Source organism: Ambystoma mexicanum, chromosome 8 (genome assembly GCF_040938575.1).
Source record: "Ambystoma mexicanum isolate Mex_15411 chromosome 8, UKY_AmexF1_1, whole genome shotgun sequence".
In the NCBI taxonomy this organism is placed as follows: Eukaryota; Metazoa; Chordata; class Amphibia; order Caudata; family Ambystomatidae; genus Ambystoma; species Ambystoma mexicanum.
The window spans coordinates 260014936-260159114 of record NC_090929.1 but is presented as its reverse complement, the minus strand read 5'-3'; positions in this window follow the sequence as shown (position 1 = coordinate 260159114).

The following is a 144179-nucleotide window of genomic DNA, read 5'->3' as shown; positions in this document are numbered from 1 at the left end:
CACGGCGCAGGAGTGCAAAAAGCGTTGGAATGACATCAAGCGCAGCACTAAGGCCAAGCGTGCCTCAAATTACAACTTGACTCTGGTGACTGGCGGTGGGCCTGCACCAGAGGAGGAAGAACTCACTCCGCATGAGACTCTCGTTGCGGAGTTCATACCACCTGAATTGGTCGAAGGAGTGGGAGAGAAGCTGGACTTTCATGCCCAGTCCAGTGAGTGTTGATGCGTGTTTGTTGAGGACGTGTGTGTTTCACTTGTGGGATGTGTTGTGCATGATTGCTGCTACATGTGACGTATACATGATTATGATGTGTAAATAATGCAATGCTACCATCATGCATGTCTCCTCTGCCTGCATGCGGGACTCCATGTAGGCATGCTCCCTTGCCCCTCCCCAGCCACTCTGCACCCCAGTTCCACCTTTGCACTGGTCTGCTTCAATCTTGCCAATGTGTACTTTTTTGTTCATGTGTCCTGTGTAGATGCTAACTTCCAGCGTAGAATCTGCCAGACATAAGCCGTGTGGTACAGCCTTAGTACTCGATGCAGGGTATCTCACTTGTACTGTGCATGTGTCAGATGTCCCGCAGGGACATGAGTGCCCATTCATGCTCCATGTGCATTGCACGCATGCCCCTATGTGTCCTTGACTGGATGATCACTGTAATATAAGTCCTTGGTTACATACATTGCCTGCCATCTCATCAGCCTTCCCATGTCAACTGTGGCTCAGTCCTGCGTTGCACACATGTTTAGGCTCTGACAATCTGTGTGGCTCACAAGCCTCAGCCTGTTCAATGGCCAATGACTCTGTCCAACTCTTGTTGTGTCTTCTTCACACGTGGGCGGCCTCCGGAGTTTCCATCATGTGTCCTGCCCACTGTCCCAGCATCATTTGCAGTGTTGTAATTTGAATCACATTAAGCTGTTGATGCCAGTCAACACTGCCTGTCAATACACAGGTGTATGGTCAGACTTTTGATACCATGCTAGGCATCCCTGCTTTGGTACTGGGGTGGAGGGGTGCTTGGCTTCTAGACATGGTACACATTGAATGCACAATGCACGTGATGTCTGAATTTGACATTGCACTGCCTTCACATTCCCTGGCACACACCATGTAGTGCTTATACATGTAGGTAGTGAGTGGCGTACACATTTTCTGCACTGCATAGACCCACTTCCATGGAAACTGCCACCTTTCAACAGGTCTGATCACAGAAGCTATTCAAAGTATACCCAGCATGCATGCCAGGTCATATGTTGTGTGTCACATGTCTGCTGGATGCCTTTGCTGTCGGTGTGTGTGTGTGTCGTGTGCTTCTGACATGTGTATTGACCTTTTTCTCTCTATTTTTCAGGTGATGACGCAATGGAGGCAGAGGATGGTGTTGTCATGCCAGACACAGGGTTGGTAACACCACATCAACCCGGCACTAGTGGGGGTCGTGGGGTGGTAGGCCACGAAAACCCCCAAGTGCTGCAGTCCATCTTGTCTCTGGCTGCCTATGAGTCCAGCCTTGATGACGACTCTGACGTCCATGTTGAGTTGGATGAGCATCAAGTCCATGTGTCAGGGGTGAGTGATTCTGATGTGGACACTCCTCTGTCTGCGACACCTGCACTGAGGGATCAGACAGTCTTGGTTCCTCCACCCGTGGTGGATCGGGACGCAGGGTCACCCTCCACACCAGTCACTGATGTGCCTGGGACATCACGTCGACGGGGGCATGTAGTCGTGCAGCCGCAGGCGGTGCCAACACAGCGAGGACCCCTGGTCCTTGGGTCCCGCAGGGGTCAAGCCCGGCAACGCGGTCGCCGCGCGCAACCGCTGTATACTGAGTGGGAGCAAGACATGACTGCCGATTCCGAACGGCAGGGGGCAGCAATGGAGAACATCGCTGAGAGCATGGAGCGTGTGGCCCGATCTGTGCTCCCCACTGCTGGGCAGGTGCTTCTCCAGCAGCAGGTGGCACGGTCCACGGCCCGCTCGCTCAGGCTGGGCATGGTGGCCTCAGACAGGGCACGCCAGGCTGAAATGTCGTCTCTGCGTCAAGCAATTGCTGCTCACGCAGAGGCACACATGGATGCCCTGAGGGAGGAGTATGCTTCCCTCAGATCCACTCTGAGTGTCCTTATGATGTCCCAGAGGCAGCAGGCAGAGGAGAGGTTTGCACAGCTTGAGCTTACCATCTCGCCTGAGCTACAGGCTTGCCGGGAGGTGCAGCGGTTGTCCAGCCAGGCCTTGCAGGAGGAACTCCGTGTTACATGTGCTACCTTGCAAGAGGAAGCACGTGTATCACGGGAGGTTCTGCATGCAGACCTACGTCACATCGCCACACAGAACCAGGCTCACCCGTCTGGCAGACTTGCTGCCGACGAGGGGCAAGCTGCGGCTAGGCGTGGCCAGGCTACTGTGCCACGTCCTCCTTTCCAGTATGAGCCAGACTCGGACGACTATCTATCTCCCACATAGGTCGTGCTGTGCAGGCGTTGAGCCCATGGAGGATTTTTTTTTTTTGGCTCAGCATCATCGCATGTGGATGTTGAGCAGCACCCTGTACCTCCCCCCTCCTGGGTGCCTCCCCTCCCCCCCGGGTCGTATGTGGCCATTTTTGATTTTTCTTTTAGTTTAGTTAGTTAGGTTTCTGTTTGATAGTTAGTTTAAATAGGTAATGTAGGTTTTCCATAGTTAGTGTAATTAGTTAATAGTTGATTTAGTTTAAAAGTGCTAGTCTATTGTGCTTTCATGTGACGGTGCGGTGCTTTGTGGCTTTTGAAGGCATCCACTGTCTGTTCCAGCTGGGCCCTTCATGGTTGTCTTGTGTATGTGTTTGCTGCTTGGGTTCCTTGACTCACATATGCCACTCCTGCCTCCCTTATCCATGGGCTCGCATGGATGGTTTGGTGTTACAGCATTTTACACAAGGGCTTTGGACTGTCATATCTGTGGCATGTCTGGTGCTGTGTGACTTGTGTTGACACCCCTAGTGGGGATGATTTAGGTGTCATTGTCCACTGTTCAGCTTTTGCTAGATGGGGTGTTTCATGATTAATGTGGACATTGATTGCTATGCATTGTGTAGTATGTTTCATATCTTTCCTGTACATGTGCTTGTTGCAATTCATGCTGTAGATAGTGTTCCACACTTTGGAGGTGAAAGACGGACTGATGGTGTGATTTGTGATGTGACTCTCTGACATGGTCAAGTAATGAGATGCCTGATGAGACACACACAGATGACTTTGAAGCATTAATCATGTGTTTCATGCCCTTTCTGCAGGGGGATGAGCCTCCAGAGCACCTTTGCCAGCAGACATGGCCCATTGGACAACGGAATTCTGGACCCGTTTGTTGGTGCCCACATGCACATGTGTGCACAAGCAGAGGCACAGTGATTGCAGACCCACATCCTGGAACTGCTGACATGTTCCAAGGAACTCTAGGCAAGGTGAGCATCACAGGGGGGCCACGACACAGCAAAGCTTGCACCAGGCGAGTTGCACATGCAGGCTTAGTCACAGCACTGAGGGTGAGCTTAGACGAATATTGGTGTTGAAGCACACAATGCAGCTAAGATGTGTTTGTGGACTGATGGCTGTTGATAGTAGGGTTGTCTGGGACACATGCAGGGGCAGTGGCACATACCCTCTGGTACACCAAGGTCCATTGAGCCACTTGTATCAACCATGTAGCCTTCCGAGACATGGAAAAGGGCAGCTCACAGGAACATACAGCAAGGGACATACTCGGGTGCAGTGCATGTCTTTTCCACGTACTTCATGATAAATGCACTGCCAACTTTGTTTCGGTCATGGTGGTACGCAACTTGCTCTGTAGTCATGGCTTGCTATATGGGTCTGTCTGCTTACCCAGGGAACATTGCATGTTGTGTGAATTGTGACACATTGGTGTTCCATTTGCCACGCACCCACCAGCGGCTGCCTTACTGCATTGACTGTGTATGACCCGTCACAGTGGTGATGTTATATATGGGTACGAAGCATCAACCACAGATTGTCTGTTTGTAGAGTAGTTTGTTGCTATGAGGCATGTTTGGTGTTGTGTTTTTGTGTAATTGGCACGTACAGGTTGTTGACTGTGGCTCTCTTTGCAGCATTGCAGTGCTCCTGTAACCGGACCTGAGAGTGCGCAGGCAGGAGGCCAGCACTCAAAACCAGAGCTAAGTGTCTTGTTGTTTTTTCTTACGAACTGCTCTGCATAGGCTTGCTGGGGAGTGTACTGATGCATGAATGTATGTGTGGTTCAATTTTGTATGTTTTTTTCTCTCTAATCACCCGTGATCCTATGCAATTTTGAAACCTGTACCCTCTACCCGGTGTTCCTGCTTCCTGTGCCTATCCAAGCAACGTTCCCTGACCCTCTTTCCCCACTGGGGTTGTGGATGCCTGTGTAAGCCCCGAACTTGCAGGCGCCAAAACCCTAGAGGGGGTGGTTGGTTCGTACCACTCCTGAGCCTGGACTACAGAAGGCCATGACAATGATGTCCAAGTTTGTTTGGATTGTGTATGTGTTCATGCAGGTTGTACGTTTTCGTGCATTCCCTAGTTTCATGTGTCATTCCTCCTCCCCTCTCCTGCCACTCATTCCAGTCATCCAGTGTCTCAACACCTGTCCCGACTGCATATCCCTGAACCTCATTCCCCACCATGGTCTCAGGGGCCTGTGTGAGTTTGACCTTGCAGGCACCCGGGACATGGTGGGGGTGGTTGTTTTGTGACACTCCCGCGCCTGTACAGGGGACCTGTGACAGTACACATCCATTCATGGTGCATCATCCTATGTCATGTACCACACATGTCTCACATCCTGTCGTGACATTGGCCCTCATTACGACCCTGGCGGAATTCGGAAAACGATGGCGGAAATGCAATACCGCCATCGAATAGCGCTCGGTGCGACTATGACCCGTCACCGCAAAGTACGAAGCCATTAGCGACACCGTAGTGAACGCCATCGCTAACTGCACCAAGCACGCGCGCGCGCGCCATGCCAAACCGTAAACACCACCATGGCGCAAGGGTACGCCTATTCCGACCCTAGCGGACATGTACCTAACGCCATCAAGCATGGCGGAATGCACCATTCCGCCATGGTGAGAAGTACGGCATCGCGAATCAACCGTAAACGGCCCCACTGAGTGCCTGTACACCGCTCCCTGCCCACAAAGTACAACTCCCCGTAGGTGCAATGAAGTCACAATGCAACCAGTGAAATGTACAAGTCACCCATGCATGCCAACGAACAAAAGAAACACAACAGGGGCCAATGGGAGCTGCAGGGCACAGATGGCACGAATACAGAAGCCATCCCAATGGACATGACCACAGTCCCCCACCAAGAAACGCACGCAAACACAGGCACCTGTGACCAGCAATATTCCGAAAATCACATCATTCCACCAGTCCACCTGGCTGACCGGCATCTGTTACACAAAACCCAATCCCCCGCCCCTGAGCATGACAACATTCAAACTGTCATATTGGCAGCCCCCATCCCTGACCTCACGGGCTTCGTAGGCAAACGCGCCCAGTACAGTACCACGCAACTAAACTCCGAAGCTGGAACCCAGTGCAGATCTCCTCACAATACATCGCCCCCCAAATAGGCATATGCCACATCACTTGCAAAGAAGAACGCTACACGGGCCAAATCAGAATAGAAATTGAATGCACATCAAAATCACCAAGCCCATACAGCCATCAGGCCATGAACTCCAAAACACATTTCACCATTGTGGGCTGCATCCGCAAGAAATGACCAGCCACTACTTGTGTGACGCCCTGTTCCCTCATGGTACACAGAGCCACATTCACGTACGAAAAGGCAACATGGAAGCGCACAGAACCGCAGGGCCGTCCCAATGGGGAGGCACTAGTCCAGCTGAAAGGCCGAAATGTTGCTCCGAGCCACCAGTACTGCGTAAGGGCATGTGGCCCATTGGCGATCGTCCCATAAGATCGTAATGCTGCTCCACTGATTAACACGAAGCAGCAGGTGTCGGGAGTAAAACCCATCTGCAGGAGTGGCATACAGATGGCAGTGGCAAAAGGGGAGGAGATACCTGTCAACCAAAAGAAAAGAAAAAGAACAGAATGGCCATCAGTACTACATTCCAACAACTCACTGCAATGATGACACTAAATCCACAGCCATAAGCATGCTAGCCCACTCCAAAGGTCCATCACCACCCAAAAACCACTTGCGACTCATAACTATCTATATCGAGGTGTAAACACCATCACAAACGAGTGTACCTGTGCATGCGTCTGTCAAAACAGAATCCATCAGATGGGATTGGTAACGTGCATGGACACAAGTGTCTGAAGGCGCGTCGAGACAGGGAGGGCTCAACAAGGCCAGATAGACGATGGCCCCACTATGGCAGCCCTGCATCACATAGCGTAGGGGAGGCGGATAGATCCCAAGAAGCCCTGTACATGGCAAACTCTGTATCAAATCACCTGCCCATGCATCCATTCATCATTCCCTCATCCCGGGATTAAAACGCCTGAATACTTACTCACATAACATTAGAAATATCCATTGAGTCTGTGCGTTATGCAGCCTGCAAAATCCACAGTGCCCCAGCCCGTAATTCCAGTGTAGTGAAGTAACATGTATTTGGGAACGTCCGGCCTCATCGCCCACGTCGCTATTGCGCATCCCAAACCATTCATATCAATCATTGCATTCTCGCCATGGCCCCTGTCTCAAGGACATTGAACAATAGTACGTTATATTTGCAGTCAGACCTGTGGGCATTTCCTCGCCGCTAGCTGAAAACCGAAAGCGCCGCCCTTCGAATTCCTCATTTGCAACATCACCTCGAAGAGGCATCTGTGGCCGTTTGAAAACACTAATTAATCCATCGAGTGCGGCTGTGTGTGAAAATGGCAACTGCCTTCACCCACGAATGGGACGCCCCGCCCGTCGTTGCAACTCGGTACAGTGATGCATGAGGGCCCACCGTTACTCGAGTACTACGTTCCACTGACCCTTCACAACTCTGTTCGCGACTGCACAGATAGTATGTGAAACAATGGGACCACAGCAGAATGAACATATCAACCAATGTTACACGGCCATCGGGTACAAATACATGATTGCAATAGCAAGATGCCATTCCACGAATTGCAGCGTTGTGCGCGGGACGTGCTCGGCCAAAGGGGAGAGCAGTTTGCACAGGTGGAATGAATCACCACAGGTGGAGGCCATTCAGCCTGAAAACACATAAATTGCACAGCCAGTCTCCTCCCACAACCACACCGAAATGCTACCGGCAGGACTCGCGATGTTGGCCCTGGGGGACATGATAGCACTGCAAGTACTCCAACTCCAAGAAGAAGACGAACACCAACTACAACCGGCCGCACGGAGGAGACGCAGGAGGAGGAGGAGGCCAAGGCAGGGCCAGCAAGGGCCGCCAGCACAGCCACTACCACCACGCAGGCAGCCCGCAATCCCACGCCTCCGAGCACATCCGTTCAACCTCACTGATGAGCAGATCCACACCCTCTACCGTCTGGACCGGGACACCATAGCCGCCATTGTGGACATGACACAGGCTGACCTTGTCAGCATGATAGATAGCCCAACCGCCATCCCACCCCTACTGAAGGTGGTGTCTGTACTCCACTTCCTGGCCACAGGCACCTACCAGCACACAGTCGGACAGTTGCATGGCATTTCTCAGCCACTGTTCTCACGGACACTATTGCAAGTGCTCGATGCCCTCCTGCAGCACGCAGACGACTACATCTCCCTACCACGCTCGGAGCAGGAAATTACCAACACAAAAGTGGGATTCCATGCACTTGCCGGCATACCGGGTTGCATTGGTGCCATCGACTGCACCCATGTGGAATTGGTCGTCCCACATGCCATGGAGGCCCAGTACCGCAACCGAAAACAATTTCATTCTCTGAATGTACAAATGGTGTGTGACTCCAACAGGATCATTACACATTGTTGTGCCAGATTCCCTGGATCAACCCATGATTCTATGGTCTTGAGGAACTCTACAATACCACGCTACATGGAGCGACACGCAGGGAACAGATCCTGGCTACTCGGTGAGTCTCATTACATGCATGATAATGTGGGGTATGTGATTCGGCAATGACCTGGCAGGAAGGGGGGGGGCGTACGTAGCAATGGCATTCCACATCATACGTTTCTCGTCCACATACAGGTGATGCTGGATATCCACTGAAGAGATGGCTCCTCACACCAGTCCGGAACCCACGGGACCAGCATGAGGAGGACTACAACCATGCCCACTCACGTACCCGTGTGGTCATTGAACAGGAATTCGGCCTACTGAAGGGTCGTTTCCGCTGCCTCAGCAGGTCTGGCGGGGCACTCCTGTACCGCCATGAGAAGGTTGCAAAGATGGTGATGGCATGTGTCATGCTCCACAACATGTGCGTACGTAGAAATGTGCCCATGCCCCCTGACGCAGAACTGCAAGCACCTGATGATGGTCATGATGAGGGTGGGGATGTGGCAGCACCTCAAGGAGTCTGCGAGGCACCGGAGGGCCGTGACATTCGTCAGCATCTCATTGATGTATGCTTCTAGCACTCACGCCTGGTGGCTGATACATGGACACGGGACTCGTGGCACTGTGTGTGTCTGGGACATGCACAATATGGACTGTACGCCTATGATGGCCTAGTACACAAAGATCAATGTCCACACATCTCATTGGTTGATCGTGCACTGTTTATGGCATATGTGATATCATGTTGTACACCCTATCGACCCGCCACCCAAGTGAGCCCAACACACCCCCTCCACCCTCCTACCTCCCCCCCGAACACCAGTGTCCAAAGATGCTCATTGTCAGTGGGCAGTCGCTATTGCAAGCCCCCTCTGCGGGTATCAGGGGCACCCCTGCCTGTGGAGCGCAGGTTCCTCCCAGATCTACGTTGGGGGCTGCCCTGGACGGAACTTGCAACGGATGATGTCTCTGCCTGCTCACGTCCATGCATGTCCCTAAGGGTTTGCGAGAGCTCAGTGAGCACACGGCGCACTGCGGCAAGTTCGGCACATACGTCCTTGGACGTCGCATGCAGTTCCCCCCTCAGGCTCTCGGTGCATCTCTCCATTTGGACTCCCAGGCTCTCGGTGCTACTCTCCATTTGTGCCCTTAGTGTCTCTGTACCTCTCTCCATTTCTGCCCTGAGTGTCTCAGTTGATGTTTCTATGTCTGCCTTAGTGCCCCCACATTCATCGGCATGGTCCTTGAGGAGCGTGGCCAGTTGCTGCTGTTGCACGATTAACTGGTCGAGGGACTGTTGCCTCTGCTGGGCCATGGCCATTTGCGGGGGTGTCACAGAGGGGCTGTTGTCCTCATGTTGCCTTGCCACAGGGCTTGTGGGGGATGGCCAGTCGTCGTCTTGTGGGTGCCCCTGCGTGGTATCCTCATGTTGTACGGGATGGGACAGACAGGGGGATTGGGACAGGTCATGGATGGATCTGACTTCGACATCCCCGTCTTCTGTGTCGGAGCATGCTGCCATCAATGGGGTGTCACCTATGGTGCTGCTGCCACCAGAGGCAGTGCCTTCTGTGGCATCCGTTGGGGGGACCTGTGGTGGTGGTGTTGTGGGCATGCTGGGGTGCCTGTTGATGTTCCCTCCTCTGTGCTGCCACCTGATTTGTGCTGCTGCCGTGTCTTGATGCGTGCAGCTGAGGTGGAGGGTCTTTGGCCGTTGGTCTTGGCCCTCTTTGCAGGTGTGCTGGTAGGGGTGTCCTGAAGCTCGTCGTTTGGATCGGACCCTGTGGTGGAGTAAAGGAGGGCGAGGGTTATTGATGGGTCTGTGGGAATTGGAATGGCATTGTATCACATGCATTGGGGTGGTACCTGAGGGTGATTTGGGTCGGGGCCTTGGAGGTGCTTTCATTTGTGTGTGGAGTGAGGGTGCAGTTGTTTGGCAGCCTGCAGTTAGGGTGTGCCTGCTGCACGTGTAGTGCGTGTTTTAGGGGTTTTTAATTATTTATGTATTTATTGTGGGTTTTAACGTGCGCTATCAGGCCGATGTGTGTGGACGTTCTCCTGGACATGTGTTTCTGTTGCACTATGTGGACGCATGGTACTTCACATGGATGGACTTTGTGGATTTGGCATTGTTTGATTTGGCCCACCTACCTGAATCTTCGGATGTCTGCACTCCTTTCTCCATCCCTCCGACTCCCTCTATGCTCTCCATTCCGATGGTGGAGGCACAGATTTCTTCCCAGGGGGTCAACTTGATGGGTGATTCAGGACCTCCCCCGGTGGCTGTGGCAATGTTGCGGTTGGCAGAGAGTATGCTGCGGACGCGTATCCGCAGGTCGTCCCATCGCTTACGGCATTGCTGTGGGGTGCGGGGTGCGGTCCCCACCGCACTTACCCGCTGTGCCACCAGAGCCCATATGGCCTTCTTGTTTGCAAGTGCCGTCCTGGTCATTTGCGTGCAGAAGACGACGGCAGCATTCTCCTGGAGGGTCTCTGTTAGCACGGTGAGTTCCTCACGGGAGAAGTGGACCTGCCGCTTGCGGTCGCACGCTTTCTTCGCTACTTTTCCCATTTTTCTTGGTTTCGCTAGGGTGGATGACAGGTTGGGGTGTGTCTCAGGGTAGTGTTTTTAGTGGTTGTGTGGTTTTAGTGGTTTTATAGGTGTACGGCGGGATGTTTCCCGTTCCGGGCCCATGTTTTAACTTCCGTTTCCGTATATTTCCGGTCACTGTACTTTCCGGTAGGCGCACACTGCGGTGTCCGCTGTGATGGGTGGCGGTATTGCACCTAGGGCGCCGTACGGCGGCGGTGTGGGCCGTTTTGGGGTCATTTCCGCCATCGCGGACTTTGCACTTCCGCCATGCCGTGGTGCTCGTGCCCGATGGGTCGGAATGGGCCGCACTTTGCTCCTTCGTGCAATGGCGGAAACGCTATTTACGCTGTGGCGGTCCGGTCAGTCACTTTCCGCCAGGGTCGTAATGAGGGCCATTGTTTTGCTGTGCTACCTTGGTTGTTGCATCATTGTGGTAGTACTTGGCCTTTGTGAGGTACTGCTACGTCAAGTCATCTACTGGAGGGTGTTCGGGTTCGTTTTTATGCCTTGGATTTTGTGATTTTGGAAATGAGTGTGGATTCTGAGGGTTCAGGCATCTTTTTACACACAAGGTGGGAGATGATGACAAAGGATAAAGGTGATCCTGTGGCCAGGTGGGATTGAGGTGTGGAGGCTCCATGACCCAGGTGCAGTTGTTCAGTGGGTCATGGTCATTTGTGAGGGAGGGGGGGGTTGTTGTTGATAGTTGCCTTGCCCTGCAGTGTGATGGGAACTCTGACATAGTAATGGTGGTATCCTATGTACATGTTGTGTTCTGCTGATCAATGCCTGTTCATGTGTTGTGTTTTCCTTTCAGGTGCGAGGGGATAGTTGTGGTTTGACATGCTGGGGTGTACACATGGTGGATGTTCACATGTGATGTGTAGGGAACACTGATGGTCACTTGAGTGCACATGCATATGTGGAGTGCATGTCCTTGCAGAACCACACACTTGCACTCTGATGCACTACATGTACTCCCACCCTTGCATATCCACGTGTACGCTGTTTGTCTTCTGGTGCCCACCGTGTCCCGGCAGCACATGTTCTGTGACCGATCATGGATCCAGTACATGCCTAATTTGATGTTTGACGTGGTCTGTCACTTAGATGTGATGCTCAGGGTGTGCATCACACACAATGGCTGTTCACTGTGCTGTGCGCTGAGCAGTGTGATGCAGGAGTAGGACACTGCACACATGAGCTGCAGTGTTGATTTTGCAAAGCATAATGTGCATGTAGACAGGCAATCATTGTGATGTTACGTCTACGACTGTTGTAATGCATTTGGAAATGACTTATTTTGGGTGGGAGATTTTGTTGGTCTGTCATTTCATCTGATTCCGGGTCAGGCAGCAGTGTCCGATGCCACTGTGCATTTATGACATGGCAATGTGTACCTTATCGTTACTGCATTGGTGTATGGGTATTGCGTGCCATGTCATGTTGATGTTTGGGAGGGTTTGAGTGACATGACAGTGATGGCCATGGCCTGTTTTGCAGGTGTGTGTGATGCACACCTTGCATGTCCGGGTCATCCGCTTCTCAGAGCAACTAGCTGGTGGTAGATTTCTCTCCGCAGCAGGGCCCTCCCCCTGGAACAGACTTCCGGCCTGACTTGAACTTGAGGGGAATCATCTCCAGTTCTGGAAGCACCTCAAGACCTTCCTCTTTGCTTCTGCTTACTGTCTGCCTCTCCCTTGCGGAATTCTCCACTGGAACTGCACAGGAGCTGCAACTGGGCCACTCTCACCGACCTCGGTCCCTGGCCCAGCCACTCTCCACTTGCACTGCCTCCCTGGCAACCCCTGCACTGCAGTACTGTCTCTCTATCCCTACAGCCCTCCCTTCCCAGCACTTGTCTGCATCTACCTTTGTAGTTGCCACCAGGCGACCTATGTATTATTTTTCTGGGCTACTTCCCCGGTACTGGACTCCCCCCCACCCTTCCCCTTGCACTTTTCCCATTCCCCCTACCCCTGCACTTGCACAATCTCAATGACACCTGGCCTAGTAGTACCGTTCTCTGTGTTCCCTTGTTCCCCCCTCCCTGCCTCATTGCACCTTGGAATACTTGTGTATGGCCCATATCATGTCATATGTCATATGTGTGCCTTTTGGTCACACAGGATAGCTTGTGTTTAAGTAGCTAGGGATGCAGACGATGTGGCACTTCCATGGCAACTTTCTCAGGGTGGTAGGGTTGTGACAGTTAACTGTCTCTTTGTCATCATCGATTGTCACCTGGTATGTGCCAGGCCTGTGTGCACTCCGCAGGGGTGGGAGTTTAGGTGAAAAATGTGGCCACAAGCTGGGTCCGGGCTTCCTCGCCACGTGCCCTGTCCCCTCCCATGGGCAGCACCTGTGCCTGTGGTTGGGGATGTGGGGGCACCACCATGTCCACCGGGACGCCCTGCCGTGTTGCAACATTGTGCAGGACACATGCTGCCACAATGATCCTGCACACTACTGGTGGTGCATAGAGTAGTTGCCCACCAGAGCGGTCAAGGGAGCGGAAACGTGACTTGAGCACTCCGAATGTGCGCTCCACTATTCCCCTGGTTGCAATATGGGCGGCGTTGTATCTTACCTGGGGTGGTGTGGTGGGGTTCCGGATTGGCGTCATCATGTGGTTGCTCAGAGGGTAGGCACTGTCACTTGGGGAGGTGATAATAGTTGAGATTATTAGGGTTTGGATATTTGTCTGTGTGTGACTTGCATGCATGTGCAAGGGCATTTGTACTGACCTAGGAGCCATGTGTCGCCATGCTGCCCAGCTTCCAGGGCCCGGCTCAGGGCGGACATTCTGTATATGAAACTGTCATGGGTGGAGCCAGGGTAGTTTGCATAGACAGAGGTGATGATTCCTTTTGCATCACATACCACCTGTACATTGATGGAATGCCAGTGCTTGCGGTTTCGGTAGATGTGCTCAATGGCCCTAGGTGGACGTAGGGCCACATGGGTGCAATCTATGGCACTGAGCACTTTGGGGAAGTGTGCCACCCTGAAAAAATCCAGGACAACGGCCTGCCTTTCTGCGGGTGTTCTGGGCATGTATATGTGCCTGCAGACTGAGGGGCGCGCTGTCATGATTGACAGTACCTGGTGTAGGCGGCGTGACTGCGTGGCCTGTGAGACCCCCCCCACTATGGCAGTGGTCCGCTGAAATGACCCAGTGGCCAAAAAATGCAGGACATTGAGCAGCTTCTCCAAGGGGCTCAATGCTTGGGAGCAAAGGGTGGGGGATGTGAGGTCATCTTCCCACTCCCTGACCACGTCTAGGATGATATGGGGTGGAAACCTATACCTGCCATAGACCTGGTCGTCAGGCATCCCAAAAAGGCTTGTCCGTGGTGCGAAAATGCGTTCCCTGGCTATTCTCCTCCTCCTGCGGAGTCCCACGATCAGTGCAGCGACAAATGGGGCATTCATCGTAGCTGTATATACGTGTTTGTTGTTTGCGCGCACTTTTATGCTGTGCGCGGGGACGCTTCCGCCTGCCTTCGTGTGGCAGATGCGTTGACGCCTGTGCACGTCTTTTGCCGTGCGCGGGTTTCCCGTATTCGGATACGGTCCGAGTGTCATCGCAACTGGCCTGGGTACATGTGTTTCGGGGTGCGCGGGAAGTTCCACACGCGATTAGCCTGGGTACATGTGTTCCGGGATGCCGGGAACTTTCACATGCGATTGGTGGAAATCCACATGTGTTCTGTCATCACGTGCAATGAGGGAAACACCTGCGCGCGTCACGTCACAGACGCGCTCACGCGCTAAGGGCCTTTGGTCCAATGAAATCGCATATGCGTGCTGCCGTGCATACGCGCTAAGGGTTTTCCTCGTATTACATGCGGATGTGCAGTTTTCCACGAGCGCTTACGCGCATGGGCCCTTTCCTCGTATTACACGCGGACGTGCAGTTTTTCACGCGCGCTGAAATGCCCATGCACGTCTGTACGCGTCACGTCACAGGGGCCCTTGCGCTTGAGGGGCCTTCTGTCCAATGAAAATGCGTATGCGTGCAGACGCGCTTACGCACTAAGGGCCTTTCCTCGAATTACACGCTGACGTGCAGATTTTTCACGTGCCAAATCACTCCGTATCAAGCTGGCCACGCGTAAGCACACGGAAGACCACGCTCCTGCCCAGAAGGACGAACTACTGCCCCCCAGAGCCCCGAGCACGCTCCCACCTGCCATCTGCTGCTGCCTGACTGCCTGCTGCCCACGTGCCCTGCCATTTGCTGCCTGCACATCAGCCAGGGGTGCTGTTTCTGTGACCATCCCTGCTGGAACCGAAGACTCCCGACTGGGATTCCATTGCTCCACAGCACAGCCCCAGGACCCAGTTGCCCACCCACTCCTGCCTCTGGGGTTGTCATGTCGGCGCAAACACCATCTGGGACCACTGACAACCCCCGGCCAGAGAGGCAGAGGGGCACCAGCTTCAGTGCCACCGAAGTTGGTGTCCTGGTGGAGCAAGTCGTGGGGCAGTATGATGCCCTCTTCGGAAGTTCCTGCGCCGACAAGAAAGGACGGACTCGGATCTGGACTGACATCGTGACTGTCATCAACGCGGAGGGGGTGGCAGTCCGCGACTTAAGACATGTCAAGAATCGCTGGGAGGACTTCAGGTCCAGGACCCTGAACAAGGCCCGGTGCCTCTTGAAAGCAGCGGATGCCAAGGGGCGCCGGGGCCACTTGTCGGAAAACAGATGAGGGTCCTGGAACGCATATCCCCAGCGCTCCACGTCCAGGTCCTTGAGAAGCAGACCCGTCTGGAGTCGAGCGGTGAGTGTACATGCATCCTGATTGTGAGCAGTGCTTGTGGTGATTATTCAGTAGTGTGCAGGTTGCACATCTGTTTGTATGGGGTCGAGTATGGGTGGGGGTGTACAGGGCAGTGGGCCTGACACATGCGAGGGCTGTAATGTGTGAGACATGGATGGTGCTTGTGTGTGTAGGCTTGCATGCCAAATGCAGTTGTGTGGGCACACATGTTTGGATGTATGTGTATGTAAGTAGACATGTCCGTGATGTCACGCATTATGTTGTTTTCGGCTGCATGTATCAGCACTGTGTACATGTGCATGTGTGTGTATTTGACAAGCGTGCAACAGTGATGCAACATGGATGCATGTGACAGCGGTATGTGGAAGCCTGATTGGCAGATGTGACATGGATGCCCGTCTGAACAGTGCGACACTTGGCAGAGGTGTACACATGCATGCAAGTGTGGTGGTGTGTGTACATGTGAGGTGCACTTCCTGTGTTGCATGTGATGTCTGGCTCACCTTTGGCTGCTCATGCTGTTGTATGTGTATGGATGGTGGTGGCAGTTGCGATATGGCTGTGGTATCGCTCATGTGTGCGAGTTGTAATGACATGTGTGTTGGGGATTGAGATGACATGTCTGAGGTTTGCCAATGCCACTCATGCACAACTGTCATGTGTGTATGTGCCCATTGTACAGTGCCCTGATGCCTGTGTTTTGGTTCTCTCTGTCTGCAGCGTCAACTGATGAAGAGGGCGGAGAAGGTGCTGTGGAGCACAGCGGCGGGGATCCCACCGCCAGCCGGAGACGCAAGGCCCGGCTCCCCTCCCATGTTGTCATCTCGTCGGGGAGTGAGGAGTCCGGTGCCGAGTCCCAGGCCGCAGCTGCCGGGGGGAGGTCCAAGAGGCGGAGGTTGGAGTTGGACTCCTCGGCAGCAGAAGGGGCAGCTGGGACCCCACAGGGCCCAACAGGGGAAGATGGCATGGAGTCATCCAGGTTGGTGGGGAGTTTGGTGGAGGAGGAGGCCGTGCAAGCACCAGAGACGGGGTCTGGAGGTGGGGATCCCACTGGTGCTAGTGGTGCAGTGCAGGACCAGGGACAGGAGGCAGCACAGGCTGCCGCGGAGGTGCCTGTGTGCAATCCTGTCCCTGATCCTGTCCCTGCATCATCTTGCACCAACAGGGATGCCTATGTCCAGACCCGTTTTCAGGCAGGGGATGAGCTCACGTCAACTGGCCTTCATCTGCCTGCGGACGTGGCTATCCAGGTCCGGGTTGAGCCTGTCCTGGCTGGTGTGGCGTTGCGTCAACGGGCCATGCGAGGTGACCTGCAGTCTTTTCATGAAGAGACTGCACGTCATCTCGAATGGCTCGTTGACCACGTCAGCCTGCTGGGACAGGTCACCCAGGCCGGATTCCTCCGTCTGATGGGGCTTGCTCCGACCCCCTCCTCAACTGGACGCCCTACATGCCAGTCGTCCTCTGTGCCATCTTCCCACCCATCAGTCACCTGGGTGCCCTGTGGAGCTGCCTCTGACGGTGCGGCCAGGCTGGTGGAGGAGGCATCCATGCCACAGTCGGGAGTCAGACGTCCAGCAGGGGTGGCCACATCTACGACTGCACCCCAGCCGGCGGAGGATGTGCAGGCAGCAGGAGGCAGTGCACGGGCAGAGGCACAGCAGCAACGTGGTGTGAGCCATGAAGGCTCAGGGCCTTCAACATCGGAGGGGCAGGCATCGGCCGGAGTGCAGGAGGACCCAGGACAGAGAGTGTCTTCCGTGTGGCAGCGGTTGGGCCACGCCATAGATGCGGAGCGGCAGCGGGCGGAAGAGGCACGTCTCACAATGGTCAGGGCAGAGAACTCCATGCGGAGGGCCCTGAGGCGGGCCTCGGGTTTGGAGGTGGAGACGTCGATGGCCCTGCGGACCCTCGGGGCCATGGAGGAGGACCGCCTCCGGGACATTGAGGAGGAGTTCGATGATGCCCTGGCCCGGGACATCCACAAGTGAGCCGTGAAACTAGCCCGCTGCCCTTGTACATAGTTATGTAGGTAGTGTTAGGTTTCATTTTTGTTTTTATTTTATTTGGACCTTTCGGATATTGGCCACATTTTTGTATATAGTTTATTTTATTAGTTAGTGTAGTTAGATAGGTTTCCTTTATTTTGTTGGGATAATGGACCCTGGCTTGTTCCCAGGTACATAGTTCGCAGTTGGATTGTATTTTTTTTTCACTTTTTAACCATGGAGCAATGGCTTTCTTTTTTATTTCCCATTGGATTTTGTTTGGTGGACATTGACTTTGGACAAAATTTTATTTTTGGTTTTGCTTTTTTTAACGGACATGCTTCTTTTCATTTTTGTACATTCACATTTCTGTTTCTACATTTTTTATTCTATTTATGTTTCCTTTAATACATCATTTTTTTTGGTGAACTTCAATGTGTGGTATCTCATTGGTTTCATGCATTTCATGATATGTGTTTTGAGATTCACTGGCACCCAGTGGGTGTATGTGAGGGAAATGTGTTTGTTTCGGAACTTGCAATTGGTGTTCTGTGATGTAATTGCAAATTATGAGTGGGTGGATGCAATACTCGGGTGGGTGTTTTGCATTTGGAGGCTGACCATAGGGACCAGGGATCTAGATTGTGATGACATGTTGGCTGGGGAACATGAGTTGCACATGGGTGGGGGCCTGCTGGCACGTGCCCCACAGTCATGGGGGGTGGGGGTGGTGGGGAACATGAGTTGGACATGGGTGGGGGCCTGCTGGCAGGTGCCCCACGGTGCTGGGGGGTGGGGGTGGTGGGGAACATGAGTTGGACATGGGTGGGGGCCTGCTGGCAGGTGCCCCACAGTGCTGGGGGGTGGGGGTGCTGGGAGACATGGGTGGGGGCATGGTTGAGGCTGCCCCTGCACTGCTGGGGGGTGGGGGTGGTGGGAGACATGTGTGGGGGCCTGGTGGAGGCTGCCCCTCGAGCTGGGGGGTGGGGGTGGTGGGAGACATGGGTGGGGGCCTGGTGGAGGCTGCCCCTGGTGGCTGGGCGGTGGGGGTGCTGGGAGACATGGGTGGGGGCCTGGTGGAGGCTGCCCCTGGTGGCTGGGGGGTGGGGGTGCTGGGAGACATGGGTGGAGGCCTAGTGGAGGCTGCCCCTGGTGGCTGGGGGGTGGGGGTGCTGGGAGACATGGGTGGGGGCCTGGTGGAGGCTGCCCCTGCAATGCTGGGAGGTGGGGGTGGTGGGAGACATGGGTGGGGGCCTGGTGGAGGCTGCCCCTGGTGGCTAGGGGGTGGGGGTGCTGGGAGACATGGGTGGGGGCCTGGTGGATGCTGCCCCTGCACTGCTAGGGGTGGGGGTGGTGGGAGACATGGGTGGGGGCCTGGTGGAGGCTGCCCCTGGTGGCTGGGGGGTGGGGGTGGTGGGAGACATGGGTGGGGGCCTGGTGGAGGCTGCCCCTGGTGGCTGGGGGCTGGGGGTGCTGGGAGACATGGGTGGGGGCCTGGTGGAGGCTGCTCCTGGTGGCGGGGGGGTGGGGGTGCTGGGAGACATGGGTGGGGGCCTGGTGGAGGCTGCCCCTGCACTGCTGAGGGGTGGTGGTGGTGGGAGACATGGGTGGGGGCCTGGTGGAGGCTGCCCCGGGTGACTGGGGGATGGGGGTGGTGGGAGACATGGGTGGGGGCTGGTGGAGGCTGCCCCTGGTGGCTGGGGGGTGGGGGTGGTGGGAGACATGGGTGGGGGCCTGGTGGAGGCTGCCCCTGGTGGCTGGGGGGTGGGGGTGGTGGGAGACATGGGTGGGGGCCTGGTGGAGGCTGCCCCTGCACTGCTGGGGGGTGGGGGTGCTGGGAGACATGGGTGGGGGCCTGGTGGAGGCTGCCCCTGGTGGCTGGGGGGTCGGGGTGCTGGGAGACATGGGTGGGGGCCTGGTGGAGGCTGCCCCTGCACTGCTGAGCGGTGGGGGTGGTGGGAGACATGGGTGGGGGCCTGGTGGAGACTGCCCCTGGTGGCTGGGGGGTGGGGGTGGTGGGAGACATGGGTGGGGGCCTGGTGGAGGCTGCCCCTGGTGGCTGGGGGGTGGGGATGGTGGTGAACATGAGTTGGACATGGGTGGGGGCCTGCTGGCAGGTGCCCCACAGTGCTGGGGGTGGGGGTGCTGGGAGACATGGGTGGGGGCCTGGTGGAGGCTGCCCCTAGTGGCTGGGGGTGGGGGTGGTGGGAGACATGGGTGGGGGCCTGGTGGAGGCTGCCCCTGGTGGCTGGGGGGTGGGGGTGGTGGGGAACAAAAGTTGGACATGGGTGGGAGCCTGCTGGCAGGTGCCCCACAGTGCTGGGGGGTGGGGGTGCTGGGAGACATGGGGGGGGGCCTGGTGGAGGATGCCCCTGGTGGCTGGGGGGCGGGGGTGGTGGGGAACATGAGTTGGACATGGGTGGGGGGGCCTGCTGGCAGGTGCCCCACAGTGCTGGGGGGTGGGGGTGGTGGGAGACATGGGTGGGGGCCTGGTGGAGGCTGCCCCTGGTGACTGGGGGGGTGGGGGTGCTGGGAGACATGGGTGGGGGCCTGGTGGAGGCTGCCCCTGCACTGCTGGGGGGTGGGGGGGGTGGGAGACATGGGTGGGGGCCTGGTGGAGGCTGCCCCTGGTGACTGGGGGGTGGGGGTGGTGGGAGATATGGGTGGGGGCCTGCTGGCAGGTGCCCCACAGTGCTGGGGGGTGGGGGTGGTGGGAGACATGGGTGGGGGCCTGGTGGAGGCTGCCCCTGGTGACTGGGGGGTGGGGGGGTGGGAGACATGGGTGGGGGCCTGGTGGAGGCTGCCCCTGGTGGCTGGGGGTGGGGGTGGTGGGAGACATGGGTGGGGGCCTGCTGGCAGGTGCCCCACAGTGCTGGGGGGTGGGGGTGGTGGGGAACATGAGTTGGACATGGGTGGGGGCCTGCTGGCAGGTGCCCCACAGTGCTGGGGGGTGGGGGTGGTGGGGAACATGAGTTGGACATGGGTGGGGGCCTGCTGGCAGGTGCCCCACAGTGCTGGGAGGTGGGGGTGGTGGGGAAAATGAGTTGGACATGGGTGGGGCCTGCTGGCAGGTGCCCCACAGTGCTGGGGGGTGGGGGTGGTGGGGAACATGAGTTGGACATGGGTGGGGGCCTGCTGGCAGGTGCCCCACAGTGCTGTGGGGTGGGGGTGGTGTGAGACATGGGTGGGGGCCTGGTGGAGGCTGCCCCTGGTGGCTGGGGGGAGGGGGCGGTGGGAAACATGGGTGGGGGCCTGGTGGAGGCTGCCCCTGCACTGCTGGGGGGTGGGGGGGTGGGGAACATGAGTTGGACATGGGTGGGGGCCTGCTGGCAGGTGCCCCACAGTGCTGGGGGGTGGGGGTGCTGGGAGACATAGGTAGGGGCCTGGCGGAGGCTGCCCCTGGTGGCTGGGGGGTGGGGGTGGTGGGGAACATGAGTTGGACATGGGTGGGGGCCTGCTGGCAGGTGCCCCACAGTGCTGGGGGGTGGGGCTGGTGGGAGACATGGGTGGGGGCCTGGTGGAGGCTGCCCCTGGTGACTGGGGGGTGGGGGTGGTGGGAGACATGGATGGGGGCCTGGTGGAGGCTGCCCCTGGTGACTGGGGGGTGGGGGTGGTGGGAGACATGGGTGGGGGCCTGCTGGCAGGTGCCCCACAGTGCTGGGGGGTGGGGGTGGTGGGAGACATGGGTGGGGGCCTGGTGAAGGCTGCCCATGCACTGCTGGGGGTGGGGGTGGTGGGAGACATGGGTGGGGGCCTGGTGGAGGCTGCCCCTGCACTGCGGGGGGGTGGAGGTGGTGGGAGACATGGGCGGGGGCCTGGTGGAGGCTGCCCCTGGTGGCTGGGGGGTGGGGGAGGTGGGGAACATGAGTTGGACATGGGTGGGGGCCTGCTGGCAGGTGCCCCACAGTGCTGGGGGGTGGGGTGGTGGGAGACATGGGTGGGGGCCTGGTGGAGGCTGCCCCTGGTGACTGGGGGGTGGGGGTGGTGGGAGACATGGGTGGGGGCCTGGTGGAGGCTGCCCCTGGTGGCTGGGGGGTGGGGGTGGTGGGAGACATGGGTGGGGGCCTGCTGGCAGGTGCCCCACAGTGCTGGGGGGTGGGGGTGGTGGGGAACATGAGTTGGACATGGGTGGGGCCTGCTGGCAGGTGCCCCACAGTGCTGGGGGGTGGGGGTGGTGGGGAACATGAGTTGGACATGGGTGGGGGCCTACTGGCAGGTGCCCCACAGTGCTGTGGGGTGGGGGTGGTGTGAGACATGGGTGGGGGCCTGCTGGAGGCTGCCCCTGGTGGCTGCGGGGTGGGCGTGGTGGGAGACATGGGTGGCGGCCTGGTGGAGGCTGCCCCTGGTGGCTGGGGGGTGGGGGTGGTGGGGAACATGAGTTGGACATGGGTGGGGGCCTGCTGGCAGGTGCCCCACAGTGCTGGGGGGTGGGGTGGTGGGAGACATGGGTGGGGGCCTGGTGGAGGCTGCCCCTGGTGACTGGGGGGTGGGGGTGGTGGGAGACATGGGTGGGGGCCTGGTGGAGGCTGCCCCTGGTGACTGGGGGGGTGGGGGTGGTGGGAGACATGGGTGGGGGCCTGGTGGAGGCTGCCCCTGGTGGCTTGGGCGTGGGGGTGGTGGGAGACATCGGTGGGGGCCTGCTGGCAGGTGCCCCACAGTGCTGGGGGGTGGGGGTGGTGGGGAACATGAGTTGGACATGGGTGGGGGCCTGCTGGCAGGTGCCCCACAGTGCTGGAGGGTGGGGTAGTGGGGAACATGAGTTGGACATGGGTGGGCCTGCTGGCAGGTGCCTGGGGGGTGGGGGTGGTGGGAGACATGGGTGGGGGCCTGGTGGAGGCTGCCCCTGGTGGCAGGGGGGTGGGGGTGGTGGGAGATATGGGTGGGGGCCTGCTGGCAGGTGCCCCACAGTGCTGGGGGGTGGGGGGGTGGGGAACATGAGTTGGACATGGGTGGGGGCCTGCTGGCAGGTGCCCCACAGTGCTGGGGGGTGGGGGTGGTGGGGAACATGAGTTGGACATGGGTGGGGCCTGCTGGCAGGTGCCCCACAGTGCTGGGGGGTGGGGGTGGTGGGGAACATGAGTTGGACATGGGTGGGGGCCTGCTGGCAGGTGCCCCACAGTGCTGGGGGGTGGGGGTGGTGTGAGACATGGGTGGGGGCCTGGTGGAGGCTGCCCCTGGTGGCTGGGGGGTGGGGGTGGTGGGAGACATGGGTGGGGGCCTGGTGGAGGCTGCCCCTGTACTGCTGGGGGGTGGGGGTGGTGGGGAACATGAGTTGGACATGGGTGGGGGCCTGCTGGCAGGTGCCCCACAGTGCTGGGGGTGGGGGTGCTGGGAGACATAGGTGGGGGCCTGGTGGAGGCTGCCCCTGGTGGCTGGGGGGTGGGGGTGGTGGGGAACATGAGTTGGACATGGATGGGGGCCTGCTGGCAGGTGCCCCACAGTGCTGGGGGGTGGGGGTGGTGGGAGACATGGGTGGGGGCCTGGTGGAGGCTGCCCCTGGTGACTGGGGGGGTGGGGGTGGTGGGAGACATGGGTGGGGGCCTGGTGGAGGCTGCCCCTGGTGACTGGGGGTGGTGGGGAACATGAGTTGGACATGGGTGCGGGCCTGCTGGCAGGTGCCCCACAGTGCTGGTGGGTGGGGATGCTGGGGGACATGGGTGGGGGCCTGGTGGAGGCTGCCCCTGCACTGCTGGGGGGTGGTGGTGGTGGGAGACATGGGTGGGGGCCTGGTGGTGGGTGCCCCTGCACTGCTGGGGGGTGGGGGTGGTGTGAGACATGGGTGGGGGCCTGGTGGAGGCTGCCCCTGGTGGCTGGGGGGTGGGGGTGGTGGGGAACATGAGTTGGACATGGGTGGGGGCCTGCTGGCAGGTGCCCCACAGTGCTGGGAGTGGGGGTGCTGGGAGACATGGGTGGGGGCCTGGTGGAGGCTGCCCCTGGTGGCTAGGGGTGGGGGTGGTGGGAGACATGGGTGGGGGCCTGGTAGAGGCTGCCCCTGGTGCCTGGGGGGTGGGGGTGGTGGGGAACAAAAGTTGGACATGGGTGGGGGCCTGCTGGCAGGTGCCCCACAGTGCTGGGGGGTGGGGGTGCTGGGAGACATGGGTGGGGGCCTGGTGGAGGCTGCCCCTGGTGGCTGGGGGGTGGGGGTGGTGGGGAACATGAGTTGGACATGGGTGGGGGCCTGCTGGCAGGTGCCCCACAGTGCTGGGGGGTGGGGGTGGTGGGAGACATGGGTGGGGGCCTGGTGGTGGCTGCCCCTGGTGACTGGGGTGGTGGGGGTGCTGGGAGACATGGGTGGGGGCCTGGTGGAGGCTGCCCCTGTCTGCTGGCGGGTGGGGGTGGTGGGAGACATGGGTGGGGGCCTGGTGGAGGCTGCCCCTGGTGACTGGGGGGTGGGGGTGGTGGGGAACATGAGTTGGACATGGGTGGGGCCTGCTGGCAGGTGCCCCACAGTGCTGGGGGGTGGGGGTGGTGGGGAACATGAGTTGGACATGGGTGGGGGCCTGCTGGCAGGTGCCCCACAGTGCTGTGGGGTGGGGGTGGTGTGAGACATGGGTGGGGGCCTGGTGGAGGCTGCCCCTGGTGGCTGGGGGGTGGGCGTGGTGGGAGACATGGGTGGGGGCCTGGTGGAGGCTGCCCCTGCACTGCTGGGGGGTGGGGGTGGTGGGGAACATGAGTTGGACATGGGTGGGGGCCTGCTGGCAGGTGCCCCACAGTGCTGGGGGGTGGGGGTGGTGGGGAACATGAGTTGGACATGGGTGGGGCCTGCTGGCAGTTGCCCCACAGTGCTGGGGGGTGGGGGTGGTGGGGAACATGAGTTGGACATGGGTGGGGGCCTGCTGGCAGGTGCCCCACAGTGCTGTGGGGTGGGGGTGGTGTGAGACATGGGTGGGGGCCTGGTGGAGGCTGCCCCTGGTGGCTGGGGGTGGGCATGGTGGGAGACATGGGTGGTGGCCTGGTGGAGGCTGCCCCTGCACTGCTGGGGGGTGGGGGTGGTGGGGAACATGAGTTGGACATGGGTGGGGGCCTGCTGGCAGGTGCCCCACAGTGCTGGGGGGTGGGGGTGGTGGGAGACATGGGTGGGGGCCTGGTGGAGGCTGCCCCTGGTGACTGGGGGGTGGGGGTGGTGGGGAACACGAGTTGGACATGGGTGGGGGCCTGCTGGCAGGTGCCCCACAGTGCTGGTGGGTGGGGGTGCTGGGGGACATGAGTGGGGGCCTGGTGGAGGCTGCCCCTGCACTGCTGGGGGGTGGGGGTGGTGGGAGACATGGGTGGGGGCCTGGTGGTGGGTGCCCCTGCACTGCTGGGGGGTGGGGGTGGTGTGAGACATGGGTGGGGGCCTGGTGGAGGCTGCCCCTGCACTGCTGGGGGGTGGGGGTGGTGGGAGACATGGGTGGGGGCCTGGTGGAGGCTGCCCCTGGTGGCTGGGGGGGTGGGGGTTGTGGGAGACATGGGTGGGGGCCTGGTGGAGGCTTCCCCTGCACTGCTGGGGGGTGGGGGTGGTGGGAGACATGGGTGGGGGCCTGGTGGAGGCTGCCCCTGGTGGCTGGGGGGTGGGGGTGGGGGTGGTGGGGAACATGAGTTGGACATGGATGGGGGCCTGCTGGCAGGTGCACCACAGTGCTGGGGGGTGGTGGTGGTGGGAGACATGAGTTGGAAATGGGTGGGGGCCTGGTGGAGGCTGCCCCTGCACTGCTGGGGGGTGGGGGTGGTGGTAGACATGGGTGGGGGCCTGGTGGTGGGTGCCCCTGGTGGCTGGAGGGTGGGGGTGGTGGGAGACATGGGTGGGGGCCTGGTGGTGGGTGCCCCTGCACTGCTGGGGGGTGGGGGTGCTGGGAGACATGGGTGGGGCCTGGTGGAGGGTGCCCCTGGTGACTGGGGGTGCAGAGGGACATGCGTTGGTGGGCAGTAGTGCAAGTTGACATGTGGGTTGGCTGGGGTTCATGGCCATGGTGGATGGTGTGCCTGCAGGACATGTGCAGGGTAGGCCCCTGTGGTGTGAGCCACCTGCAGGGGCCGTGGAGGGTGTAGAGGGAACACCTGGGAGGACCCACACGTGCAATTCACGTGTGGTGCTCCCCACGCACCCCTGTAATACACGTACCCTGATGGAATCGTGTGTGGAACTTCCTGCGCACCCCTGGAATACACGTACCCTGCTGAAATCGCGTGTGGCACTTCCTGCGCACCCCTGAGATACGCATACCCTGCTCGCACGGGCCCAATCTCGTGTGGAAATTCCCGCGCACCCCTGAGATATGCGTATCCTGCGGAAATCGCGTGTGGCACTTCCCGCGCACCCCTGAGATATGCGTACCCCCAATCGCGTGTGGAAATTCCCGCGCACCCCTGATATACACGTACCCTGCTGAAATCACGTGTGGCACTTCCTGCGCACCCCTGAGATACGCGTACCCCCAATCGCGTGTGGAAATTCCCACGCACCCCTGAAATACACGTACCCTGCTGAAATCGCGTGTGGCACTTCCTGCGCACCCCTGAGATACGCATACCCTGCTCGCACGGGCCCAATCGCGTGTGGAAATTCCCACGCACCCCTGAGATACGCGTACCCTACGGAAATCACGTGTGGTACTTCCCGCGCACCCCTGAAATACACGTACCCTGCTCGCACGGGGCCAATCGCGTGAGGTACTTCCCATGCACCCAAGTGATACACGTAGCCCGCTTGCCGTGCTGGTACAGGGTTAGGGCAGCCCTTTGCACTGGATTGGGTATATTGATGGCTTTTCCCTGCGCGAGAGGCGTTCTTGGGGGCGTAACTGGCGCTGCTGCAGGGTCGCTGCGCCACTGTGCGCCACGGCTGGTTTTGGTGGCTGGAAACCATGAATACGCTGTGCGCGGAAATGGATTTTAGCGCATGCGGCTGGCACAGGGATTCGCACGCGCACACTGTGCGCCAGCCGCGTGCGCCACTTGTGCGCTGAATTCTATGAATTACCCCCTTAATGTTCTTTTCTTGCATTTAAAGGGTTTTGTTACAAGGTATTGATCACCTTCATTTCCCTGCAACTAAAGTTGTTTCTTTGAATTTCAAGGGTTTTGTTATTCCATTCACAAAGTTGCATATTTTTAAATATTATTATTTGTAGCCGCAGCTACAGCATTAGCCAAAGAATTGCATGATTTGATGTGCAAAGCTAACACGATCAAAAACTGGAGTGCTTTTATTCACAGCTAAACTACTGCCCTTGTTAACAGTGTAACCACAGAAACAAACACACAATTGGGAGATTTGAATTATTGAAACTGCATAAAATAAATTGCAATAGATATTGAAATATATTTTTGCAGCCTGTATTGAATTTTATCTATTTTTGTAACTTAACAGGTGACCCTTAAAAGGGCCATTTCAGGGAATGGAAAGAGGGTGATGGAATAGGGGAGGAACACACATACATACATAAGAATGAAACATCTAACAAATGGAATTCAAATAAAAAGCAACAAATTTTATATTTTTTTTATTTTTATTTTAGAAAAAGCGGGGAATTGCCACTTAAAACAAGGAATAAGAATTACAGGTAATCAGGTATTCAGTGATTACCTTCTATCATTCCTCAAATGTAGTACCTCCCTTGACTACCCATTCAAGACATTCGGCCTCATTACACGGTAGGAGGTAACCATGCCGCTATTAGCGGCATGGCTACTCCCTTACCGCATACCGGGTCCCGGTAGGCGGTATGGGGACTTACCGGGTCATTCCGACCCTGGAGGACCAGGTAAGTCCCCTTGCCAAATACCGCTCCCATTCCCATTCGAACCTCCATATGGCTCAATGGGAATGGGGAAGGAGCTAATAACGGTACTTCAATTTGCGGTACCGTTATTAGCTCTGAAGTCCCTTAGCGGGTCCCGTCCTTAACACCTGGCCAGACCAGGCGTTTTAACACCTGGTCAGACCAGGCGTTAAGGACGGGACCCGCTGAGGGACCTCGTAGTAGGGCGCTAAGGGACTACCGGCACCGGTGACCTTACCGGTACCGGTAATCCCTTAGCACCTACCGTGTAATGAGGCCCACTGTCTACACATGACTTGCATCACGGCAAGATCAGAAGTTGGTAAAACAGGAGTCAGGGCAGCTGACACCACTGGTGAAGTGTATTATGCACAACCAAAGCTCACAGCAACAGTCAACATATAAGACCACATATAAGTAAAAAAAGACTGCATCCCAGTATGTGCCAGACCATCTTGTCCAATTTCCAATACTCATCATCCACATCATTTAAGAACACTCGCACCTGTTAGATATATTTTCGGAGGAAGTTATGCCTAATTCTGTGATAGATTACTATGGTGATAAATATGGTATTTATCGTAGCAAAGCATCTCTTGTGATAATCCCCTTTAATACTGTTGGTGCTCTCTTCAGAATATGCTCTAACAAATGTCTCCTTTCATCCCAGTTGTTTTGTAATATCAGATAATGGACTTAATACACTTGGCGTTGGCGGTAACTTTACTGTTCAGCAACTTATCTATGATGCTGAAAAAATGCCCTGAGTGCAGATCTGCACAGTTGTAAACAAGCAAATTAAAATAGCACACACTCGTCTGCTTTCTAACTACAGAATTCACATCACAGCATTCCAATGAAAGTGTCCACCATCATGCACTTGTCTGTGTGTGCAGATTAAATAGAATAATCAAAGGTCAAAAGGCGCATCAGACACAAAGAAATTTTCATACCGTGTCTTTATCATGACAGATAAACTTACCAATTACACATGGTAACAGCTCTGCAATGAACACATATGTTAGTGCGAATGTGGAAAAAAAACAATTACAAAAGAAACATCTCAAGAATAGAATAAACTATAATCAGTCCTGTTAACCCAACCTTGAAGTATAGGATTTGGCAGGAGTTACACTTTATGAATATTCAACTATAAAAACAAAACCTTGTAAATTCAGAACCACATTCACTTTTGACAATGAAACATTACACATGAAATGACCCTCTCCCCCCCTGATTGACAATCGGACAGGCACATCCAGGATCAACTCACTTACAACCATAATTACCTAGAAATTGATGAGATTCCTTGCACTGCTGACCATGGAAAACCCCTCTCTCTTGGCTCACTACTGATAAGGAAGGTCACGATCCTAGCAACTCCAAGCACTGGCACAGCCCAGCTCCCGGGAGAGGATTCCTGTTTCCCAAGTCACTACTGCACGTCTGCCTGCAAGTCTGAACTCGCACCCTGCTTCTTTCAACACCTCTTGCTGTCATTCAAGAATAACCCTTCACCTTGCTTAGCACAAGTCACCTCCTCCATTCAGCCCAGTATTTTTCCCCCTGAAACACAACAGTATTGCTACCGTATTTTCAGCAGGGCACATTCCATCTGCGCAGCTCAGGCCATGCTGAATGAAACCTCACAGCTGCTTACACATTTAACTCCAATGCAGAAGAGCACTCCTTTTCAGGTTATTTCATCTGAGCCCAGGTGCAGTAATTTGTTAATGACAGGTTATAAGCTATTAGGAAGGGGTTGTTAGTTCATATTAGTATTTATATATATAATGCAAACCAGACAGATGAAATGTTACCCTGAACTCTTAGCATTTTTAAAACATGTGCTCACTGTCAGAATATGTGCACTTCACTTATGATGTGCGCCGGCCATTTATGATGTTTGCATTCCTGCATGAACCCCCTTCCACTACATACTTATCCCTAGACACCAAATTACATATTATGATTAATGTCCCCAAGCTTTGAGACAGCACATTTGAAGTCCCATGGCATAGAGCTTTGTTGCAGAATGTGCAAAGTACCTTCTCTGTATCTTTAATGGAACAGTGTTTATTAACTTTAAAGAAATGCCAACTCTTGGCATTGCTATTCCTGTGAGTTGCCTTCTTCCTGAGTGGCAATGAATTCAGAAACCAAATGATAACACCATCACTGCTGGTACTCTTGTGATGATCGTACATGTTGGAATGTCCAACCGGGAAGGAATATGTAAAACAATAAAAATGACAACATGAAAAAGACTCTTACTGTTTTCTTGCACAATGTTAGACATATTACAATTTCCAACTGGTGCCAAAAATGTAAAATAACAAAAACTACAACTCTAAAAAGACAATGGGCCTCATTACAAGTTTGGTGGTAGCCTTGCCGGTAAAACCAGCAGGCTACCGACAAACTTGTGAATTATTCCGGCACCCGCAAATGGGCAATTACCAGGTCATTATGGCCCTGCCGGACGTGGTAATTGCCCATTCGGGAACGCCGGAATGAAATGCTCCCCATTCCCATTCAAGCCCCATAGAGCTCAATCCGAATGGGGAGGTTGGATGCACCGACACCATTTAGAATGGTACCGTTGTTACCGGACTGGCAAACTTATAATGAGGCCCGATGTCACATAAAATAGAGCCTCCTCTTTGAACCTCTCTAGCATTTCTAATGACTCTTCAAATAGAGTGCTCGACTGCTACCAGTGTTTGAAAACTCTGGCTGTTGCTAGCAGCACCTTTAATGGGTGGAGGTTGATTATGCAAAACCACCGCTCACAGCTACAGTAAAGATATCAGACCATACATAACACAAAAAACACTGCATCCCAGTATGGTCCAGGCTATCTCATCCATTTTCCAATACACATCATTCAGTCATTCCAGAAGATTCACACCAAATATTTTATCATAATTGATGTTTCCAATCTTTCTGACTAAAGATTACAAGAGCCATGTCTCAGTGTTTTCTTGCATAATGTTGGACATATTCTAATGTCCAACTGGTGATGAAAATATAAAATAACAAAAATGACAACTCTAAAAAACAATGCCACAAAAAATGAAGCAACCTCTCTGGAATTTCTAATAACTCTTGAAATAGATTGTGCCAATGCTGAAGATGTTTGAAAACTCCAGCTGTTGCTAGCAACACCTTTTATAGGTGGAGGTTGATTATATACAACCACAGCTCACAGCTACAGTACAAATATAAGATCACATGTAAGTAAAAAAAAAAAAAGACTGCAGCCCGGTAAAGGCCACACCATCTTGTACAATTTCAAATAGACATCATCCACATCATCCCAGGACACTTACACCACATAATTCATCATAATTCATGTTTGCAATGTTTGTGACGGAACATTCAAAAAGCCACATCTTCATGTTTTGTAAATCAATGCAATTTTTCTGTGCATAATTTCTCTTCAATTTTCAATATGCTTTTTTAATTGATTGTACTTCTTTTTTGACATTAAATAATAGCAGTATATGTGTTTGGTGACTGATTAGTTTTCCTTAAAATATTGTTAGTCTTATTTTACATATACAGAAGAGTGGCATGTGGTTTTAGGAGATTGTGCTATTTTTAGGGTACATGTATTCTTGGATTAGATATTTCAAACATGCAGGCCATTTTTGAAAGAGAGGATTTTTAAACAGAAACACTGGAACATGTAAAGTAGACACTATTGACATAATCAACGGTTCATTAAGTATCAGTGGCATCGAACTGGGGGAATCAGCTCCTCGACATGGAACCATTTTCCATACACATACAACATGAGCCCCAACCATTACATTTTTTGTAGTGCTCATGCAATTTCCAATATACATCATCCACATAATTTCAGGAAATTGTAATTACTAATGTTCCCACGCTTTAAAACAGAAATTAACATTAGATGGGCCACTCTTCACATACATGAAAGAACTATACAGCTCCTTTAAGAAACATCGTTTTTGCAACACATACTTATGTCTGTTGTTATCAGCAGTGCATGCCAGGGATGGAAATCATCATTCAATTGCCTATGCCATAAGGCTCCACCATGACCCCAGCTGAAACAAACAACCCCTATTATTCACTGCACCTACTCTGCATCCTAGTTCACTGTCCACTATACCATAATAATGTAACCAATGGACACTGCTCATAGCTTTCAATCATGAGAAGTCTCCAAATCCATGGAGTATAGGAATCAGCCATGGCGCATTCCCCAATAAGCAAATCAGAGTTCAAATTTGCATTTGCTGAGGGTCAGGCCCACTACCCAGACACCAAATGTATATCACTGGTTTTTCTAGTAACATTCTTACACTTTGGAAAAATAAAACACAACACATATTTCCAAAAACATGCCTGCAGGTCCTTACTAATGCTCATTGCACAAGGTTGTAGTAATCTATTCCACCAATTTAAGACTGTAACCACAAGCTAACTATGTTTCCCGCTCCAAACTACCACTTCAACCACGATGCATACCACAATAAGCTAATTACAGTACACATTTTTCCTTGCTAACACCTATGCCCATTGTCCAGTCACCAGAGTATATCACTGTATTGTGTACTTACTGTTTATATTTTTTTTTTAAAAGGACATATTTTCAAATCCATGCTTTCCAGTTCTAGCTGACCCTCCTCGTACATATTTGCTGCAATCCCATCTAGCACTTCAACCTGTACCACAAGCACATGTTTTCCCATACAAACCTATCCAAATTATTTAAAAAAACTTACAACATAGCCGGTCCCTGGTGCACATGGCCACTTTAACCCCACCGGTCGTCCCTCGTGGTCATAGCTATTATCCAGATTGTCCCGTTTATGACCTTTTGTCATCTACATTATGACACTAGTCAAAAAATTATCATGCTTTCAGGACTGTGCCAATGCTCCTTACACGACTTTGCTGGAAATTCACACATGCTTTATTGTTTCAAAACTGTCAAAATGTACATACTTACAATAATCTTATGACTTAGCCACCACTTCACAAACTACATGCAGACTTTGCACAAACGTTCAAGATTGGGTCTATAATCTTTCTGAAAATGTTTGTCCACATTCGAGCAGGGGCAAAAAAGATATAAACCATCTATAAATGTTGAGACCCCACTCTAATTTTGCCCGCTCTTCACAAAATCCCACCAAACTTTAAAAGAGCATGTATATCTAGATCTTTCTGCAAATTTTCCGGCAGATTAGTCAAATGGGACCACATTTATAAGACTTTACAATATTTTGGGACCCCCCTCTAATGTTGTTCCCTTTTGACTAAACAGCACCATACTTTGCAAAACCATTCAGAATCAGGTCTAGAATGAAGTCCCTGAATTTCATACAGTTTCATTGAGTGGCACCAAAGTTGTAAGCCATCCAAAAACTGCTTTACACTAACCTTGTAATACACAGATAAGCAGAGATGCTCAATGAACATCAAAGATATTCATGGACATCACAGGACTGCCCGGGACTGTGTCCCTAGTAAACTGCCATTGACAGCGCCAGTATTTCTGTAGCAAGTAACAGTACAGCAACAAGAACATTAAAACAAAAATAGTGTTTCCTATTTAAAACTGTTGCACATGTAAACTTCAAATAAACCATCCCAACATTTTACCACCTCTAATTGCTGCACTAAAATAGCATTTCCTAACACATACTGCGTTTTACATAATAGGAGTTTTTATAGCAATAAGCCTAAAGCCAAGGTGGCATTCCTGCATCTGATAGTGCCCCAAAGTCTTTATTGAAGCCCTAACAGTAGTCAGAACCTTTAACTATGGGCACACTAAGCGGCTGATACATGGAATTATTTGTGCCGAAAAAACGGGGTTTGTGTGCCATTCTGCCCGCAAATCCCAGTTTTTATGGGAATTTGCGGGCAGAATGGCGCACAAATCCCTGTTTTTCGGTGCAAATAATTCCATGAATCAGCCTCTTAATATCACACCACACCAGCAAAAAAAAAACATCTTTTTAAAATAAACACATTTTTATATCACCCCAAAAATCACTTTAACAAACACGATAAGTGAATAAAAAAGCACTGTAGATAAAATCACATTTCTACTGCTCTGTGATACACCTTTAATTTTGAGAACAACAAGCATATGTCATGATTTAATATCATCCACCTCAAAATTCAATGGGCCTCATTCCGAGTAGGGCGGTAAGGGTTAACGGCCACCGGTAACGAGACTGGTGCCGTTAAACCCTTACAGCCCTACTATGAGTTCCCTTTGCGGGTCCCATCCTTAACGCCTGCTTTTAGCCGGCGTTAAGGATGGGACCCGCAAAGGGACTTTAATGCTAATAACGGTACCGTAATTTACGGTGCCGTTATTAGCGCCTTCCCCATTCCCATTGAGCCCTATGGGGGCTCAAATGGGAATGGGGAAGGGCCCTGGTGAATGGGGAATTACCGGTCCCGCGAACCTTGGAATGGACCGGTAATTACTCCATTCACCAGGGCGGAATCGGAACGAGTTTGGAGGGAGCCATGCTGCAAATAGCGGCTTGGTTACCTCCAAATTCGGAATGATGCCCAATATCTTTCCTAATAAACAACTTTCAATACTTATTCCCACCCATATCCTACATATACATCAGCAGAACTTCATTGTTAATAAATACAGTAAAAAAAACAAAGAAAACCACAGAGCTCGATTATGAAAATGTTATCAAATCAAACTTTCAACACAACAATGCCCAACAACTGATTAAGGCCAATCATATTTTGTCACAGGTAACATGAACTGCACAGTGTGCGCTCTCCAGTGAAAATGAGAAAAGTAGACACAAAGTAGAGTTTCATACTTTCCAAAATCAAAACCACAAAAAGAGGACCATATTATAAGAAAACTAAAAAAATGGCTGACATATTCACTGCAACCTATCACAATGAAGTATGCATTAACAGCGGTAACATTACCCAATTAGAAACACCAAAACACATACAAACACTGTTCAGCATCAAACGTAGCCGCAGCAATTAAACAAACAATTCAATCTCACTTGTTGCCACGAGTACACCTCAATTTTTATGCTAGCCCCAAATAATACTAAATTGGCCTTGCAACCTTCAAATCAAATAAGTGAAAAACCAAGTACATGAAATAACATACACAAATACAAATCTGCACTGTATCACCCACATAAAAGTATGATTATTGCACAGAAAATGTGTATTTATTGACACAGCTTTAAGTATTACCATGGCTCTAGCCGCAATAAATGAAATACTGAGTAGTAATGACATGCTTACGTGCATGCTTTTTCATAGACACAGTTATACAAGAGGCCCTCTTAGACTTCAGTGGATAGCCACGCTATCCGCAAAAATGTCAGATTCAAAATTGCATTTCCACTGCACCAAACTCCCGAAACTGTCCCCAACATGCCTACCAGCCCCCCTACACTCCTTATAATCCTCCCCCACTCCCCCAATCTCTTATAATCCCCCAAAACACTCAATGCATATAACATGCCACCCCACCCAAAATTTCAAAAAGCTGTGACTACCACACGCCCACAAACACATGTCTCACGTGCTCTAATATAGCCCCGGCTGCAATGGGGGAGGTGTCTACCGCGACTAGCAATGCTGCGCACTGAGCAACTGTTCGATAGCTGTGAATACTAACAATAGCACCATCCACCAAGTAGAAAGTACAACACACACACATCATGCATACCCTACTCTTAGAAACTGCTAGAAATTCAAAGTAGGCATAATTTTCCTGGAAACAGACAAATACTACAGATATGAAGGATGCTCTCAAAACTGTGAGGCTGATTGGAGACAGTTGGCTGTTGGTTCCATGTTTTTCCAAAATGGTTAAGTCTGACAAATACAGGGTACCCAGACGTCATACTAATTCATTGTGGAGGACATGATTTGGGGAATGTACGATGGGTGTCCCTTACTTTAATGGTGAAACATCACATGGGAAAACTAATGGAACTATTTCCTCAAACCATCTTTATCTTTTCCAATCTCACTCAGAGGCAAAAATGGAGATGGAGCACCAGATTTGAAGGTAACATTGAGAAATCTCAGAGAAATGTTAATAAAGTAGTTTCAGCATGACGGACCACAACCAATTATGGATTGCGAACAACATCATACAGTTATAGGCACTATAGAAATAAACTACCATATCATTTCACAGTTCTACATGGCCAATTTCTATAGGCATGACATAGTACACCTAACCAATTAGGGAAATGCTGAGTCATTTTATAACATCAAAACATCAAAACAGTACTCCTGATGTGCTAAAGTTCTATACTCAGTGTACCTTAAAATCGTCCTTTTAAGGGCTACTCATCATACATAAATACACAAATAAAATAAATAATAACTAAAACATTTGTTTACTATACCCGCAGCTTCAGTTCATTGACTTTTACCTTAGCTGCAGCTACAAAAAGTCAGTTAAAAGTGAGACTGACTTCAGGTTTTATACTGCATACAACTTAAATGATGAATACAGAACAACACTACTGGTATACTAATATAAAGTAACTGAAAAATAAGAATTATGAAAATACATAACAGTAAACTAGATAGGCAAACACAATACCATACATGAGAGTATACAACCTAAAATACATTGTGTGGCACATCTAAAACTAGACTACAATTGCTCCTTTTCATTTTCATTTTGTTAAACTATTTTCTTCTATCTTTCTCCAAAGTCTCACATGCTGAAAAGTCTAAAACACACATCCAAAATAAAGAAGACTCTCTAATGCCTACCAGGTCACAGACCTTGGCCTTTGGCCATGGCCAGTGATTTTTTTCACTGTCACTATACCTAGACAAAGTACTTTCAAAAAAATATAAAACACTGACACCCCAAATGATATAGCTGCGGATACCGAACTACACATATCCTCCGCTATCTGCAGTCCGCTGTAGCCCCAGAAATATAGTTGTGAATATCGGCAAAATGTGCAAAAAAATAAATTTCCTGCCCCCACACCCTGCACCTCACCATGTGCCCCCTCATCTTTGCCAGCTTCCCCCATTTTTCAGATGGCCTCCTAATTTCTCCTGCCCTCTCCTTTTTCAACCCAGTGCACACGCTGCTTCGGTGACGCAGTTTGCTTTCAGATGTCAGCTACTCATGGGTATAGCTGAGGCTACAGAAAGCTTTATATTGCAAACTAGCCATCCCCCCATCTCTACCCTGACGGTATTTGTAATTTTGTTTACCCACAAATAGCTTTTGATTATCTCTCGCATCGAGAAAAAAACCAAGATGGTGGTTGTTTCATTTCTGAAAACCATGATCCTGCATCGCACAATGGGAGATATAACTATAATATTTTGGGAATGGGGCACCTCCTTCTCTGTTAAATTGTAAAATAACCACAGCATGTAATAACCCCAAACCACAACGCTTCATGCCCAAGTTGTTTCAGACCTGGTCCAACTCCGTCCAGCAGTTTGGGCTGTGTGCTTTGGCAAAAGTTTACCTTTTTTGTCTATTGGAAAATGAATGGGAAGTAGGCCACACTTTTGGAAAACACTTAATCCTTTTTTGATTTTTTAACAAATCATTATGAAACGTTGCAGTCTGGAGGGCCCACAGACTCTTAATCAGTTTTGAAATTTCCGAAAGATCCGTCACTCGAATCTAGATTTGTTAACAATAGAATTTTGAGGGGTTCCTATGTGTCTCAGACTCACCTTAACTAACTTAAAACTTAAAAATATGTTTAAGACTGTCCATGCATGTGGACAGCAGTAATGTTAGAGTGCATATGGGTTCAGTTGAAAGGTTCAAAATACATTTCTTGACTTTCTGGAGTATTGGACATCATAGCCTACATGCACATCCATTCTGTTGAACAGGGAGATCTCTTCCCATCAAGAGTTCTGGCATCTGTGAATTCATCTTGATTCAAAGATAGGGGCAAAATAACAGGTGCCTGGGTGGTTCTCACAACAGTCTTTATTAGAGGTTACAAGGCCCTTCTGGAAAAGCACACAGCAACATTTTGCCTTCAACCTGCTTATATAGGCTTATTTGGATGATGCAGTACCCTCATGCAAATGACTACTTGGTCAAAGTATGCTTCCGATAGTTTCTCTTAGAGGAAAACAAACTCACTTTTCTGTGATAGGGTGACTTATCTGGTGCACCCCAAGCCCACATTAGCATACTTGGCATTAACACTTGCTGTCTGACGCATAAACTGGTGGGCTATTTTAAACCCGGCTGAACACAATTACAACATTCTTCACCTTTTGCCAAGAACAATTTTAATCACATCACTGTCAATCTCTTATCTGCTTCTCAAGATCCTGCCAAGTTTAGTTAGCCCTTATACCGTGGGGAAATTTATAGTCTTATTTAATGGTGGCAAGTAATGCAGCTGTTCTCTTCAAATTGGTAATTCCCTTTGCCTTTATCTGACTTCATCATCAATCTTGTCTGCTTTTCCTGCCAAGTTCCAAATGTAACCTCCCACACTTACTTATCTCAAAGTTAGATGCTGCTAAAGACTTTCTACTGTATCAGCATGAGTCATTGGTTTCCACACCTGGCTGGGAAGTGGACACCATTTTGTGCTTTGGGCATTCATTTTAAAATATATCCCAGTCTGCCACTGTGCTACCCTTCAGGGAGCAATTATTTAATTATTCAAGCATTTAAGCATTTCATACTTTGTATCTCTTGTTCATAATATATTTTTTTATATATTCATGATATACGTGTGATATTTAAAGCACCTTTCACTTCCTGGGTCATTTTAACCCAAATATGTGCCACACCATGTGCACTTTTTACCTAAAAATAAAGGCACTATAATCCTGATTTCTGTAATAATGGAACCATTGGTCTACCTATCATTGTATCTGTACTCAGTTGAAGTGGGGAGGGGTCGATATCCCTCTACACAGTTGTTTGAGCTACTGCTCCAGACATCTTGCTTTTTCAGACAAAGGAGTCTCATTTTGAAAGTGGCCCAATCTCCTTTCAGCTGGTAGGTGGGCCAGGATCAGAGGATTGAGATGGCATTCATGGCTTTACTTGCCAAGGAACAAATGAACATCCATGCTGGTGGTTCTTAACATGGCGAAAATTAATAAATGATCTAATCCATATAGTTGAACTTCGGTTGGACCTTTCAAAAAAAGTTAATCTGAAGTTCAACCAAGTGAAATCATCTATATTTTTAGTGATTCAAGTTTTAATGGAAACAATTGTCCACACCTGGTTTGGAGGGACGCAGTGCAGGCGCTTTAAATTCCATTGGAGTTGCTGTTGCTCAAAGGGACAAAGGATTTGGGCCATATGAGGATGGAGAAGCATATTTGAGGACTGAGACATTCATGACAGATAGAGGAACCCTGGCATATGCAGGCCTAAGGGTTCTTCGGGCCAAGGGTCATAAACATCTGGGGGACATTCAAGGCGAAGTGATGGTTCAATAATAAAAATATATCTAATATCAATTTCCTATTTCCGAGTGGTGGATGGTGAATTATGGATGTGTAAGAAGAGCCATCTCTCTGTTTGCACCAGCTGTCACTCAATTTGTGATGCACATCAATCCTTGCATGATTACTGTGAATAACAGTATGTTTAGCTGCTGCCTGCACAGACAGAGGCCTTGCAGACCCTCATTAGCAATTGATGATGGAGTTTGTTTGATAACTCTTCTCATGTCTTTCTGTGAGCAGAGGTGGAGGCAGGAGTGAGGTATTAAATGAGGGTAGGTTCACTAAACTTCTTTTGTTGGTTCGTGCTTCCTGTTTCTGTGTAGACACAAGAAAAGATGGGAGCTGAAGGACATAGCTTGGGACCATTATTCATGGAAAAGTACATGCTCATCAAAAGGTGTTCATATTTGTATGTTTCTTTATGTGTGGCTATGTTTAAGTACACATGTGTACGGATCTAGGGAGTATGAGGAGCCAGGAATGAGACACAGACACAGAGAAGTCATGTGTGTTGCTAAAAACGTATATTAAAATAAATAATCAAGGAGGAATGTCTGTACCTCATCCAAAACTGCACCTGTTGTGTGTCAAAATGTCCTACATCCAAAATCTTATTCTGGGCCTCACACTCTAAATAAACTCTAAGGTGTAAAGGATATTGTCTCTTGCTTTTTAAAAGTGCCCACTTGTTCAAGCTGAACACAAAAATTCAAATACAACGGAAAGGGGTTCCAATGAACAATGTTCAGAGTTCCAGAGAATAACTTCCTCCCCCATATGCCTTGTTCCAATACCACAAGTTCAAAAATAATAATCAGGTTCAAGGAGGATTTTTCTCCCCCTTGGTATCTTTGCTTTCCCAGGCATTCTCTTCACCTTTTAACATGTTGCAAATCCCGAGAGTATGTCTCTTCCTATGGACGTTCATAATCCCAAAGGCATTATTTTCCATGAGATTCTTTATAACTTATCTCTCGATTGATCTTCACCTGGTATATTCTCCTGCCAGTATGTGTTACAAAAAGCTTAATTTTACCATCACCTGGTACACCTTCCCGCCAGGACGTTGTCACACATATACATAACTTCACCTGGTGTACTTTCTTGCCAGGATTTTATTCCACAAATTACTTTATCTTTAAGGCTGGGGTTCAATAACCCACTTGACTTGTTTTACAAATCATTTTTATTTCTTTAGTAATTTTGCTTTTGGCCTCTCATTGTATTTTCAAGAAGTGACTAACTTTATGTGGCCATCCGGTAACCCACTGTAACTTCTATCCTCCCCTCTTTTTGGTTCTTTTCAGTTTGTTATTTGTACGGAGTGGTACACATGTGTTGGCAACCCTGTAACACTCTTATTCTACCCAAGCTTATCCGTTGTTTCCAGGGCTCCTTCACACCTACCTTACTCAGTGTATGGCTTTGTTTGCACCCGGTTGACTGCTGTATCTTTGCCATCCCTCTTTCTGAGTTACGCGGTTCCTGCTGCTCTTTCTCTCTCAGCGGTGGGCCACCCACACCCATGAGTCTGCATCTCTCCTCTCTCCTTCTCATTATCTCTGTCAGGTGTAGCAGGGCTGTATTTAAACGTCCCGGCTTGATTATTCCAACAACTAGACCGCTGCGTTGGTCTTTGGGTTTCGTAATCTTCACTACTCTGTGATTCTTTCTCATGTCAGTGGTTCTGGGAATATTTCCTAAATGACTTTGAGGAAGCGGATACTGAACTTTGTTGGAACTGATCCTCACTACTCCCTGCGTCTTCCTCGTCACAATTTTCCATGTACTGGGACTTTCGCGAGTAACAAAAGTAGACATGCATAGAGTTTGGGGATGAGTATGAGAGTATGCCATTAATGGTTGGGGGACAGAGGGAACAAAGGGGTATGTGGTTTCTTCCAACAACTCCCCACTCTCTACCAGAGATGTATTTCCCTCCAGATGGTCCTCCCTCATAAAGCTACACCCGTGGTCAAGATCAGGTAGCGGCTGCTGTCTCCTGGCCATAAAGGAGAAGGTCATCTCAATGAAAGAAGTGAGCACATCGCCAGATTCATCCCAGGAGGGATGGAGTTTAAAACAAGCACTAGCCTGGAATAATGGAAGAAAGCATTTTATGCTGCCCTGATGGCTACTGTTCCTTCAATGGTGGGATATGTGTCCTAGAAATGAATAGGAAACATTTTGTTCACACATTGTAAGTGCCAGATTACAAGCTCCTGACCATTAACAGAGTTACATTTTTCTCAATCATCGGTGATGCCTTCAGCAGTATCTTCACTCGGGCAATGGCCTCGTCTGTTTCTTCTTTTCCATATCTCTCCTTGAAATTGAAGACTGCCAATTTATTTTGCACAAGAAACAATACATGTCACAATAGTGCCTACATAAACTCATAAACTATACCAATTTCTTTTTTCTTTGTTGTGAATTTTTTGTACGTGTTATTGTTGATATTGATATTTTATTTGTATTGCACTCATACACAAGTGTTTCAGAGAGCAGCGAGGCAAGGGAGGGGAACAAGGGAGAACACAACACTGATCTTACTAGGCCCAGTGACATTGAGAACGCACACATGCATGCGAGAGGGAAAGGGGAAAGTGCATGTGAGGTGGGGAGAAAGTGGAGAGTGCTGAGCAAAGAAATATAAATAAATAAATAATAAATATATAAATAAATAATAAAAAACAACAAACAGTGGTAGTGCAGCCAGCAAGTGGCAAGTGCTAGGTTGAGGCACCAGACAGGTTATGTCTGATACGTGCAGAAAAAGAAGGGCGGGTCTGTAGGGTTACAGAGACTGACCCCAGTGCAAGGGATTGCCAGAAGGCAGTGTGGGTGGGTGGCTGGGTGAGCAGGTATCTGGGACCGAAAGTCAGAGGGTAACCAGGTGCACTATGCCAAGACAGAACAGATCAGCAGGGGAGAAGAGGATCAAACAGGAAGGTCTTGAGGTGCTTCCGGAACTGGAGATGGTTCTCCTCAAGTTTCAGAGTGGCAGGGAGGATGTTTCAGAGGGGGGCCCAGCTGAAGACAGAGATCTACCCCCAGAGGAAAGGCAGAATACCTCTGAGGAGGAGCAGTAAGAAGTTTGACTTTTTAGAGACATCAGAAATATGGGTGAAGAAGGAAAGCGTGGAGTCAAAGATGACCCCAAGGTTTTTAGCCTCGCAGGTGGGGCTAGGAGGAGGGCAAGAGAGTGACAGGAAAGGAGGTTGAAGGTGTGACGATGAGAAAGATCACTGTCTTGCTGGCATTCAGGCAGAGATTGTTGGCGGCACACCAATCCTGAATGGCAGATAGACAGTCAGAGATGAGAGAAGGCGAAGAGGTGGCTGAGGGAAGCCTGAAAATGAGTTGTCATCAGCATAGCACTGACAATTGTAACAGAAAATGGCAAATGCTGTGGGCAAGAGTTGGCAGGTACTGGTTGAAAAGCAGTATGCAATGTATTGTTTCTTGTGCAAGATAAATTAAAAGTCTTACATTTTAAACATGCCCAGCCTTGGTAAATGCTGAAATAAGGTTGTCATCTTTTGGGCACTTAACATTTCGTGATTTATGGATCTCTAACATTTACAATTAAAGAATGTTCAAATGGTCAAGTACTTGTTAGATGTTGGTTTATCAAGGATACTAATCGGATCATACATAACTAAACTATGCCATTGGCTTTTCTTGATGTTAAACCAACAATTTTTATTTAGCAAAGACATGTGCATGGGTTAAAAGGAGTATTACTGTTCTCTTATTGCTCACAGGATACGGGCTAAGCCTATATACCCTTTTCCAAGCAGCAGTTCAGTCATACTACAACTTTTTAGCGCAGTTCTTTGGGTTTGCCCAATATCCCTTTAGTTCATCAAATAGTAATCTGCAACTCCCTTCTTTGTTCAGTACTTGTACACACAAACATAATTCTATCACTGCACTTCATTTCGAACTGACAACACTAGCATCCCCAGTACATCGTCCAGTGATCCATTACCATGATTAAATCTCACTCTTAACCTGCCATGGGAACCTTTTATCCTTGAATGTCCTTCACATCATATTCACAGGTGAACCTCATGTTATGTTATGTTATGTTATGTTATGTTATTTTGCATTTATATAGCGCCTTATATACCATTGGTATGGTCTGAAGGCGCTGGTAGGTTGAACGCCCTTGGGAACCGAAGTTCAGATCAGTAGAGAGTAGAGAGTCAAAAGGTGCGTGTGAGCACCGGCTATGTGTGCAGCTGGTGCGGTATTCGTATAATAGCTGCTTCTTAGCGGTAGGTGTGGTGGTTGAGAGATCAGGAGTATGTGTTCGTTCTGGCAGGATTTATCCAGACCGAGTGTGGCTGTGTTATGCATGAGGAGAACGCCTGGCTGGGGGGTGTGTAACCAGCAGTGTTTTACTTAGAGTGCTGTGGAGTATGCGGCGGATGTTAGTATGAGAACAGTTATACCGAATGGTGTCATAGTATCTCTGTGTTCTAGTTGAGTGGTGGTGTAGAGGGGAGAGTAAGCGTGGTGGTGTGATATGATGTGTTATATGCTCTTTCAAAACGTTCTCTGCATTCCAAACCATACTATATACGTCACGCAGTTCTATGCGCTCCAGTGTGTTCCATGCACTCCTATCCACTCCATGCATCCAAATCTGCTCCTTCACACTCCGGTTCGCTCGACGCACTCATGCGCTCCAGTCCGCCCCGCGCGCTCCAGTCCGCCCCCGCATGCACTTTTGTCTGCCCCACGCGCTCCATTTCACTCGTTCCGTCCACTATACGCATTCAGTATCTCTGCGCAACTCGTCCGCTATAGTAACAGGTCAGTTCCACTCTGGGCACTCGTTCGCTCCAGGCACTTTCTACCCTTGCTGTAGAGTTGCTTGCATCTTCTACTTCTCACAAGTCTAACAGCTTGTGTCCCTACATTGATTCATCTTTTTCTTCAAAGACTTCTGAAACATTGTGTAAAGACTTTTCTACTTAACTTAAAGGTAGTGCTTCAGCCCATCTAGACTATTGCCTATTGACTTTGGCTTAGCTCGTTTTAACTGAATGACTCTTATTGAGGGATCTGAAAGTATTTGCCTGCTTAAGAAATATTTGTGGTAACTTGTTTGCTCTAATAATCTTTTTCCTTTTTACTTGCTCTTAACTAATCCTGAATGCCAACATTAATACATTAATGTCAACAGCACCCTAGCAATTGAAGTCACCTGTGGCTGTAGGTCTCTGCTGTATCCCATCCCAAATGGGGTTTATGGTCTTTCCATCCAACCGGCCTACATCAAAACCCCTTCCAACGAAAACCTTCCATCACATTCTTTTGCATCAAATGCATTTTTTTGCATTATTTTGGGGGGATCCCCCGTAACCCCCTTAGTTTTACCCTTAGAACCCCACCCCAATGAAAAATAACCCTTTACCCCATCCATATATGCATTCGATGCAAAAAGATTTGATGCAAATTCTAGTTGGAAAGGGCTTCGATGGAAACCTTTCGAATGAAAAGACCAGAAACCCCAAATGGGTATTAACCGATTCTGAAATAAGATTGTGTAATTTTGAAGTATATTTGTGTGGTGTTTTACAGTGCCCCATCTGAAGACGGCTTACATTAACTGATGGTAAATACATTAATAATTGTTTTATCAAGAAACCTTGTGTGCCTCTGTGCAACTCACCTACAGCTCACATTGACCCCTCTTGAGATAAGCCTGGCTACTCCTCCACACTACCAACCTGTGTAGTACAGACTTATAGCAAAGATTGGGTTACTACTGCAAGGAGGTCAAGGTTGTTGTACCGCATCTTATGGGTACTGCATACAATCTTGCCTAACAATCTTGTCTGCACTTCATTTCGAACTGACAACACTAGCATCCCCAGTACATCGTCCAGTGATCCATTACCATGATTAAATCTCACTCTTAACCTGCCATGGGAACCTTTTATCCTTGAATGTCCTTCACATCATATTCACAGGTGAACCTCATGTTATGTTATGTTATTTTGCATTTATATAGCGCCTTATATACCATTGGTATGGTCTGAAGGCGCTGGTAGGTTGAACGCCCTTGGGAACCGAAGTTCAGATCAGTAGAGAGTAAAGAGTCAAAAGGTGCGTGTGAGCACCGGCAATGTGTGCAGCTGGTGCGGTATTCGTATAATAGCTGCTTCTTAGCGGTAGGTGTGGTGGTTGAGAGATCAGGAGTATGTGTTCGTTCTGGCAGGATTTATCCAGACCGAGTGTTGCTGTGTTATGCCTGAGGAGAACGCCTGGCTGGGGGGTGTGTAACCAGCAGTGTTTTACTTAGAGTGCTGTGGAGTATGCAGCGGATGTTAGTATGAGAACAGTTATACCGAATGGTGTCATAGTATCTCTGTGTTCTAGTTGAGTGGTGGTGTAGAGGGGAGAGTAAGCGTGGTGGTGTGATATGATGTGTTATATGCTCTTTCAAAATGTTCTCTGCATTCCAAACCATACTATATACTTCACGCAGTTCTATGCGCTCCAGTGTGTTCCATGCACTCCTATCCACTCCATGCATCCCAATCTGCTCCACACACTCCGGTTCGCTCGACGCACTCATGTGCTCCAGTCCGCCCTGCGCGCTCCAGTCCGCCCCGCGCGCTCCAGTCCGCCCCGCGCACTCCAGTCCGCTCCCCGCATGCACTTTTGTCTGCCCCACGCGCTCCATTTCACTCGTTCCATCCACTATACGCATTCAGTATCTCTGCGCAACTCGTCCGCTCTAGTAACAGGTCAGTTCCACTCTGGGCACTCGTTCGCTCCAGGCACTTTCTACCCTTGCTGTAGAGTTGCTTGCATCTTCTACTTCTCACAAGTCTAACAGCTTGTGGCCCTACATTGATTCATCTTTTTCTTCAAAGACTTCTGAAACATTGTGGAAAGACTTTTCTACTTAACTTAAAGGTAGTGCTTCAGCCCATCTAGACTATTGCCTATTGACTTTGGCTTAGCTCGTTTTAACTGAATGACTCTTATTGAGGGATCTGAAAGTATTTGCCTGCTTAAGAAATATTTGTGGTAACTTGTTTGCTCTAATAATCTTTTTCCTTTTTACTTGCTCTTAACTAATCCTGAATGCCAACATTAATGCATTAATGTCAACAGCACCCTAGCAATTGAAGTCACCTGTGGCTGTAGGTCTCTGCTGTATCCCATCCCAAATGGGGTTTATGGTCTTTCCATCCAACCGGCCTACATCAAAACCCCTTCCAACGAAAACCTTCCATCACATTCTTTTGGATCAAATGCATTTTTTTGCATTATTTTGGGGGGGATCCCCCGTAACCCCCTTAGTTTTACCCTTAGAACCCCACCCCAATGAAAAATAACTCTTTACCCCATCCATATATGCATTTGATGCAAAAAGATTTGATGCAAATTCTAGTTGGAAAGGGCTTCGATGGAAACCTTTCGAATGAAAAGACCAGATACCCCAAATGGGTATTAACCGATTCTGAAATAAGATTGTGTAATTTTGAAGTATATTTGTGTGGTGTTTTACAGTGCCCCATCTGAAGACGGCTTACATTAACTGATGGTAAATACATTAATAATTGTTTTATCAAGAAACCTTGTGTGCCTCTGTGCAACTCACCTACAGCTCACATTGACCCCTCTTGAGATAAGCCTGGCTACTCCTCCACACTACCAACCTGTGTAGTACAGACTTATAGCAAAGATTGGGTTACTACTGCCAGGAGGTCAAGGTTGTTGTACCGCACCTTATGGGTACTGCATACAATCTTGCCTAACAGGCGGGTAGAGCCTGGTGAGGCCCGCCAGATATCGCTTAACCACCGGGTGAGGAATAGAAGACGTAGTCGTGTTCTGTTGTGTTTTCCGCACAGGAGTTCATGTGTGACTCCTGGCGGTGCAGCTCTTGGTTTGGTGAACAGACCCATGGCATATCCTTATGGCACCCATGGGTAGGGGTGCAGCCCGGTGCCCCAAGTGTATGTTTTGGCCACCTGTGTGTGACCCACACAGCAGGGTATGGGCTGGTGGCAGCTCCGTGCTGAATTGACTGGTGCTCTAAGCATCCTCCATTTTGGGATGCCCAGGCCCTGTCATTTTAATCGGTAGATTCCTGATGGAGACAAAATGGCCCCCAAGGCCTCTTGCCTTCCATCGCCTGTTACCTTGAACTTCCCGAAGTCCCGGGAAGCCCTGACTCTGTCCCTTCCCCCTGACTGACTGTTGGGTGGAAGTTCCATATATGGTAGTGTGGGGAAGTGCTAACCAGACTGGCTGGTGCCTTCCCAACTACCGTATGTTGTGGTTACGCCTGCGGGTGGGACCTGGGTGAATGGAGTGTGTGACAAATACACATTCTATGTTGTGGGTGTCTAGTATCTGGTGGTTGACACAATGACTGACACAGCCCTGCCCGAAACTGGTATGAATGCAGTATGAAGTGTTGAATGGCTCGGTACTTGTCCCAATACACATAACTTGTTGTGAGTGTCTTCAGAGAAGTGAATGGCCTGAATGCACTGTGTGCCTGATTGGTTGCCTGCCTGCATTATTGCCCTTCGTAGTGATTGGATGCTTGAGTGTGACCCAACGGAATGAATGGGAAATCAACAGTATTTCTAGGGACCTCTCACTGCTAGTAATCGTGTTCAGAGCTGAAGTCCGAACTACAAAGAGTAACTGGAGTGAATTGACGCTTTACCTTCAAGCCCTGCTAGAAGAGAAGAATTGCTGTTGCTCTCCTTTGCAATCTGAAAGCTGCTGTGTCTCCAAGGACTGACCCAGAGTGGACATGGTAAGGCACCCTCTTCCCGAGCTACGAGGGACCATTGTGCACCAGCTGACCTTTGCCAAAGCTCCCTGGTAGACAGACCTTCGACAGGCTGCCAAACCGATACGGGGACTGCTGCGGAACACCAAGGAGAAGCACCCGGACTGTTGTCCACCACTGTCGACGACCGCCATCGCCGACTGGAGCCGCCCTGCTCCTGTTTTGCCCAAGAACTTCATTGATCCAAGGACGCTCTCGTCCGCATCGTCGCCGCTGTATCCTGCTGGAGAAGGCCTGACCGTCGACGCGCCGAGGAGCATCCACCGGTGGGTTTCCCTCCACCCAAACACCACAGAGACGCTGACGACTTGACGCCCGTGCTGGGCCACAGTTCTTCAAACTCTTTGCGGTCCAGAACTATCAACACTGAGGTGCCCCGCACGCCTCTTCCTTGCAGGACGTTTACGATTCCCCGTCAACGAGCACCGCTAGGAAAGACGCGGCCACTTCACCGTCGTACCTCGACCTGTTCTCGTCGGACGTTCGACAGACCGTGACTCCTGTCTGAAAGGGAGGGCACTCAAGAAGGGCCGTCAATTCCCCGACGAGGAACGCCAGGTACTTTGGGGTTGCAGAACTATTGGAAAGTCTAGTGAATACAAAGTGAGTTATCGTGATATTGTATATACCTTTGAATATTAATTATATAAAGACTGTGTTGTAACCTCTATAGTGTGTGGACATTCCTCTGTGGGCGCTTGGGGACTACACTGTACTTAAGAACCAGCCCGCATCACCTCCCGAGAAGCTAGGCCTTGATTGCTCGACCATAGCTACCAAATAGAGAATCTTGGCTGGGGTCCTCTGTGCCTCTCCTCTACCATATAGAGAGCTGAAGTACAGACACCCCCCACCGGCAGTCTTTACACCTGTCCATAGAGCAGGTAAACAAAAGCGATGACAATACCAAAGGGGCAAAGAGAAGGGAGAAGGAACGACATTCTTAAAAGAAAGGAAACCTCCAGATCCCACTCTCCCTACTGTGTAGGCAGGCCAGAAGGCCTGGCCACGCGGTCGACAGCGTCGTTCAGAACACCAGCCGTTGAAGTCTGTTCTGTCTTCAGCGGCGGTTCAATAATCGTGGAAGAGGGGACGAAAGTTGTATAAACGACCAAAGGTCAGGATTTTAACAAATTATTAATTTAGGTAGAGCTCTGCATAAGGCAACCAGCCAAAAAACAATCCGAGGGACCCCAACGCCTGAGGATTTCTGGGTACACTACACATCACGTTAGGGATAGTGTTACAGACACGCCTATGCGGACGTCCCCTTTCGATCCTCGAAAGACAAGATGCAATACTCTGCAGTTACCACTAGATGTTGGACTATATGCACAGCATGTGATTCTAAGCAGATTAACACTCATCAGAACATGTTTTTGTGGTTGTGATGACCGTTTGATTACCTCCAATTAATGTATTTCAAAAAGTCATTAATAACAAAAACACATACATAAATTAACACCTGAATTGCTTAAATTCATTATGCATACAATGAAAAATGTATTTGTTGAGCACTAATAAAATAGATGTGGGTATGCATTGCATGAGTGAGTATCTTCCTCATTTGTGTGGTGACAGTTGATTACATAAATGTGTACACGTTACGTTTGGCTCGTTTGTGCTCTAAATTCACGACCTGGGACATTGCATAGCGTATGCAGCAGCCGATGACAGAAGTAGAGGAAAGTTCTACGATTTGTTGACGCCAGGGCATTGCAGATTACATGATCATAAGACCGCATTGACTTTTTTGGTTGTGTTATGAGGCCCCAGACTGTCTTTCTCCAGTGAGTTCCATCCTTATCCCACTGGGAATGAGACTCCTATTTTGGCCGTTGAGGGCCCCCTTGCACAGAATTAAATTTTTATTTTAGGGCTCTTCTCCCATTGCCACTTGTCACCCACATCCATTTGTAGAAGTGTGCATTGGATGCTTGATCCAAGCTACCTTACTTGGGCTCAGATCACTTCAACTTACTGTGTGCTTACATTGTCCACACCACTGTCGATTCCTCCTAATAAATGCTGTGGATTCACTTCTAGCACCTGGTCCTTGGAAACAGCCCTGGGTTTATGCATAACATTATGTACTTGTGCATCGACGTTTACAGTACCATCCTACATCTCCTGCCAATTGTTACATGTTAGTAATAAATATGCACTACAGAAACATGAATTAGAGTAGACAGCCATGTGTGAATATTCCTTTGCCTGTGCCAAAATATGCTTACCTTGCCAACCATTATTACAAAAGCATCCTTTGTTGCCAATGCAGAAACCTCGTTCAGGCTCTCCACAATAATCTGTGCAAAAGGGAATATCACAGTATTCTCCTTTCCAGTGTTCTGAGCATTCACATTCAACAAAAGTGCTGCTGTTTAACAGTTTGCACTGCCAACGTCCAGAGCAGTTATTTGGGCAAGTGTTATTGTTGTAACTCGCATCTTTCTAATCTATCTCTAACCTTACACACCTCTGCATTACCCGTATAATTCCTTTATTTTTAAAATGCCATTCAACATTGAACTTTAGTTTTAACTTGTTGAACATCCTTATGGTCATCTGTACCATGTTATTGCACTTCTGTCTTAACCTGCTGGAGCTATTTCTAGCTACTAAACCTGACGTTTGCATCTCTTTCTTAATCTGAAGAATTTAAGTCTACTCAAACCCTCCATCAATTTGGCCTCTCATCACTAGTTTACAGGAAACAAGTTTGTGTGTGATTTTTATCACACAAGTTTGTATGCACAGGAGTAAGGAGGGGGTGTTCCTAAAGTGGCACTGCAGACCGTCCTGCATTATTTAGCAAATCCACCACATAATTTATACATTGGCAGTACTTGTATCATTGGGCAATGCCAACACGAGTGTGTTCTTACAGTTGCAGCACTGGTCTTAATGGACAGCACAAACATGTGTGTCTGCTAACAGTAGCACTGTTGGCATTTTGTGGCCAACCCAATACAATTGTGTACGTAAACTAGCAGTTATAGCAAAAAAGCCACCTCAAGTGTGTTCGTACTGTTGAGCACTGCCCCTTATTAGAGAATTCTATCGTGTACAATAGCAGGACTAGCTTTGTTGGACAAAGCCAGCATCAGTGTGAACCTAAATTAGCAGTACTGGTATTATTGCACACCACAAATGTATTCTTACAGTGGCATCAATGAACAAATCCAATATGAGTGTGTACTTACAGTGGCAGATCTGATATCTATTGTCCTAGGTAGCATTAATACATCTTCTTAGAGTTGCAATGTTGCCATTATTTGGCAAAGTCATCAAGTGTAACTACAGTAGCTGTACTGTTATAATTGGGCAAAGTCACCATGAGTGCATGCTTGCACTATCAATGCTGGCATAGATTGGCACAACCAGCATTGTCACGTCTTTTTACACTGACAATGTTGGCATTATTAGGCAAAGGAAATGTAATGATATTCTAACTTCAGCAAGACTTTCAAACATTGGCACAGATAGCATGAGCATGTTTGCTTACAATAGTAATACTGGAATATTAGCACAGACACCTTGAGTATGCTTTTACAGTTGTGTGGCAGTGCTAGCATATATTGTGCACAGTCATCCCGGAAATGCCTTGGAAAATGCTCCAATGTACTGTGGTTTTTCTCATGTGTAACCCTACAGAACTAACAGTGAAATGCATTTTCTTTTTACCTAATTTTTTTAAAAAACAATTGCTATAAAAGTCCCCTTTTAAACCAATCATTTTAAGTAAAACCACCCTTGGGGAAGCTCATTCCTAAGCCCTTTTCTCAAAAACTGTACAGAAAATGCACTATTTTAACGAATATTAAAATTGGTTATTTGTATCACACTTAATGCCAGACTGCAGACTTGAAGCGCAGCACTGGGTAACAAACCTGTTTTGATCGGCTTTGTCTTGTTCCGAAGACAGGTGTGTTGCCCATGACCAATCCTCAGGGGAGCTTCCCTAGAGATACACTTAGCTGGTTTGTGCTTCTGTACTATGCTTTGTCGCTCAGATTCATTACTATGAAACTTTTACACCACGCCATTAAAATAACTACTAGAAACTATATCCCATTGCTAAAACACTATGGGCCTGATCACGAGTTGGGCTGTAATGCCGGCGCTATTAGCGCCGGTGCTAATAGCCCTACCGCCAAACCCCCCGGCACTACTAGCGCCGGATCACGGGTTTGGCAGAACGGTTAGTGCCCATTGGGCTCATTTGGGAATTCCGCATTCCCCAATTGGCCCAAAGGGGGAAATTTGCGCTATTACCGCTGGCGGATTTCCTGCCGGCGGTAAACACGCTGAAAATTGGCAAATTTGTCACAGAGAAATCCGCCAAGGTCATGATCTGGTGGACCCTTAAATGCGGCAGTAATAGCGCTACCGCTGCATTTAAGGGTTACCGCCAAACTCGTGATGAGGCCCTATGTTTAATAACAACAAATAAAAGGGTGTGCAGTAGCGCCTTGGAGCATAGCTCATGTGCAGAATGGAATTACCATAATAAATGACCTTGGACCCAAATAACCGGACAGACTCAAATAATACGGCACAGTACTATTTTATTGTGAGTTCACATATAGTTGGGAAATCTGGAAAGCATAACAAGTCGCAGCTCACACACTCTCAAAGCATTTCTGTTACACGAAAGACTTTATACTTGGATGTACATCAGCTATGATGTCATCCTATGTGGCAAACAATAAAACCTATTTAGGGGAAGGGTTGGTTAAGGGAACATATATACTTATATTATGTGTAAGTGTTAATAACATCATTGGCTGCCCCTTATCTGGTGGGCATGCATCAAACTACCTCTAAATTCTGTATAATACTGATTATAGCAACAATACTGACAGTGGATTGACTTCTGCAACATGGTATAGCATGCTGTTCCATGACCACTCATGATGGGGTGGCATAGTCTCCCAACGTTGGACATTCGGCTAGCTAGCAGCATGTGAACAAAACGGAACCCAGGTGCAGAGAATGATGTCAGAATACTGCCCACTTTTGGTCAATTAGCCTACCATCTCACATCAGTTAGGCCACAAGCCAAGGCTTCTCCTTTACAGTTGACCTTGCTGACTGTTTTATTCTCTGCAACATTTAATGGAGTCATGGTATGCCACTATCTTTGTCTGATGCTTAATTCATCAACAATGTTTTCAAACTCTGAATCACGTGTTAGTAGATCACAAATTTGGCCATTTCAACCTCTTATTTACTGCTATGTGATTTAATTGGGCTGGGTGCTATTACTCTTTTTGGCCTCTGGAGACTTGGTCGTTCCACCTCACGTATGTTTTTCGCATCCTTGATTGTCCAATATTTGGCACTTGCAGATGTTTTCATCTCTGCTTAATCTAAGAGAAATGTGGCCTCCATTTGTAACGTATCCTGGTAAACACCCTTTGTACTTTCAATGTATGCCTTTTTGGATCATCCTTGATCTTAGTAAAACAGATATTCTTTGTTTTTTGCATTAAGCTGTTTTCTGCAGTGTTTCTGATTTGCAGCCCAGGTTTGTCTCTGAGGTAGTTTCAACACGATCAAACGTTTATCTTTCCGTCATGGCCGCTTTACTTATGTTATAGGTTCTACTGCAGTAAGCCTCTATATGCCTCATCTACCTTGTATTTCTGCATATGTACATTTGTTGAAATTCATCTCACTTGTCTTCTTGGCATACATGATTATGTCAATGTGGTACTGTGACAATACCTGTTGTCACACATAAATCCCTTCTAATGATGTTCACCCAGTATGACGTAGACGAGGGGGCCTCTCTACTCCCACCGGATTCAAGCGTGATTGACTCCAGCAGGAGCAGAGAGGTCCTCCAGAGCCTGGAGGACCACTCTACTCCCACCGGATTCAAACATGTTTTACTCCAGCAGGAGTAGAGAGGTCCTCCAGACTCTCTCCAATAGTCAAACATTTGATCAAGTGAACAACTTGAATAACTGAATCAGGTGACATAAAAAGCTGCTATTCTGGGGGAGAGAGCTGATGACATTTGGAAGCGAGCAGGATTGGCAGGTGTGACGGCGCAAAACACAACACATGATGGAGCGCCATTTAATAACTGCAGAGCAGAAGTATGGGGAGTGCCCAGAGTGCACAGTGCACTATCCTGATACATTTTTTTAATGACGTTTTTTTATTCGAAATGGGGGAGTTCCCTCCCAACCCCCCCTTTTTTTTTTTACCATTTTCTTTTTAAATCCCGGACCCCAAAATAAATATATAATTAAAAAAAGAGAAATTTTGACTGACCACCCCGTGGGATAAAACAGTAGCATTACTTTAACATATTTTGTGTCAGGGGCTGCCTGAACCAGTCCAAAGACAATTGAAAAAAAACAGATGGGAATGGAAGCAAAGTCATGGCCATGCATACAATTGACAATCGTGTATCACTGCTGATTAATGCAAAAGAAAAATAAGAAGCAAGCTGAGAATGTAAAGCAGGAGGATGCTAAGTTAGTTCAGAAGAAGGAGGGGTGACACAGGAAACACAGTTAGGGCAGAAAAATAACACAGGATATCCCACAGATCAGAGTGGGTACAACCTTTGGCCAAGAGGAAGAGGGAATGGTCTGGAGGAGTAGGATGTGTTGAATTTCAAAACACTCAGGGAAGAGGAGGATTTAATGGTGGACAGCCACAACAATGTTAGAATTGTGGAAGAATGGGACACATAGCGAGTACATGCAGAACCAGAGGATGCATGCAACAGAATTGGCAAGATCCAAGGGGGGTAGCGGGGTTATGCTTCACAATATAATGCAGCACTGCGGGAATATTATGCCGAAGATCCCACGTGCGCTCAGATATATCTGCCTCAACCCCAACAAATGCAGCCAGCACTGCTGCAAATGCAATCGCTGCAAGGGCAATCACAGCAGGTACCCATACAAACACAACAGGTACAACCGGAGCAAGCAGAGATACAGAAACCTATGGTACCACAATGGAACATGACTGCAGGAGTCCAACAGGCACTCACCCCAAAATGGGGAGTGTGACTGTGATAGGAAGGAATCCTTTCACAGGTACGGGGATGAATTTATATCCACAATAGGAAATCCCACAGAGTGACTTGATGTGTTCAGTACTATCAGTGACACCAGACCCCCAAGAGGAACCAAGGGTCAAGGTGACGATAGGCGGCAAGACATTTTCATTTCTAGTAGACACTGGGGCACTGTGTCCGCAAGGGACAATACCCAATGCTCAAGGGTTCTCTGAGGCGATGTGTTTAGTTCATTTTGCAGACAAAGTACCAATTTCTATAGGAAAACATGATATGTCAATGTCATTGTTATATTCTAGGCAGACGCCAGTTAACATATTGGGACATGACTTAATGACAAAGTTGAATATGAGTATATCTTTCACTGACAACGTAATAGTATGCTCTTCTCCAGGGGTACACTATATGAATTTGGGAGAGTTTATACTACCGTTTACAGGCCAGAAAGCATTATGAGGAGTGCCTTTAGATTCAGAAGTATTTTTGTATGGAGTGACTATTTTATTGTCATGGTTAACCAGGTTGGCAGATAAAATATTGAGACTATCTGATGAATTTTTGTTCAGGCCAGAAATCCCCATGGATCATGCGGGAGAGCAGATAATGCCCTTAGAATTAGATGCAGCAGCGGTCAAAGAAGAAAGAGTGTTGCTTCATGGTACAGATGATGAAGGAAGGGGATTTGGGACAGTGATAGCTCTTAGTGAAGGATACAGGTTGACAGATTTTACAGATGAAGAACTGTTTACAGATGACTATTCTGATGATGAACTAGTGTTTTTTATACGTATCACTTATTGGATTAAAGTAAAGTATATAGAAATACCACAGAGAATGGTGATGTTAAAAAAGAAGACCGTCATTCTTTCAGGAGGAGTTATAGAAAGTGCCAGATATTTTATGGACCACAAGCCCATATGATATGGGTTTATTAAAAGGGCTAGATGCAGTTAAAATTAAATTAAAACCAGGAGCTCATTTTCTGCAGGCAGAGTAATACCCCATGTACAGAGAGGCGGGTGAAGGTATATTTGAGACACTTTCCGCCTTAATGAAGAAAGGCATATTGGTGCCATCAGATTCATCATGTAACACGGCTGTGTTACTGGTGAAAAAATCAAAGGGGGTGTTGTGGATATTTAGTCAAGACCTTCGCCCTGTAAACAAAATAGTCAAATCTGAATTTCCTTTAGTTCCAAATCCTTTTTATTATGTTGTGTAATATGCCATCTGAGGCTGATGATTTTACAGTTATAGATTTAAAAGATTATTTTTTTTTTGATTCCCCCTCGTGAAGATTCACAAGATATTACTTCCATTTCCTATAGAACAATCCATCTGAAACATACTTGTTTGGCCCAGGGGTACAGTGAGTCCCCGTCCATCTTTAACAGAGTCCTCCAGATATACTTGGGTAATGTCCAACTTGAAAGTGTTTAGTGAGATAGAGGAAAGGTGTAGAGAGGACTCAGTTAAACTCATTACCATACTCCCAGAAAAAGGATATAATATAGACAAGGAGAAATTACAATATTGACAGAAGATGTCTTGTATACAGGACAGTAGATCTCTCATTAATGGAGAAAAGTGACACCTGAAAGAGCAGAAGCAATCATGAAAACCATAATACCAAACAAAGTGAGGAAAATGCAACAGTTTCTAAGCTTATGCAATTATTGCAGGACCTGGGTTTTCGATTACAGTACATATATTCAACCACTTTTAAAATGACTTAAAGAAGCACAAGTAGATACGAGCACATCAACATGGACAGATGAGATGACTGAGAGGTTTGACGAATTGAACAAGGTGATTAGTACAGCTCCTGTGTTAGGGATTCCAGATTCCAATGAAGAATTGTAAGTATTCTTCCATTCAAGTGGAGAAGTCATAACAGCAGTTCTTATACAGAAGACAACATTAGGACATGGACACAATTCATTGAGAAAACACTTGGGCATCACAGTGCTTTTGCAACCAATTACACTCAAATGTGGTAAAATGTCAGGTGCATATGGCTAGGCCAGTAGACATGTAAAAGTCCAGGTGCTTAGGAAAATAGTCAGGTTTTAAGAGCCTTCCTGAAAATCCAGTAGGAGGGTTCTTCCCTTGGGTGTGATAAGAGAGAGTTCCATTGGTTGGCTGCCACTGATTGGAAGCTCACCCCCCCACTTTTTACCCTTTTGTATTTGGGTGGGATCAGTCTGTGGGTGTAAGCGCTTCTAATGGGTCTGGTGGACTAGGCTTTGTGAACTTTTTGTGCAAGGTAAGGTGGGGTAGAGTTGGATATGCATTTGTGGGTGATAGGCATAGTTTTAAAGATAATTCTCGCCTTGACTGGCAACCAATGGATGTTCCTTCTGGCCTCTGTTATGTGCTCTTTTTTGGCAATGTTAAGAGCTGCTTAGATGGTGCGGTTTCAGTTGGAGCTTGTGGATATTGTGAGCCAATGTTCCTGTGAAGAGGGCATTACAGTAGTCTAATAGGGCCACATTAATGGCTTTAGTGACAGTAAGGCAGCTGTTAAGGTTAAGGAATGGTCTGGCCGCAGTAAATAGTTTTGTTGTGATGTAGCAATGACATTGATTTGTCGTGTCAGGGAGAGATAAGAGTCAAGGTACACCTCTAGGGTTTTCACTGCTATTGAGACAGGTATCATAGTCCATCGATGCAGAAGTTGATGTATTGGGGTCAAGATTATTGATTACTGATGAGGGCCCCACTAGTGAGATTTCAGTCTTGTTGTCATTGAGACAGAGGCCACTGTCTGCCACCCAAGCTTGAATTGTATGGTAGATTCTCTTTAGGGCTTGAGAGTCCTTGGTTTGTTCGCCGGAGAGAGGTAGGAGAATGTGGGTATCATCATCATAGTTTGTGTAGGTGATGCCGATGGAGTCCAGGAGATTGAAGAGGGGCTTGTTGAAAATGTTGTAGAGTGTCAGGCAAATACATGATCCTTGGGCCCCCCACAATATGTGGGGGATGGTGGGGCACAGATAACTTCTGAGAAGACTCTGATTTATCTGCTGGCCAGGAAGGATGCAATCCACGATGTGGCTTCTGGTGAGAAGTTGGCTGCTGATGTGAGATGATGGCAGAGGGTGTTGTTGTCGACCAAACCAAATATGGCCAATAGGTCTAATAGTAGGAGGAGCGCAGACTTGCCTTCATCTCTGATTTCATCAAGTTGATTTTTTCAGGTCTAATAGCGCTGATTCTGTTCCGTAGCCAGGTCGGAATCCTGAATGGCATAGGCCTAGTATGCGATCGCTTTTTAAATAGTGTTGGATTTGATTGTAGATGGCCCTGTCTAGAATTTTTAGCAGGAAACGAACTGTGGTGATGGAACGTAGGTACTTGGGATTTCTGGGTACTGCGTGGGTTTCATTAACAGGGGGAGCACCCAGGCTTCCTTGAGGGAGGCAGGGACTATGTTTGAGGCAAAGGAAGAGTTGATAAAACAGATGATGAAGGGGATGAGGGCTTCGGCACAGTCCTTAATGATGGGGTTTGGGCAGGTGTCTCCTTTGCATTTGGAGGGTTTGAGGTTCTTGCGAATGGTAGTCACCTCTGTTTCTGATACTTTGTCAAACTGGAATGGGGTGGGGGAGTGGGGTGTGGTGAGTGTGGGAAGCGGTGGCAGGGTGGTGTTGATTGCCTATTGCTTTCCAATGATTTTGCCTGTAAGGTGGGGATTTTGTTGAGAAGGGCCTTTTGGATGTTTGCACACCAGGTTTCATCTTTGGTGATGCCTGGGGGTGGTGGGCAGGTTTTTCCAATTCCTTGAGGATTGAGATAAGTTCTTTACAGTCAGAGTTGGCATTGGCAATTCTGAGGTTATATGAGGTTGCTTTGGCTTGAATGATGGCTGATTGGTAAGTCTTGGCAGTCGATTTGAATAGGGTTTTGTGGGCTTCAGTGGGATTTTTTTTTTTCCAGGAAGATTCTGCCTGGCGTGTTTTGGCTCTCGGTTCTTGCAGATCACTGGCCAACCATGAATTATTGTGGGTCAGAGCTTTGGCTTTGCGGATAGCTAGAGGGGCAGCAGTGTCATGTCTGCCAGAGCAACTGGGTCGTTGGCCAGATGGAGGAAGAGGTTGGGTTGGAGGTTCAACAGCAATTGTGTAATGCTGTTCTTGGTAATTTTGTAAGAACTAGTGCCCTTGTGGGAGGCAGGTGGGGTAGGCAAGTGTGTTGTCTGAGGGCTGTGGGATAGACAAAGTCACAACATGTTGGTCAGACCAGGGGCATGGTGAGATGGCACATTTGTCTTGCAGTTGAGGTCGGCTAGCAAGTTGAGGGTGCAGCATTTTACATGGGTGGGTCATTGATGCTGTGTGGGAAGCCTAATGCACTTAGAAAGTTTGCTAGGGAAGTGGCATTGTGGTTGGTGGGGTCAATTAGGCCCATGTTCAGGTCACCCAGAAGGACAATCTTAGAAGTTGGCTTGATGTTAGCATTTAGTATGCATATTAGGTCTTCTTCAAATGTGTTTGTTGGTCCAGGTGGTCTGTAGAGAATACTAAGTAGTATCATGCAGGTATGGGAGACAGTGAGTTTGGCGGGTAGGATGTCACAGTTGCCCTCTAATTTGAATGTTAATTGTCTAATTATAAGCGGTTGCTTATAAATAAGGACAACACCCCCACCCTTGGCATCTTGTCTATCTGTTCTTAGGATAGTAAATACTGGGGGATGGCAAGGGACAGGGCCGGGCCTGAACGTAGACAGGATTCAGAGATGGCTAAAATGTCAAGATTAATGACGTCATGGATATCATGTGCGTGGGCAGGAAGCAATCTCGCATTGATCAGGGCTCCCTTGGTATGGGAGGGAGTGTTAGGGGTGACTTTGTGAATAGTTGCTGTGGATTTGTGCCTTGTGTTTAGCTCCTGTGGTACTGCGGGCAACTGAGGTGGAATAGTGGGCTGAATAGTTAAGGGTGAGGAGTGGAGTTTCGAGGGTGGATATGGTGGGGACTGCTGTTAAAACAGAGTCTTCTTGGTGATATATGTGTGGTCAGCAAGCCTGGAGTTCCTAATCGCACATGGTTGGGGATAGAGACTGATGAAGTGTTGCACTCTGTAGCTGAGGTGCGGATTTATATGCTCTGTAGTATGGTGGCATACCACACAAAGAACGTTGGGGTACGAGGAGATTATTTCTACCCCCGAAATGAAAATTGTTGTATGTAAGACAGTGAATCCAGCATTGTTTATAGCAGAACCAGTAGGAGAGGAAGATTATGTACATGATTGCACAACGTATATTGAGAAATATAACGAAATCCCCCAAACTAGAGAAAATGCCATTGGAAGGTGGGAAGTTGTTTTTATTGATGGTTCTTCGAAAATTGACCAGACATCTGGGGAAAGGCATATAGGAGCAGCGGTAATAAGACTGAATAGATAAGGTGAATTTGATGTAGTAACAAGCATGAGATTGGGCCTCATTACAAGTGTGAAGTGAACCATGCCCTTGAGAAGAGCATGGCTACCCCCAAACTTGGGTCCGGGTCCCACAAAAGGGGACTCTCTGGGCTATTCTGACCTTGGAGGGCCCGGTAATTCCCTTTTGTGGGACCCGGACCCGGTATGTCCCCATTCCCATTTGAGCCCGTATATATAATGGGAATGGGGAGGTGTTATGATGCCTACCCCCGGGCATCCGGACCCAGCCTAGCAGCCTCGGGAGCAGGCATCCATACATTTATTGAGAGCCCAGCAGCCTAGGCTGGGGGCTATCTGGGTTCAGTCCTGGCGCCTTAGGCACCAGGCTCATAATAGACATCAGTCCTGGCGCCATAGGCGCCAGGCTCATAGACATTACTTACATCCTGACGACCATGCTGCAAATGAATCAAAGCCCACGTGAGGCCTTGATGGGACTATTTTATTACAGGGACTATTTCTTTACTCGGGAGTTGTTCTGGGGAACTTCTTATCTGGGACTGCTTTAGAGGCTATTTAAACCACGCCCGAACAGCAGCCCATGCTTCGCGTTATTCTGCACTTCAACAGCGTGACGCTCACCGTGCCTGCAGCATCCAGTCCTCTGCCATGCCCGCCTCGAACCTGGACACCATCCTAGAAGAAAGATAAATTAGAACAAGAACGTACCTTTTAATCTTCATCTGTTCCTGAATTTGCTGCACTTCAGAATTGGAAAAGACACGTCGGAAATGAAAGCATTGCATCGCTAGCAGGCGCGCCGCGCCATGCTTACCAGTCTGCATCTCCACGGTTCAGCGCTGCAGCCATCATTTCATCACTGCATCAGTGGAACCTGGAAGGGACAAAGAGAACAATGTGAGCCGGGTGCTAACAAAGACAACGCAACCATATTATACTCACCAGATTTACCCCTCCCCTAGGCATCTTTGATCGGCATTCCACCTCTTTAACGCCGCACCTGTGGGAGGAAATAACACTTGTTAAAGACAGTTATTTCACTTTTACCGGACAATGCTGGGTAATACAGACTCTTACCCACGCGCAACCTGCAGCACTTCAGGTGAACTCTTCTCGGATTAAGCTGCAATACAAAAGGGATAAAAACGAGTGAATAATAGACAATTGAACTCTATAGACATTTTACTTACGGCTCCTTGCCATTTACCACAGAGTCCAACACGTCTGGAACTCGCCCAAAATCTTCAAACCAGTGAAGCAACTGGGATTCCACGTGCCCCTGTTCTCGGTGCAGGATGGAGAGCTCATCATTACAAACAATAAGGTGAGAAAACGAAAGGGGAATATTGGGGTGCTTAGAGGGAACAAATTAAACAAGTGTTTCCTTGCATCCACTGGGTGGCTAATTCCCCTTCTCCTGCTTTTAGGAAACTAATGTTATGAATCAAGCAGACAAAGCTAGGAAGGCCGGTCCAGTCAGCCGTCTCTGCACTACGAATAACGCTGGTGGAGACCTTAGCAGTCCAGTTCCGATCGACGCCCCCGTGGAATCAGGTGAGCGTTACAGGAGGATGGTAGCAGCGGTACCGTTCATAACGGTACCATTGCTAACATCCTGGTCTTCTCGCGGGTGCTGCTCTGCATACCTGGTCTGACCAGGCGTGCAGAGCGGCCCCGCAAGCAAACTCACAATGTTGCGGCATGGCAACAACAGCACCAGTAGCACTACCGGCGCCATCGTTGCCTTACCGCAAAATTCGTAATGAGGCCCATCATCTTCAAATTGTTCAGAACAGGCTGCAGAATTCGTGGTGCTCTTCGAAGCACTGCATAGATTTGAGGATGAGGAGTTGACGATGTACTCTGACGCTGCATGTGTGATGTCTACTGTACACGCAGGTTATTCATGCTGGAAAAGGAAGGGCTTCCTCCGTGCAGTTAGCACTCCATTGAAACATGCAGCCCTATTAGACCGCATATAGAAGCATTGAGTTCCCCATTGACCCTGGCAGTCGTAAAATGCTCCGCAAATTTGGCCAAAAAAACAGCCTATAATCCACTGACATCTAGTTTAGAGAAAGAAGATATTAAACAAATGACAGGACGATGCATATTATCAAAGGAGGGCTTTAACATGCTGTCTATTGTTCAGTTAATTAAAATACAAGGTCAAGCTTCACAAGAAGAACAGGATTTATGGAGAAAGTAGGCATGTTCTTTATCCCCCACTGAGGCAATTTGGAAGCAGAACAGCACCAGAAAGCCAGTTATGCTTCTAGCGTTATTGAGAGTAGCGCTGGAGCAGCTTCACTACCCAGCACACACGGCTCAAAAGAGAGTCTAGCTGAAACAATTGCAGGAGAGTTGTTTTCACCCATTCTTCTGGAACATGTGGCACAGTGCATCGTGAATTGCATAGTGTGCCAGAAATTCACTGAAGGGCATACTTTGCAAACAGTAAGACGAGCAATCCCTAGACCCAAGGGCCCATTTATCCTCTGCATATAGATTATGCTACAAATATGCAACAGCTGCAGGTATATGCTGGTTTTGATATGTCCTTTCTGTAGATGGATAGAGTCAGGTCCATACACACACCATGATGCCCTGTGTGCTGCCAAGTTCCTTGTATGTGAGGTTTTGTGGTGGAACAATGGAACACATTTTGTAAATGAGTTGTTTGAGCATCTAGTACTTCTATGAGGTGTAAAACTTGAGTTATCCTCTGCTTATCACCCACAGATGAATGGCGTTTATGAGGAGTTATAATTATAATAATTGGTTATTTATAACACGCTTAATACCCAGAGGTTTCTAAGTGTGGACCTAGGGTTTGAAACTGTGTTGCTCTGTGTTCTCTTGTTATCCTCTCGAGACTATTAAAGGAGCTCATATCGAAATTAAAGATCACTTTGAAAAAGGGATGGCTATATTGCCTGCCCCTTGCTTTATATGTCCTTAGAGATCAGCCTCATTCAGATCACCATCTAGCTCCTCAAGAGCTGCTAACTGGGCGCTTCATGAGAACTCCATTGACTCCTCCAACTAGGGTAAGAACTCATACCCATAGGGGTTCATTACGACTTTGGAGGCAGCCATGGTGCTATTAGCTATTAGCTATTAGCTATTAGCACCATGGCTGCCTCCAAAGTCGTGTTCTGGTCTGGGTAATCGGAATGGGGATTTACCAGGTCATTCCAACCTTGGAGGACCCGGTAAGTCCCCATTCTGAAAACCATTCCCCATTCCCATTCGATCCCCCATAGGGCTCAATGGGAATGGAGAAGGAGCTAATAACGGGCCCGCAAACAGCTGCATCCTTACCGGTGCCATTGACCCCTTAACACCGGCCTCGTAATGAGGCCCATAGTCTAGCAAAGGCATTAGGTGATGAGATGCACAATTATTTAACAACAATGATTGCAAGTGCTTCTTTCATGTCTCAACATAATGGAGGGGTCAAAAAGAAGTGACAAAACAATCAATGGCATTAAACAGAAAATGTGCTGAAACCTCCATGATTGTATCCAGGAGAATAGGTGCTAGTGTGCACATTTATACACACATGGAGTACACCCTACTTTGAAGATCCTCATGATGTACAGGAAGCTAGCCCCACTGCAGTTAAATTGAAGGGACGAAGAGCATGGCTACATCTACACAACGTCAATCCTTATTAAGGCCAAACACCTGCCCCTCCCGAAGACATCCAAAGAGAAGCAAGAGAAGTAGTTCTGAGCATATGGCTAGAAATGAGAACACGGAAAAGGAAGTGCACACAATCATTATAGATTAGGGTTTAATGTTTTTCAAATTAATTGAAGATCGTAGTTTCTCAAATTTGAAAAGGAGGAAATAAACTTGCAGATACCTAGGAACCGTCTTCTTAGAAAGGTTGAATGGAACAATGAGAGAACAGTCCAGACTTTGAAAAAAAAGAAGAGTATCGACCATTGTTTTTGAAACCTATGATCACACTAGTATACTCATTCTTATCTGTTCTTCTTTCCTAGATATTGCAGACTTAGCCAGCCCTAATACAAAGAGGAATACATATCATCACGTTTTTGGAGGACCCTAAGAATAATTCTACTGTCTGGAGAGTGATAGTTGCTGTAATACTCCAGTTTCTTATATAGAAGTGATACAAAATGAGATAAAAAAATGTGCATATTAAAGTAAATACAAAATGGAGAGGCTTCAACATTTCAGAAATTCATCTCCATCTAGAAAGTCAATAGGTTTTCATGTAATTTTGAGGGAGATATTACCTGGTATTATTATTTGTGTTTGACTCCTAATTATTATGGCATTACAAAGTGTTGCAAAAGATCATACTGATACGGTGGGTATTAATGAAACATATATTAAACTCCCCACTCAAATTATAAACAGTCTGTTTTATAATATAACTATGAGTCAATTTCAATTTAAAAGGAATGTTGAGGAGAACCATAAAGGTGAAAATACATATTTTGAAAATGTGATTCATTTAAAAAATAACCTATGCTACCAGCACATGAACGAAGATGGACGAAAGCATGTCAGATGAAAGCTGTTCGTTTTTTCGCTAATACTGTATGCCATGAATGCAGCAAAAATATTTATTGCAAGAGAGATGTCTTCACATGCAAAATGCTTTAATCATCTCCCAGCATGCAAAACCAGAGAACAATGTGAAGGAAAATGGGATATGTTACATTGATGATCAAAAGTGCCATTTCCATATGAATATACCTATGTGGAAATAAGAAGGATGGAAAATGGACTAGGATGGACAAGTAAGAAACTTATGTATCCATCCCATATTGGAGAAATAATAAGGTTGTTCAGGTAAAGAAGCTGAATTGTTCAGAAATAACTGAAAAAACAGGTGAACCAAGATGCGTAGAAAGACCTCAGCTAGTGATATATGGACCTGTGTTCACCAGTACCAGATGAGAAGAAGGACTATTGGCCTGACTTGCTTATCTAGTGAAGAAATAATCAGAAAGACATAGTGCAGATAGTAAGAGACAAATGCCTGGGATCATGGGATAAGTACTCAAAGCTTGTCATATTGTTGTACAATGAAGCAGGACCAGCATCTATAATGCCACTAAGAAATTCAATAGCATGCTTCATGAATGATGGCCTGATCATGGTTGGAAAAAACAAAGGATGTGGACAAATAATTGAAGTTCCATTAATGATTGAAAGAACTGCAGTATTAATGGGTAAATATTGGGCCTGTGCATCCAGAGCCTACATGTAGTTGTCTAAGAATTGGGGAGGAATCTGCTCTATAGTAATTCTACATTTGGCAGCATTGGTTATTCCCCAAAGTGACCTGCATATTGATGAATTTCCAAAAATGCATGAGCACCTGCGGATGAAGAGATCACCTGAACTCAGTTGACTGAAGAAAAGCAATTATTTCTCAGAGCAATCCATGGAATACTATGACAATATTCCAGATGAGCATAAACTATTTAGCAAGATGGCAAACATAATTACAGATATATTCTTGCCAGGAATTCGAGCTGCAAAAAACAACAAGTGGCTGCAGATTACAAGATGGGAGCTACTGCAGAAGATGAATGCAACAATAAAAGGATGCAATGCAATCAGAGAAGAATGAGAGCCATTAGGCTGATGACCCTCCAGAACAGGAATCTTCTAGACTTGATTACAGAAATGGAAAGAGACAAGTGTGCCAAGGTTGGGCCTTCCTGCTGTACATTCATATAATCTAATGATGGACGAAATGGAACCCTGACAGAGGCAATAACTATGCTGACGACCCTGCATATAAAAATGGAGGATGAAGTTGATGAGACAGCAAGCGATGATGTGTTTGCATCTTTATTGTTGTAGATTCCAACTTGGCTGGAAACTCTTTTAAATTACTTGGTGCAATACTAGTGTTTGCATTGCTAGGATTCTGTCTCATAAGGATCATTGTGGAACAATGCAAGATTACAGCCAAGAAGGCTATTGGGATGAAGAAAATGATTGACACTGATGCTGGAACAGGTGAGAAGGTGCAAATTGAAATCAGTAATGTGAGAACGTAAAGAAAAGTACCCTTCAACTGAAAGAATAAGAAAATATCGAGGCTGAGTACCACAAAGGAAATACAACAACCACGGGCTAAAAAGATTCACATATCTTTTATTACTGTACAGTTTACAAAGCAACACAGATAGCTAACTGGCTCCCAACACCCCGCAATTCGTACCAGCCCGACAGAGAGAGGTTAGAGAGAGCTGGACGTCTAAACATTCATGCTTTTATACAATTTTGAGTAATATTGTCCAGCCTCTCTTTACGTTATTAATTTGTGGTCTAGAGTTTGTGCCTAGTTCACATATGGATCATACAATATTATACAAAGGATTACATAGGTTTGCATTTCCATGGAGGCACAATGGCGATGTATGTTCACAAATCCTGCAGTAAGCATCATTCAATATCCCTTTACAGTTTCGTTCGGCCTGCGTATACGCTCTAGGTTTGTTCTACATTGTCCCCAATATGTATTCAAGGATGAGTCTTGTGAGCGCAAACAACACTTAAACAACAGTTCATATGCAGTGGAAGGCCTTATCGCCTAGTCTAAACAGTTGGCTCTTGGACAGTTTAAACATTAACAGAACTGAAAGGTCTGGAAGCTTGTTCGTAAGTTGAAAACGTAGTCCACCATTTTAGAACGAAAAACTCACGAGTGGAAATCAAAATGGCAGATGAAACTTAAAATGGCAGCGAAGTCAACCCAAAATTGGAACTTTGAAACGCGGTTTTCCAAGTAGCGCGACTAGGCTTAGGCCAATATAAATATAAAGGAGGCACTATACAATTACCGTTTAACAAACCCTCCTTTGGGCCTAAGCCAAGAGCTTTACAAAAAATAGTCGCTTTACTCGTAATCCCATGTCTCAATGTCCGTACATCCTGAATCACATTCATCAGATATATCAATTGCCATTAGATCTGTGACAGTAATATCCTTCATCACAAATACATTAGTTATCTTCTCAGGTGTGCCCTTTCGGTCCTAATGTTCTACAGTTTGCGCACAACATCCCCCTAACATCGAACATATGGCAGGAAGACATTGTATGCAACAACAACAGAACAACAGAATACCAAGGATTACCATACAGACTGAGATAAGCTTCTATCCCCAAGACCGTAACAAGTCCCAGAACCAAGTACTAAGATTCCAGTTTCCCTTGGGAACTTGCACTTCTGAGCTGAGGACATGCAGATTTGAATTGCCTTAAATATGGTCGTCGAGGAGTCAGGTGCAAAAACACAACAAGCAGACCCCACCAATTTGCATACTCCACCACGCTCAGCCAGGATGACGTCTAACACCATTCGGTTCTGTAGAGCCACTAATCTGATTGCTTTTTGTTCTAGATTCATGTTGTAGAGTATGCCAGTGGTCCGGTTGATGGTTCTCTCCAGTACTCTTGCCAGTCTCCTAATGTCCTCGGAATTCATGATCTGTCCCCAAAATGGTACAAATGATTTTGCTACATCACCCATGACTTGTGAAGGAGTATCACTGTTCTCGTCCCGCCTTGGACGAGCCCTAGAGATTTCAGTGGTACTGGCTGCATATACCCCTGGTAGCAGGATACCCAAATAACACGTTCCCTGCCAATCCCTAGGTAGCCACGGATAAGTTTTATTACCACAAACAAAATAAACTGGATCACCTACATACAAAGGTCTGTCCCCACTGGTCAAGTTTGCAACATTGGTACAACCCTCAAAATTACCCATTGACTGACAAACATTCCTTTGTATGCAGAAGGAGACAGAGTTGGGGCTCTGATTGATAGTGTAAGAAGGTGGTGCGGCATCCCAGTTGCCTACAGGAGCCATCTTAAATGAGATAAGTGATTGGAAAGGTTGAGATAGTCTATCGGAAGGCCTAATAGAAGCAACATTAAGCTTGCTCCTATTTGCAAAAAGTGAGCATCCCAGAGGCATCAGGACTCGCCTTTCAAACTCATTCAAATTAGTCCCGTCGAAGTTCCCTGCAATGCTGTCATTCCAACGACCAAAGAATAGTGGCCTTAGAGAGGCACAACATGCAGTAGTTAAAGGCAAAGGATGAATATAGCCCAACCATTTTTCCCCATGCTGTGGTAAGTGCGAACAGTTCCAACAATTTGTTCTATTCAGAATCGAATGAGTTGCGTTCATTAATAACAGAAGTGTGTTGTTGTGATAACTTTGTCTGTGTTGGGAATCCCTAGGAGATAGAGTGTGCAGGTGCATGAAAGGTATAGACATAGTGGGAACATTCTCAGTAGGCAAAAATGTTTCAAGTGGACGCACTCCTTCAATGTACCAAAACCCAAAGCAATCAATATTGTAAGACTGGTTAACACAATTCCGAGAAAATAATACGTCCTCAAGGAACATGTATTTGATTGTCCGATGTCTTTGTTGGCCACACAATCGATCGGTTTCTCCGGACGAGTAGAGATAATGACAGGCATTGTTCCTCAAAAGCTCCTTCCCAAAAAGTTCCTGCGAAAAATCTGTAGTCTGCATAATGGTGATCTCCTGATCACGTGGTTTCTTTATTGAAGATAATTCTTCCCAGTCCCCAGCCACTTGCTTATACTTCAGTGCAAAAGTGGCAAAGGACAAGCTCATCAATCATTTCCCGTGGACACAGCCACGCTTGTGCAGTGAGTCTAGTGCCGTAGACGCAGATTGTACCTTGAGACTCCTGATACTGTGTGATCTGCAAACAGTGTGTTGTTGCTTTCTGATGGAAGTGGTGAAATAACAGCAGAATCATGCAAGGGTGTAGAAAGATCCAAAGAAGAGTTCAGAGACAAAGCAGCAGTCTCGCCAGGCCCCACGGGCTCAGGAAGTATCTCCAAAACACCATTGATGCTGTTCAAGACTGATTGATCATTGGGAACAGAGCAAGTATGTTTCTTCTTAGCTTTTCCGTCATGTGGCAAAGGGAAAGGTATCCTCTTGACATGCGTAGCGTGGATCCATTGTCGTTTCCCAGCTACTCGTATGGCAGTCTGTTTGGCCAATATGACCTGGTAAGGCCATCTCCAGCATGGTGCGAGACTGGATGCTCTCTCAAATGACTTCGTGAGCATCCAGTCACCGGGTCGAATTCTGTGACCTGGCCCCTCCTATATAACTGGGAGGGCTTCTCGCACCTGTTGATAAATCAAATGCAAATTTTGAGTTAACCGATCACAGTATTCAGAGAGGAGTAAATTCTCTACATCTTTCAGATACCTAGGCTTGGGGAGGCTCCAAATGTTGGCTGGCCTCCCCATAACTATTTCGAACAGGGAGAGCCCAGTCCTAGTCTGTGGGGTCATTTGCATCGACAGGAGTGCTATTGGTAAGGCGTCTCTCCACTTCAAATTGCTGCCGGCACAGAATTTAGCAATCTTATTCTTTAAAATACCATTGTGACGTTCTACAAGTCCAGCACTTTGAGCATGTCTAGCAGAATTAAACCGTTTATCGATCTGTAATCCCGCACATACTTGCAGAATAATAGCAGCGATAAAATGTGGCCATTATCTGACCAGATGACACTTTGCAAGCCAAACCTAGGAAAATGTTCCTTAAGCATGGTTTTTGCTGTTGTCATTGCTGTGGCATCTTTCACAGAGAAGGCTTCAACCCACTTACTAAAAACACAAATGACTACCAGAACGTACCTGAAATTATTACAGTGTTCCATCTCAATAAAGTGGAAGTGAATTACTTCAAAAGGCACAGAGGGTGGACCAAAACTACCCCTCGGTGTCAATGTACCATTCCCCACATTATGCTGTAGACAGACCATACACCTCTGGATAAAACGCTCAGCAGTTTTTGGGATGTTAACATTTACCCAGACAGATTCTAACATTTTGCAGATCTTCCTAGCATATATATGAGTGGGACCATGGGCCATTGTAATCATTGAAGTGACATATGCATCGGGTAACATCCATTTTCTCTTTGAATTATCCACCCAACACCCTTCTTCATCCAACCTCGCCAAGACCTCAGCCAATGTTTAGTTTCTTCCAGAGTGGCATCTGCTTGAATATTTCTTATGGAATCAATCCCTTCATCTATAGTACAAGTGTTTGTGGCTTCTCTTGTAGCGTACATATCTGAGTAGAGGTCAGTAGCAGTCTGTTTAGCTATCTGGTCAGCAAAAGCATTCCCTTTCCCTACATCTACTATTTTCTGATTTTCCGCGCACTTCATAATTGCTAGTTGAGTGGGAAGCGCAAGCGCTGAGAGTAGCTGAACTATCAAGATGCCATATTGGATTTTCGTTGCATGTGAGGTCAAGAAACGTCATTCTGCCCATAATCTACCGAAGTTGTGAACCAGCCCAAAAGCATACTGGCTGTCTGCAAATATATTCACTCTAAGCCCTTTGGAAAGTTCACAAGCTCGAGTCAGTGCAATAATTTCTGCGGCCTGTGCAGAGTTATTTGAAATTCTCTTGGTTTCCACAATCGTGCTTAATGTTGTGACGGCATAAGCAGCAGAGGATGTACCATCCAGAAGTTTGAAGCAGGAGCCATCGCAAAACAGCTCCCCTTGAGGATCATTCAAAGGTGTATCTTTCAAATCAATCCTGCCTTTAGTTTCTTGTTCTGTGGTATAAAGGCAGTCGTGTGACATTTCGTCACTGCAAGCAATATCTTGCGGAAGAGGTAACAGTTCAGCTGGATTCAGTACACAACACCTTTTAATTTGGATATGCGGTGCAAACAAGATCAATTCATATCTTGTTAATCGTGCAAAAGTAAGGTGTTGTGTTTGCGTTCTATTCAACAGAACGTCTACAGAGTGAGGTACCAACAAGGTTAAAGCATGGTCTAGGACCATACCCTCGCTCTGTTTTACAGACGCAGCAGCAGCACTGACAGATCTCAGACATATCGGCAAAGCGCATGCAACAGTATCAAGGGTGGAGGAAAAGTAACCGCACAGCCTATTCGTCCCCCATGTTCCTGTGTTAACACAGCCAAAGCACATCCATCACGTTCATGCACACACAACTCGAAGGCCTTTTCATAATTTGGTGTGCCCAAAACTGGTGCTGAACAGAGTGCAGTCTTGAGCAGATCAAAAGCTTTCTGGTGTTCCAAATTCCACAGTAGTGGCAAAGAAATGCCCTTCTTTGTCAATGCCAACATTGGTTTGATCACTAGCAAAAAGTTTGGGATCCTCTGTCTTCAGTAAGAAGCCATTCCTATTCCTTCTGTGTATTTGGGCCAGCCATGCTAGAAATGATTCTAATTCGTTCAGGTGTCAATCTTCTTCCCTCCTTTGACAGGAGATAGCCTAAATAGGTGACCTGTTGACAATACTGAAACCGTTTTAGTGAAGCTTTATGTCCATGTTTTGCTAGATGAATAAGCAACAACACAGTGCCTTTCTTGCAAGCACTTTCTGAGTCTGCAGCTAAAAGAAGATCATCGACATATTGCAGCAATGTACAAGTAGTAGGCAACAAAACTGTATGAAGCTGCTCTTTCAAATCGCTACTATAAATGCTTGGGCTCTCCGTGTACCTTTGTGGCGCACGGGTAAATGTAAACGAGCATCCCCCTAGAGTGAACACGAACAAATATCTACTATCCTCGTGTATAGGAATGCTAAAGAAGGCATTCTTAAGATCCACAACACTGAAATGAGTAGCAGAGGTTGGAATCATTGTTAGTATCGTCGTTACATCAGGCACAATTGGAAATTGTGGAGCAACAATCTTATTGATAGAGCGTAAATTGATAATGAAAAGGAAAGGCATTGCATTATCCCCTTTCTTATACACAGGTAAAATCGGACTATTGCACAAACTTCCTGAAATTTCTTCAATTACCCCACGATGTACAAAATCAGAATCTATACACTTCAAAGCTTGCTCACCATCAACTGAAATCTTCTACTGTGGAATTTGTGGTAACTTTGCTCCTGATTTCAAAACGATTTTACCAGGCTCAATTTGCAAAACACCAACATCATTGTCATCAATCGCCCATACACACTCCGTAACTTCACTAAATTCCGGCGGCAAAAGTCTAGTCAGAAATTGTGAGGCAAAACATTACTGTGGTGAAATCGTCAAACGCACTCCATCCGAAGAACAATGAATCACTGCATTTTATTCCTTCAACAGATTCAACCCCAACAAATTCTCTCCATAGTTCGTTGTCAAAATAAATGGACAGTGATCCGTAAATGGTCCCAGTGAAATCGGTATCAGCAAAGAAACCGGGCTAACCACTGTTGTACCAGAAAACACTACAGAAACATTAGTCTGCCCTGACAGTGGATTGTCTGGAACCCGTGAATGTTCAATGGAACACTTCTGTGCTCCTGTGTCTATCAAAAATAGATGCTTCCTATTCCCCACCATCATCTCAACGTAGGGACCTTTCTGATTAAAGGGAATAGGCATTGGTTCCAAACCCTGCTTTGGGCTGTCCTAACGGAACAATATATCGTCAAAGGCAAGATCTTCAGAGAGATAGGCAGTAGAAGGATTATCAAAGATATTTCTGCTATCCACACTAGGTTGCTGATTATCTAGCGGAAAATGCTCAGAATTTTGAGCAAACTGGCTTCTACCGGTACCCCCTACCCCAGGGCTGCCTCTGGATTATCTACCTATGACACCATATGTGTTATTTAACCTCTGCTGGAGGATCGGGCATTGTGCTCGCCAATGGCCCTCCTGTGTGCAATAAGCACATTGGTTCGCGTGTACAGGACCCAACGGCACATTACCTTGTGGAACATACTGTCCTCAACACTGTGTACTACCTCCTCTAGGCACTCTAAATATCTGTTGTAACAATACCTTAGTTTTCAGATCTCCTGTTTTCTTTTCAACCCTTTCCTTCTCATTATTGACTCTATTCTCATAATACTGAGCCATATGGAATACTTCGGACTGTGATTTAGCTTGCCAAGCACTCTCAGAAGTCATAATTTGTGACCGGATATCAGGCAACAATCCACGCACAAATGTGTCCATGAATAATCTTTTTCCAGACTCAGTGCTTAAATCCTGTCCGCTAAAATCTGAGAATACTTGTTCGAACCGATTAAAGAATTTGGTAGCACCTTCAGATTTTCCTTGGGTACAAGCAGCAAGTTTGTCCCAAACAATCCTTCTCTCGGGAATTAAGGTTTTCAATGTTGCCACTATTCTATCTGGCAAGGTCAGTATCACCTGTGATGGTCTTTCACCAGCTTTCCTTTCTCTAGCTTGCCTAACCAAACTATCCCATGTGTCACCCAACCCTGCTGCATCTTCTACAGTCCTAATCTGTTTCCATAAATCAGAAGGTAGGAGCACAGGAAACAACAAATCTATATCACCCAGAGTGAAAACTGACGATTGCAAGACAGATTCTATTTCTTTGTAAAACCCTGTCAGATTTTTCCTAATGTCTGGAACGGACTGTCTAATTGTATTCACTTCCTGTCTTGAGAACGGAAAGTGAACAAACTGTGATACATAATTTGCATCAATATCATAGGTGGCTACACCCGTTGCGGCATTAGCCGGAACCTCAACTTTAGGATCAAATGTCAGAGGAACCTCCCTCATAGGCAACTTAGAAGTAGGCACCTCTAAAGGCTTACTGAGCAACATAGCTAAATCGAGAGCTTAAGTGGTGGAAGCAGTGTCAGATGCAAAAGCTGTCTTATAGATATTCAATAATTCAGCAGGACAACAAACTGTTCTCTTTATACATTAATCCTGCAGGTATTCTACCATTACCTGTATCACTGTCTGCATTTCTGGAGTATACTGGCTACACGTGTCATATACTTCTATGGGAGATATTGACATGTCTGAAATCCATCTAAGTACATATCTTGTACAAATTTGTGTTTCTTCACTCATCGACTTACAAAGAGGAAGGAACCGTTTCTGTACATAAAAAGCATCCAAACTATCACCATCTATTTCATCATTCTGTAACCTTTCTAACTCCGTTCTAAACTCAAAAACCCTCTCGATGTGCTCATATACTTTCTCTGCCATTTCTCTTGAATAAGCTAAAACATTCAAATCCCTCAACCCTTTTGGGCTATCTATGTCCTTAATCTAGTCCACATTAGAGTCAAATGTATTCCCATCCCTTCAATAAAGACATTTTACTCTTGAAGACTTTATAGATTAGAGAGTGTAGCTAAGACATCAGATCATTCACCATTCTCTATGCATTGTCTAGCCCATGCATTCAAGTCTCTCTTTCTCTCTTTGGAAACTGTATTACGAGTTACAATGTTTGATTCAGCACTCACTCCTCTATCAACTACAAGCGGAGCAAAACCGCTTGGAAAAGAACGTGTAGATAAATCCTATACAACAGGCAGTGGTGATACTATTACTGGCGCCAAAAACAAATCTATTGGAACCGCAATAGTCGGTAAAGGTGAAGGTACAAGTGGAGGAACAACAACAGGAAACGGAGCAATAGCTGGCAGTGGAGAAGCAATAGGAGGAACAATAGGAGGAGCAGGAATTGCTACGGGAGGAAGAATGACAGCAGGAAGAGGTAAGACAGCAGGAATAGGTGCATAAGGAGGTGGTGCAGTGGCACCAGGCCTACGTTCATTTAAGAGTTTATCAATTAGTTAATCTGATACATGAAAGTCTTTAGACGGATATATTTTCTGTATACCAAGTTGAAAAGCCCTATCCATGCTTCTAACAGACTGTGACTGTTTTTGTTGATCATATAATAATGCCTTTTTGGCATTTGACACATGTCCACATGCATGTTTCTCTTTAATTTTAAGTTGTTGCATAGTTTCATTTTTCCAATTTTGTATTACATCGAATGCTGCAGGTCTAGCTTTTTTCTTTAACAATATAGATTTTAAATACTCTATACGGGAAATCTCAAAGTTACCATTAATTGGCCACTGGAGTTCGGAAGCATGTCTAGTTTGTCTGTGCCAAATATCATTGAATACTATACTACCAATGCCGTACTTACAATACATAGTACATGCCGGCGACCCCTCCTGTGGTGCCGGATGGCCAAATTCCAAAGATTTTCTGTCTCTGCGGAATAACGCCCTGAAACAAGCAGACAATTTCCCTGGCATATCAGATCAATGGTGTTACCTGGCAACGATTGCGCTCGCATGGACAATACTACAACCAAATATCAAGATACTTAGGAATCTTGGACCGCAAGCTCACCGTCCAGGGATCAGGTCGTACAGTACTGTTGAGGTGTCGCGTCTCATCCAAGAAGGTTACCCCTTTCTCACCGTCCAATCCCGGTCCGATAGCCGTGTCAACACTTCAATGAGATGGCATCAATCTTGAGGGTCCCTTTTCGGGCGCCATCTGAAAGAACAAGACCATTTCGAGGCTGAGTACCACAAAGGAAATACACCAATCACGGGCTAAAAAGATTCACAGATCTTTTATGACTGTACGATCAACAGAAACTGTGGGGGTTATCAAGTCCGCGCTCAAACCCAATAACATATAAAGTCCAAATAACGGCTTCAGAAATGCACTTTTTGTGCAACCAATTTCTGCCAACACACATGCAATATATTTTGGACATTGACCTTCCGTTTTTTGTAATAACTAAATGTAATGCTATTTTTATCATCTGAGTATGTAATTTGTACACCTACATGTATGGTCAAACATTTATTACAGCCTTGAGAACGACCAGTGGTTGAAACACGTGTCGGCTGTTCTACATATTAAAGAGCTTTTGTGACATTAGAACTCTTATCGGAGTGATTTCTCTGCATTTCTGAAGCCTTTATTTCTGACTTTATATGTTATTGGGTTTGAGCGTGGACCTTGATAACCCCCCCAGTTTCTGTTGATCGTTTACCATTTACAGAACTTTGTGGGAAGCTCTCTGGGAGGGGTTTTACCAGCAGCCAACCGTCTCTTTTTCTCTTTCGTACCAATACTATTAGAAATATTAATTATTCAAAAGAATCTGAGTGGTCACTAGCGCACAGTTGATATATGATCCCACACTCTGTATCTACTGCTTTTATTACTGTACAGTTTACAACGCAACACAGATAGCTATCTGGCTCCCAACATCCCGCAATGTGTACCAGCCCGACAGAGAGAGGTGAGAGAGAGCTGGACATCTAAACATTTGTGCTTTAATACAATTTTGAGTATTATTGTCGAGCCTCTCTTTACATTAATAATTTGTGGTCTAGAGTTTGTGCCTAGTTCACATATGGATTATACAATACTATACGAAGGATTCCATAGGTTTGCATTTCGATGGAGGCACAATGGCGATGTATGTTCTCATATCCTGCTGTGTCTATGCTTGAGGTTTGTTCTACATTGTCCCCAATATGTATCATTCAACACTTAAACAACAGTCGATATGCAGTGCAAGGCCTGATTGCCTAGTCTAAACAGTTGGCTCTTGGACAGTCTAAACATTAACAGAACTCAAAGGTCGGGAAGCTTGTTCGCAAGTTGAAAACATAGTCCACCATTTTAGAACGAAAATCTCACGAGTGGAAATCAAAATGGCAGATTAATCTTAAAATGGCGGTGAAGTCAACCCAAAATTGGAACTTGGCAACGCGGTTTTCCATGTAGCGTGACTAGGCTTAGGCCAATATAAATATAAGGGAGGCACTATACAATTACCGTTTAACAGAACCTCCAGGAACAAAGTTCCATTTCCCTAAGGAACGGACAAGATATATAAGATGTTGGATATTCTGTTCACCATCTGGAGAGTGCTGCTGTATGCCCTGGAGTGTGGATGAACACATAAAGAATGCTGGCCACCTGAGGGGGTGACAGAGATTTGGATCCCAATAAAGAAACAGAATGAAGAGAAGATGCTGATAAATGATGAAGAAGAGATAAAGACCATGGAAGAAGAGTATTTGATTGAAAATTCGGCCAGAGGGGGGAATGTCATCATATTGGAACAGCCAGAAAAGAGCCGTAGGTGGGACCCCCTACCTGATTCCTATACAACATTGAGTTCATAAGAAACAGTATTGCACTCAGACAGTCATATAGAAAGTACCCTTGCACTGAAAGTGTGGAAGAATGTCAAATAGGAGAATGCTACATGGAAGGATGTCGCCTGTGCTACATGAAAGGATGTCATCTGTGGACATCATGGACATACATTAAGATGAAATCTGAAAAGGACAAAGGACAAAGTGATGTAATGATCGAGATATATGAACCTATGTTGAAACGATATGAAAATCCTTGGGAGCCTATTCATGGAACCAATGTGTGCCAAAAACCGTGGTGCAAGCCGGCGCAAGCGTGAAAAAGCAAGCAATTCATGGAAGGCCCTGCGTGTGTTTACCCCGGGAAGTGCGCCAAATCCATGCGTGGCGCACATGGGTGCACACATCATTGCAACATCCAGAATGCCGTGCGCGAGGCGCACAGCGAAAGCGCACAATGTCAGCGCACACACCAAAAAGGGGGCTGAACACAGGGCATAACGCACGGAATGGGGAACAACGTGTGAAAATAAGGGCGTAACTGGGGATGTACTGCAGGGAAGTACATGGAACGCCCACACGCACGCGAACCACACGTATTTATGGAATCAAATAGGGGAAACCCATGCACGGCCAAAGACACGCACAGGCCTAAACACGTCCACCGCACGAAGGCAGGCGGTAGCGTCCCTGCGCATTACAAAAGTGTGCGCAAACAAAAAACACGTATATACAGCTACGATGAATGTCCCATTCTGTGGCCCCCTAGGAGAAATGACGTGTCACGCAACGCACAGACATCCCAGAAAAGCTAGAAAAAGAGATAAGAGACCCCTGTTGACCACGTGCATCTAAAAAAACACACACAGTATGCTGTGGCAGCCAGGAGCCCAAAATATACGTACGCGATCAACACGCAGGCTAGTATGCCCGTAAAAAAAGGGGTACATGACAAACATGGACACCCGCAGTTGGAAAAATAGCGTGTGCCACTCACCATCTGCCTTGCGAGTAGAAGAAGAAGGCAGAGCCAACACCCACCCGCTGTGAAGTAATCGCATATGAACCCCAAGGCCTAGAAAACAAACGCACCGCTTCCCACGAAAAGCACGTACATAGCAATGGAAACCCACGTGGGACCTTCAACCAGTGTCAGGGGAATGCCTATGCGTGTCACGTCAGAGATGCGCTCCTGCGCTAAGTGCCTTTCCTCCAATTACACGCTGATGTGCAGTTTTTTCACATGCCAAGTCACTCTGTATCAAGCTGGCCATGCAACAACACACGGAAGACCACGCTTCTGCCCAGAAGGCCATTTTCCTGCCCCCCAGAGCCCTGAGCATGCTCCCATCTGCTGCTGCCTGCCTGCTGGCCACAATCCCTGCTATTTGGTGCCTGCACGTCAGCCATCTGCAGGGGTCCAGTTGCTGTGACCACTCCTGCTGGAACAGAAGACTCCCGACTGGTATTCCATCGCTCCACAGCCCAGCCCCAGGACCCAGCTGCCAACCCACACCTGCCTCGGGGGTTGCCATGTCAGACACAACACCATCTGGCACCAGTGGCAACCCCCCAGCAGAGAGGCAGAGGGCTGCCAACTTCACTGCCAATGAATTTGGCATTCTGGTGGAGCAAGTCCTGGGGCATTATGATGCCCCATTTGGAAGTTCACGTGCCGACAATGAAGGACGAAAGAGGATCTGGAAGGACATTGTGGCTGCCATCAACGTGGAGGTGATGGCAGCCCACGACATGCAACATGTCCGGAAGCGCTGGGAGGACTTCAGGCCCAGGACCCTCAGCAAGGCCCGGTGCCTCTTGAAGGCAAAGCATGCAGTGGGTCCGCCTTACCAACATCCAGATGAGGGTCCTGGAACGCATACACCCAGCTCTCCACCTCCAGATCCTTCAGAGGCAGACCTATCCGGAGTCGAGCGGTAAGTGTCCATGCGTACTGATTGGACGCTGCGCATGTTGAGGTGTGGCAGGAGTGTGCAAGTTGCACATAGGTCTTGGAAGGCCCATGTATGGATGTGTATGTACAGGGACATGAGCCTGCCACATGTGAGTCCAGTCATGTTTGAGGCACATCAATAGTGTATGTGTTCAAATGCATGGTACCCAAATGCATGTGTCGGTGCACACATGTTTACATTTCTGTGTATGTATTGTGGCATGGTTGTGGTGTGACACATGGATGCTTGTTCCACCTTCATGCATGTGCACAATGTACATGTGCGTGTGTGTGTATTTGACATGTGTGCCACTGTGATACACCATGGATGCATGTGACACCGACATGTAGGAGGCTGATTGGCAGATGTGACATGGATGGCGATGATTTCACTGCGACAGGTGGTGGAGATATACAGATGCATGTATGTCTGGTGGCGTGTGTGCATTTCTTTGGCACTCCCCGTGTTGCATGTGATGTCAGGCTAACCTTTGGATGATCAGATCATGCGGTTGTATGTGTATGGATGGTGCTGCCTGCTGCAACATTCCTGTGAATTTGCGTATGTGTGTGGGTTCAAATGATATGTGTGTTGGGGAGTGTGATGCCATGTGTGAAGTTTGACACTGACACTCATGTGCAACTGTCATGTGTGTATCAGACCATTGTATAGTGGCCTGATGCCTGTGTTCTGTCTCTCTCTGTCTACAGCGTCAACTGATGAAGAGGGCGGAGAAGGTGCTGTGGAGCACAGGGGCAGGGATCCCACCGCTAGCCGGAGACGCAAAGGCCCAGCTCCCCTCCCAGGTTGTCATCTCGTCGGGAGTGAGGAGTCTGGTGCCGTGTCCGTGGCCACAGCTGCCAAGATTTGGTCCAAGAGGTGGAGTTCGGAGGTGGACTCCTTGGCAGCAGAAGGGGCAACTGAGACCCCACAGGGGCCTATGGAGGAAGAGGGCACCGAGTCATCCAGGTCGGTGGGGGGGTTTGGTTAGGAAGAGGGCACTGAGTCATCCAGGTCGGTGGGGGGGTTTGGTTGAAGTGGAGGCCGTGGAAGGGCCACACATGGGGTCTGGAGGGGGGATTCCACTGGTGCTAGTGGTGCAGTCCAGGGGCAGGGACAGGAGGCAGCACAGGTGGCCGTGGGGTGGCGTTGCCTCAACGTGGCATTCGGGATGACATGCAGGGTTCTCGTGAGGACTCTGCACGTTGTTTCGGATGCCTCATTGACCATGTGGACCTACTAGGATGGGTCACCAGTGCTGGGTCCTCTGTCTGCTGGACCTTCTACCGACCCCCTCCTCAACTGAACCCCCTATGCACCAGTCGTCCTCCGTGCCATCTTCCTGGCCATGTACCACCGGGCCACCCTGTGGAGCTGTCCCTGACCCAGCGGCCAGGCTGGTGGAGGACACATCCCTGCCACAGTCGGGAGTCAGAGGTCCAGCAGGGGTGGCCACCCCAATGACTGGACCCCAGCAGGAGGAGGACGTGCAGGCATCAACAGGCAGGGCACTTGCACGGCAGCAGTAGGCTCAAGGTAGGAGCGATGATGGCTTGGGGCCATCAACTCCAGAGGGGCAGGCATCGGCCGGAGGGCAGGAGGACCCTGGATTGGGAGTGTATTCCGTGTGGCAGCGGTTGGGCCAGCAAATAGATGCAGAGCGGGGGAGGGTGGAAGAGGCACGGCTCACTATGTCAGGGCTGGCTGAGTGCCTCGAGGCATTTCGCAGGGAGTGGAGGTGGACATGGCTTTATCCCTGCGAGACCTTGGGGACAGGGAACAGGCCCGCCTTCAGGACGTTGAACAGGAGTTTGATGATGCCCTGGCCCGGGAAATCAACAAGTGAGCCATAGGACTTGCCTGCCGCCATTGTATATAGTTCATTAGTGTTAGGTTTCCTTTCTATTTTTCTTTCATTTGGGGTGCATGGACTATGCCCCATCTTTTTGTATATAGTTATTTATTAGCAGTGGTCGAAGTGGGCAGGAGCAGTCGGGAACGGTTCTCCTCTACTTCTTTTAATTAAGTTTTACTGTTCCTATACTTTTATTTTTAAAAGAAACCGTTCTGGAACGGTTTCGTTTTAAAATAAAAGTGTAGGAAGAGGTTAGATCTTGCACTTTCAGTGCACTGCACAGGACGTGTCCTTAAAGAGCAGGCACATGTGTTTTGGGTTTTTTATTGTGCATGGGAGGGGGCACGACGATGGGGTCTGTGGGGAGCGGTGCAGGCCGGTAGGGAACATAGTTCCACTACTTCTTTTCGTACACTTCGACCACTGTTTATTAGGTAGGGTTTTTTGTAGGTTTCCTTTGAATTGTTGGGCTCATGGACCCTTGGATGTTCTTTTGTAAATAGTTTTTGATGTGGATTTCATATTCTTGGACCCATGGTGGAGCACTTTGCTTTTTTTGAACTGTGATTTTTATTATGGACAGACCCATAGGAGCCATTTTACTTTGGATTTTATTGGTTGCAGCATTTTTTTTTTGTGATCATTTTTGGAGTTCCAGACTTTCTTTTCATTATTGTGTGATTTGGTTTTATTCATTTTGTTGATTCTTCAATACACTTTTTTTCTTTACTTTACTTGTGTGGTCTTCTATCATTTGTTTTGTGCATGTCACAATGTTGTTTTTCACAGTCATGTGTCACCATTGTGTGGGTCTGAAGAACATGTATTCATGGGCATGCTGGTTATGTATTTTCTATCATGACTTTGGGAATTCAATGTGGGGTGTTTGGACTGGGGTGGCCTGGGGTCGGATTTGGGTGGCCATAAGGGCCCTGGGTCTGGAGTGTGATGACATGTCGGGTGGGGGGACATGAGTCGGGGCCTGTCGCGTCTGTGCACGGGGAGTTTTACATGCATTTTCATGGTTAGGGGGTTGTATGCTGGTCCACTGGCCTTTTTGCCATGTACTGGATTTGTGCGATATTTTTGGCACACTGGGCGGGGTTGGGGGCGTAACTGGCGCTGCTGCAGGGTCGCTGCACCACTCTGCGCCACGGCTGCTTATGGATGTATTAATCCATGAATATGCTGTGCGCCTGAATGGGTTTTGGCGCACGCGGCTGGCACAGACTGCCGCACGCACAATCTGTGCACCAGCCGCATGCGCCACTTGTGTGCCAAATTCTATGAATTACCCCCTAAGTGATGATGTACCTGAAGCACCAAGAGTACCACGTACCAAAAGCTAAAGTAATCATGGATCTAAAGAAAATAAAGTAACTTACTGACAAATAACTGTAAAGACAACGTACATTGCTATAGAGGGATATATAAATTGGCTAGGATGGTCATATTAGGAAAATGGATGCTGACTCACATTGAACATAATCAAGCTACTTCAGAGACAGGCAGATGCTGTAAGAATCAGGCGATGCGTGAAACAGTTTTGTGTGCAGAGCCAACAATGAGTCAAGGTTAGCCTTGAGTTAATAATGCTATTTTCATAGGATAAGCTCAGAGCACAAAGGGAGTATATGGATAAACTCTGAAAGTGGAAGATTTTTCATAGATGGAAGAAGACAAAAACATCTGTGAGAGGCAAACTGTTGGTCCATTAAAAGTGTACGAAGTTCATATGAGATACAGTAAACAAATCTCTAGGGGCTAAAAGGAGCAACAGCACCTTGCATACATTGAATCAAATAGCAGTAATGAAAGGATGAAATTGGCACATTTGTGGTGTCTTCACATGTGACTGAGAAGTCGAAAAACAAAGGCTATTAATCAATGCTTTGAGCTAAGATAGTGGTGTGCTCACACTCCCTTGAATGTTCCAGGACAGCGAGCAGGCCCAAGGTCACCTACAAATAGAAGACTTTCAGGCCGATTCATGGAATAATTAGCGCGGCGCAAGTGGGCAAAAACGTGCGAATCGCAGTGGAATAGCGAAAACCGCAGTGCAAGTGCGAAAATCGCACGAAAAGCAGCGCACGTCGATTCATGGAAGGCCGTGCGCGAGAAAACCAGCGGATGTGCGATAAAAAAGTGCGCGGCGCACGTTGGCGCACAGGCCATCTAACAGCGTGCGCCAGGTCACAGCGAAAATCGCACAGGCCACAGCGAAATTCGCACATAGCGCGGCGCACGCAACAAAAGTAGGCGGAACACGGGCGGAACACTCGGAATGGGGAACAACTTGCCAAAACGTGGGCGTCACGGGGGAAGTACAGGGCACAAGTGCGCGGAACACCCACATGCTCGCCTACAACACGTATTCATGGAATAGAATAGGGGAAAAAAGCGCACGCTCAAACCAGCGCACAGGCACAAACACGACCGCCACAAGAAAGCAGGCGGTAGTGTCTCTGCGGCTGTAAGAAATGTGCGCCAAAAGGTGCGCCAACAAATAGCACCTATATACTGCCATGATGAATGTCCCATACTGTGGCCCTCCAGGAAAAATGACGTGCAAAGGGGTACCCACAAACACGGACACCCACTGACAAAAAATACGTGTGCGTGTATACCGGGGTGCGCGGGAAGTCTCACACGCGATTTCAGCAGGGTACGTGCATCACAGGGGTTCGCGTGAAGTTATTCACGCGATCGGGCCTGGGGGAGCGGGCTACGTGTATTTCAGGGGTTCGCGTGAAGTTTCTCACGCGATCGGGCCTGGGGGAGCGTGCTACGTGTATTTCAGGGGTTCGCGTGAAGTTTCACACGCAATCGGGCCTGGGGGAGCGGGCTACGTGTATTACAGGGGTTCGCGTGAAGTTCCTCACGCGATCGGGCCTGGGGGAGCGTGCTACGTGTATTTCAGGGGTTTGCGTGAAGTTTCACACGCGATCGGCCTGGGGGAGCGGGCTACGTGTATTACAGGGGTTCGCGTGAAGTTCCTCACGCGATCGGGCCTGGGGGAGCGGGCTACGTGTATTCCAGGGGTGCGCGGGAAGTTCCACACGCAAATAGCCTGGGCGCGTGTATTTGAGGGGTGCGCGGGAAGTTCCACACGCGAATAGCCTGGGCGCGTGTATTTGAGGGGTGCGCGGGAAGTTCCACACGCGAATAGCCTGGGCGCGTGTATTTCAGGGGTGCGCGGGAAGTTCCACACGCAAATAGCCTGGGCGCGTGTATTTGAGGGGTGCGCGGGAAGTTCCACACGCGAATAGCCTGGGCGCGTGTATTTGAGGGGTGCGCGGGAAGTTCCACACGCGAATAGCCTGGGCGCGTGTATTTCAGGGGTGCGCGGGAAGTTCCACACGCGAATAGCCTGGGCGCGTGTATTTCAGGGGTGCGCGGGAAGTTCCACATGCGAATAGCCTGGGCGCGTGTATTTCAGGGGTGCGCGGGAAGTTCCACACGCGAATAGCCTGGGCGCGTGTATTTCAGGGGTGCGCGGGAAGTTTTACACGCGAATAGCCTGGGCGCGTGCATTTCAGGGGTGCGCGGGAAGTTCCACACGCGAATAGCCTGGGCGCGTGTATTTCAGGGGTGCGCGGGAAGTTTTACACGCGATTTCTGCACGGTACGTGTATTTCAGGGGTGCCGGGGAGTCCCACATGTGATTTGACAGTGTGGGTCCTCCCAGGTGTACCCTGTACACCCTCCACGGCCCCTGCAGGCAGCCCAAACCACAGGGGACTACCCTGCATCCCTGGTCATGTCCCGCAGGCAGCCCACCCAACATGGGCATGCCCCCCAGCAAAGGCACATGTCTCCTTGAACTAATGAACACCAACTCATGTCCCCTTGCACCCCCACCCCCAGCACTGTGGGGCACCTGCCAGCAGGCCCCCACCCATGTCCAACTCATGTCCCCCACCACCCCCACCCCACAGCACTGTGGGGCACCTGCCAGCAGGCCCCCACCCATGTCCAACTCATGTCTCCCACCACCCCCACCCCCCAGCCACCAGGGTCACCCTCCACCAGGCCCCCACTCATGTCACCCACCACCCCCACCCCCCAGCCACCAGGGTCACCCTCCACCAGGCCCCCACCCATGTCTCCCACCACCCCCACCCCCCAGCCACCAGGAGCACCCTCCACCAGGCCCCCACCCATGTCTCCCACCACCCCCACCCCCCAGCCACCAGGGTCACCCTCCACCAGGCCCCCACTCATGTCACCCACCACCCCCACCCCCCAGCCACCAGGGTCACCCTCCACCAGGCCCCCACTCATGTCTCCCGCCACCCCCGCACCCCAGCAGTGCAGGGGCACCCTCCACTAGGCCCCCACTCATGTCTCCCACCACCCCCACATCCCAGCAGTGCAGGGGCAGCCTCCACCAGGCCCCCACTCATGTCACCCACCACCCCCACCCCCAGCCACCAGGGTCACCCTCCACCAGGCCCCCACCCATGTCTCCCACCACCCCCACCCCCCAGCCACCAGGGGCACCCTCCACCAGGCCCCCACTCATGTCTCCCACCACCCCCACACCCCAGCAGTGCAGGGGCACCCTCCACCAGGCCCCCACCCATGTCTCCCACCACCCCCACCCCCCAGCCACCAGGGTCACCCTCCACCAGGCCCCCACTCATGTCACCCACCACCCCCACCCCCCAGCCACCAGGGTCACCCTCCACCAGGCCCCCACTCATGTCTCCCACCACCCCCACACCCCAGCAGTGCAGGGGCACCCTCCACCAGGCCCCCACTCATGTCTCCCACCACCCCCACACCCCAGCAGTGCAGGGGCAGCCTCCACCAGGCCCCCACTCATGTCTCCCACCACCCCCACACCCCAGCAGTGCAGGGGCACCCTCCACCAGGCCCCCACCCATGTCTCCCACCACCCCCACCCCCCAGCCACCAGGGTCACCCTCCACCAGGCCCCCACTCGTGTCACCCACCACCCCCACCCCCCAGCCACCAGGGTAACCCTCCACCAGGCCCCCACTGATGTCTCCCACCAACCCCACACCCCAGCAGTGCAGGGGCACCCTCCACCAGGCCCCCACTCATGTCTCCCACCACCCCCACACCCCAGCAGTGCAGTGGCAGCCTCCACCAGGCCCCCACTCATGTCTCCCACCACCCCCACACCCCAGCAGTGCAGGGGAACCCTCCACCAGGCCCCCACTCATGTCTCCCACCACCCCCACACCCCAGCAGTGCAGGGGCAGCCTCCACCAGGCCCCCACTCATGTCACCCACCACCCCCACCCCCCAGCCACCAGGGTCACCCTCCACCAGGCCCCCACCCATGTCTCCCACCACCCCCACCTCCCAGCCACCAGGGGCACCCTCCACCAGGCCCCCACTCATGTCTCCCACCACCCCCACACCCCAGCAGTGCAGGGGCAGCCTCCACCAGGCCCCCACTCATGTCTCCCACCACCCCCACACCCCAGCAGTGCAGGGGCACCCTCCACCAGGCCCCCACCCATGTCTCCCACCACCCCCACCTCCCAGCAGTGCAGGGGCACCCTCCACCAGGCCCCCACTCATGTCCCCCACCACCCCCACCCCCCAGCACTGTGGGGCACCTGCCAGCAGGCCCCCACCCATGTCCAACTCATGTCTCCCACCACCCCCACCCCCCAGCCACCAGGGTCACCCTCCACCAGGCCCCCAATCATGTCACCCACCACCCCCACCCCCCAGCCACCAGGGTCACCCTCCACCAGGCCCCCACTCATGTCTCCCACCACCCCCACCCCCCAGCCACCAGGGTCACCCTCCACCAGGCCCCCACTCATGTCTCCCACCACCCCCAACCCCAGCAGTGCAGGGGCACCCTCCACCAGGCCCCCACTCATGTCACCCACCACCCCCACCCCCCAGCCACCAGGGTCACCCTCCACCAGGCCCCCAATCATGTCACCCACCACCCCCACCCCCCAGCCACCAGGGTCACCCTCCACCAGGCCCCCACTCATGTCTCCCACCACCCCCACCCCCCAGCCACCAGGGTCACCCTCCACCAGGCCCCCACTCATGTCTCCCACCACCCCCACACCCCAGCAGTGCAGGGGCAGCCTCCACCAGGCCCCCACTCATGTATCCCACCACCCCCACACCCCAGCAGTGCAGGGGCACCCTCCACCAGGCCCCCACTCATGTCTCCCACCACCCCCACACCCCAGCAGTGCAGGGGCAGCCTCCACCAGGCCCCCACTCATGTCACCCACCACCCCCACCCCCCAGCCACCAGGGGCACCCTCCACCAGGCCCCCACTCATGTCACCCCCCCCCACCCCCCAGCCACCAGGGTTACCCTCCACCAGGCCCCCACTCATGTCTCCCACCACCCCCACCCCCCAGCCACCAGGGGCACCCTCCACCAGGCCCCCACTCATGTCACCCCCCCCCCACCCCCCAGCCACCAGGGTCACCCTCCACCAGGCCCCCACTCATGTCTCCCACCAACCCCACACCCCAGCAGTGCAGGGGCAGCCTCCACCATGCCCCCACTCATGTCACCCACCACCCCCACCCCCCAGCCACCAGGGTCACCCTCCACCAGGCCCCCACCCATGTCTCCCACCACCCCCACCCCCCAGCCACCAGGGGCACCCTCCACCAGGCCCCCACTCATGTCACCCACCACCCCCACCCCCCAGCCACCAGGGTCACCCTCCACCAGGCCCCCACCCATGTCTCCCACCACCCCCACCCCCCAGCCACCAGGGGCACCCTCCACCAGGCCCCCACTCATGTCACCCCCCCCCACCCCCCAGCCACCAGGGTTACCCTCCACCAGGCCCCCACTCATGTCTCCCACCACCCCCACACCCCAGCAGTGCAGGGGCACCCTCCACCAGGCCCCCACTCATGTCTCCCACCACCCCCACACCCCAGCAGTGCAGGGGCAGCCTCCACCAGGCCCCCACCAGTGCAGGGGCAGCCTCCACCAGGCCCCCACTCATGTCACCCACCACCCCCACCCCCCAGCCACCAGGGTCACCCTCCACCAGGCCCCCACTCATGTCACCCACCACCCCCACCCCCCAGCCACCAGGGTCACCCTCCACCAGGCCCCCACTCATGTCTCCCACCACCCCCACACCCCAGCAGTGCAGGGGCAGCCTCCACCAGGCCCCCACTCATGTCACCCACCACCCCCACCCCCCAGCCACCAGGGTCACCCTCCACCAGGCCCCCACTCATGTCACCCACCACCCCCACCCCCCAGCAGTGCAGGGGCACCCTCCACCAGGCACCTACACATGTCCCCCTGCCCCCAGGTCCTGACGATACTCAATCATGGCAGTAATGGGCAGCATACCCAGCACAAACACCCAGGCAAGGATTGCATCCACCCACATAGTGAATGCAATTACATGATACAACCCCAATGGCAAGTCTGTAAATGAACACATGTCCGTCACACACACATACACAATGGGTGCAAGTCAATGTCAAAACCCATATCATGACATGTATGAAACCAATGAGAAAATACCACAAGTGAAAGTTAAAAAGAACATGTATTAAAGATGAAAAATAAGTAAAAAAATCAAACATACAACAATGGGGATAACAAAATAAATGGTCCATGTCCGAGAACAAATGTAAAAATAAAAAAAACAAAGTAATCCAAAAACAAATGTTGTCCAAAGCAAAATCATGTGGAAGTAAAATAATGAAAAACCATTTCCTCATGGTGAACACAATAATTAATAAAAAAAATGTTTCTTCAAAAAGCAAACTATATACACGAAAATTCCAGGGTCCATGAGCCCAACACCATAAATGAAACCTACTACTACCTAATGAAAATAATATATACAAAAAAGTGGCCATTGTCCGAGCGGTCCAAAAAAACAAAAATTAATAAAGGAAACCTAACACTAACTAACTAAATAACTATATGCAAAGGCAGCGGGCAAGTCCTGCGGCTCACTCGGTGATGTTGCTGGCCAGGGCATCATCGAACTCCATGTCGATGTCCTGGAGGCGGGACTCTGTCCTGGCCCCGAGGTCTCGCAGGGATAACCCCATGTCCAGCTCAAACTCCCTGCGAGCTTCCTCGAGGCACTCAGCCCGCCTCAACGCCCGACGCATGGAGAACTCCGCCCTGACCATGGTGAGCCGCTCCTCTTCCGCCCGCTGCCGCTCCGCACCTATCCGCTGGACCAACTGCTCCCACACGGAAGACACCACCATCCCAGGGTTGCCCTGCCCTCCGGCCGATGCCTGCCCCTCTGATCTTGAAGGCCCCGAGCCATGATGCCTCCCACGTCGAGCCTGCTGCTGCCTCCGACGCCACTGCCTCTGCCAGCACGACGGCATCCAGGCTGATGGAAACCACCGACGCCGTCGTGCACGTGCCCTGCCTGATGATGCTGTCACATCTTCCACCTGCTGGGGTCCAGTTGCTGTGTTGTCCACCCCTGCTGGACCTCCGACTCCCAACTGTGGCAGGGATGGGATCCCCACCGAGCTGGCTGCATTGGTCGGGGCAGGTCCACAGGGGGCCCTGGTGGCATCTGGGCCGGAAGACGGCAAGGAGAACGACTGGTATATAGCCTGCACAGAGGAGGAGAGGGCCGCCAGATTGGACAACACATGCAGAAAACCCCCGAACATGGCCGATCCCAATTGGGCCACGTCGGCACGGTGCACTTCGTGATGATGTGCGTCGTCCTCCCGGAAAGCACGCACGGCATCACGAATCACAGCCGTGCGCATCGCGACCCCAATCAGGACCTTCTCCACACGGCCAGGGGTTCCCACGTCCGCAGGTGGAGGGGAGTCAGGTGACATGGACATCCCCTCTACCTGCGGACGGGCCTGGGACGGGGCATCCCTGCTGGTGCATGGTGGTGCACTCACAGGGTCAGGGACAGCGACATGCACAGGCCCCTCCACGGTGACCTGTGCTGCCTCCTGCCCCTGGCCCTGGACTGCACCACTTGCACCAGCAGGGATGCCCCCACCAGGCCCCATATGTGCCCCAGTGGCGGCCTCCTCCTCCTCTGTGCAAACCACCAACCTGGATGGCTCCTCACCGTCTCCCACCGTAGCAGGCCCCTGTGGGGGCTCACCCACCCCTTCCGCTGCAGCCGTGGGGGCATCCCCGCCGCCTTGCTCCACAGCGCCGTCTCAGCCCTCTTCTTCACTAGCCGCTGCGTAGAGGGAGACAAAGAACACAAGCATCAGGGCACTGTACAATGGTCCCCTAGACAGGAAGAAATAGCAGATGAGCACCACTGTCAAAGTACACTTCCATCATGTCCCTCCACAACACATGGGTCAGTCCAGGCAAAATACACACAGTAACAGGCATGGTGCATGCCATGGACATTTCCATGCATGTCCAATGGACTCTTGAAACATTCAATGATATGTAACTCACATGCATCATGGCTCATGCCTATCACATGCACACACTTCACCTCAGTCACATCCATCTGGCCCCAAACACACCAACCACAGCGGATACAAGGGTAATTTGGCTGCTTCACTGAATCTGTGCATTGTCACACACATGTGTCATGCATCCATGGCATGCACAAGTCACAGACACGCAGGTCAGGCACACAGACATGGCTACCATATATGTACCTGGCATCAACACCCATCCCTCACCCCCACCCATGTCCAGGTACAGAGACTGGCATGCTCTCATGTTCAAAATCTGCATAGGGCTCCCCATGCGGCATTTGAACACATGCAACAACCATGTGGGTCACACATCACTGGTCGCACATGCATTACCATGATGTCCCTGCACACATACATGCATACATGGCCTATGGCACACATACAGGCAAGTATCATAGAACCAGCACACCGCAACATGCCCTGCCTCACACAGTAATGCTTGGACACTTACCGCTCAACTCCAGACGGGCCTCCCTCTCAAGGATCTGGGCGTGGAGCGCTGGGCGTACGCGTTCCAGGACCCTCATCTGGATGGAACTCATGCGGCCCCGGCCCCCCTCCACGAGGCGCCGGGCCTTCACAAGGGTCCTGGACCTCAAGTCCTCCCAGCGCTTCTTGATCTTCAGGACGTTGCGGGTTGCCACCCCCTCCGCGTTGATGGCAACCACACAGTCGGCCCAGATCCTCTCCCGTCCTTCCTTGCTGGCGCGGGACGATCCAAAGAGGGCATCATACTGCCCCAGGACATGCTCCACCAGGACACCAACTTCGGTGGCAGTGAAGCTGGTGCCCCTCTGCCCCTCTGGCCTGGGGTTGCCACTGGTGCCAGATGTGGAAGTGCCCGACATGGCAACCCCAGAGGCAGGTGTGGGTGGGCAACTGGGTCCTGGGGCTGGGCTGTGGAGCGATGTAATCCCAGTCGGGAGTCTTCAGTTCCAGCAGGGGTGGACACAGCAACTGGACCCCTGCAGATGGCTGATGTGCAGGCACCAAATGGCAGGGCACGGTGGCAGCAGGCAGGCAGGCAGGCAGCAGCAGATGGCACGTGGGAGGCTGCTCGGGGCACTGGGGGGCAGTAACTCGGCCTTCTGGGCAGGAGCGTGGTCTTCCGTGTGTTTTCGCGTGGCCAGCTTGATACGGAGTGATTTGGCACGTGAAAATCCTGCACGTCAGCATGAAATCCGAGGAAAGGCCCTTAGCGCGTCAGCGCGTCAGCACGCATACGCGATTCTATTGGACCAGAGTCCCTCAGCGCGTAAGCGCGTCTGTGACGTGACCCGCACGGGTGTTCCCCACACAGCACGTGATGATGGAGCACACGTGGAAATACTGCACGTCAGAGTGTCATCGCGTGTAATTGGACAAAAGTGCGCGTACACGCGATTGGCCTATGTACGTGTATTTCATGGGTGCGCGGGCACTTACACACGCAAGTATGTCAGCGAACCTGTATCCCGTGGTGCGTGTGAATTTCCACACGCTATTGGACTGGGAACTGGATTCCAGGGGTGCGCGGGTCACACGCTCGCCTAGAACACGCGCAAAGCATAAATTTGCGCACTTTAACAATAACAAGCTCAGACGCCAGGATGAACATACCGTTCCTAGCAGCAGTGGCAGTGGGCTACCAAAGGAGGAGGAGGAGGATAGTCAGGGCCAGAATATTCACACCCAGAAGAAGCCTTTTCGGGATGCCTGATGACCAGGTGTATGGGAGGTACAGGTTTCCACCACACATTATACTGGACCTGGTGAGTGAGTGGGAGGATGACCTCACATCACCCACCCTGTGCTCCCAAGCACTCAGCCCCCTGGAGAAGGTCCTCAATGTACTGCACTTCTTAGCCACTGGATCATTTCAGCGGACAAGTGCCATAGTGGGTGGGGTGTCACAGGCCACCCAGTCACGCTGCCTACACCAGGTCTTGAACATCATCACTGCACGCCCATCAGTCCGCAGGCACATATACCTGCCCAGAACACCTCCAGAAAGGCATGCTGGCGCCCTGGATTTTTACGGTGTGGCACGATTCCCCAAAGTGCTAGGTGCCATCGACTGCACCCATGTGGCTCTACGTCCCCCCAGGGCATCTGAGCACATCTATAGGAACCGCAAGCACTGGCATTCCATCAACGTGCAGGTAGCATGTAATGCCAAGGGAATCATCACCTCAGTATATGCCAACTATCCCGGCTCCACCCACGACAGCTTCATTTACCGAATGACCACTAAGCCGGGACCTAGAAGCTGGGCGGCATGGCGATACATGGCTGCTTGGTGAGAATGTATGCCACTGCACATGCATGCATGTTGGATACTGAGCAAGGTCACAAACCCACCAATGATACCAATCACCACCTCCACAGGGGACAGTGCCTACCCTCTCAGCCCCCACATGATGACGCCAATTCGGAACCCCACCACGCCACCCGAGGTAAGATATAACACAGACCACATTACGACCCGGGGCATAGTGGAGCGCACATTCGGAGTGCTAAAGTCACGCTTTCGCTCCCTTGACCGTTCTGGCGGGCAGCTGTTATACGCTCCCCCAGTAGTGTGCAGGATCATAGTGGCAGCATGTGTCCTGCACAATGTTGCAACACGCCGGGGCCTGGCCGTGGACATGGTGGTGGCCCCACATCCCCAACCACATGCACAGCCGCTGCGCATGGGAGGGGAAAGGGCACGGGGGGAGGCAGCCCGTACACAGCTAGTGGCTAATTACTTCACATAGAAATCACACCCCTGTGGAGTGCACACTGCCCTGGCACATTCCATCTGACAATCAATGATGACTCAACCTGACACTGATCCTGAATGTCTGGAGAATGACCCGTGAATACCATATCAGCCTGAGATTGTTCACCTGGAAGTGTCACAATGTGTGCATCCCTACCCACACAGACACCACCAATGCAGTTTTGTGAAGTTACACATTCAAGCAGCTAAAATGAATACCCACTTGCAAAATGCAACAAGAGGACAGTGCCATGTCAGCCAACCCAACCCCAGCACCGCCACACGACACACCGTGCCATGTCATGCTAATTGCAGGTAAACAAAGTAATCCCCACAACATGACACTAGTCTCACTATGTACAGTGTCCCTATTAGAAACCTGCAACACCTGAAATGCTCACAGCAATGCCGGACCAACAACATACTTGAGCACGTACTACCATTAACATGACATCACAAATGTTACATATTAGTAGTCTCACCACCTGGAAATGCCTGCACTCCCACCACTACCAACTGTGCAGTGTTGGCGCCATGTAGAGTTGTAGGTGCACTGCTGCCAACATGGACCCCATCTCCAGAGTAGAGGTCCTTGTGTAGACATGAGGAAGGGACCTGCAAATTGGGAGGTAGACACAGAAGAAGAGTTACACATCAATGCAACATGCAGTGTACAACACAACAGCAATATGCACTAGGAATGTATACACAGTATTGACTACAGACTGCCCACACAGCTCATGGGAGTCCAACGTCACTGTGTAATTCACTGTCACTTGGGCACACCCTTTGCAAGCCCATGGAAACGGGAAGCAGGAGGGATGTGTGTGACTCAAACCCAAGCATCTGAACCAAATACATTACAAGCCTGCATGTGCCCAGCCACAATGCAGCGTATGCCCACAGGAACCACGGAAGCCAACAAATCGTCCCAAAAAAATTGGGAATAAAAGAAATCAAAATAAAAATAAAAATAAGAAACAATAAAAAATGGCCATTGATGGGCCCGGGGGGGTTGGGGAGGCCACCCAGGAGGTCCGAGGACAGGATGCACACCAGAACCCACCTGCGTGGATCCTGGGAAGATAAAACACCTCCATGGGCTCATGGCCCACACGGCTACCCTATTGTGGGAGTATCACTGCTGTCGCTATTATCACCCTGTGCAGCTGCATCCGGAGGTGGTTGCACTATGGGAGGCAGCCCACGCAAGGCCCTAGTCTGCTCCTCCATGGCTGCATGTGGTAGGTCTGGTTCTGGAGGATGAGCGTGCGGAGGTCCCCATGCAACAACTCACGGGATGCCCGGACCTCCGCCCTCGTTGCCTGCATCTCAGCTGAGAGCGTACGGGTGAGACGCTCCAGCTGCTGTTCTGTGCTTTGGTGTGTTGAAGCCTCAAGCTCAACAAGAGTCGTCCTGAGGTGAAGGAGCTCCTGCCTCAGGGCTTCCCTGTGGCCCTGGGACTCAATGGAGATGGCCTCCTGCAGAGTCGCCAGTGCCGCCCGCCTGTCCCTGTTGGACCCCAAAATGTCCTCCCTGTGTGACTGGCAGATGGAGTCGGTTGCCTGCTCTAGTCGCTCCATCAGCCTTTCTGGGGGGACAATGGAAGTGGCCACCCTATCCATGGCCTGAGCCATCATCTCGGATGATGCAGCCTGTTGGGTTGCCATACCGTAAATGGATTGCTCCCATGCGGTATTGCCGGGTGGCGTACGGCCACCACGTCGGCGGGCACCACACCTGTCTGGGGCAAGGCAAACTGCGCCTTGCTGTGCCGGCACTGCCTGAGGCTGCAGGACTGCATTCCCCCTCTGATCTGCTGGCCCAGGAACAGGATCAGATGTCGCGGAGTGTGACCCTGCATCCGTAACCACCGAAGGCGTAGCTGCCAACACTGACATCCCCATGGAGGGTTCTGACCCTGGTGCAGGTGGGTGAGACAGAACAGAATCCCTCCCTGGAACACTCACCTGCGACGGCACGTAGGTCTCATCCGAATCAACACCTGAGTACAGCTCGGGGGAGGTGCAGCCAGAGACACCCCTTGAGAGCACGACCTGCAGCACTTGTGGGTTCTCCCCCACCACCACACCACGTCCCTCACTGGTGGTTGGTCGGCCCTCGGACCCCTCCTGGGTCTGCACCATCTCCACAACCCCAGCAGTATCAGGTGCGTCTTCCCCTGCAAAGACATGAAAACAAAGAAATGGAAACAGGCATTAGCACCATGGCACACAATGAGGGCTGAGAAGCAAGAGAACCAGTACTTGATTGACACATGTCCCACATGACTAAAACCCTCCCATGCATGCACCCTCACTGCGTATGAAGTGCAGGCAAATGGCACACACTGATGACACCAAGATGGAAGATGAACACATTTTCTGCATGCTGCCTGGCAGTGGCATCACACATTGGCCTGTGATTGCCAGGTGAAACACACATGCCATCACACAGATGGCATGTACCATTGCTATTGAGTGAAGATGGAGAGGAGGGCAGCACCTATTCATTCAGTCCAGTTCCCGCATGTAATCGCTTTTCTAATTCTAACAGGTCAGATTTTTCACCTGGAGCTGCCAGTCTGAAATGGTCCAATTGCACAGGGACATGTGTGTACAAATGATATCCAGGTAACGAAGTCACTCCACTTTACCATAGCCATGTCAGACATGTGACTAGTGGACAGCGACATGCCTAGTGAAAGTGGTGGAATGCAAACAAACTGACTGAATGAACAGTGAAAAATAAGCAACTATGTTGTGGCAAGGTGACACTTCAAGGGCAACTGGCGTGCAGTTGGGCTAGATGTCTACTGTTGGCAGAAGGGATACTGCTATGGCCAAATGCAGCTGCGCAGGAAGTATTGCATGAAGCACATGGCTGACCCATACGACTCAGGCGCACACACTCTCACCTGGCACACAAACAGAAGCCCTCACACACACACCATGCACATGGATGACACACACATGCATGTGCACTCACCGGACAATGCCTCGTAATCAGCCAGATCTCCCACGCCTTGGATCTGTTCCTCCGTGACGTAGGTCCCAGCGACTGACTCATGTGGAGTGAGTTCCATGTCTACTACTGGAGACCCACCTCCAGTCACTAGAGTTGCGGCATGACTTGAGGCCAGCTTACTCTTTGCCCTGCGCTTTAGGTCATTCCAGCGCTTATAGCAATCATTGGCTGTGCGCCTCACGATTCCAAGGGCACTTACGATGTCCGCAACGGTCTGCCAGTGTGCCTGGCGTTGTGCAGGTGTGGTCTTGGATCCTGCAACAATGACCATCTCGTTGTCATGTCCCGACACATACTCGACAAGTGCATTCAGTTCGTCATCCGTGAAGCTGGGCTTCCTGGATGGGCCGGACTGTGTAGCCGTGTCTGGGGCATCAGCCTGTGCCGGACGAGCACTCTTCCTCTTCCGCTTGGAAGGTGGTGGTGATCCTGAGTGTCCTGCGCCGCTCTGGACACTAGGGGCAGGAGCCCTGGTGGACTCTGTATCAGGAGTGTGGGATTGCACACTCAGCATGGGAGTTGGTGCAGGCATTGGCTCTAGTGTGATGGTGTCAGGGGGAATGTCAGCAGCATGGACTAGGACCGACACTGTCCTGGCTGGGTGTGTGAGGGCTGGGGTGGATGGAGCCGCAGCTGCCCCTGCAGCCTCTCTGCCCTGCCTCCTTGGTGCAGCAGATGACCTTGCTGGCCCAGATGCACGTGGCATGGTGACATCAACGTGCACCAGCGCACGTGTCATAGGCCTGCTGACCTGGAAGTCAGCCATGGAGTCAGCCAGATCTGGTGCCACAATGGGCTGGTCCAACAAGGGCTGAGCATGGATGGTGTCAGCCACATCAGCCTCAACGGGAGGGGGGGGAGATTATGGGTGCCCTTGACTGGTCCTCCACACATGGGGGGACAGGCTCACCCTGCAAGTAACGACCACGTCCCCTACCGGATCCACCACGGCCACCACTTGTGGCTCTTCCACCTTTGCCACCCTTACGGAATCCTCGCCTCCCAGCCATGGCACTGATGTAAATGTGCGTATGGGAGTGGCTGGAAACTATTGTCCTGGGCAATTGGGGGTCAAAGGGGTTGGGTACCAGATGGTAATTGTACCCTAGTGCTCTTGCAAGGCTGATTGTAATCCCTGGGGAAAGATGACGGGTGACGCTACGCACAGGAGCCCCAAAAAAGGGAGATGACGTGCACGCAACCCCTCCTAGACCACGTGTGCAGAAAGAAAAACCTGCACTACGCTGTGGCACCCAGTAACACAAGAATGAACGTATGCGTGTCACACGCAGCCTAGAATGACCTCTGAAGGGGTAGGCTACACACGGGGCAAGTACAGATGTTAGATACGTGCGTGACTCACCGTCTGCCTGGTAAACGAGCGTGTAAAAGGAGCACGTTTGGTTGGCAACACCCCCGCCAAAAGAAGATTTGTACGCTGTCTGAGGAGACAGGACAACAGTAGAAGGGAACACTGTTTGAGGGAACAGGCCCAGGTAAACCAGTTAAAGCGAAAAAAGAGAAAAAGCTGTCAGAGGTAACAGGGAATATGAACTTGAAATGCCGTGAAGTAAATCGCGTGTGAAACGACAAGAAGTACAGAATTCACCCACTCGCTCTCCACGAAAAGCACGTACAAGGAAAACGTGTTCTACACATACCTTTTATACAGGGCCACACGTCCAGCGTCACTTACGCGGCGTGTACGCGCTAGGGCCATTTCCACCAATTACACGCTTTGTCACTTCTGCGTGTAGGGCCATTTCCACCAATCACACGCTTTGTCACTTCTGCGTGTAGGGCCATTTCCACCAATCACACGCTTTGTCATTTCTGCGTGTAGGGCCATTTCCAACAATCACACGCGATTGCACTCTGACGTGCAGTCTTTCCACGTGTGCTCTGTCATCACGTGCTGTGTGGGAAACACCCGTGCGGGTCACGTCACAGACGCGCTTACGCGCTGAGGGCCTTTCCTCGGTTTTCACGCTGATGTGCAGGATTTTCACGTGCCAAATCACTCCGTACCAAGCTGGCCACGCCTACGCACACGGAATACCACGCTCCTGCCCGGAAGGCCGAACTACTGCCCCCCAGAGCCCCGAGCACGCTCCCACCTGCTGCTGCCTGACTGCCTGCTGCCCCTGCACTGCTGCAGGGGGTGGGGGTGATAGGGGACATGAGTGGGGGCCTGGTGGAGGGTGCCCCTGGTGGCTGGGGGGTGGGGGTGATAGGGGACATGGGTGGGGGCCTGGTGGAGGGTGCCCCTGGATGCTGGGGGGTGGGGGTGTTGGGAGACATGGGTGGGGGCCTGGTGGAGGGTGCCCCTGCACTGCTGGGGGGTGGGGGTGATAGGGGACATGGGTGGGGGCCTGGTGGAGGGTGCCCCTGGTGGCGGGGGGGTGGGGGTGATAGGGGACATGAGTGGGGGCCTGGTGGAGGGTGCCCCTGCACTGCTGGGGGGTGGGGGTGATAGGGGACATGGGTGGGGGCCTGGTGGAGGGTGCCCCTGGTGGCGGGGGGGTGGGGGTGATAGGGGACATGAGTGGGGGCCTGGTGGAGGGTGCCCCTGCACTGCTGGGGGGTGGGGGTGATAGGGGACATGGGTGGGGGCCTGGTGGAGGGTGCCCCTGGTGGCGGGGGGGTGGGGGTGATAGGGGACATGAGTGGGGGCCTGGTGGAGGGTGCCCCTGGTGGCTGGGGGGTGGGGGTGGTGGGAAACATGAGTGGGGGCCTGGTGGAGGGTGCCCCTGCACTGCTGGGGGGTGGGGGTGATAGGGGACATGGGTGGGGGCCTGGTGGAGGGTGCCCCTGGTGGCTGGGGGGTGGGGGTGGTGGGAGACATGAGTGGGGGCCTGGTGGAGGGTGCCCCTGCACTGCTGGGGGGTGGGGGTGATAGGGGACATGGGTGGGGCCTGGTGGAGGGTGCCCCTGGTGGCGGGGGGGTGGGGGTGATAGGGGACATGGGTGGGGGCCTGGTGGAGGGTGCCCCTGGTGGCGGGGGGGTGGGGGTGATAGGGGACATGAGTGGGGGCCTGGTGGAGGGTGCCCCTGGTGGCTGGGGGGTGGGGGTGATAGGGGACATGGGTGGGGGCCTGGTGGAGGGTGCCCCTGCACTGCTGGGGGGTGGGGGTGATAGGGGACATGGGTGGGGGCCTGGTGGAGGGTGCCCCTGGTGGCGGGGGGTGGGGGTGATAGGGGACATGAGTGGGGGCCTGGTGGAGGGTGCCCCTGCACTGCTGGGGGGTGGGGGTGATAGGGGACATGGGTGGGGGCCTGGTGGAGGGTGCCCCTGGTGGCTGGGGGGTGGGGGTGGTGGGAGACATGAGTGGGGGCCTGGTGGAGGTTGCCCCTGCACTGCTGGGGGGTGGGGGTGATAGGGGACATGGGTGGGGGCCTGGTGGAGGGTGCCCCTGCACTGCTGGGGGGTGGGGGTGATAGGGGACATGGGTGGGGGCCTGGTGGACGGTGCCCCTGGTGGCGGGGGGGTGGGGGTGATAGGGGACATGAGTGGGGGCCTGGTGGAGGGTGCCCCTGGTGGCTGGGGGGTGGGGTGGTGGGAGACATGAGTGGGGGCCTGGTGGAGGGTGCCCCTGCACTGCTGGGGGGTGGGGGTGATAGGGGACATGGGTGGGGGCCTGGTGGAGGGTGCCCCTGGATGCTGGGGGGTGGGGGTGTTGGGAGACATGGGTGGGGGCCTGGTGGAGGGTGCCCCTGGTGGCGGGGGGGTGGGTGTGATAGGGGACATGGGTGGGGGCCTGGTGGAGGGTACCCCTGCACTGCTGGGGGTGGGGGTGATAGGGGACATGGGTGGGGGCCTGGTGGAGGGTGCCCCTGCACTGCTGGGGGGTGGGGGTGCAGGGGGACATGAGCAGGTGTGCAGGGTAGTCCCCTGTTTTGTGGGCTGCCTGCAGGGGCCGTGGAGGGTGTACAGGGAACACCTGTGAGGACCCACCCAGCCTAATTGCGTGTGATAATTCCCGCACACCCCTGTAATACACGTACCTGGCCAAATCGCGTGTGATAATTCCCGCGCACCCCTGTAATACACGTACCTGACCAAATCGCATGTGAGAATTCCTGCGCACCCCTGTAATACACGTACCCAGCCGAATCGCGTGTAAAACTTCCCGCACACCCCTGTAATACACGTACCCTGGCCAATCGCGTGTAGAACTTCCCACGCACCCCTGTAATACACGTACCAAGCCAAATCGCGTGTGATAATTCCCGCGCACCCCTGTAATTCACGTACCCTGGCCAATCGCGTGTAGAACTTCCCACGCACCCCTGTAATACACGTACCAGGCCAAATCGCGTGTGATAATTCCTGCGCACCCCTGTAATACACGTACCCAGCCGAATCGCGTGTAGAACTTCCCGCACACCCCTGTAATACACGTACCTGGCCAAATCGCATGTGAGAATTACCGCGCACCCCTGTAATACACGTACCCAGCCGAATCGCGTGTGATAATTCCCGCGCACCCCTGTAATACACGTACCTGGCCAAATCGCATGTGAGAATTACTGCGCACCCCTGTAATACACGTACCCAGCCGAATCGCGTGTGGAACTTCCCGCACACCCCTGTAATACACGTACCCTGGCTAATCGCGTGTATGACTTCACGCATACCCCTGATATGCACGTTACCCGCTTTGCGTTCCTTGTTTGGCAGCCCTGTAGACTGGTCCAGGGTTAGCGCAGCCCTTTGCGATGATTTAGCGATTTTGATGGCTTTTCCTTGCGCGAGGGCGTTCTTGGGGGCGTTACTGGCGCTGCTGCAGGGTCGCTGCGATACTCTGCGCCACGGCTGGTTTGGGAGCCTGAAATCCATGAATACGCTGTGCGCGGAAATCGGTTTTAGCGCACGTGCCTGGCGCAGTCAATCGCACGCGGACACTCTGCGCCAGCCGCTTGCGACACTTTTCTGCGAAATTCTATGAATTACCCTGTTAGTCTGATAGCCTACCAATGAGAAATGATGGACTAGTTGGGAAAATGGGGAGTAGTCTAAATTGGATTCAAACAGCTAGATTTTGTTTCATGTACGTGCTGCTAAGGAGCCAAAAGTCCAAGGTTGGGATAGTATGCCAACCAATCAGTGGGGTTGCGGGACAACCCTAACATATGAATTTGCAGAAGCCAATCTACTGTTGCTATGTATTCTATAATCAGTATTATAGACATTTAGAGGTAGTTCAAGGTGTGCCTTACAGTTAAGGGGTAGCCAATGATGCACTCATCCTTTTATGTTCTATAAGTAGATAGTTTCTCTTTACCAATCCCTTCCCTTGATAAGTTTTGCATTTTGCCACATAGAATAACGTCATAGATGACACATATTGGGGTATAAGACCTCCATGTAATCAAATTTGGTTGCAAGCATCAGTCGGATGTCTGCCAGTTGGCCCTGCTTTATTCAATTAATATGAAAAGTAGTGCTTTTCCATATTCTATGAGTCTGACTGATGATTTGGTCTGAGATTTACTATTGTAATTCCATCTAGCTCAAAAGAGGCTTTAAGGTGCTAGAGCACATAGGTACTAGAATGTATATGAGTGTGGGGTCCAGCTCCGTTTTGTTGCACTCAAGTATGTGTAGATTGGTTAATCTGCTGCTATGTTTGGTTCATGAGGGCTACCCCACAGCCGCAAACAAACATTGTCTATGAGCTAATGCCCCATTATACAAGCGCATTTTAATGCCAATTTATAATCATCACTTGCTCCAAGTGGCCGTGTGGCAACGCATTTCGACCATTTATCTGTCTTTCTCAAGGCTGGGCTGGCTATACATAATGTATTAGCTTACCATATTAGGTGTAAGAAATATATTACACTGTCAGTTTTAGCAATGAAAAAATACATGTATATGAAGTATAGCCCCATTCCCCAATGGTAAGTAAAGAACATTGTGCATCCGAGTCAAGATAATAGTAAACCAAAAAATACGTTATGTAGAAAATGAAGTCACATTATCAATTGCAATTCAAATCGGAAACATTAGAGAAAAACAAAAACACTGGTAAGTAGGAGGGACAAAGATAGGGAGAGAGGGGGAAACATGAAAAATCAGGCAATTAGGTTGTAATTGTGCAGATGCACATATCATTGATACAACTCATGGTTATCTAACATTACTTAAGTGCCTTGACCTTGTCAAAGGTTAACGCTGCTCTGTGTTGTAAGTGATACAAACCGTGTTATCAAGGCATGCGGGGCAATGCGTGCATCAGCTAATAACAAACGTCCATTTATCCATAAACACCCGGATATAAGATTGACCCCTAGTCTCTGTGCCAAGCTATGTGTTGATCCTTTGTAAAGAGCACAATGCCCTTCTCTTATATCTTAACCTGAATAATGTGTACTTGCTTGTGCTCTCTAAAGCATAGGATAGCCCTCTGTTGTTGATATAGTGGTTCCAGGTAACCTGTTTACAAACATGAGAGAAAACAATTAGAAAAACTGTGGTCTGAACTGTTGTCCAAAACAACAGGCTCACGATTAGTGACGCTTCCCTGACAACGTACATATTAAATCAGTTATGTTGCAAGTGAATTCTAGTCATTCTAGCCCCAGAAATATAGCATGTGTAGAGATGGACTTAATCCAAATACCTTAGTAGCTTGGCCCAGTTAGTATCCACGAGATATGCGGCGCCAAAAAGATCCTGATTGAATAATGTAATTGACGTCACACGCTGACGTGCAGTTACATTGATTAAAACACAGAGCCCTGCTGCTTGAGTTACTCCCTGTTATATGGGAAAGGGACGGCTCTGCCTGAACTTGTGTGAGGCAAAAACTAAGAAAATGTATCAATGCTCATGGCGTATGGATATAAATAATGAACAGTCCCCCGTATGGATCCTCCTCCTCGTGATGACCGTACTTTCATATACCCCGATACTAAGAACAGGAAGGAATCGAGAAATAAACAAATCGAAGAACACAAACACACAGTTGTTTGTGTATTGTTTTAATAAAAAAAAGACATATATGCGCTTGTGCACAGTAATGGCATACTGGCAACATTGAGTGTAAATCCATTTTGACACGAGTGAGTCATTGAATTATCTTACCTCAAAAAATGGAAACTGAATTAAGGCTGTGTTGCAGGCTTGTCCTGCTACTCGTGATACCAGTGCTCATCCAGCTCCCCAATGACACCTCAGGAATTCAGCACTCAGACACAAATAATATAGAGGAGACCAGAAGTAGAGAGAAATTGGCTGTTTTGCGCACACACGCACCACTGCATAGGAGAGTGCTCACCGCACTACCCCTGCCAGGCCTGGCTCATCCTTATATACAAACAAAGTGTCAAAATCTATTCTCCACCGATTAAACGGCATGTATAATGCACATTTGATAACAAAAGGTCCATTTCGTAGAAGCCTGAAGATGCAGGGTCCCCTGGCCCTGTTGACGTCTGCGAGAGTTACTCGTCTGCAACATTTTGAAGACTAATTTAATTCTGTAAATGACGTCCGATGGCCCATGTGACATGGGAACGTGTATTATCAAAGATGTGTGCACGCAGGGCGGCTGCATATTGCTCTGCATGTTTGGCGGCTATGAGACATAACTATCTGAAACTTTAAGCACGAGACTGGGCCTCATTATGAGTACGCTGGTAGGGGGTTAACGGCACTGGTAAGGATGCCAGTGCCGTTAACCCCCTACCGCCGCATTCTTAGGTCCCTTAACGGGGAACACTAAGGCCGGCTGGTTTTACCAGCCGCCCTGAGCGGGAGCTGCTAAGGGACCAGGGAGCTAATAACGGGCCCGCTAATGGGGAATGGTTTTCAGAATGGGGATTTACCGGGTCCTCCAAGGTTGGAATGACCCGGTAAATCCCCATTCCGACTACCCAGACACGGGTTTGGAGGCAGCCATGGCACTAATAGCACCATGGCTGCCTCCAAACTCGTAATGACCCCCAATGTATCTGAAACGATAATGCGTATCACACACAATCAAAGAGCAAAATATGTTTTTCAAGGACAAACGTCGAAGAGAAAAGGCGTTACTATGTCAGTGGAAACCTAGGTGAACCCAGTGGCTGTTAAACCAATCAGACTTGTGGAAGGACTTAAAATTGGACAGCTTAGCTGACATTAAATAAGGAGTGTATTTATGTTAAGCCCATATGTTGGCAAGTTGGCCACACTAGTCTAAGGATGAAACATAAGAAAAGGGTCCTAACAAGTTGGTAAGCGTCTAAAATGCAGCTTTCTGCTATGATTGGGCGCAGAGGTTGCTGAATGGGTGGCCATGTTCATGCAGTAATTGCAATTCCTCCTAAACATTGTTAAGAGTGCAATGCTGCATGGGCATCCCACAAGCGAGGCAGGGTAACTGCTGTTACCATCGGCAGCTGGGAGAGGGGCAGCCTCAACCCCCCGCGCCTGCTCTTCTCCTTCCCCCAGCTATGGAGACACGCAGTCTCGGCAGCACAAAAGCCACGGAAGGGTAAGGTGCGAACAGTCATCGCACTGAAGTGGGAGAATGGAAGACCAGGCTCCCGTCCTTCGCCTCTCGCGCTTGGCCTAGAGGGTCACGACCCAAACACCCGCCACGAGAAGAGTTTGTCCATTTACCAGACGACCAGATACCCTGGTACAGGAACATACGGATGTGTCCATCTGCTTGCCCAGCAGCCCGCACTGGCCATGCCGACACCTGCGGCACGGATCAACTAGACTAAACTCTACACGTCGTTAGAGATGCCATGACGACCTAGACAACGGGAAGCACATCTGTACAAATGTACACACTGGACATTCCCACACCAACCTACACGAAGAATATACTCAGTGCTATGACGTAGGCGACAGGCATATTCACGGACGTGCATCTTTATTATTTTTACATAGGCTTTCAGAACGCAGAAACGCAAGACGCGTCATGAACTCTTTTACTAGCTTGCTCACGCTTCTCTTGAAACCAGTTACCGCCATGAGAAGTATAATGAAGACAATACTGGTCATGAAATTATATGCTCCTATAACCTAAAGCACCTGTGCACCAAACGGACAACTTATGCACCAGGCCCAAGTAGGCCTCAAACAAGAGCTCCCGTGGACATCAACAAGGCAAGAGTCAGTTGCTGATCCTGCAGAATGAGCTCGGCGAAGCAACCAGCCAAGGTCGCAATGTTGCAAACCCACGTTCCAAGAGCAAATCATCAAAGGCACGATGTTGCAAACTCGTACTCCGCGCACCAACGTTAAAGTCACACCGACAAATTAAACCAGACGCAGTAGAAAAATAATATTAATTGTGCAGAATTCTGCCTCTTTCACGGTCCCTCCCCACGTGACCAAGCCGAACCTGACGAGATGCCAAACCCAGGAGAACAGAGGCGTCTGGATCCCTCGCTACGAGACACTGGCAGATACACTTGAAAGGCTCAATGGACATCTGCAACAGTGGGAGCGGTCCCCCGTCCAGCTATGAATAAGTCCTCACATTGTCTGCATGTACCCATAGTGAAACATTGTTGCAACTTACAGGTACACCGAGAGCTGGGAACGACGGTGGTCCCAGGCTGGGAAGCTCACGGGCGCACCAATCAGAACATGGGGCTCTTATCACTGACGCCAGCAAATTTAGCCAATCCTCAGGAGTCTTCATGTAACAATTCTCATGTATCTAATTGTAGGGACAACCCAGATATACCACCTGACTACACCTTGTCCACTAATATCTTTCTCTATATGTGTGCTATACTAACCCTACCACTCGAACACCCAATTAAGAGTGGCGATAGGTTTTTTGTTAACTTTCTGAAGTGACGCAAGTAGCGCGTCATAATACAGTAAAAAGGGCCTGCGAGCCCCACGATTGTGTGTGTGTCAGGACGAACGCGTACGCTCCTTGACCCATCCCTGCCGTTTGTCTAATAAACAGCAGAGTCACCTTGCTCCTTGTGTGCGTCTCATACTCTATCTCATCTCATCTGGGATATACACGGGAGGAGTTGGGGCCTCCCTGCCTGGAGGTCCGCGGACGGCCCGGCCGACCCCGGCAGAATTTCCCCCCGACAAGTTGGAGGCACTGCTGAGATCTGTTTAAGATCGACTTTTTATTTTTACTTTTTCCAGGCACTCCCGTTGCGAGGAGGCCCGGCGGCGCGGCCCCCTCTGCCGTTGCCCCCTTCTGAGGACTACAGGATCATCGCGGAGCTGCGAGAAGACCGGACAGCGCAATCCGGATATTGGCCCTCGGGAGCCGGTTGAGAAGTATCCCGCCCGCGGTTGGCGAGTGTCCAGACGTGGTCCAGACGAGGGGAGGTGGCGAGCCGCTTGGAGGGGTGCACGCAGTCGAGCGGCCCTGCATCGAGAGAACTTGGTGAGCATGACACACACAACGAGCAATGAGAAATTGTGAGGGAGGGGGAGGAAGTAAATAAGGGAGGAGGGAGGTATTGTACAGATGCGCGGCGAAGGTTTAACAACTGAGTGTTGCTAATGGAATGAATGGTGGCGAGACGGTTGCGAGAGCAGTCGGCTACGTCACGCGAAAGAGGGGGGCGGAGCACGAAACATCACGTGTGGCCGCTCGTAGACACTGATTGGCCTAAGTCGCGACTAACGTGTAGGGGTGGGTGTGTGTGGTTTCCTACGATTTGGCATTTATTGATCAATGAGTAGATGAGGTTCCCTATTGTTCGAGCAAGAAACTCGATAGGTAGATGACGAGATTCCCTATTGTTCGAGCAAGAAACTCGATAGGTAGATGACGTTTCCCTGTAGGCGGTGGCTAGTTGCATAGTTGCCCAATACGGAAGATAATTGGCTGGTTAAGCCCTCCTGTTGAGGGGCGTATCACACGCGAGGCAACGCAGCGTGCGCAGTCCGATTATATTATTGATGAGATTACCTTGTTCCAGGAGAGACAGGAAGACAGCTGTAGGGTTAGCGGGGGTAGATTGCAAGTGTATTTTGAAATTAATAATGAGAATGTACCAGTAGCGTAAAGACATCGGTGACGTCACCAGTAGGGATTTAATAGGATATCGCGAGCACAAGGAACATTGGGTTTTGAAGGTGGTGGGGAAGAGAAAAATGATAAGGGAGCGGATACGAAGATAAACGATAACGAGTGGATCGGAAGAGGAGAAGGGGAGAGGGGCGTGGCTGCGCACGGAGAACGCCGGCCACGGCAAGTGTAAAAAGGGGAGGAGAACGAGGAATAAGGACAACTGTATAAGATCGTTGTAAGGGGTACGCAGCCACAGGGGGCTGCGTGCGCCTCGGCCGCAGGGGGCCGTAGGGGAAAGAATATACAATACAAAATTATACATATATATATATGTGTGTTTTATTATTTTTTGTTTTTTATTAATTATTATTATTGCATAATTTGTTAAGGATTGTCGTAAGTCCCCACATTTACGGGGCCAGGTAAACAATATAAGGTTGTAAATTGCAAACTGATAGTGAAGGGAGGAGTAACAAGTGGGGCACCACTATGTCACATGGGACAGGGTTGGGAGGGTGGGGGAACACCCTCACTACCCCACTACAACACATATGCACCACACTGCCACCCCATAGGGAGAAATTAATTAAGTACAGCATAGAGTGGACCCAGGGGACGGATAACAAAATGTTAACACCATGGCCGCCTAATGGTAGTTTCGATCCATATGCCCAACATTCATTGCTAAACCATCTGCACAATACATACAAGGGGAAGAAGTTGGCGAGCCATGTGGAGGTGTTTAACTTATGGAGGATGTTCCAGGGGTCCCGACCAGGACCAAATGGAATGTTCTCTATGGGAGAAACACCGGAAGTAAAGGAGATTAAGAAAGAGGGAACGGATGGGGAAAAGGGGTGTGAAAGGACAAAGAATACGGGGAATGAAGGAGAGGGAGGAGAAAAGATTGATAAATTAGAAAACATAAAAAAGGAACCGAGCAACGAGATACCCATAACACCGGGAGTGAAAACAGAGGGAGAAGGGTTGTACCCTTTAAGAGAATTAGGAGAAATAGAAGGACAGTTAAGGGCGGCTGAAGGATACTCGAACCCGGCATACAGCCCTCCACCATATGTGGCTCATAGGAAGATGATAGTGGGGGAGGGGAGGATTGGAGAAGAGCAGATTGTAGAGATAGGACATGATGAGTGGGTAGCTGCACAGATATTATTAAAATTACGGGGTTCACTAACGGGAGAAGAGAGGGAGGCAGTAAAGAAAACAGACGAGGATAGTACAAGGGAGAGTGAGATGAAGGGGGAGGAGCTATTACGACAAAGAGAAGAGATTTTGGAGGAAAAATTGGCAAAGCTAAGGGATGAGCAGAATGAATTAATAAAACAGCTTGAGAAGGGGGAAAAAGAGAGAGTGAGGAAAAGGAAAGAGGGTAAAGACGAATTGGACAAATTAAGGGAACGAAATGAGGAGCAAAGGATAGAAGCTGAAAGGGTAAAAGCAGCAGCAGAAAGGGTGTCAAGAGTAGTGTTGAGAGAAAAAAAGAAGGAAGAAGAAGATAAAGAAAGGGAATTGGAAATATGGAGGAGGAGGGTAGTATCAGAGGCAGCTAAGAAATATGAAGAAGGGAAAGCAATAGAAAGAGAAAGGGTGAAATGGGAAAGAAAGAAAGAAGATGAAAGAATATTGGAACAGATGAGCAACGAAGTGATGGAGGAATTAAAAAGGAAAAGGGAGGAAAATAGTAGGGAGATGGAGGAGAGGAGTGAAGCGGAAAGAGGAGGGAGTAATAAGGAGAGTGAAAAATGGGGGGATGTATATAGAAGTAGAGAAGTAGCAACAACATCAACACTAGGGGGAACAGTTGGTAACAAAGGAAGAGGAGAAATGGAGCTAATAGACTTAGAAACAGTAACAGTAAAAGGGAAAAAGGCAGAGTGGGGGATACCATTTATGACTGATTTTTGCAGTGAGGAGGAAGAAGGAGTAGAGAGGGTAGGAAGAAAGAGTGAAAGGGAAAGCTTAGATAAGCTGTACCTCACTAGAACAAACATAGACTCGCCATGGATCAGTAAGAGAAGGGAGGAGCTGGAACAAAGTGAGGAGAGGGTGCAACAACTAGTGGAGAAACAAACCCATGAAGCCACATCATCGCCATCTCCATCACGCCCTCCCCCATCGCACCCTACATGCTCAACCGCCACACGCTCGACTCCCTATGCATGTCGGCTTAGAGACCTCCCTAGCCGCAGGCAAGACAGACAAATAAACATACCCATATTAAACACAGGAAATGACGAAAAAAGGGGAAAGGAGGGAGAGGTAGGTAGGAGCAGGGGTAGTAAGGAAGAATTTGAAGTGGTAAAGGAAACGGGGGAAGAGGAGGGGTGTGAGGACTCAATATTATGGAGCATAAAGGGTGACACAGGACACAACTTAATGCCACTGTTGGAGAGAGGAGGGGTTAGACCGCAGTATGTACCTTGGAAGCATACGGATAAAGAAAATATAAAATGTAGGCTCCCATCACTAAGTGGAGGTGCGGGTAAGTGGATATATGAAATGGAAAAACACACCGCAGGACAGAAACTAGCAGTGGGAGATGTGAAGGGCCTGTTAATATCAATATTAGGGGATAGAGCGGACGACATCTGGAAGAGAGCGGGATTCCATGGGGTAACAATAACGAACACATCGCATGATGGGGCGCCATTTGCAAACTGCAGACATGCGCTATGGCAGGCACTGAGAGTACAGTACCCAGACACATCAGACATAGGAGCAATTACTTCCCGTAAGATGCGTGAGAATGAGGATCCTGTCGATTATATCCAGGATATTCAAGAGAAGTGGCGCATGGAAACTAGAGAACAATGGGATAAAACACCAGCCATATTTTATCATATACTAGTACAAGGGCTCCCAGAAGGTGTTCAGAAACAACTAAAGAAAGTAGTGGGAATGGAAGCAAAACCATGGCCAGAAATACAGTTGACTATAGTACATCATTGCAGGATATGGCAAGGAAAAATGAAACAAAAGGAAGAGGACAGGAAAACAGAAGAGGCCAAACTAGTACAGAAAAAACTCACTAAATACACAATGGAAGGGGCACTAATAACTGCGCCCACACCAATGGCCCAAAGCCCCACACAAGTAGTGGCTGCACAAGATCCAGCTCCAATAGCACCTCCACAAAGTATAATACAGCAAGTGCCGCCACTGCAAGTACACGCACCAAACGTGGGAGGAGGATACCCAATGCAAGGAGCTGGGTATTATAGTTATAACAGGGGGAGAGGAGGATTTATGAGAGGGAGAGGATACGGATATAATACCCAACAGCAGGTGGGGGGACTTGGAAATTCCTACCCCACAGGGCAACCGGTATACCAGGACAACACAGGGAGCTTCCCATGGCAGAGCAGAGAACCACCCGTGTGTTGGAGTTGTGGACTACTAGGACACATGTCACGTACGTGTAGGGTCAGGCCAGGAACACCAGCATGGAATGAGCAGGCACAACCTAGGCCACCACAAGAACAGCAGGGCATACAACAACAACAAATAACGCAACAACAGCCACAAACATATTCACTGCCACAACAGCAATTAACACAACAACAGCCACTGCCACAACAACAAGTAGCGCTAACACAACAACCCCAAACTGAACAAACGCAATTGGGTAGGGTGACGGTCTTGGGACACAACCCTTACACAGGGAATGGCCAATCATTGTACCCCCAATAGGACAGCCCACAGACGGCCTTGGTGTGTCCCATCCTGTCAGTAACACCTAATAGTGCGGAGGAGCCACGCATAGAGGTAACGATAGGTGACAAAAAGTTATCATTCCTTGTTGACACCGGGGCAACCCGGTCTTGCATAAGGGAAGGTAAATTTAAGATGTCAGGCGAAGCCATGAACACCCAAGGATTTTCTGGGGCTAAAGGATTGGTTCCTTTTACTGATAACGTTCCCTTATCTATCGGAGATTATGATCTGTCAGTTCCACTTTTGTATTATAGTGCCTCACCAGTAAATATACTGGGGAGGGACATAATGAATAGGTTAAATATGACAATATCCTTTACAGAGGATGGTATAATTTGCTCTACTCCAGGGATTAACATGCTAGCAGCACGACAGATTATGCAAGCATACTGCGGGCAGACAGCAATTAGGGCGGAACCAGTAGATGGCGAGCTATTCCAGTATGGAACAGACATGGCATTTGCATGGATGCCAGGGATAGAAGGGAAAATATGGAGGAGTCCAGCAGCTTATCTGTTCCGACCAGAAACACCTGTTAATGAACAAGAAGGAAAGGTGTTTGTAATAGACATTGAGAGCATTATTGCAACAGCTGAGTATATTGCTGTGCACGCCCAAGACAAAGAAGGAAGAGCATGGAGGGCAGTGATAGCACTAGCAGAAGGATGTAGGTTGACCCAGGTGTCAGATGAGGAGCTGTTTTGTGAAGAAAAGGAGGAGGGGGAAATGGTGTTAATGATGAGTGTAGAAATATGGTTAAGAGTGGCTCACAAACAAATAGCGCAGAAAATTGCGATGGCACTTGAGACACCTGCATGCACCCCAGTCCCTTTCTTTAAGGAGGATATGTCAAAGGTGCCCAAATCATTATGGACCATTAGCCCTTATGACGTAGGATGCATAAAAAGCATAGGGGGTGTACGGATAAAATTGAAAAAAGGTGCCATACTACCAAGAGTAAAGCAGTACCCATTGTCAAAAGAGGCAGATGAGGGCATATATGAAACTATAACGGCCCTTATAAACAATGGCATATTGGTCCCCTCAGAATCACCATGTAACACGGCTGTGTACCCAGTGCGCAAGGCTAAAGGGGGGTCTTGGCGCTTCATACAGGACCTCAGGCCCTTGAACAACATAGTGGAAGCAGAATATCCAGTAACAGCAAACCCGGCCACAATATTGTGTGGCATTCCAGCAGAAGCATCACGATTTACAGTAATAGACCTTAAAAATGCATTTTTCTCAATACCATTACACCCCGACTCACAAGATTTGACAAGTTTCACTTACCGAAATACAAAATGGAAACATACCAGGTTACCACAGGGGTATTGTGAATCACCCTCAATTTTCAATAGAGTAATACAGATGGATTTGGGTAACGTTGAGGTGGAAAGCACAGTGTTACAGTATGTGGATGACATAATAATTTGCAGTATAAACGAAAGTAAATGCAGAGAGGACTCTTTAAAAATGTTGACTATATTGGCTGAAAAGGGGTATAAGGTAGACATGGAAAAAATACAATACTGTCAGGAACAGGTACTTTACATTGGCCAACTGATATCCCAACATGGAAGAAAGATTGCACCACAAAGAGCACAGGCCATCTCAAGCACTCCCATGCCACAGACTGTGAGAGAACTGCAGCAATTTCTGGGGTTATGCAACTACTGTAGGGCATGGGTATTTGATTACAGCTCATACATAGGACCCCTGCTTGAGGGTTTGAAGGAAGCAAATAAAGGGGAGAAAAAGTTGGGGTGGACTATGGAAATGAGGGAGGCATTTGACGAATTGAAGGACGCGATATCAACAGCTCCAGTACTGGCATCCCCAGACTATGAGCGACGCTTTTTTATATTTTCACATTGCGACTCAGCAGTAATGAAAGCAGTATTGGCCCAAAAAACAAGCATGGGCTATAAACCAGTAGCATTTTATAGCGGTCACTTAGACCCCGTGATGTTAGGCCACTTCCCTTGCGAACAAGGTCTCGCTGCAGCTGCTTTTGCAGTAGAAAAGGCATCAGCAATAACCATGGGGTGTCCAACTACACTGTTTGTGGAACATGCACTATTTGCAATACTGAATAAACCCAAGTCAACACTAACGACACAAAGGGCATCAGGTTATGAGATCATTTTGTCTAGGGCTGAACTAGCGATTGTTAGATGTAGCTCTGTTAACCCTGCAAGATTTCTAGCAGAAATAATTGAGGAGGGAGATTACGCCCACGACTGCACCCAACTAAATGAAATATATTCAGGTACTAGAAAAGTTGAAGAAAATGCACTAGAGGGAGGTGAGCTTTTGTTTATCGATGGGTCATCAACTATTGATCAAGGAGATGGGATACGGAGAACTGGGGCAGCAGTGGTAAAAATGATGGAGGCTCCGGTGTGTGTGGCTATGAAGTGTGTACAGTTACCACAGCATTACTCTGCTCAAGCCGCTGAACTAGTTGCACTAATATTGGCATTAAAGGAAAGTTTTAACAAACGTGTAACAATATATTCCGACAGTGCATATGTTACATCCACTGTCCACTCAGGGCTATCAAAATGGAGGGGAAGAGGGTTTAGGAGAGCTGATGGCACTCCAGTGCAACATGCCCTCTTGTTGGCCGAATTAATTGAAGTAATAAACGACCCCCAAGAGCTAGCCCTAGTAAAATGCACCGCACACACCAATGGTGAAGACCACGTCTCAAAAGGGAATGCAGCAGCAGACGCACATGCGAAATATGCTGCATACTTTGGTGAGATATGGAACCCCACAGACTCACAGAGAGGGAGAGGGAGGGGAATGGCTAGGGAGATGTTAATAAGAGAAGGGTACACCCATCTCCCAGCCACACAGATTATGGAATTACAAGCAGCAGCACCAATGGCCGAAAAGGAAATATGGGTAAAAAGAGGATGTACAATGTCACCAACCGACGCACTATGGCGCCAGGGTGGTACTGGGAAAGTTGTAATACCGTTGGCACTTTTAAATACCTCCCTGAGCCAATTACATCACCCAGCCCATACAGGCAAGGAAATAATTGCAGCACGAATTAGAGAAGATTGGTTCTGTCCCGAGTTAAATTGTCATGTGTCAAAGTTTATCAGCAATTGTCTCACCTGCCAACAGTTTACGGCCGGTCATACCCTAAAAGTGATAAGAGGTACCATACCCCGGCCAGAAGGACCTTTTCGGCACCTTCACATTGACTATGTTGATATGATCAACATATGTCAAGGTAATAGGTACATGATTGTAGTAGTATGCCCATTTTCTAGGTGGATTGAAGCAGGGCCCTGTTCACACCCAGATGCATTTAGAGCAGCCAAATTCATAGTAAGGGAGGTCTTCCCCAGGTGGGGAGTGTGCGAGGTGTTAAGATCAGACAACGGCCCACATTTCGCAAACGAAATGTTCCAACATATCACAGCCCTGCTGAGCATAAAGCACAAATTTGCATGTGCATATCACCCACAGGCTAACGGTATATGTGAGCGCCTAAATGGCTTATTGAAGGAGGCAATTGCAAAGATACAACAAACAACAAAGAAAAGTTGGTTGTATTGCCTTCCGTTAGCCTTATTCGAACTAAGGAACAGGCCAGGGTCCGACCACCACCTCACCCCACACGAGGTGGTTACTGGACGTCAAATGCGCCTTCCCCTAATGCCAACGTCAAGGGCATTCACTGACCACGAAAGTTCAGCGAGTGTACTAGGTGATGAAATGTATCAATATGTGTCGTCTTTGATTACTAGTGTTGTGTTTGTGTCTCAACAGCTCGAGCGCACGCGGGGCGGGTCCACCAGAAATAAAGAAGAAGGCGCCAGTACAGAATTAGAAAAAGAGAACTTGTGCAAACTTGCCAAAGGTGACCACGTGCTACTTCGCAATTTCAATAGAAGGTGGAACGACAAAAGGTTCACCGGCCCACATCTGGTAGAAGACGTATCAACTAGAGCAGTAAAACTAAAGGACAAGCGTGCCTGGAACCACCTACATGATGTAAAGATATACAAACTGCAGACCCGCCCCAGCGCCAACGACAGGTCCATTGGAAAAACAGCAACAACATCCCCGACAGCGGAAGGAAGTTCTACCACAGACGACGACCCAATTGTTCCCTTACCGTGTCACTACCCAGCTACCCCAGAGACAACAACTGACGAAGAAAGGGGTGATCACTACACTGCCCACCCCATGGTCACACGTTCAAAGAGTAAAAATACTTCCGCCATCTGAGCGCTAAAACCCCCCCCCCCCGCCCATTGACTGCCAAGGACAGTTGTAACTTAAACTGAAAGCCACTGGCCGCACAAATACACATGTAAACACATGAATGTTCTCTTTTTCTCTCGCACATACAGGAACTGCTTATTATTATATAAATGCAACTTAAACTGAATGTTCTCTCGCACAAATACACATGTAAACACGTGAATGTTCTCTTTTTTCTCTCGCACATACAGGAACTGCGTATTATTGTATTGTTAAGTAGAAAGCTAACTAACAAGTCCACTGTCCAGGCGTAGATGGTACTCCCAGACGATAACTACCCAGAAGAATTGTCACACCAATTTGTATACGAAATAAAAAGGCCAACATACCTAAAAAGAAGAAGGGTACGTGTCTACTACACAGCCTTCCTCCTGGCCATAGAATATTACATGCCCCACCTCCGCCCATACTTGCCGGTCCTAAGAGACCAATCACTTAGAGTAGCGTGGGAGCAGCTCTTCGCCTGGGCACTGAATGACTATTTGATAGGGAGAGCTTAAATAAAACAAAACTAACATCTAAAAACGAGCATTTCTGAGAATTTTTAGGCGGGCAACTTTAACGTCGCAAGAATACGCTGCCAGGACTGCAGCAAGGTAAGAGCAAAATGCCGGTGAGATTAGCAATTGTAATAAAAATAATAGGGATTTTGATGATCACCGGATTTTTGGCTGCCTCTGTCTGGCAGTACAGCTGTGCTATCAATTTTGTTGCTGCACCCAAACCTAATATACCCCCGTTCCTTGCTGCAACAGGTGTTACGTCAGGTGGTAGTAGTAACATTACACCCAAGCAAAATAGAGTTAAACGCAGCACATACTCAGACAATAAAGGTATTGATAATTATGTACAAGATTCAGCACACGTCACAAACAACATATGGTACCAACACATGACCCGCATTGGTAAGAAGACAACTGAGGATAGCTGCTACGTCTGCTCATTAATACCATACGCCATGAGTGCTTCACGAACATTTGTTGCCACAGAAATAAATGAGAAGACAGCGCAGTGCATAATATACTTGGCACTGTTCCAGACGAAAGGATGTTTCCAAGGAACTGTAGTGCACATGACATGGAAAACACGGGACTCATACCCATATGAAAACAACTTCCTCAAAACCTACTTGAGTTATCACAAGACCAGTTTACATGCTGAAGCATTCAAATATATAACAAGTGGCCCTGCAAAAGGAGAAACACAGAAAGTAACACTGCAGTATCTACCATGTGATTGGTACGCCACTGAAGTTCCGGGTAAACAAGGATGCTGGGAGAGGCCGCTACTGACGATAACAGGAAAGGTGTATCTGGACAACAGCTGGGAGATAGGAGTGATTGGCAGCAACATGGTAACAAAAGAAACTATCTCAACCATCGAGACACACAATCACCGATGTTGGACGACGTGGATCAAGTATGTACCAATGCTCACGTGGGTAGAAGAAGATGAAGACCCAATAACGATACTACCGTTGACTGCGCCCAAGGTATGCTACCAGCATAAAGGAGAGGTGGACGTAGGATATAACACCAATTGCGCAAGTGTGACGGAGTTACCTGAGGGGGGAGCGGGAACAGCAGTAATAATGGACCATTATTGGGCCTGTGGAGAAAAGGCATACCATACACTGCCTCCCCTGTGGAATGGTGTGTGCACAATGGTACACGTCAATGTACCATCAATAGTGGTACCTAAGAAGCACGTCAATGTGGCAAAATTTCCTAGAATGAATGAAGGGGATAAGAGAAGAAAGAGATCTGCACCACTTCAGGAGGAGCAAGGGAACAGGACCAACAGCAATGACACTGTCCTAAATAGAAGAAAAAGACAAGGAGAGCCGCTGACAGGAAATTACCTGTGGGGAATGTCGGAAACGGCACTAACATCAATACCGCCAGAACACAGGCTATTTAGCAGAGCAGCAATGTTCTTCTCCTCAATAATACACCCGGGACTACAGGCTTACGCAAACGCAAAATGGCTCCAAATAACTAGATGGGAACTAATGATGACCATCAATTCTACAGTAAATGGGTTCAACGCAATAAAAGAGGAGCTGCGAGCTGTAAGGATGGTAGCACTCCAGAACAGATATGTATTGGACCTTCTCACAGCAATGGAAGGAGGAGTTTGTGCAAAGATAGGACAATCATGCTGCACGTTCATACCTGCCAATGATGCTGACAATGGTACACTGACAGAAGCAGTTTCGCAATTGGCCCAGATGCACTCCAAAATGATGGATGAAAGCAACGGTGTGAACAAGGATAAGAGCTGGTTTTCACTATTATGGTCATGGATGCCATCCTGGCTGTCAGATGGACTGAAAATAATAGTGGGCTGTGCTATATTGGCTGGAGCTACCCTGATCATAATTAGATTTTGGAAGGCACGAAAGGCACGCACTACTGACGAGTTGCTGGAAATGGTGGGAATGCACCCCTTGATGCCAGCAGATGACGGCCAGCATACAGGTGTAATAATACAGGAGAGGGAGAAGCTGCGCACCCAAATAATTACCAACCATCTAGATCCACCATCAGTGAAGATCGAGAACCCAAGAAACCCCAGGAGCTACATAGGAAGATGGGTATACTGTATTCCTGGAGGTACCTGTGAATATATGTATTGGTCGTTTGAAGATCATGTAAACCACTATGGACATCTCGGAGGAATAACTAAGATATGGCGAGTAAGAGGAGATAACGAGAAGGATATGTTTGTGGTCGACAAGTCGACCAGAGGGGGGACTGAAGTGGGAGAATGGAAGACCAGGCTCCCGTCCTTCGCCTCTCGCGCTTGGCCTAGAGGGTCACGACCCAAACACCCGCCACGAGAAGAGTTTGTCCATTTACCAGACGACCAGATACCCTGGTACAGGAACATACGGATGTGTCCATCTGCTTGCCCAGCAGCCCGCACTGGCCATGCCGACACCTGCGGCACGGATCAACTAGACTAAACTCTACACGTCGTTAGAGATGCCATGACGACCTAGACAACGGGAAGCACATCTGTACAAATGTACACACTGGACATTCCCACACCAACCTACACGAAGAATATACTCAGTGCTATGACGTAGGCGACAGGCATATTCACGGACGTGCATCTTTATTATTTTTACATAGGCTTTCAGAACGCAGAAACGCAAGACGCGTCATGAACTCTTTTACTAGCTTGCTCACGCTTCTCTTGAAACCAGTTACCGCCATGAGAAGTATAATGAAGACAATACTGGTCATGAAATTATATGCTCCTATAACCTAAAGCACCTGTGCACCAAACGGACAACTTATGCACCAGGCCCAAGTAGGCCTCAAACAAGAGCTCCCGTGGACATCAACAAGGCAAGAGTCAGTTGCTGATCCTGCAGAATGAGCTCGGTGAAGCAACCAGCCAAGGTCGCAATGTTGCAAACCCACGTTCCAAGAGCAAATCATCAAAGGCACGATGTTGCAAACTCGTACTCCGCGCACCAACGTTAAAGTCACACCGACAAATTAAACCAGACGCAGTAGAAAAATAATATTAATTGTGCAGAATTCTGCCTCTTTCACGGTCCCTCCCCACGTGACCAAGCCGAACCTGACGAGATGCCAAACCCAGGAGAACAGAGGCGTCTGGATCCCTCGCTACGAGACACTGGCAGATACACTTGAAAGGCTCAATGGACATCTGCAACAGTGGGAGCGGTCCCCCGTCCAGCTATGAATAAGTCCTCACATTGTCTGCATGTACCCATAGTGAAACATTGTTGCAACTTACAGGTACACCGAGAGCTGGGAACGACGGTGGTCCCAGGCTGGGAAGCTCACGGGCGCACCAATCAGAACATGGGGCTCTTATCACTGACGCCAGCAAATTTAGCCAATCCTCAGGAGTCTTCATGTAACAATTCTCATGTATCTAATTGTAGGGACAACCCAGATATACCACCTGACTACACCTTGTCCACTAATATCTTTCTCTATATGTGTGCTATACTAACCCTACCACTCGAACACCCAATTAAGAGTGGCGATAGGTTTTTTGTTAACTTTCTGAAGTGACGCAAGTAGCGCGTCATAATACAGTAAAAAGGGCCTGCGAGCCCCACGATTGTGTGTGTGTCAGGACGAACGCGTACGCTCCTTGACCCATCCCTGCCGTTTGTCTAATAAACAGCAGAGTCACCTTGCTCCTTGTGTGCGTCTCATACTCTATCTCATCTCATCTGGGATATACACGGGAGGAGTTGGGGCCTCCCTGCCTGGAGGTCTGCGGACGGCCCGGCCGACCCCAGCAGAATTTCCCCCCGACAGCACCCTTCCTCCAAACAGCAAGGTGCTAAAGCTCCATAAGGAAACAACCATCAGGCAGGGCCCAGGTTCAAAGATCTGCCCCCACCAGGGGGTCAGACAGTCGGCTATCCGGCCGGGCGCTGCGACAACAGCGGCCCCCACCACATACACAACAAAGATCCAGGGCCTCCCTGGGTCCTATAAATGAGAGCAGCATGCTCAGAGTAAACACAATCTGTTTGTCGCCCCTGAAGGGGACCCAAGCAAACAGGAGGTTCACTGTTTACTCAGTGTCTTCCAAATCTTCTTGCTTCTTTAGAATCTGTTTGTGGACCCTGAACGGGGACCCAAGCAAACAGGAGGTTCACTGTTTACTCGGGTGTCTTCCAAATCTTCTTGCTTCTTTAGCAATTCTTTGAAGTTCGCTGTACATTGCAGTGTCTTTTTTCTTCCCGAACATTGTACTGTTCAAAGCATTTGCAATACAGCTTTAACAAAGGAAGAAGCAGCAACCGAACGGCCAGCGCGAACGCTGTCAACTTCAACATTTTCGGCATAGAACGAAAAGCGAGCGACGAGCGTGTCCAAAACAAAACAAACAAAGAAGCGTGCTGCGGAATCATCCCCAAAACCAGTGCGAACGAGGGAGAATCGGCACACGAACAGCACAGCGCGGACGGCTTACGATTCAACACTTTTAAGGTGAGCCACTGCGCTGGGGCTACGAGGGAGGATAAATAGACATTTATGTCCGGAAGTTTTATTACAGTGGACCGGAACCTCCCCGTTATAAGGCAGACGGGGCAAGATAACACAAGGCAGTTTTAAACTCGGGCAGAGTCACAAGCCAGCTTGGGAGCTGGTCTTTGCTTTACAACCACGCAGAGCTAGCGAACACAGTTCCAAGCGCAGCGGGCCCAAAGACTGCAGATTTAAAATAATTTCTGTAATATTGCAGGGCGACCTCACAGCGAAACCAATTTAAATCCAGTAAATCAAACCTGGGAGCTGCCCAATTTTCTGAACCCGGGCAAGAAGGCACCAGTCAACAGTTACCCAGCACGGGTAACAAATAGAACAGGCGCAAAGAACTCGCTGATAACAACGGTTTAACTCCTTGATAAAACCCCTTTTTTTTTCCTATAGCAGGCATAGAAAAACATGGGGCCCAAACGGAAAACACGGGCACCCACACCACCGGCGCAGAAGCCCAAATCACCACAATTGCTAGCAGCCATTGAAGCGGCAGAGCACTACGGATGGGCATGGGTTAGAGAAAACATGTACGGCCTACCCAGGGAAGGAATTACCAGCCCACCCAGCCAGGAGGAGGTTTCTGCACCATTAAAAAGGAGAAAAATATCCGAAGGCGCCAGAAAAGGTACCAAAAAATTGGCAGAACTATGCGAGAATGTAGCGGAATTACAGCATCTAATGGTAGAAATAAGGGGGAACAGACACCGCCCACAAGGGAACCTGGGGCCTCAAACCCCACCATCGCAATAGAACCTACAATAACGGTTGTCAACCCACCCGTAACACCACCTCTAGCAATCCCGCCACAACAAGCACAGCAGTTGCCAATAGCCCCCACAGCTATAAATACAACAGCCTCCACAACTCCAGCAACTGATCCAACAGGTGCCCTAAAAGCATGGACAACCCCAGGCACAGACAACACGGGCGCGACAGGGACACCCGGCAGCAATACAAATGACATTGTAACAATCTGTAATGCACAATTAGACCAGAAAATGAAATCCTTCCAAACAGAGATATTAAATAGATACAAAAGATGCCTGGCATGGAACATTGATACCACAATCAAAGAAGCCTACCCAGGGAAGGAATTACCAGCCCACCCAGCCAGGAGGAGGTTTCTGCACCATTAAAAAGGAGAAAAATATCCGAAGGCGGCAGAAAAGGTACCAAAAAATTGTCAGAACTATGCGAGAATGTAGCGGAATTACAGCATCTAATGGTAGAAATAAGGGGGAACAGACACCGCCCACAAGGGAACCTGGTGCCTCAAACCTCACCATCACAATAGAACCTACAATAAAGGTTGTCAACCCACCCGTAACACCACCTATAGCGATCCCGCCACAACAAGCACAGCAGTTGCAATTAGCCCCCACAGCTATAAATACAACAGCCTCCACAACTAGAGCAACTGATCCAACAGGTTCCCTAAAAGCATGGATAACCCCAGGCACAGACAACACGGGTGCGACAGGGACACCCGGCAGCAATACAACTGACATTGTAACAATCTGTAATGCACAATTAGACCAGAAAATGAAATCCTTCCAAACAGAGATATTAAATAGATACAAAAGATGCCTGGCATGGAACATTGCTACCACGATCAAAGAAGCCTTATGGGCCAAAGAATTTATAGAAATCTTTTCCCTAATAGAAGCCCAGCGCAAAGGGAAAGACGCTTTCAGAGACCCCAAAAAAATAAAAGAAAAAGCTATTGCCAGAAACACCCAGGTCGAACAAAACTGGGACAACTTGTTACAGGCTTTTGCCATTTTAGCAACAATATACGAAGAAAAGTTCCGTTTGGATGGCAGGAAGATCTGGGCATACGTTGATAAAATAAGGGAAGTAAAAGTAACACAGAGGGGGAAGCCATGGGTTGCATACGACATTAGATTTAGGAGTAGCATGTCAGAAAGGCCGGCCATTGAGTGGGTTGAAGTCCAGAACGATTTATACAGCCTCAAAGCCGAACCTCCCCAGGAAGAAGATAGCATGCAGTCTTCTTCCAAAAATAGCAAAAATCCCCAAGTAAGCAGATCCCATGACAATGATAAATCCAAAAAAGGGGAGCAGCCCTTTCGGAGGAATCAGCCTTGGACGGCTAAAAATAATGCCCACAGACAGAACAAACAGCAGGCTGTCAAATCCAACATCCCATGCAGAAATTTTGGGAAAAACCAGTGTACATGGGGCAAAGAATGCTGGTACAAACACGTCTGCACAAACTGCAACGGCGACCATGCAACAAGCAACTACACCAGACTACCAGCCAAGAAAGAATGATATCCCAGTTTTAGAACCAGGACTAATGCCCATCAACCCGGGCAATTTTAGGGACGCCCTAAACAGCTACCCCAACAAGGAAACCAGCAGGATAATATCACAAGGTTTCACCAAAGGGTTTTTCATCCCATTTAAGGGCACTGGGTCACAACACATCCCGATGAACCTAAAGTCAGCCAGGGACAACCCCCAGATAGTAGAAACCAAAATCAAGAAAGAACTGCAACTGGGAAGGGTAGCAGGTCTCTGGGACTTCATGCCTTTAAAAGACTATTTAATATCTCCACTAGGCCTGGTCCCCAAAAAAGAACCCGGAAAAATTAGACTAATTCATCACCTCTCCTACCCTAAAGGCCAGTCTTTAAACGACAGCATCCCACACACAGAATCCGCAATATCTTACACGCATTTTCAATAGGCGGTAAGGCTCATACAAGAGTGCGGCAGAAACGCTTTGATGGCCAAACTGGGCATCGAATCTGCTTTCAGACTCTTGCCAGTCCACCCAGAGTCACAGCAGTGGCTAGGTTTCACTTTTAACAACAAATTCTACGTAGATAGATGCCTCCTCATGGGGTGTGCAGTATCCTGTGCACTATTTGAACAATTCAGTTCCTTTTTTCAATGGGCTTTCCTAAAGCAGAGACCAGGGACAAAAATAGTGCATGACCTAGACGATTTCATGGTCATAGGGCCACCAAACTCCGAGGAATGCGGCCGGGCTTTTGCAAAACTCGAGCACATGGCCGCACAGTGGGGAGTGCCCCTAGCGAAGGGAAAAACCACCAAACCAGACACAAACATAATTTTTCTGGGCATCGAAATAGACTCAGCAAAGGGACTCTGCAGAATACCCAAAACAAAAATATCAGAACTCCTGGCAAAAATACAAAACCTGATAATGAGAGAAAAGGGGACCGTAAGGAAATACAATCCTTGGCAGGCAGCCTCAATTTAGCATCCAAAATAATACCTCAAGGAAGGATATTTGCCAGAAGCCTGAAGTTCAAAATCAAATCACTCACCAAACCACACTTGCATATCCGGCTAGGCAGAAAGGTGAAACAAGACCTGGAAACATGGGGAAAATTCCTCAGAGATTTCAACGGGGTTTTACTTTGGCCAACGCCTTCAAATACCTGGTCAAACAGGGTCCTATACACCGACGCAGCTGGGAGCAAGGGGTTTGGAGCCATACTAGACTCCGAATGGGTGGCCGGACACTGGTCCAATTCATGGCAAACAGCAGGGTGGACAAGAAACATCACCCTACTAGAAATATTCCCCATCTAGCTAACATTACACATTGGGGCAGGCGACTAGCGAATACGGAACTTTTGATCTGGTGCGATAACATGGCTTTAGTGGGCTCCATAAACAGAAGGTCTACGAAATGCCCTCTAGTACTAAAAGTATTACGAGCCATTACAACAGTCACACTACAAGTAAATGTTGTACTCAAAGCGAAGCACGTTTCAGGGGCAGATAATAACATTGCTGATGCCTTATCTCGTTTCCAGTGGACAAGATTCCGAGAGCTAGCGCTGCACGCCCAAGAACAGATGACGCCAATACCAGCAGAATGCTGGACAATAATGGGAAGACAAGAATAACGGCATCAACGCTAACGCCAGAGAGCACAGGCCGGGATGCCCAATGAAAACCAGGCACCTCTTAAACGGGTGCCAACAACACATTGGCATCAACGCCAGCACCAGAGAGTGTAGGCCGGGATGACCAATAAAAAGCAGGCACCTCTAAAACGGGTCCCAGCAACACATTGGCATCAATGCCAGCACCAGAGAGTGCAGGCCGGGAGGACCAATACAAAGCAGGCACCTCTAAAAGGGGTTCCAGCAACACATTGGCATCAACGCCAGCGCCAGAGAGCCCAGGCCGGGATTTCCAACAAGAATCAGGCACATCAACAACGGGTGCCAACAACCTCACAGGCTTCCTAACAGAGATGGCAGAGAGGGCGGTGGCAAGCACCACTGCAACGCAGTACAGTAAGTGTTTGCAAACAATATTTAAGGACACAGGTGTAAACCACGTAGAACTTATATGGATTAAAGATATAGAAGTATTTTTAAAATGGGCCCGGGAACAAGGTTTCAAAAGGGATTGGACAAAAAGACACCTGGTGGCAATTTCATACTTTACAAAAATTCGGGGCGATTCAGACCCCACCCAGAACTCCCTCATCTCTTACGCAATGAAGGGATGGGGCAGAATAGAGGGTCCACAAGTGGACACCCGCCGACCCCTTGATTTCGGCAAACTGGTGCAGATAGCAAGCCATTTGGAAGCCATATGTTGGCACCCATACAAGATAACGTTATTTAAAACAGCTTTTTTCCTAGCCTACTTCGGGGATTTCCGGGTGGGAGAACTCATCGCTTCCAGCACCAAGGCCACAAACGGCCTGGGTGTCATGGAAATCAGGGTGCGGCAAGAGAGTGTTAACATAGAAATGCAACAGTCGAAAACGGGTGCAAAAAGAACCATCAATATTTGTTGCATCGATGAGGCAACAAACTGCCCATTTTGCATCACCAACCCCTATTACGCGCAACGACCCAAAGTAGGGGGGAGTTTTTTAATCCACAAGGATACATCAGCCCTAAGCCGCTACCAATTTAAAGGAGTGCTGATAAAAGCAATCAGCAGAGCAGGGTGGGATCCCAAACAATTCGGCACTCACTTCTTCAGGATAGGTGCCGCCACTGCAGCATGGCAAGGAGGTTTAGCACCGCAACTACTAAAAAACATAGGGGGATGGAAGTCAGACTGTTATAAAAGATATATCAGACCAAAATTGATATAGCTTTCCACCATAAAATGTTCTTTCTTTTCCCCACCTCCCACCACCACAGAAACAACAGGTGAATCGAGGACCACACTACGATCAGCATGGATAGTTGGCCACTCATTCGTTTTCAGGACAGGCAGATGGGCTGAAGAGACCAAAGAAGGGCCACCGTTCAGAAACACCATTACTTCATGGTGGGGATACAGAGGCCTATGCTGGGCTGACGTCCACGAAACACTAGCAGAAATGGTGGCATACAGGGACCCCCCAGAATTCCTGATCATCCATCTAGGGGGCAACAATCTAGTTAACACAGCTAGACGCATCCTATGCAAAGAAATCTGCTCCTCCCTAGCAGGCATTTCACACAACTGGAAGGGGACGGAAATATACTTCTCAGCCATCTTACCAAGAAAGAAATGGCTAGGGGCCAACTGCTACAAATCTATAGACATATCTAGAAGAAAACTGAACAGGACGATAGAGAGATTCTGTATGACAAGAGGACTGGGTTTCATAAAACACCCAGCCATTACACTAGGCAACCCAGACCTTTTTCTCCATGACGGCACCCATCTGTCTAGCCAGGGCATGGAGCATTTCTTTCGGGAAATCAATACAACTCTTGCTCACAGGGGCTTTCTCTAGGGCATACTCTTGGGGAAACACGGTCAGCCAGGAACCTGCCTGTAACCTCAGGACCCGGTGCCCAAAAGTATGATACCATCATGATATGTGATATTGTTATTGTCATAACCCATATCTGTACAATAAAATCCTACGGCCTTTTTATTGCCAACACTTGAAACAAGTTGTGAGCCTATCGTTATGGGTGAGGGTTTGGGGTTCGGCCATTACTAATGCATGCATATGGGTTCCGCAGTTATGGGCAATGCTTCATGGGCATCCCACAAGCGAGGCAGGGTAACTGCTGTTACCATCGGCAGCTGGGAGAGGGGCAGCCCCAACCCCCCGCGCCTGCTCCTCTCCTTCCCCCCAGCTACAGAGACATGCAGTCTCGGCAGCACAAAAGCCACGGAAAGGTAAGGTTGCGAACAGTCATTGCACCCTTCCTCCAAAGAGCAAGGTGCTAAAGCGCCATAAGGAAACAACCATCAGGCAGGGCCCAGGTTCAAAGATCTGCCCCCACCAGGGGGTCAAACAGTCGGCTATCTGGCTGGGTGTTGCGACAACAGCGGCCCCCACCACATACACAACAAAGACCAAGGGCCTCCCTGGGTCCTATAAGTGAGAACAGCATGCTCAGAGTAAACACAATCTGTTTGTGGACCCTGAACGGGGACCCAAGCAAACAGGAGGTTCACTGTTCACTCAGTGTCTTCCAAATCTTCTTGCTTCTTTACCACAGAACCCACCCACCCTAGAAAAGGGGAGAAGAACAAAAAAAGTACAAGGCACTGTACAGTGCCCACAACAAGTCGTGGGACACAAAAAGGCGGCACAGGTCGGAGGGGGTAACCTCAGGACCCGGTGCCCAAAAGTATGATACCATCATGATATGTGATATTGTTATTGTCATAACCCATATCTGTACAATAAAATCCTATGTCCTTTTTATTGCCAACACTTGAAACAAGTTGTGAGCCTATCATTATGGGTGAGGGTTTGGGGTTTGGCCATTACTAATGCATGCATATGGGTTCAGCAGTTACATCCATTGCAGTAATCCCCATAGTGAACAGGGGTTTCAATGTAGGCAGTCGTCGGTTTTCACTGCCTTACATTTCTTATGACATGTTGGGAAACTTAAATTCCTTTGTGCATGATGGCCACATGTACTGAGCAGTTATGTTCAAAGCTTGACAATGGTGGTTATTTGCTGTACACAGTAAGCGCAAGTGTGCTGATTAATAGGCTCACCTATGGGGCCTATTACTGGGATTAACTCAGTTATAGGTAAATTTGAACATATCAGTAATTGGCATCCATAGCCAGGTTCTGACATTAACATCATATGCCAAGTTACTCAAATCATTGCATTGTAATCTCTTCATGTTGAGAAATGTACTCACACCATTTAGCAGTCTTTATCAGTTTTTTTATGTTCTCATACTATTTCCAAATGCTGTGATCATTTATCAGAACTTGACATTATTTACACAGGTACTCACGCCATTTTCCATCATACGCCGTGCGACTGCCTTTGTTTGGCAGGCATTTTTATCAATTGCCTTTTACTGCTAGTATTTGTCAGCTCTTCTTTTATTATGATTATTCTTAGAATATTTATTGAGCGAGGACCTAGCTCCGGGAAGCAAATGAGCTCTTTACACTCATGGGGGGGGGGAGTGCAAGGTTAGGGAGCAGAGAAAAAAAAGAGTGAGCATCTAACAAGAAGAGAGGGAGGGCAATTCCCATCGTTTACACAGTTAAAAACATGTCCACGACACCGGTATCGAATGCCAAGTTACTCCCATTATTTGAAAAGAGCAGTAGATGGTCTGGCTCAAGAAGGTGCGGGGACAGGAATTCCTGTTCCTCTCCAGTCTGGCAGGAGTAAAAGGTGAGAAAGGGTCACGGCATCGCTGCTAGCACTCTTCACCGCTATCCCATGACATTTCCTCCCCGGATGTGCTTTACAAGCAATGGTTCCACGGAGCTGGACACACAAAGGGGGAATTAAGACGGCACGTTAGCGTCAGACCTGATGGATTTGTAGAGCTACCAGTCTGTTAATACATCTTTTTTTTTCTTAACCATACATTTTCTTTGTAGACGATTAGATTGGATACATCCTATTTCTCCAAGGTGCCACTAAAAACCAAATTCCACGTGTAAGTAAGTACCTGAGCGATTTAAGCCATGTATGCGGCCGGAAGTGTTCCGCTACCCGATACTAACGCGCGTTCATTCCTCTCGCCATTAGCTGACTTGAACATGGGATAACTGGTTGCACATTCAGGCACACACGTGCGACTGGCTCTATCCCTAGCATGCTGGTCTTTCGAGGTGGCTGTTCATTGAAAGATGTATTGGGCAGCACACCTCTAACTCAGTGTGGGGGAGGGTTGGGGTGGGTGTGGCTGAGTGACTATGTTGTTAACTGTGGTCTTAGATGACCTGGCTTTGAATCTCTAGCACATTGTAATTCCCACTCCTTACTTTTCCTTACTGCAACTGAGTTGCTGTTTTTTTTTATTTTTTATCTGCAAACATTGGCAACACGCAGAACCTGAACACCTGATAGAATATTAATATAAGACCAACACCATTGATGTGTCATTGTAACCAGAGCTGTTCCGTGTTCATGTTCCATTTTGGTGTGCCTTGTGTAATTATATATGCCCAGTGTTATTTATATTGAATTCGCATCTTAACATTATTGTTTGGCATGCAAGTAGCAGGCAGGTGCCATATAAACATGTTGCATGCTTATTGTATTTTTAAGTATTATAATTCTGCTCAACGATTACATGTTGGTTAGGAGTCGAAGCATGAGATGTTTCTCATGTTCTGTACATTCTGAATGCATCGATCGGCAATTAACACAAGAGAAGGAGTAATTTAACTGGAATAACTCGGCTGTAATTAGCTGGCACTTAAATATGGAAACGACTGACCGTATGCCCTGCAAATATGATTGATTGAAGTATCTTCTATTTGAATGCTGCAAGGTCACTTTGGAAACTCTGAACAGCGTATGATAAGGTGCTTGCTTTTATATCATTAAGAAATACATTGTGTTCAGTTTAATGGGGGCTGGAAGGGAAGCATTACAGATTAAATGAACATGTCTGCAGTGACGTAATATTAAAGCACTTACAATTGGAGCAAATAACAGGGGCATCTTGACGGGTGACATAAGAATGCAACATATTGTTTTATTTTTCTCTTCTTTTCTAAAGCAGGTGCAAACCGTCACCTATTATGGATCAGCCAAAACCGGCAGAGTGACCACCTGAGTAGTCACCCATCTGAAGCATGCAGCTGAGGAAGCACACCTGGTAAGGCTGTGTTGTGGAGGAAACAAGGTTTCACCTGACAGGGACTAGTACCCTAGCTGTGCATGCCCACAGAGCCATGCAAGACCAGGGGCATTTTGCTTCCCCAGAATTGCATGGTCCATTGGAAAAGCTGGCTGGGCTACCATAGGCTCATCTGTAGGTGCTTATCCAGTCCTATTTCTATTTTTTGCATTCTATGTTCTTGTAGTTCTGCTTTTGCCATTATACATCTCAGACTACAACTCCCAGAATTCAAAGAAAAAAACCTAGATGGGATAAGCACCTACACATTGGAAAATCATGTTGGCAAATGTGAAAATCTTGTAGGGGAACTCCTGCAAATCCCCACATTGAAAGCTGTTCTTGACTGTTAGTTCCAGGTGCTTTGCCACAAACGCCAAGAGCCAGGGCTATGAGATGTGTTTGATTGACAACTCCCCTTCTTTCCTGGTTCCTGCTTTCATGTTACTTGCAGCAGAACGTCTGGCGTCTGGAGCAGTAGGGGCATGCACAGGATGATGTCCAAATCTCAGGGAAGCTGTTGAACATCAGCAGAAGAGCAAATAATAAATATATGTGTGTGTGTCTGTGTGTCAGCGTTCATGTACAAACTTGTATGTGTGTGAATGTGAATGTATATGAATGCATGTGCAGGTCTGTGAGTGAAGTGTGTGTGTGTGTCAGGGTATGCATACAGTGTATTCTGACAAGGGGTTTGCAGGGTCTTGTGAATTCTCAAATGCATGAATGCAGGTGAATGTGTGTGTGAAACTGAATGCAGGTAAATGCACAAGTGAATAAATACAGTGTGGTTGGGAGGCTATTTGAAGGTGCTTGCTGACTAGTGCCAGCAGAGTGGGATAATACAGACACATATTAGTGCAACAAACAGGGATATTGGGCCTCATTACAACTCAGGCGTTAAGGGTTAATGCCGTCGTTAACCCTTAACGCCTGATTCCGATTTTAACGGCTGCTTTTAGCAGCCGTTAAAATCCATGGCGCTAAACCGCCTTGGTGCTAATTACGCCACCGTAATTTACGGTGGCGTAATTAGCGCCTTCCCCACTCCCATTATGCCCTATGGGGCAAAAATGGGAATGGGGAAAGGTAAAATGGGAAATGGGGATTTACCGCCCCACTCACCTTGGAATGGGGCGGTAAATCCGCCATCCACCATGGTGTAAACGCAGTTTACACCATGGTGGTAAAGTTGGCGTACTTACCGCCTGGGTCGTAATGACCCCCATTGTCTTCCTTTGATGTCATTACTGGTTGTATGTCATGACAAATCTCTGGATGTCATCACTTCTCCCCAAGGGGGTGGCCCTTCTCATGAGGCTAGTGAGGTGAGGCTGTTACCCGATAGTCCCACGTGCGGTGGTACTCAACGGTTGGATCTCATGGGGAGGGGAGCGCCCTACGGGATTAATGATGATGTGAGGCGAGCACAGTATCCCCATTGCCCACCTAACACTGACTCACCTTCTTACCCCCACAAGTACCTTTGGTAGTGTACACATGTACCTTAACCATAACAGCCAGGTAGGACGTACTGAGACAAGGATGAGTGTGGACTCCTCAACTGACTCTCTGGGATGAAAAGAATTGCTGAAACATAAAGAGCACTGTTAACTGAACAGTCTAGTTGTCATACGATTCCTATTGACCGAGCTACCAATAAAACAGAAGAGGGGATTTCAAATCAGGGAGGCCCTCCATGGAGGAGCCGGGAGATTCAAACCCTGTACGAAGGAAGGAACAGCAGTGGATGAGAAAGATACCTACCTTCAGTTATGTCAACAGAAGGTCTGTTGTGGAAAAGCCGGAGAGGGAGACAGGAGGTGGAACATCCAGGCAAATGAGAAGGCTGGAGTGAAGGAACCACATGGTCTGCATGAGCCTAGGAGCAGGGACCTGCTGCAGAGCCACAACAGTTCCCAGAATGATTGGAGGAGGCCAGGAGGCCTCTGGAAAATGCTGCAAATCTTCTACAGTCCCGTGAATGATCGGAGAAGGCTCGGAGGCCACAAGGACCCACTGCAAAGTTGCCACAGTCACTGCAAGGATCAGGAGATGCTGCAGAGGAGAATTGAAGCCTGTAAGCAACCACAAAACACTGGTAAACACCCTGAAAAGGGAGTGGAGTAAACACCCTGAAAAGGGAGTGGAGACCGGAACAGTTGTGGGTGGCCCCAAAAGAGAGAGAAACCTTTGCCAAAGGGGTCTGGGACCAAGAGCAGCATTTACAAAAAGGGTCTGAGATTCAAGAGAGAGAGAAGCCTGTGCCAAAGGGGACTGGATCCGATGGACAGAAGGAAACCAAAACAAAAAGGGGTCTGGGACCGAGACGAAGAAAGAAACTAATAAGGAGGATCTGGGCCCTGACAGGGGGGAATGCCTGGCAGGATAGTGAACCAGTTGTAGCTCCTAAGGAACAAGAGGCACTGATAAGGGTCTGGGACCCACAGCCAATGACAAATTGCCGCTTGGTTCATCATCATAGTCACAGTACCTGACATGGTAGTAAACCAGGTAGACTGTGAAGACAGTGAATACTGGAGATCCTGAAGAGCACTTTGAGAAGGCCAGGGGAAGGGAGACATACCCGCCGGTTTTATAAACATTGTTGAACGAGCCGAGAGAAGAGAGTCATTCTCTTGGCATCCTGAGGAGCTTAGAGAAAGGCCAGAGGAAGGGAGACAACCTCCTTTGTCTATATGAACAGTGTGGAAAGAACCAAGAGGAGGAAAATGGCTTCTTGGCTTTGTGAACCATCTGTTAGAAGCCAGAAGAAGAAAAAAACATATCCTGGCATTATGGGAAACACTGAGAAACAACAGAAAGATCAGGGGGAGGGAGACATCCACCGAACAATGTGAAATTACCAGACTTTTGTTGTGTGTGTTTTGCTGGAATACACTCAAAGAACCTTTTTGAGACTTTCGATTTACATTCCTGGAGAAGAACAATTTGGTTTGCTTCACCCAGAACTGAACTTTGGATTGTTGTCCAGAAGAAAGGAGACATTCTTCTGGACCAAAAAGACAACCCTTCTTTCTCACTTAAGTTTACAGAGAAAGGGATGGTATTAGGCTTTTGACACAGGAAATTGGACCCTTTGCTTTAGACTGACATCCTAACAATTTCCTTAGTATTAGTTGAGGCAGGGAAACTCCTCTTAGAACTAGGGTCAGATAGGGTTTTATCTTTTATTTGCTTACTAACAAAAGATCATAGCTGAAAGAATGCCACCTGTGTCAGTCTCCTACTTCTACACCCTTACAAAATCAAACCTACATGAGCACACTGGCACATATTGATGAGCCAGCAGGAACATGCTTTCTTACACTAACATTAATCATTATCTGGGAAAAGTAACCATGAAGTTGTTCTTCGTTTGGCAAACTGCACATATTAGAGCAGCCAGCATAAGCATGTTTTATTACAGTGCTATTACTGGCCATATTTGAAGTGTAAACATGGGTGTGTCTTATGTGAGGTATTGGTACATCCAGCATGGACATATTTCCCTGCAATGACATAACTGGCTCTATGGACAAAGTGAACAGTCTCTGCTTTAACTTTGACAGTGAAATCTCTATGATATGATATAATATGTAATTTATAACACACATGTAGACGTGTCACACATTACCAAGAAATACTTCAGAACAATTGTCCAAGACCTGGTCATCTACAAATTGGACGGTGGCCATGCCATACTTTCTAAAAGCACAGATGCCAATTTAGCATCTCTGAAATGAGGTCAGCATCCTGCAGCACCCTCTTCTTCAAATAACCCTGGTGGCTACTTCTTCAAGCACTTGTCATGTTCAAGACAACCAGCATCACCTACAAAGCAGTCAGGGCCAAACCATTTGCACCACACTACTCACACTACCCTTCCAAGCAATATACTATATCAGGAGGACAATGTAACACCAGAAGCCACAACACCAATTGCAAGAGGGAAATAAATACAAGAAACACTTTCAGGCCGATTCATGGAATTAATGTGCGCCGAGAATTGCGGCGCAAGCGTGCGAAAACGTGCGATTCGCAGTGAAAGAGCGAAAATCGCAGTGCAAGTGCGAAAATCGCAGGGAAACCAGCACACATCAATTCATGGAAGTCCGTGCGCGAGAAAAATATTGGATGTACGCTGAAAAAGTGCGCGGCGCATGCCAGCACACAGGTCATCTAACGGCGTGCGCCACGGCGAAAGCGAAATCGCACATAGCGCGGCGCACATAACAAAAGTAGGCGGAACACGGGGCGTGACACGCGGAATGGGGAACAACTCGTGAAAATATGGGCGTCACGGGGGAAGTACAGGAGGCAAGTGTGCGGAACGCCCACACGCTCGCCTACAACACGTATTCATGGAATCGAATAGGGCAAACCAGCGCACGGGCAAAGACGCACACAGGCCCATACACGTCCGCCACACGAAAGCAGGCGGTAGCGTCCCTGCACATGAAAAAAATGTGCGCCAAAATGTGCGCTAACAAAAAGCACGTATACACAGCTCTGATAAAAGTCCCATACTGTGGCCCTCTAGGACAAATGACGTGCAAAGGGGTACGCGACAAACACAGACACCCGCTGTGTGAATAATAGCGTGTGCGTGTATTTCGTGGGTGCGCAGGAAGTTTTACACGCGATCGGGCCTGGGGGAGCGGGGTACGTGTATTTCAGGGGCTCGTGGGAAGTTTAACAGGTGACCGGGCCTGGGGGAGCGGGGTACGTGTATATCAGGGGCTCGCAGGAAGTTTAACATGCGATCAGGCCTGGGGGAGCGGGGTACGTGTATTTCAGGGGATCGCAGGAAGTTTAACACGCGATCGGGCCTGGGGGAGCGTGGTACGTATATTTCAGGGGTGCACGAGAAGTTTCACACGCGATTGGCCTGGGTACGTGTATTTCAGGGGTGCGCAAGAAGTTTTACACGCAATTGTCCAGGGTTTGTGTATTTCAGGGGTGCGCAAGAAGTTTTACACGCGATTGGCCTGGGTACGTGTATTTCAGGGGTGCGCAAGAAGTTTTACACGCGATTGGCCTGGGTACGTGTATTTCAGTGGTGCGCGAGAATTTTTACACGCGATTGGCCTGGGTACGTGTATTTCAGGGGTGCGCGAGAAGTTTTACAGACGATTAGCCTGGGTACGTGCATTTCAGGGGTGCGCGAGAAGTTTTACACGCGATTGGCGTGGGGGAGTGGGTACGTGTATTTCAGGGGCTCGCGGGTGGTTTTACATGCGATCGGGCCTGGGGGAGCGGGGTATGTGTATTTAAGGGGTGCGCAGGTGTTTTTACACACGATCGGGCCTGGGGGAGCGGGGTACATGTATTTCAGGGGCTCACGGGTGGTTTTACACGCGATCGGGTTTGGGGGAGTAGGGTACCACTCACCGTCTGCCTTGCGTGTAGAAGAATGCGTAGCCAACACCCACCCGCTGTGAAGTAATAGCGTGTGAACCCCAACGCCTGCAAAACACATGCACTGCACCCCACGAAAATCACGTACAGAGCAATGGAAATCCACGTGGGATCTTCAAGCCCTGCCAGGGCAACGCCCGTGCGCGATAAGTCACAGACGCGCTTACGCGCTAAGGGCCTTTGGTCCAATGGAATCGCGTATGCGTGCTGACGCGCTTACGCGCTAAGGGCCTTTCCTCGAATTACACGCTGACGTGCAGAATTTTCACGTGCCAAATCACTCCGTATCAAGCTGGCCACGCATAAGCACACGGAAGACCACGCTCCTGCCCAAAAGGCTGAATTACTGCCCCCTAGAGCCCCGAGCAGCCTCCCACAAGCCATCTGCTGCTGCCTGCCTGCCTGCCTGCTGCCACCGTGCCCTGCCATTTGGTGCCTGCACATCAGCCATCTGCAGGGGTCCAGTTGCTGTGTCCACCCCTGCTGGAACTGAAGACTCCCGACTGGGATACCATCGCTCCACAGCCCAGCCCCAGGACCCAGTTGCCCACCCACGCCTGCCTCGGGGGTCGCCATGTTGGGGAAAACACCATCCAAGACCACTGGCGACCCCCAGCCAGAGGGGCAGACGGCCACCAGCTTCAGTCAGAAGGAAGTTGGTGTCCTGGTGGAGCTTGTCCTGGGGCATTATGATGCCCTCTTCGGATCATCACGCGCCGACAAGGAAGGACGGGACAGGATCTGGGACGACTTTGTGGTTGCCATCAACGTTGAGGGGGTGGCAACCCGCAACATCAAGCAAGTCAAGAAGCGCTGGGAGGACTTGAGGTCCAGGACCCTCATAAAGGCCCGGCGCCTCGTGGAGGGGGGCCGGGGCAGCATGAGTACCATCCAGCTGAGGGTCCTGGAACGCGTACGCCCAGCGCTCCATGCCCAGATCCTTGAGAGGCAGACCCGTCTGGAGTCGAGCGGTAATTGGCCAAGAATTGCTGTGTGAGACAGGGCATTTTGCAGTGTGCTGGTTGTCTGATACTTGCCTGTATGTGTGACATAGGCCATGTACGCACGCGTGTGTGTGTGCAGGGACATCATGGTCATGCATGTGAGACCAGTAATGTGTGAAGCACACGGTTGGTGTATGTGTTTAAATGCAACATGGGTAGCCCTATGCGGAATGGACACATGAGAGCATGCCAGTCTCTGTCCCTGGACATGGGTGGGGGTGAGGGATGGGTGCTGATGCCATGTACATGTATGGTGTCCATGTCTGTGTGTCTGACCTGCGTGTCTGTGACTTGTGAATGCCATGGATGCATGACACATGTCTGTGACAATGTTCAGGATCACTGATGCAGCCTAGTTATCCTTGCATCCACTGTGTCTGGGGTGTACGAGTCCAGATGGATAAAAGTACGGTGAAGTGTGTGCATGTGATAGGCATGACCCATGATGCATGTGAGTTCAAAAACAACATTGTATGTTTCAAGAGTCCCTTGGACATGTTTGCTAATGTCCATAGCATGTGCCATGCCTGTTACTGCATGTGTTTTGCTTGCACTGACCCATGTGTTGTGGAGGGACATGATGGAAGTGATCTTTGACAGTGCCACTCATCTGCTATTGCTTCCTGTCTAGGGGACCATTGTACAGTACCCTGATGCTTGTGTTCTAGGTCTCCCTCTACACAGCGCAAAGTGAAGAAGAGAGCGGAGACGGCGCTGTGGAGCAAAGCGGCGGGGATGGCCCCACGGCTGCAGCGGAAGGGGTGGGTGAGCCTCCACAGGGGCTTGCTATGGCGGAAGACGGGGTAGAGCCATCCAGGTTGGTGGTTTCCACAGAGGAGGAGGAGTCTGCTACTGAGCCGCACATGGGGCCTGGTGAGGGCATCCCTGCTGGTGCAAGTGGTGCAGTCCAGGCGCAGGGGCAGGAGGCAGCACAGGTCGCCGTGGAGGTGCCTGTGCATGTCACTGTCCCTGACACTGTGACTGCACCACCATGAACCAGCAGGGATGCCCCATCCAAGGCCCGTCCGCAGGTAGGGGGGATGTCCATGTCATCTGACTCCCCTCCACCTGCGGACGAGGGGACCCCTGGGCGTATGGAGAAGGTCCTGATTGGTGTCGCGTTGCGCACGGGTGTCATTCGTGATGAGGTGCGTGCTTCCCAGGGGGAGCACGCACGTCATCACGAAGAGCACCGTGGTAACGTGGCCCAGTTGGGAGCGGCCGTGGTCGGGGGTTTCGTACATGTGTCGGCCACTCTGGCAACCCTCTCCTCCTCTGTGGAGGCTATGCACCAGTCGTTCTCCATGCCGTCTTCCGGCCCAGATGCCACCAGGGCCCCTGTGGACCTGCCCCGACCAATGCAGCCAACTCGGTGGGGATCCCATGCCTGCCACAGTCGAGAGTCGGAGGTCCAGCAGGGGTGGACACCCCAGCAACTGGACCCGAGCAGATGGAGGATGTGATGGCATCATCAGGCAGGGCACGTGCACGACGGCGTCGGTGGATTCCATCAGCCTGGATGCCGTCGTGCTGGCACAGGCAGTTGCGCCAGAGGCAGCGGCAGGCTCGACGTGGAAGGCATCATGGCTCGGACCATCAACATCAGGGCAGCAGGCATCGGCCGGAAGGCAGGAGAACCCTGGAATGGGAGTGTCTTCCGTGTGGGAGCGGTTGGGCCAGCAGATAGGTGCGGAGCGGCAGCGGGCAGAGGAAGAACGGCTCACAATGGTCAGGGCAGAGAACTCCATGCGGAGGGCGCTGAGGCGGGCTGAGTGCCTCGAGGTTATTCGCAGGGAGTTGGAGCTGGACACTGCATTATCCCTGCGAGACCTCCACACAAGGGAACATGCCCGCCTCCAAGCCATTGAACAGGAGTTTGATGATGCCCTGGCCCATGACAACAACCAGTGAGCCGTTGGACTAGCCCGCTGCCCTTGTAAATAGTTATGTAGTTAGTGTTAGGTTTCCTTTGCTTTTTTATTTATTTTGGAGCTTTTGGACAATGGACCACATTTTTGTATATAGTTTTTTTATTAGGTAGTATTTTTAGATAGGTTTCATTTCTTCAGTTGGGATCATGGACCCTGGATTGTTTATCTGTATATAGTTGACTGTTGGATTTTAGTTTTTTTTTTTGGATTTACCCATGGAGCAATGGTTTTCGGTTTTGTTTTTCCCTTGGATTTACTTTTTTGAACTGTGACTTTGGACACCTTTCCTTTGGATTATGATTTGTGGTTTTTCATTATTTTACGGACATGCTGCTTTTGGTTTTTAATTCCCATTGTTGTTTGTTTATTTTTAATTCCATTTATGTTGCTTTTAATACATATTTTTCATCAAACTTCAATGTGTAGTATCATCTCATTGGTTTCATGCATATCATGATATGGGTTTTGACATTCACTTACACCCATTGTGTGTATGTGAGGGACATGTGTTCATTTACATACTTGCCATTGGGGTTTTATCATGTAATTGGCATTTGTGGGTGGATGCAATACTTGGGTGGGTGTTTGGCATGTGGAGGCTGCCCATAAGGGCCAGGGATCTAGATTGTGATGACGTGTTGGCTGGGGGACATGTGTCAGGGCCTGCTGGCAGGTGCCCCGCAATGCTGGGGGGTGGGGGTGCAGGGGGACATGAGTGGGACATGAGTGGGGCCTGCTGGCAGGTGCCCTGCAATGCTGGGGGGTGGGGGTGCAGGGGGACATGAGTGGGACATGAGTGGGGGCCTGCTGGCAGGTGCCCCGCAATGCTGGGGGGTGGGGGTGCAGGGGGACATGAGTGGGACATGAGTGGGGGCCTGCTGGCAGGTGCCCCGCAATGCTGGGGGTTGGGGGTGCAGGGGGACATGAGTGGGACATGAGGGGGGGCCTGCGGGCAGGTGCCCCGCAATGCTGGGGGGTGGGGGTGCAAGGGGACATGAGTTGGTGATCAGTAGTGCAAGGAGACATGTGCCTTTGCTCGGGGGCATGCCCATGTTGGGTGGGCTGCCTGCGGGACATGACCAGGGATGCAGGGTAGTCCCCTGTGGTGTGGGCTGCCTGCAGGGGCTGTGGAGGGTGTACAGGGAACACCTGGGAGGACCCACACTGCCAAATCACGTGTAGGACTCCCCGGCACCCCCGAAATACACGTACCCTGCTGAAATCGCGTATGAAACTTCCCGCGCACCCCAGTAATACAAGTACCCTGCTGGAATCGCATGTGAAACTTCCCGCGCACCCCTGAAATACACGTACCCAGGCCATTCGTGTGGGAAACTTCGCACGCACCCCTGGAATACACGTACCCAGGCCAATCGCGTGTGAAACTTCCTGCGCACCCTGAAATACACCTACCCAGCCCATTCGTGTGTGGAACTTCCCGCGCACCCCTGGAATACACGTACCCAGCCCATTCGCGTTTGAAACTTCACGCGAATCCCAAGAATACACGTACACCACTTGCGCAGGGCCTATTGCGTGTGAAACTTCCCGCGCACCCCTGAAATACATGTAACCAGGCCAATCGCATGTGAAACTTCCCGCGCAGCCCTGAAATACACGTACCCAGCCCATTCGCGTGTGAGACTTCCCGCGCACCCCTGTATTACACGTACCCAGCCCATTCGCGTGTGAAACTTCCCACGCACCACTGAAATACACATAACCAGCCCATTCGCATGTGGAACTTCCCGCGCACCCCTGGAATACACGTACCCAGCCCATTCACGTGTAGAACTTCACGCAAACCCCAGGAATACACAAACACCACTCGCACAGGGCCTATCGCGTGTTTAACTTCCCACGCACCCCTAAAATACACGTACCCTGCTGGAATCGCGTGTGAAACTTCCCGCGCACCCCTGAAATACACGTAACCAGGCCAATCGCATGTGAAACTTCCCGCGCAGCCCTGAAATACACGTACCCAGCCCATTTGCGTGTGAGACTTCCTGCGCACCCCTTTAATACACGTACCCAGCCCATTCGCGTGTGAAACTTCCCACGCACCCCTGAAATACACATAACCAGCCCATTCGCGTGTGTAACTTCCCACGCACCCCTGGAATACACGTACCCAGGCCAATCACGCGTGTGAAACTTCCCACGCACCCCTGAAATACACATAACCAGCCCATTCGCGTGTGTAACTTCCCACGCACCCCTGGAATACACGTACCCAGGCCAATCACGCGTGTGAAACTTCCCACGCACCCCTGAAATACACATAACCAGCCCATTCGCGTGTGTAACTTCCCACGCACCCCTGGAATACACATACCCAGCCCATTCGCGTGTTTAACTTCCCACGCACCCCTGAAATACACGTACCCAGCCCATTCGCGTGTGTAACTTCCCACGCACCCCTGGAATACACGTACCCAGGCCAATCACGCGTGTGAAACTTCCCGCGAACCCCAGTTATACACGTACCCCGCTCGCACAGGCCCTTTCGCATGTGGAAGTTACCGCGAAACCCGTAAAATACACGTTCCCCGCTTGGCGTTTGCTGTTTGGCACTCCGGTAAACTGGTTTTGGGTTGGCGCAGACCTTTGCGCTGGATTGGGGATTTTGATGCCTTTTCCTTGCGCCAGGGCGTTCTTGGGGGCGTAACTGGCACTGCTGCAGGGTCGCTGCGACACTCTGCACCACGGCTGGTTTTGGAGGCTAAAATCCATGAATACGCTGTGCGCTGAAATGGATTTTACCGCACGAGGCTGGCACAGTCTATCGCACGGGAACACTGTGCGCCAGCCGCCTGCGCCACTTTTGTGCAAATTTCCATGAATTACCCTGTTTGTTTCTTGCACAGGTTTACAAAGAACGTAAGACTGGTCCCCACCACGTTACACTCAATATGGACCTGAAGACCTTCCACTTTAAAGAACATCTTGCCAATCCCTGATTGCTCCATACATCTTTACCCCCCTACCTCTGTGCTCCCATATCCCATCTCCCATGCTCGCTCCACCAAAGGAAGCTCCTCCAGTACCCACTAATCCTACCTGCAGCACTCTGGGTGCATCCCCTATATACCATGCTCTGATGCTTCCCAGCCTGGTGTGCACTTTACACATATTATAAAGTGTGTTCTTACATGGGGATAATGGCATCTATTGCTGCAGCTAGTATGGGACGTTTTCTTACAAGGGCATTATTGGCATTATTGGCATTATGGGCAGCGTGAATATGCAGCTGTTCTTAAGTGGGTTTACTGGCCCATACTATTGAGACTAGAAAGGCCATCTATTCTTTAACTGTCAATACCCAAATTGTCTGCCACTGCTAGTATGCAGTTGTTTTCTTACTTTGGAAGAATGTTGGCATGCATTGTACGCATCATCCTGTGCATTGTTGTTGAACTGGCAGGCACTGAAATTTGTCATGTGTTATGGTACAAACCCAATTAAAATTGTATGGTTTCACAAAACAATTGCATTAATGCTCAGCATTTAAACTCCATATTTTACATGTCTCCGTGGTAGAATCACTCCAATGCCCCTTGTTTGGTGCAAGCCTGCTTGATTGTGCATATTGTGGAAAGTATTTACCCCAGTATGACAATTTACCACCAGCCATTGTTTGTAACCTGGGAATACAGGCATATATGGGCACAACCAACTTGTACATGTATCCACAGGGAGCACAGTATGAGAATGTCTTCTTACACTGCCTTTATTGTTGGCATATATTGTGGGGAAAGGAATATAAGACATATGTTGTTCAATGTATGGCTTCTTCTCTAGGTAGGCATCCCTATTCTAATGTCCCCTAATATACAGTCCCACCCTACAATTCTGGGAGAGAAAAAATGCAATTTGATCAAAACTCAAACTAGATGAATTAAAGTGTTAAACCAAAAACGTAATCCTATAGTCGAATTATATGTATAGTATGTTGGCCTGAAACCAATCACACCATGTGACAAACATTGCAATCAAAGAAACGTCAATGTAACCAAAGGGCGAACATTTTGTATAATGTCAGCCATTTGCTTTTTTCCCTCTGTCAAAACGCTTTGCAAACTATATTCTATGCTTCAAACTCACACACAGTGCGAGGCCACGGCCTGAATGCTGAAATACTAACACAGACAGAAATGTCAAACTGTGCAGAAATACATTGTTTTTCTCTCTCACTAAGAACCAGGTGCTGGGGTGTCTTGCAAATGCTGTAGTAAAAGGCAGTTAAAACATAAATTATATTTTTCTAGTTGTGCTCCTTCACGGAGAATGGTATTTTCTGCTTCAGAACTATCGGACGCTTAGCTCATGACCCAAGTCATACAGATAACGTAGTAAGGAATGTTTCCCTGCTAAGAACACAATATCCTTGCTCAACCAGAGCTCCATGTTCCCCATAACAGAAAGTTGTCTCTGCTGCCTTTGCTAGAATAACTATGTTTAGGCTGAATGAAGACTTGTCATAACGTGTCATAATTGTCATAATTGTCAATCACTAAACCGTAGCCTGTACGACATATATGTGGGCGGATCAAAGTTCCTTCACAAAGATTATGTCTAATGTATATATATTGCTGCGCATCTCAAGGTGTTGAGGAACACACGTTGTGAGGCGTTGAGACCCAGTCGGCCGACTGAGAATACTTTGAAATAAACCAGACTTGTTTGGAAAACGAACCTCGTGTCTGATGTGTCACTTTGGTATATGGTTATTGTGCCTTAGTTTCCATATGCAGTCTTTATGGCCTAGCAAGTATGGCACCCAAACAGGGACCCTCCCACTAATGCTCCATCGTATACGTTGAAATTGAAGAAGGCAAAAACGAGTCAAGGATGAAGCCATCGAGCGGGGATCTGAATGTGTTTGGGGCGCCCCTGTAGAAGTGATGAGAGACTCCTTCACAGATCTGTACACAGCCGATCCCTGATCGACGAGCAGCACCCAGAGAGCATCAAGGCGAGGGTCCTGGAACGAGGCAGATTGAGCCAGACACGCAGTCACAACGATTCTTATTTGCGTCTGTATACGGGCGAATTGCATCCTGAGTGACAAATTGGTTGATCAGGTGAGTCATGCCCCGATTCTTAAACATCCTGATATTGGTTGAGTGTTGCTCTTGCAAGATCAAATGCCCAGGGTAAGAAAAGGGTAAGAATTAGCCATGCCTGGGAAATTGTCTTCCTGTTTAGTGAGTGTTTTTACTGCGGTAGACAATCTTTGGAAACTGGCCAGGTCGCCAGCACATGAAATGTACATAAAATATGTTATATAGGCAATAGTGTTTAATGCGATTTGGCATAGGCAGACCAGACGTGTATCAGACCTTCAGTGGCCTACTAATGGGAGCTTTGAATTAGCACGTATAGAACATCTAGAATCAGTATTTCTATGCAAGAAGGCCCGACCAGCAGCGTTCAACGTTGTAAGAGACTGTAGGAAGGAAGCTAATCTCTGATTGAGAAGTAGGCAGAAACACGTGCACAGACATAAAACGAATGTAGAGAAAGCACTAGAGCATGACCAACATCAGCAGACAGAAGCCATTACGAACATGGACAGGGCTTTCCAATTAGATGTACAGAAAATACATCCTCAGCAAGACTTGCATACATCAGATGAACTAATAAACAAAATATTAAATGAGCGGAGAAATGAACATCAAAATACTGACCCAGTTGCATCTCCTCCTTATGTACCTCCCATTCCTGTTATTCCATCTGCACCTGCAGTAAGCAGTTCCTCTCCCCCTGTTCCTGTGACATAATTTCCTCCACCTCCTTCAGAGCATGAGTTAGCCGCATTAGCAGGCAGTTCTACAGAGATGGGGCCTGCGCAAGGAAGCATTAGACAGACTCATAGTACAATTAGCAAAGAAAGGAAAGAAGAACTGAAAGAATGGGCTGAAACATATATTAATGATGGCAATGAAGTGTCTGTGCAAAGTTCCATATGTGATCATAGAGGCCTTGGTGAACAACAGGTATTGTTAGAATGCATGGAGAATGATCTTGTGAAAATGTGGAGTGATTTGACCAATACAGTGGTACTGCAAGAGTTGCACGATTTGGTTGTTCTTTCAAATTTGCCAGATAATGCAGTGAAAGTACGAGAACACGTAGGAAGAATATTTGTGTTTAAGCGAGAACTTGATCAATTGCATAGACAATTATTGAAAAAAGATATACCGCATATGTTGTATGTCCAGCAACGATTTTTGCCACCATTGAAACCTGTCAGTGAAGAAATGACGATTTGTACTCGAGATGCGCTTAGATGGATTACGGATGCCGCCATTTCCCCAATTGAAGTGCATGATACATTTAGTCAGTATACACCAGAAATGCAGAGAAAGGTATTACAGGTTACGGTAGAGTACCTACAAGATGAATGTATGAAGAATAAGATATGTTGTCCTGCTGATTTAATGACAATTTATAAAAGAGCATTTTCGCCTGAAACTGGAACAACTGCTTTTTCACTCAATATAGCTTTGTTGCTTAATAGACGAAAGAATATAGAATCGCCTAGTTTGCAATTACCCATGAGGGAGGTGCCTCCCACTTTTTTCCAGAAAGTAGAGGTTGCTGCCTCCGGAGCTACTCCAGCGCAAAGGATAGAAGCTCATTATATCGCACAGTTTGTACAGGTCCCTTTTTCTTATTCTACCTGTAGACATATGGAAACAGG